Source organism: Nomascus leucogenys, chromosome 11 (assembly GCF_006542625.1).
Source record: "Nomascus leucogenys isolate Asia chromosome 11, Asia_NLE_v1, whole genome shotgun sequence".
NCBI lineage: Eukaryota > Metazoa > Chordata > Mammalia > Primates > Hylobatidae > Nomascus > Nomascus leucogenys.
This window is the reverse complement of record NC_044391.1, coordinates 27,594,779-27,738,957: the sequence shown is the minus strand read 5'-3', so window position 1 is coordinate 27,738,957 and position 144,179 is coordinate 27,594,779. Positions and strand designations below refer to the sequence as shown.

Sequence of the window (144,179 nt, the reverse complement as noted above, 5' to 3'; positions counted from 1 at the left end):
GTCAGAAAAGCTCAAAACTGCAATTCCCAGACTCCCTTTCAGCCAGAATTCCACATGTGACCTGGTGAAAGATAAGAATTAACAGCTGGACTGTCACTCTTAGTTTCACGGATGCTTGAACATAGTTTGATCTGTAGTTGAACTTCTTGACATATCCACTGTGGCTAAATAAGCCTTTCTAAGACATTCCTAAGTACTGTACCTAGTTGTCAAGATGGTTCATTGTGTAAACTGTAATTTATGGACTGTAGCTGCACTAAAGAATGGAAGCATGGCATGCAGCCTTTGGAATGCTGAGGATTAGCAGAGACTTCAGGCTTCAGGGATCCTAAACTCTATGACTTTCCTATGCTGATGTGATCCACATTCACTTCAGCTTGTCATTTGTTGTGACCAAAACATGCCCCAATGTATGTGCTTGGGGACATCAGAAACTGCACCCAAGGCTTCTGAGACACTGTTGCTCTGGATGCTGTCTCTTCTGTATCCTTTCTAAGAGCTAGTTAAATGTTGTGGTGGTAAGTTTGTGCCTTGAAAGTTTGACTAACAGTCCAAACTAGGAATCCACTCTAGTGACCATGCACTTAGGGTCTGCCAAGCAGATCCACCTGCATGAGACTTGGAGGCAGAAGTGAGCACCAGGTGACCAGGTGATGAAGCCCACAGGAAAAGCCATCAGATCTTTTAGTGGGCATGACAAAAGTATTTGGGTTTTCTGGGGCAACTCCAGTGTCTATTGTCCAGTCTGTAGCATTATAAGTACAAGCAGCAAGTGATTGCAGCAGGGATTTTTTTCCGCTATAACCAACTCAGGTATGGTGGGATACTTTTCCCGACTCTTTGCTCCTGACTACTTAAATTCTGTGGGCCAATCAATTCCTTTAAATATGCATCTTTTTATTGGGTAGAGGGGACTCTTTCTGCATTAAGAACCCTGGTCAATAAAATTAGAACCTTTTGTCTATTGCATTGAAGGGATTGTTCTAAACATTTTACTCCAGTTTGGCTTTAACTCCTATGTAAAACCCAGGTCTGAAATGAAAGCCATTCACCTACACACTGTAAGGTTCAAGACTTGTTTCTAAAGGCTTCTGCCTGAAATTCAAACTCCCACAAAGCTGCCTACAACTTGTTTATGATTCTTTGATCATATACCTGAGGTTTTCAATCAGGCAGTCAGACAACCACTGGAAGAAGAAAGGAAACTTAGGCCCATGGTTAGCTCTTTCTTGGGACCCCATTGCCGTGAGATGTTTGGATAATTTGGGAGACCTCTCTGGCCTCGTGAACATTAAAACAGTCAAAAACAAGGAAGCTTTGGAAGAAAAAAATGTTTCACAAGCGCCTGCCTTACACAACATAGGAGGGAAGAAAACCAGTGCAATGGAGCAGTCCCTATGCATCTTGCCAAAGTAAAAATGCTTCACCCTGACTCTCACTGGCTACCAGTTATCACATCAACAAGGCTTAGGCTTTAATAGTCAATGGGATAATTGGCCAAAATATGTTTATGGACCATCTGATAGGTATTGAGACATTGTGAAATCTACAAAAAGACACACAAGAAGCTTGTGTATAAGAATTAGTCTCTTTCAATGTGTTTGGCAGTGTTAGAAAAATTCCGGGGAAGGAGACAGAGATCAGCATGGAGACAGATGGAGACAGAGAAAGCAGAATGAGTTGGCCCATGGTAAGGACCCTGAAGCTGCAAGTCTCTAAAAATGAAGAGGCATCAATGGAGAGGAGAGGAGGAAGGCAGAAGACTTTCTATACAGGGGGAAAATGGTTTGAGCAAAGTACCAGAGGAAACAGAAACGGAGACAGAACTGAAACTCAGTGGACTTATTTGCTTACAGAAAGATGATTATATGGGTGAAGCAGGAAAATAAAGGACAGTGGCTAGAATAGAGTTCTAAGTCTTTCATTCTATTGCTTTGCCTGCCCTCAGATAGAGAAATGCAATACTGCAGCGAGTAGCAAGGCTCTTTTCAGTGTTCAGCTGCCTCCTTTATGTCTTCTGAACTTAGGATTCAAATTGAGTGGCCACAAATATGTAAGCAAAGCCTATAAGCTTTCAAATGAAATAAGGAACTACCGGCTATTTCTAATTCTAATGTGTGTAGGGAAATGTTTCCATCCATTTGCTCATTTATTCAATAAGCATTAAGTACCCAATAATTAAGTATTAATTTCAACTGAGCACTTACCTGTGTCTGGCTCAATGCATTGTTGTAGCAGACAGACAATTGCTTCTCATTTAACAGAACCCAGGACTTAACCCTTTTTGTGTTAGAAATGACAGTGAATTCAGCTAAAAGACTGTATTCCTCAGCCTCCTTTGTGGATGTGGGTGTGTGGCTCAGATCAGGCCAGGAGCAGCTGGATACAGGGCTTCTGGGAAAACTCCTTAGAAGGGATGTAGACTCAGTCCTTGATCTACCCTCCTTTCTGTTGCCTGAAACATGACTATGGTAATGGACCCTCTCCCGCTGAATCATGGTAGCATAAGGAAGCCACAGTCAGCCTAGGACTCTAATGACAACATGATGCAGCCATACTAGGTCTTTACCGCCCACTTCTCCTTTTTTTTTTCTTTTTTTTTTTTTTTTTGATATGGCGTCTTGCTGTGTCACCCAGACTGGAGTGTAATGGTGCGATCTCGGCTCACTGCAAGCTCTGCCTCCCGGGTTCATGCCATTCTCCTCCCTCAGCCTCCCAAGTAGCTGGGACTACAGGTGCCCACCACTACGCCTGGCTAAATTTTTGTATTTTTTTTTTTTAGTAGAGATGCGGTTTCACCGTGTTAGCCAGGATGGTCTCAATCTCCTGACCTCCTGATCTGCCTGCCTTGGCATCCCAAAGTGCTGGGATTACAGGTGTGAGCCACTGCACCCAGCCCTCCTTTTCTTATTATACAAGATAAAAATGAATGCCTACTTATCTTTTCTAAACTGACCACAATTCCTAACTGATGTTATCTCATTTAGTATTCATCACCCTATGCCCTTAACATATGTAAGAGCAGGAAGAATCCATTACAAACAACAAACCTTAGTATCTGAGAATTAAGCTCATTCACAGAATCCAAGAAAGAAGAAAAAACAGTTTCTGTTTGTCTCTTAGTCACCTGTCAGTCCATACTAAGTTCTTATATGAGCAAACATAAGTCCCACCTTTTTCTTTTCTTCATTCAAATATTGCCAATTCATCTTTTAATCTCTTATCTCTTCCCCTAGCGTTCTACTTCTTTCCTGACTCTGTTCCCACAGAGCTGGTCATTCTGAGTTCTCTGCTTTGCCCTTTGGCCAAGCTGGAAATGGGGTTAGAGTAGGGAGTAGAGGTTGGGGGTCAGAGACTGAGGGGGGAAATGGGATCAGGTGACGGGCCCTCCAAGCAGGAAAAAATAGGATAAACAAAGTACAGAAAAAAATAGGAATGGGGAGGGAACTGTGAGTGACCCACCTGTTTGCTTAATGAGAGAGGATCAGTATGGACAAAGGAGGGGGGAAAATGAAAAAGGAAAAAAGCTTGAGCTGAATCCTCAGATTCTGAATGTAGGAAAATCAGACTCAGGAGGAAATCAGTCCTTTGTGGGTTGGATGATAAAGCATTTATAACAAACATTTTTAATTCTAAGATTGTCCCCTCCTAGTATAATCAATTGCATTTCCTGGCTAACAGAATGTGTATTCTTCTCTGTATTACCAAAGGTCCCCTTTTATTATCCTAGTCTGGCATAGACCAGAGACCCAGGAGTATGGATGTACACTCTACTTTAGAAGTGGGATGTTTACTCCTTTGAGATAGTTACTATTATTTCCATTTATCATATGATAAAACAGAGACCAATAATTTAAGTAATTTGCCAAAGATCACAACTGGTCAAAGGCAAAGAGAGAACTCAAATATGGATATGCCTCTACTACTCTACTACTTCCTTTGATGTCTGAAACCATGTGTGGCACAGGAGATACAAGACTGGGTAAAAAATGGTTCTTGCCTTAGGGGATTTCTCAGTCTATCTGGTAGCTTGATACATAGTAAACACAAATAAATAATACTAAGAGAGCATAGAAGAAGAAACAAACAAATAGGCAATGGTTTATAGAAAAGTCTCTTACAGGCCGGGCGCGGTGGCTCACGCCTATAATCCCAGCACTCTGGGAGGCTGAGGTGGGCAGATCACAAGGTCAGGAGATCAAGACCATCCTGGCCAACATGGTGAGACCCCGTCTCTACTAAAAATACAAAAAATTAGCTGGGCGTGGTGGCGGGCAGCTGTTGTTCCAGCTACTTGGGAGGCTGAGGCAGCAGAATGGCATGAACCTGGGAGGCGGAGCTTGCAGTGGGCCAAGATTGTGCCACTGCACTCCAGTCTGGGCGACAGAGCGAGACTCTGTCTCAAAAAAAAAAAAAAAAAAATCTCTTATAGCCCTTGAAGCAAAGTTTCAGTGAAATCACCTTTCTTTTTTGACCCCATCCTTAGGGTTTAATTGAATACTGGTGATTTTCTGGAAAGTCTTAACTTATTCACTTGCAGTATTTCAACAAATATTCATTGAATACCTTCTGTGTGCAAAGCACTGTGGTTTATGTTTCTCTAAGAGGTTGACAAATGGATGAGGAATGGTCCTACCCTTCAAAAAGTTTAGAAGAAAAAGTATAAAAAATTAAAGGCATAAAAATCATAGGCTAACAAATTCTGTAAGGGGAATCAAAGGTAAAAGGTAGGAATACCAATCTGCTTTCATCTGTGATCTTTGGTCTCCTTTAAAGGTTGATTCATTCATCTACTAACTCATTTGTTAAAGTTTTTATTGAGTCTTTACTAGATAAGTACGATGCTAAGCTCTGGTAAGTCAACAAAGAACAAGACACAACATATGCCTCGGGAGTGCTTATAGACCAGGCATTCCCAAGAAGGGGCATTGGAAAAGGGGAAAGTAATATCACCCACAGAGCAGATAAAAGTTGGCTGTTGGTGGAGGTGGAAGAAAATCTTTTTAAAAAACATATGAGACACAGACATGCAGTACAAAAATATATAGCATATACAGGTCATTACATTTTCAAGGAGGAGGGGAATGGTGATTAGGAACAAAATGTCTAAAAAGATTCTTCAGATGAGTGATAATAAAAAGGGCTGAGAAATACTGATATAAACAATTTACCAAGCAATTTCAACATAATGTGCTAAATGCTGTGATAAGAATGAGTCAAGTGGGCTGTGGGAGCACAAAAAAGGGAGACTTAACCCAGATTTGGAAGACAGGAAAGACTGCTTAGCGGGCAATATCTAAGGTCAAAAAGCACGCAAGGGCCAGAAAAGGGATAAAACTGTATTCTAGATATATGGAGCAGTATATGCAAAGTGCTAGGGCTGAGACAGAAAGCATGCTGCACTAATGGTACAAACTTCACCATAAAGTTCAAGTTTGAAAGGGGAAGGGATGATATGAGGCTTCTACTCTTATCCAATAACTGTTTTTAAAAAAATTCTAATAGGTCACTTGGCTGAGACAGCCACCGTGCTTTAGGTTTCTATGTGAGCAGACCAAAGCCCAATGTAAACAGTAAAATGAAACAAGAGACTTTGCCAATCAGAAACTGCCAACTAACCTCTGAGACTGTTTCCATGTGAAACCAATCAATGTCTTTGTCTTCCCTCCACATAAACCTCACTGCCCATGCTGCTGTGGTGGTGCCCTCTGAACCTCTCCTGAGTTCTACCAGATTCATGAAATAATCTTTGGTCAAATAAACTCTATTAAATTTGTTGTCTAAAATGTTTTTTTAAGGGTATTGCATAAGGGTGCCACCTTTGAGTGTGGTCCAAAGCAATAAAGGGCTCTGTAGCAAGTCAAGACTGCAGCACAAGCTATTCTTCCACTTGGGACTTATGATTAGCAGATCCAATGAGATATAAAATGGCTGTAGCAAATAGAAATGGTGTATGGAGTCTCAGACAAAATAAGAAAAATCACAGCATAGGCTTCTAGGGTTGAAGCAAAGTCACACTCCCTTCAGCAGATAACTGTCCTCATTTTGAGAAACAATCTTTTCTATGAGGCAATTATATAGACTAAATGCTAACTATATCAAGTGAGCATGCAACCTGGGATGCCTATAAAAAACTGGGTGTTACCTTATTTGCTGAGCCATAATTTGAGTATATACAGCAGCCATCTATTTTCAAGTTCTAAAACTAGATGGCTCAGATTTCTTTGACACTTTTGTTGCATTCCCTCTTTTTTTTTTTTAATCAACCCACAATTATGGCCCCATAGGAGTTCCTATGACTAAGAAGGAAAAAAGTCAGTACTGGTTTATAGATGTCTCTATACAGTATATTAGTACCCACCAGAAGTGAATAGCTGTAGCATTATAATCCCTCTTGAGAGGATTGGTAATGAAGGGCAGTAGTAATAGAAATTTATCTCAATGGGCAAAACTTCAAGCAGTTCATTTGATTGATCACTTTGCATCAGAAGGTGGACAAAAGAATGTATCTATATTAATTTATGGGGATTTGTTAACACTTGGGCCTGATGATCAGGGACTTGGAAAGAACAAGATTAGAAGATTAGTGACAGCAAGGTCTGGAGAAGTATGAGGGTAGACCTCTCAGAATGGGCACAGTGTGAAAATATTTGTATTTCAACTGATGGCTTATCAAAAAATATCCAAAGCATGTCAACCATAAAGCAAAAATCTTTATTAGATACACAAAACAAAAATATAAAGGATTTAAAGTGTGCCACTCCAAAAAACAATCATACTACAAAGTCAGCAAAAGAGGAAAAAAGAAAAAAGTCTACAAAACAACCAGAAAACAATTAACAAAATGGCAGTAATAAGTTCTTACCTATCAATAATTATCTTGAATGTAAATAGATAAAATTATCCAATAAAAAGTCATAATGACTGAATAGACAAGAACCAACTATATGCTGCATTCAAGGAACTGATTATCAGTTTTAAGGACACATAAACTGAAAGTAAAGAGATGAAAAAAGATTTTATACAAATAGAAACCACAAAAGAACACGGGTAGCTATACTTAGCAGACAAACTGGACTTCAAATAAAAAAACATAAAAAGATAAAGACAACATTCTGCAAGGGGGTCAATTCATCAGGAAGATACAATAATTGCAAATGTATATGCACATAACATCAGAACACCTAAATATATAAAGAAACTATTAACGGATATGAAGTGTGAGAGAGAGATTATAGCACAATAATAGTATGCGACTTCAATAATGGACACATCCAGACAGAAAGAAAACATCAGACTTGAAAAATGGTTTAGACCAAATGGACCTAACAGTGATAATACAGAACATCCCCTCCAACGGGAACAGAATACACATTGTTCTCAACTGCACATGGAACATTCTCCAGGATAGATCATATGTTAAGCCAAAAGACAAGCCTTAGCAAATTTAAGAAAGTTAAAAATATCAAGCACCTTTTCTGACCACAATGTTAAGAAACCGGAAATCAATAAGAAAAATGTAAACACAACATGTTAAAACATGGGATGCGCAAAAGCAGTGCTAAGCAAAAAATTTATAGCAATAAACACATTGGAAAAGATATCAAATAAACAATGTTATGCCTCAAGGAAATAAAAGAGAACTAAGCCCAATGTCAGCAGAAGGAAACAAAGAGATTAAAGCATAAATGAAAGAGACTGGAAGAACAATACAAAAGATCAGTGAAAATAAATTTTTTTTGAAAAGATAATTGACTAAGAAAAAGTGAGAACTCAAACTTGGAACTGAAAAAGACATTGCAACTAATAACACAAAAACAAAAAGGATCATGACAGACTATTATGAACAATTACATACCAATAAATTGGATAACTCAGAAAATGAATAAATTTCTAGACACATATGCCATGGCTGAAGCAGGAAGAAATAGAAAATCTAAATAGATGAATAATAAGCAGCAGATTGAATCAGTAATTAAAAGTCTTCCATCATAGAAAATCCCAGAACCTGATGGCTTTACTGCAGAATCAACCAAACACTTAAAAACTGATACCAACTCTTCACAAATCCTTGCAAAAAATGGAAAAGGCAGGAATACTTCCAAACTCTTTTTATGAGGCCAGTATTACCCTGATAACGAAACCAGAGAAAGACACTAAAAGGAAAAAAACACATTCAAAAAAACTGCAGGCCAATGTCTTCAATATATATCAATGTAAAAATCCTCAACAAAATATTAGCTAACAAATTTCAACAACATATTAAAAAATAATTTACCATGATCAAGGCGGATTTACCCCAGGGATGCAACGATGTTTCAACATACACAAATCTATAAGTGTAATACATCATGTTAACAGAATAAAAGACAAAAACCATATGGTCATCTCATTAGATGTAGAAAGAATATTTGACAAAATTCAGCATCTTTGAGGGCATTCCAAGACGGCTGAATAGGAATAGCTCTGGTCTGCAGCTCCCAGCGTGATCAACGCAGAAGATGGGTGATTTCTGCATTTCCAACTGAGGTACCTGGTTCATCTCATTGGGACTGGTTGGACAGTCGGTGCAGCCCACAGAGGGCGAGCCAAAGCAGGGCAGGGTGTTGCCTCACCCGGGAAGTGCAAAGGGTCAGGGGATTTTGCTTTCCTAGCCAAGGGAAGCCGTGACCCACTACCTGGAAAAATGGGATACTCCTGCCCAAATACTGTGCTTTTCTCAAGGTCTTAGCAACTGGCAGACAAGGTGATTCTCTCCCGTGCCTGGCTTGGTGGCTCCCACGCCCATGGAGCCTTGCTCACTGCTAGTGCAGCAGTCTGAGATGAATCTGAGGCCACAGCCTGGCTGGGGGAAGGGCATCCATAATTGCTGAGACTTGAGTAGATAAAGCTGCCAGGAAGCTTGAACAGGGTGGAGGCCATCCCAGCTCAACAATGCCAACTGCCTGTAGACTCCACCTCTGTGGGCAGGACATAGCTGAACAAAAGGCAGCAGACAACTTTTGCAGACTTAAACGTCCCTGTCTGACAGCTCTGAAGAGAGCAGTGGTTCTCCCAGCATGGCGTTTGAGCTCTGAGAATGGACAGACTGCCTCCTCAAGTGGATCCCTGACCGCTGTGTAGCCTAACTGGGAGATACCTCCCAGTAGGGGCCAACAGACACCTCATATAGGTGGCTGCCCGTCTGGGACAAAGCTTCCAGAGGAAGGATCAGGCAGCAATATTTGCTGTTCTGCAGTATTTGCTGTTTTGCATCCTCTGCTGGTGATACCCAGGCAAACAGGGTCTGGAGTGGAACTCCAGCACATTCCAACAGACCTGCAGCTGAGGGACCTGTTAGAAGGAAAACTAACAAACAGAAAGCAATAGCATCAACATCAACAAAAAGATCATCTACACCAAAATCCCATCTGTAGGTCACCAACATCAAAGACCAAAGGTAGATAAACCACAAAGATGGGGAGAAACCAGAGCAGGAAAGCTGAAAATTCTAAAAATCAGGGTGCCTCTTCTCCTCCAAAGGATCACAGCTCCTCACCAGCAACAGAATAAAACTGAATGGAGAATGATTTTCACAAGCTGACAGAAGTAGGCTTCAGAAGGTCGGTAATAACAAACTTCTCTGAGCTAAAGGAGGATGTTCGAACCCATCCCAAGGAAGCTAAAAACCTTGAAAAAAGATGAGACGAATGGCTAACTAGAATAAACAGTGTAGAGAAGACCTTAAATGACCTGATGGAGCTGAAAACCATGGCACGAGAGCTTCGTGACACATGCACAAGCTTCAATAGCCAATTCGATCAAGTGGAAGAAAGGGTATCAGTGATTGAAGATGAAATGAATGAAATGAAACGAGAAGAGAAGTTTAGAGAAAAAAGAGTAAAAAGAAACGAACAAAGCCTCCAAGAAATATGGGACTATGTGAAAAGACCAGATCTATGTTTGATTGGTGTACATGAAAGTGAAGGGGAGAATGGAACCAAGTTGGAAAACACTCTGCACGATATTATCCATGAGAACTTACCCAACCTAGCAAGGCAGGCCAACATTCAAATTCAGGAAATACAGAGAACACCACAAGGATACTCCTCGAGAAGAGCAACCCCAAGACACACAATTGTCAGATTCGCCAAGGTTGAAATGAAGGAAGAAGTGTTAAGTGCAACCAGAGAGAAAGGTAAAATTACCCACAAAGGGAAGCCCATCAGACTAACAGCAGATTTCTCAGCAGAAACCCAACAATCCAGAAGAGAGTGGGGGCCAATATTCAACATTCTTTTTTTTTTTATTATTATACTTTAGGTTTTAGGGTACATGTGCACAATGTGCAGGTTTGTTACATATGTATTCTTAAAGAAAAGAATTTTCAACCCAGAATTTCATATCCAACCAAACTAAGCTTCATAAGTGAAGGAGAAATAACATCTTTTACAGACAAGCAAATGCTGACAGATTTTGTCACCACCAGGCCTGCCTTACAAGAGCTCCTGAAGGAAGCACTAAACATGGAAAGAAACAACTGATACCAGCCACTGCAAAAACATGCAAAATTGTAAAGACCATCGATGCTATGAAGAAACTGCATCAATTAATGGGCAAAATAACCAGCGAACATCATAATGACAGGATCAAATTCACACATAACAATATTAACCTTAAATGTAAATGGGTTAAATACCCCAATTAAAAGACACAGACTGGCAAATGGGATAAAGAGTCAAGACCCATCAGTGTGCTGTATTCAGGAGACCCATGTCACATGCAAAGACACACATAGGCTCAAAATACAGGGATGGAGGAAGTTCTACCAAGCAAATGGAAAGCAAAAAAAAGCAGGAGTTGCAATCCTAGTCTCTGATAAAATAGACTTTAAGCCAACAAAGATCAAAAGAGACAAAGAAGACCATTACATTATGGTAAAGGGATCAATTCAACAAGAAGAGCTAACTATCCTAAATATATATGCACTCAATACAGGCGCACCCAGATTCATAAAGCAAGTCCTTAGAGACTTACAAAGAGACTTAGACTCCCACAAAATAATAATGGGAGACTTTAACACCCCACTGTCAATAATAGATCAATGAGACAGATGGTTAACAAGGATATCCAGGACCTGAACTCAGCTCTGCAACAAGCAGACCTAATAGACATCTACAAAACTCTCCACCCCAAATCAACAGAATATACGTTCTTCTTAGCATGGCGTCACACTTATTCTAAAATTGACCACATAAAGAATAGAAATCACAACAAACTGTCTCTCAGACCACAGTGCAATCAAATTAGAACTCAGGATTGAGAAACTCACTCTAAACCACACAACTATATGGAAACTGAACAACTTGTTCCTGAATGACTACTGGGTAAATAACAAAATGAAGCAGAAATAAAGATGTTCTTTGAAACCAATGAGAACAAAAATACAACGTACCAGAATCTCTGGGACACATGTAAAGCAGTGTGTAGAGGGAAATTTATAGCACTAAATGCCCACAAGAGAAAGCAGGAAAGATCTAAAATTGACACCCCAACATCACAATTAAAAGAACTGGAGAACCAACAGCAAACGAGTTCAAAACCTAGCAGAAGGCAAGAAATAACTAAGATCAGAGCAGAACTGAAGGAGGTAGAGACACAAAAAAATCAATGAATCTAGGAGCTGGTTTTTTGAAAAGATCAACAAAATTGATAGACCACTAGCAAGATTAATAAAGACGAAAAGAGAGAAGACTCAAATAGACATAAAAAAAATGACAAAGGGGATATCACCACCAATCCCACAGAAATACAAACTACCATCAGAGAATACTATAAACACCTCTATGCAAATAAACTAGAAAATCTAGAAGAAATGGATAAATTCCTGGACGCATACACCCTCCCAAGACTAAACCAGGAAGAAATGGGATCTCTGAATAGACCAATAACAGGCTCTGAAATTAAGGCAATAATTAATAGCCTACCAACCAAAAAAAGTCCAAGACCAGACAGATTCACAGCCGAATTCTATCAGAGGTACAAAGAGGAGCTGGTACCATTCCTTCTGAAACTATTCCAATCAACAGAAAAAGAGGAAATCCTCCCTAATTCATTTTATGAGGACAACATCATCCTGATACCAAAGCCTGGCAGAGAAAAAACAAAGAGAATTTTATACCAATATCCCTGATGAACATTGATGGGAAAATCCTCAATACTGGCAAACTGAATCCAGCAGCACATCAAAAAGCTTATACACCATGATCAAGTTGGCTTCATCCCTGGGATGCAAGGCTGATTCAACATATGAAAATCAGTAAATGTAATCCATCACATAAACAGAACCAGTGACAAAAACCACATGATTATCTCAATAGATGCAGAAAAAGCCTTTGACAAAATTCAACAGCCCTTTATGCTAAAAACTCTCAATAAACTAGGTATTGATGGAACATATCTCAAAATAATAAGAACTATTTATGACAAACCCACAGCCAATATCATACTGAATGGGCAAAAACTGGAAGCATTCCCTTTGAAAACCGACACAAGACAGGGATGCCCTCTATCACCACTCCTATTCAACATAGTGTTGGAAGTTCTGGCCAGAGGCAATCAGGCAAGAGAAAGAAATAAATGGTATTCAATTAGGAAAAGAGGAAGTCAAATTGTCCCTGTTTGCAGAAGACATGATTGTATATTTAGTAAACCCCATTGTCTCAGTCCAAAATCTCCTTAAGCAGATAAACAACATCAGCAAAGTCTCAGGATACAAAATCAATGGGCAAAAATCATAAGCATTCCTATACACCATTAACAGACAGAGAGCCAAATCATGAGTGAACTCTCATTCACAATTGCTACAAAGATAATAAAACACCTAGGAATCCAACTTACAAGGAAGTGAAGGACCTCTTCAAGGAGAACTACAAACCACTGCTCAATAAAATAAAAGAGGACACAAATAAATGGAAAAATATTCCATGCTCATGGATAGAAAGAATCAATATTGTGAAAATGCCCATACTGCCCAAAGTAATTTATAGATTCAATGCCATCCCCATCAAGCTATCAATGACTTTCTTCACAGAATTGGAAAAAACTACTTTAAAGTTCATATGGAACCAAAAAAGAGCCTGCATTGCCAAGACAATCCTAAGCAAAAAGAACAAAGCTGGAGGCATCACGCTACCTGACTTCAAACTATAATACAAGGCTACAGTAACCAAAATAGCATGGTACTGGTACCAAAACAGATATAGAGACCAATGGAACAGAACAGAGGCCTCAGAAATAACACCACACATCTACAACCAGCTGATCTTTGACAAACCTGACAAAAACAAGAAATGGGGAAAGGATTCCCTATTTAATAAATGGTGCTGGGAAAACTGGCTAGCCATATGTAGAAAGCTGAAACTGGGTCCCTTACTTACACCTTATACAAAAATGAATTCAAGATGGATTAAATACTTAAATGTTAGACCTAAAACCATAAAAAACCTAGAAGAAAACCTAGACAATACCATTCAGGACATAGGCATGGGGAAGGACTTCATGACTAAAACACCAAAAGCAATGGCAACAAAAGCCAAAATTGACAAATGGAATGTAATTAAACTACAGAGTTTTTGACAGCAAAAGAAACTACCATCAGAGTGAACATGCAACCTACAGAATGGGAGAAAATTTTTGCAATCTACCCATCTGACAAAGGGCTAATATCCAGAATCTACAAAGAACTCAAACAAATTTACAAGAAAAAAGCAAACAACTCCATCAAAAAGTGGGCAAAGGATATGAAGAGACTTCTCAAAACAAAACATCTATGCAGTCAACAGACACATGAAAAAATGCTCATCATCACTTGTCATCAGAGAAATGCAAATCAAAAACACAATGAGATACCATCTCATGCCAGTTAGAATGGCAATCATTAAAAAGTCAGGAAACAACAGATGCTGGAGAGAATGTGGAGAAATAGGAACACTTTTACACTGTTGGTGGGAGTGTCAATTAGTTCAACCATTGTGGAAGACAGTGTGGTGATTCCTCAAGTATCTAGTACTAGAATTACCATTTGACCCAGCAATCCTATTACTGGGTATATACCCAAAGGATTATAAATCATGCTACTATAAAGACACATGTACACGTATGTTTATTGCGGCACCATTCACAATAGCAAAGACTTGGAACCAACCCAAATGTCCATCAATGATAGACTGGATTAAGAAAATGTGGCACATATATACCATAGAATACTGTGCAGCCATAAAAATGGATGAGTTCATGTCCTTTGCAGAGGCATGGATGAAGCTGGAAATCATCATTCTCAGCAAACTGTCAAAAGGACAGAAAACCAAACACTGGTATGTTCTCACTCATAGGTGGGAATTGAACAATGAGATCACTTGGACACAGGGCAGGGAACATCACACACTGGGGCCTGTTGGTGGGGAGCTGGGGGAGGGATAGCATTAGGAGAAATACCTAATGTAAATGATGAGTTGATGGGTGCAGCAAACCAACATGGCACAGATATACCTATGTATCAAACCTGCATGTTGTGCACATGTACCCTAAAACTTAAGTATAATTTAAAAAAATAGAATCAATAAAATCAGTGACTTTCAAAAAAAATTCAACATCTTTTATCATTAGACACTCTCAATACATTAGATATAGAAGGAATATACCTCAACACAATAAAGGTCATATATGATAAGCCCACATATACTCAACAGTGAAAAACTGAAACCCTTTTCTCTAAGATCTCGAAAAGACAAGAATGCCTACTCTGATTATTTCTATTCAATGTAGAGTGGGAAGTCCTTGCCAACGCAATTAGACAAAAGAAAGAAATAGAAGGCATCTAAATAGGACAGGAAGTAGTGATATTATTATTGTTTGATGACAAGAACTTATATATAGAAAAACTACAAAGATTTCACCAAAAACTGTTAGGGTTAATTTAAGAATATAGTAAAGTTGTAGAATACAAAATCAACATACAAAAATTAGAGATCTTTATGTATACTAACAATGAACATTCCAAAAGAGAGCAATCCTATTTACAGTAGCCATAAAAATAATTTAGAAATAAATTAATCAAGGAGATAGAGACCTGCACACTAAAAACTATAAAATGTTAATAAAATAAATTGAAAAAGACACAAATAAATGGAAAGATATCCCATGTTTATGGATTGGAAGAATTGATATTGTTTAAATGTCCATAATACCTGAAGTGATATACAGATTCAATGCAATCCCTATCAAAATTTCAATGTCATTTTACATGGAAAAGAAAAAAACAATCCTAAAATTCATATGGAACCACAAAAACCCCAAATAGCCAAGGCAATCATAAGGGAAAAAAAAAAAACTGGAGGCATCACACCGCCTGACTTTATATTATAAAGCAGCATGGTACTGGCATAAAAATAGACTCATTGACTAATGGGAAAAAAATACAGAGCCTGGAAATGAACCCATGCGCATATGGAGAACTGATTTTCAACAAAGGTGCCATGAATACAGGAAAAAGACAGTCTTTAATGAATGCTGTTGAAAAAAATTGGATATCCAGATGCAGAAGAATGAAATTAGATCCTTATCTCACACCATACGTAAAAATCACCTCAAAGTGGATTAAAGAAAATAAGACCTGACACTATAAAACTACTAGGGGAAAACATTCTGGAAAAACTACAAGATACTGGTCTGGGCAATGATTTTTTTAGATTTGACCCCAAAAGCACACTCAATAAAAGCAAAAAGAGACAAACAGGATTACCTCAAAATAAAAATCCTCCACACAACAAAGGAAACAACAGAGTGAAGAGACAACCTAAAGATCAGGAGAAAGCCATGCCGCTGATTAGCTGCAAGCCATGCAGCTGATTAGGGGTCAGTTTGTAAAATATGAGAATCAATTCTATACAAAGAAAACAAGTCTGATTTAAAAATAGGTAAGGGAACTGAACAGACATTTATCCAAAGAAGATCTACAAATGGCCAACAGATATTAGAAATATTGAGCATTTTTTCATAATTAGAGAAATGCAAATTAAAACCACAATGAGCTATCCCCATACATGTGTCAGAATGGCTATTCAAAAGATGAAAGATAATGAGTATTAATGAGAATGTACAGAAATGGGAACCCTTGGACACTGTTGGTGGAAATATAAATTAGTACGGCCATTATGGAAAACTGTATAGAGGTTTCTCAAAAAACTAAACATAGAATTATATATGTAAATTACATATTTACATATAAAAATATAAATTAGTACAGCCATTATGGAAAACTGTATAGAGGTTTCTCAAAAAACTACACATAGAATTACATATGATTCAGCAATCCCACTTTAGAATATTTACTCAAAATACTTGAAATCAGTATATTGAAGAGATGTCTGCATTCCCATGTTCACTGCAGCACTATTCACAGTGGGAAAGTTATGGAGTCAGCCTAAGTGTCCATCAACAGAGGAATAGATAAAGAAAATACGGTATTACACATGATGGAATACTATTTAGTTAAAAAAATTTGTCACTTGTGGCAATATGGATGGAAGTAAAAAACATTATGCTAAACTAAACAAACCAGACACAGATGAAGATTGCATTTCTCATTATATGTAGAATATAGAACACTCAAATGCAAAGAAGCACAGAATAGAATGGTAGTTACCTGGGGTGAAGGTTGGGGGGTGGTGCAGGAGGAATGAGGAAGATGATGGTCAAAGAAAACAAAGCCTCAATTAGAAGAAATATTTCTTTTTCCTTTAGATATATTGCATTACAGAGTGAATATAGCAAAATAACCGATTGTACATTTCAAAATCACTGAGAGTTAATTTCAAATGTTCTCACCACAAAAAATAAGTATTAAAGGTAATGAACATATTAATTAGCTTGATTTAATTATTCCATATTATATTCATAAATATCACTTTGGGCCAGGCATGGTGGCTCATGCCTGTAATCTCAGCACTTTGGAAGGCTGAGGCAGGTGGATCACCAGGTCAGGAGTTCGAGACCCGCCTGAGCAGCATGGTGAAACCCCGTCTCTACTAAAAATACAAAAAAATTAGCCAGGCGTGGTGGCACATGCCCGTAATCCCAGCTACTCAGGAGGCTGAGGCAGGAGAATCGCTTGAACCCAGGAGGCAGAGGTTGCAGTGAGCCGAGATCGCACCACTGCAATCCCGCCTGGGCTACAGAGTGACTCCATCTCTCAAAAAAAAAAAAAAAATTACTTAGAACTCCATAATTACATGCAATTATAACTTGTCAATTTACAATTAAAGGTTTTTTTATAGGGCTGGCACAGTGGCTCATGCCTATCTCAGTATTTTGGGGGCTAAGAGAATTGCTTGAGCTCAGGAGTTCGAGACCAGCCTGGGCAACAGTGAGACCTCTTCTGTACTAAAAAACGAACACACAAAACAAACACACAAACAACCTAATAAAAACATCTACAGGCCGGGTGTGGTGGCTCATACCTGTAATCCCAGCACTTTGGGAGGCTGAGGCAGGTGGATCATGAGGTCAGGGAGATAGAGACCATCCTGGCTAACATGTTGAAATCCTGTAACTACTAAAAATACAAAAAATTAGCCAGGCACGGTGGCACCACCTGTAGTCCCAGCTACTCGAGAGGTTGAGGCAGGAGAATCACTTGAACCCAGGAAGCAGAGGTTGCAGTGAGCCGAGATCACGCCACTGCACTCCAGCCTGGGTGACAGAACGAGACTCTGTCTCAAAACAAACAAACATCTATGGCAGAGGAGATTCCCAGTAATCAGGTGAATAAATTGACGTGGTTTGTGAATATCTTGCAGCTTCTTTCTCCAACCACCCTAGTGCTCAATGGGCCTATGTACAAAGTGGCCACGGCAGCAGGGATATGGTGGCAGGATGCTATGCATGGGCTGAATAACATGGACTTTCCCACACCAAGGCTGACATGGATACCACTGTTGTTTTTTTGTTTTTTTGTTTGTTTGTTTGTTTGTTTGTTTTTTGAGACGGAGTCTCGCTCTGTCGCCCAGGCTGGAGTGCAGTGGTGCAATCTCGGCTCACTGCAAGCTCCGCCTCCCGGGTTCACGCCATTCTCCTGCCTCAACCTCCCGAGTAGCTGGGACTACAGGCGCCCGCAACCACGCCTGGCTAATATTTTTTCGTATTTTTAGTAGAGACGGGGTTTCATTGTGGTCTCGATCTCCTGACCTCGTGATCCGCCCGCCTCGGCCTCCCAAAGTGCTGGGATTACAAGCGTGAGCCACCGCGCCCGGCCGGATACCACTGTTGTTGAGCCTGATCTATCAACATCAGAGATCAATGCTGAGCCCTTTGATGTGCCAGTACCCGCTAGGGGACTAGATAGATATCTGGTAGCAAATTGATTCCATCAGTCTCTTCTTTATGAGGAATAGGCAGGGATTTATCCTCATTGGAATAGGTATGTATTCTGGATATGAATTGGGCTTCCCTGCTGATAATACACGGCCAGCGTCACAATTTGTGAACCTATGCATTGCCTCACTCATCATTACGTGATTATACAAATGTTGCTGGTAACCAGTGAACTCATTTCAGAGCAAAAGAAGTACACAATGGGCTCATGCCCATGGAGTTGATTAATCTCCCAGCACCAATCACCTAGAAGCAGTTGATCTAGCAGAATGCTAGAAAAACCTGGTGAAGACTCAGTTATGATGCCAGTTTGGAGACGATGCCCTGAAAGTATGCGGTTCTATTTTACAGGATGAAGTTTATAGTTTGAATTAGTAACCAATATTTGCTGCTGTCTCTCCCAAAGTCAGGATAGATGGACCAAGAAATCAACATACAGAATTGCATATCATTCCCCTCACTATTAGTAATACTTGCAGAATTTTTGCTTTGAAATTTGCCAATTTAGAAGACATGGTTCCAAGGGAAAAATGTTTCTACCAGGGGACACGATGATGGTTCTATTGAGTTAGAAGTTAGGGCTACCACCTGGCCATTTGGGGTTCTTCATGCTACTGATCCAACAGGCAAATATGGGGTTAATCCACTGGCTGGGATGACTGACTCTGTTTACTAAGAGGAAATGGGGTTGCTGCCTACACCGGAGCTGGGAGGACTATGTTTGGAACTCAGAAATATTTCCGCCTCAAAAGGGCAGGTCCGCTGAAGATTCAGGTCCTTCAGAATGAGAGTTTGAGACATCAAACATCACCAGGTTAAAAACAACAGTAAAGACAGCTTTGATCTGGTGAAGTTGTGGCTGAGAACAAAAGAGACAAGGGATTGGTAGTGAAAGAAGAAAGTTATAAACTATTACCTTGGGACTAGTTATAGAAGTAATGACTAATATATATATTTTCTGTTGATTGTATAAGTGAGTGTTCATCTCTGTACATGTAAATACAAATTTTTCTTTCATATGCTTCCCCTTATTAATTTTCACAAATTTTGTTGGCAGGTAAGTTTACAATTTCCTCTTTAGGTGACCAAATATTCAGATGGAGCTATGACTGAATTTTGGGAGTAGTTATCATAGCCCAGAGATAAATCATTTATGGATGTGGATGCTCTTATTGTAACTTTAGGCTCCTCATTTTGAGAAAAGGATGAGAACATCTTCATTTGTACAAAGGACAGTTGCATTTCTAAGTGAAAACATAGAGTTGTTTTTGTTGTTTGTAAGACAAATACACATAGAAGGATGCGAGCGTGCTGAATAGCTAAAGGGATGGATTTTGCCAGTTTCTGAGTTATTGTCCTTTAGCTTCAAACCCACTCTTCTAACTCAGCTTTGTGATGCTGGTGTTAGGACTCTGCAAACTACATTCCTGCTTTTCCAGATGGTTTCCTAGGCTCTGCCAATAGGGATACTAGAGGAAAACTACTGGATTGGAGAAGGAAAAGCCTTGTTACTTCCAGTTTGCTTCTTATTCCTATTCCTATCAGTGTCCTCCAGCCTCTTTTCACTCTAGAAGCTGCGGCCCATTCTAGTAGCAGCAGTTGAAGCAAATTTACAGTTTCTAACATTTGCAAAACTAGCTGCATCATACTCACTCCACCTAAGACACACCAGCTGTCCACTGCCCCTCTCCTCAGAGGCCTGAATTTCAGCTGCTCGGGGCACACTTCTTTTGAAGTTTAACAATTTTAACCTCTTCCCGTTATTCCCTCAGCCCTAGAATTGATAGCTTCTTCCTGCAATTGCTACCTCTATGACACCTTATTGTTCTCTTTTGCTTTATCAGTTCTTAATAACTAATAAACAACTTTTCATCTTCTCTCAATGAAAATGACTGGTGTGGTTTCTGTCTTTTGAGAGTAGTTTCAGTCTTCTGACTGGACTCAAGTTCAGCCTAAAACTGCCTTCTCACGTATTTTAAGTTCAGCTTAAAGGTTTCTCCATACAGAGAAATACTCTAAACCAGAGGTGTAAACAGATTATAACCTAATCTTGTTTCAATCAAGAAGTTTTGGCCAATTGAAGGCAGCCAGCTGTTCAAACCATGTTTAAATAAAGCAAACACGAAGATGTAATCAATCCAGCTGTTTCTGTACCTCAACTTCCATCTTCTGTATGTCACTTTCCTTTTCCTGTCCATAAATCATCTTCTACCACAGAGCTGTGCTGAAGTCTCTCTGAACCTATTTTGGTTTTGGGACTGCCTGATTTGTGAGGCCTTCTTAGTTCAATCAAACTGTTTAATTTGTCTATGGTTGTTTCTTTTGGCAACTCCAAGTGATTCAAAAGGTAAACTCAAGCTAGATCGTAAAGCATGTAACAATACGCATTGAGGAGTTTGGACTTACCTTAAACAAGATAGCACTGAAGGGTTTTTAAAGCAAGTAAGTGACATAATCAGATTTGAATTTGAGAACAATTACCCTCATGGCACTCTAGAGAACAGACTGGAGGGGTCAATACTAGAGGAAGTTAGGAAGATATTGGAGAAATCCAGATGAGATAATAGGTTGAACTAAAGTGAAAGTGTGGATAGAAAAAACTGAGTGAATGTAAGAGTTATTAAATAGAATAGACTTGGTGATAGGTTGAATAAAGGTGGGGAGGGAACAAAAGGAATGTATTTCATGCAGAGGTAAGGAAGAGAAACACATCAAAGATGACACTCAGTTTCTGGTAACGACAGCTAGGTGATTGTTCATAAAAAGAAGCCCAGACAGGGTGATCAGGTTTAGGGCAATTGAATGAGTGGAGTTTTGAACTATGGTCTTTGGGTTTTAGGATAGCTAGGGGTAGATATCTAAGGAATGCTTGGATTCAGAGGTATGGAGCTCATGAGAGAGATGTAGCCTAGGGAGAGATCTGGATATCATCAAATACATGGTTCAGAGAGCCAAAGGAGTTGATGGAGTACCCAGAGGGGGAATGGAGTAAGAAAGATATAAGACCAAAATCCTAAGAACAAAATGTGAGGATGTTTGGTGTGGTACTTTGAGTAAGCAGGTGTTTCTTTTTCTTTCTTTCTTTTTTTTTTTTTTTTTTTTTGCAGATGGAGTCTCACTCTGTTGCCCAGGCTGGAGTGCAGTGGTGCATCTCCCCTCACTGCAAGCTCCACCCCCCGGGTTCATGCCATTCTCCTGCCTCAGCCTCCCAAGTAGCTGGGACTACAGGCGCCCACCACCATGCCCGCCTAATTTTTTTGTGTTTTTAGTAGAGACGGGGTTTCACAGTGTTCACCAGGTTGGTCTTGATCTCCTGACCTTGTGATCCGCCTGCCTCGGCCTCCCAAAGTGCTGGGATTATAGGCGTGAGCCACTGTGCCCGCCGCAGGTGTTTCTTTTCATTACTGAATTTGAAAGGTACCACGAACTGTGTCCAGAGTTAGGGCCCATTTACATGATCTCAGGAAATTTGTCTTGCAGTCTCCTTTTGGAAGAGTTACTATCATCTAGTGTTGACTGTCATGCCTGCACTGTCTCCCTACACAGGGGACTCTAGTGGGACTACCCTATTGGCATCACTATTTGATGACCAGTATGGGGTGCTCGTCTATGAGGAACTGACACAGAGGTACCTAAAGGAATGCTTGGCACCCTACGAGCAACATGAGAACCTTCGAGTGGGTAAGACCACTGAAAAGCAAGTGTCTAAAATGTCACTTGATGGGGACACAACCAATAGGTGCTGAGCCAGCAGGTTACCTTTAGCAATTCAATAACATTTTCCTCTGGGAGAAAGTGTAATGGTATAGTGGTTAAAGGCATAGGTGCTAGGAAAACTAAAAAGGTTGAAATCCCATTTCTTGCTCTTATCAGCTATTTGACACCTAGTAAGTTACTTCATTCCTCTAAGCTTCAGATTATTCATCTATAAAACAAATAGCAAATCATAGGGAAATTGAGGTTTAAATAATTTATGTAACATGATCTATATAATAGATGAATAGCTATATACTATATGTAATCTAATAATAACCAATGTAAATCTCAGTATGTGGCATACATTCTATGTTAACTACATGTGCTTGATGTCAGTTTATTGCCTCTCTTCTCCAAAGTGATTCTGCCTTACCAGCTCTGTGATGATGGAGATTTAAATACTTTTCCTTTGTAGTGAGAAAATATCTAGCTTTATCAGGGGAGAGTGCTGGAGGATCATTGCAAAAGCAGGGATTTATCTAGTGTGCTGCCATTTTTGCTTCTCCTTTGTTCCTGCTGCAAAGATGCCAGCAGCATGTGTGTTGGGACACCAGCATACTCCACCTACCTGCATGTCCAGGATGTATAGTCTTTTGCCAAGCTTGTAGCCTGGCCTGGACTGGTGATCACCTCACCTGGCACTCAGGACATGATCAATGAACATCTCATGCTATCGGGCACTCTGCTCACAAGTAAACTCCAGATGCCCTGACTCCCTCTTTGTGCCTACCTGGCTATCAGCCTCTGCCCATCCGTACTCGAGTTGCTTATTGTGTAACTCTAGACACAAACACTGTGCACTCTAAGCCACACATGTCCTTAGGCCTCATACCCTCTGTGTGCCTGTTACCATCCTCAACCTGCTTGCGTTGCATAAGGTTGTTAAGACGCTCAGATATCCACACTGCATATCCGTCTGTACACTGCCTTACCAATGAGTAGAATCCCCAAACTCCCAATTCCTTCGTAAGCCTGCCTGCCTGCCAGCACCATCACACCTGCCAGAGGGTAGTTTCCTGCTTGCTTAGCAACTATACACTAGCTCTAGCCTGGGCAACACAGCAAATGCCTCTGCTATCTACTAGGCTCTGAATCCCAACCTTGGGAAGGGCCTCTCTTTCCAAGTTTCTTCTTCTGTGGGTACTCTGCCTTATCCCTAGGGTATTCCTTTGAGTTCTCTTTACAACTTTATAACAGTTTTACAGTTACGTCCCTACTTAATACTTTTTATATTAAACTTTCCATATTCAAATTGATCGTTTGTTCCAGAATGAACAATGACTACTATACTATTTTTAGATATTTTATTCAACTAATATTTATGGAGTCCCTACAATGTGGCTGGCACTTTATAAGTATCGGTCAAACATCAGAGAACAAAACAAACTTTCTGCCTTATGGAACTTGCATTCTCTATAGAAAGACTGAGATTGGGCTCTCTCCTCCTGCCACCCAAGATGCCAAAAAGAAAGGCTAATGGGAAGAAGCAGGTGGCCAAGAAAGTGGTGAATCCCCTGTTTGAGAAAAGAATTAAAAATTTTGGCATTGGACAGGACATCCAGCTTAAAAGGGAGCTCACCTACTTTATGACATGGCCCCATTGTATCAGTTTGCAGTACCAGAGAGCTATCCTCTATACGTGGCTGAAAGCGCCTCCGGTGATTAACCAGTTCACCCAGGCCTTGGACCGCCAAACAGCTACTCAGCTTCTTAAGCTGGCCACTGACCAGAGAAAAAGCAAGAGAAGAATCAGAGGCTGTTGGCCTGGGCTAAGAAGAAAGCTGCTGGCAAAGGATATGTCTCTGCTAAGAGATCACCTGTCCTTCAAGCAGGAATTAACACCATCACCACCTTGGTGGGGAACAAGAAGGCTCAGCTGCTGGTGACTGCACAGGACATGGATCCTATCGAGCTGGTGTCTTCCTGCCTGCCCTGTGTCATAACATGGGGGCCCCTTACTGCATTATCAAGGGAAAGGCAAGACTGGGGCATCTAGTCCACAGGAAGACCTGCACCATTGTAGCCTTCACACAGGTTAACTTGGACAACAAAGGAGCTCTGGCTAAACTGTTGGAAGCTATCAGGATCAATTATAACGACAGATATGATGAGATTCCCCATCACTGGGGAGGCAGCGTCCTGGGTCCCAAGTCTGGCTCGCATTGCCAAGCTGGAGAAGCCAAAGGCTAAAGAACTTGCCACCAAATGGTTAAATATACACTGTTGAGTTTTCTGTACATAAAAATAATTAAAATACAAATTCTCTTTTAAAAAAAGACTGAGATTGGGGCAACAGAGTTAAACAATGTGAGATGTGTCTTTGGGTCTAGAAGACACAAAGGTACCCTCACATGTTTCATAAAGCTAAGCTTTGAGAACAACTGCAATATTTTGAAGATATTCACTATACTATTTTATTGAAGTGTTACAATGTTGCATTTCTCCCTACTTTAGATTAGTTGGTTTAAAATATTATCTATTCCAAATCCCATTCATTCAAATGTTTTTACCATAATCTTTTTGTTTAGTCATATTTTAAAATCAAATTGCTATTGAGTGAGCTTGTCTTACAAGTTCATTATGATATACATTTTAAATGTAAAATTTTACTATTCTTGTAGCCTGGTGCTTTGTTCTCCTTTCAGTCATCTAATGTGAGTGGCAGCATTCATTAGATGTGCCATTATATGCAGATAGTTATTCTCTTAATGTTGCTTAGCAACAGTTATTCAACATTCAGCTCGTTTCAGCTTTCGCACTGATATATTTTGAAATCCTGAAAAGGGTGTACTATTTCAGGTATCTAGCATTGAACTCTATTATTTCTTTGCTAAAACATTATAAGCTAATCTTACAATTTGTACAAAAATAATACATTTCCTAAAGCCCATAACTGCCAACGGACCCCAGCACTTCTGCATGTTTCTGTAAGTCAGACATAAAGATTTCTAAAATACTCAACTAGTTGGAATAAGTGAATTTATATTTCAAATTCATTAATCTCAAGAGTCAAAATGCATTCCTTGATCAAATAAGTTCTGAAAATAAAAGGGCAAAAAATGTGGTTAAACTAGATACATTTATTAGCCTCTTGAAATTCCATAATTTTATAGGAATAAAGTTGATACAACAAAGGTCCTGTAGTCTTTCCTCTATCAGGTCTCTTAACAAAAGGAAAATGCAAACAACCCTCAAGTGTTGTTCATTGTAAAACTAATTTTTTGAAACACATCAACATAAAATGCCAAGAGCTAGAAGATAAGGACCTTTATAAAAAATGATAGCAACAAATACAAACACAAAAGTAACCATTAGGTCAATTTTCCCTTTTAAGCAGATATATTCCTACATTACATATTAACCAAATTCTTGAAGTGTTATGAATAAGTCAAAATTGGGGGGAGATGGATTACATTGAAAGGGAGCTAATCACTATAAATGAAAGAACCTGTGGTTGATCCTTAATTGAAATAATTATTTTCCTATTTTTTTAGTTTTACTCACTCAAGGTATGTTGTTGGTTTGGTTTTTTTTTTTTTTTCAAGTTTAAATAAACTCTTTATTCCAAGTTATTGTAATGTGGAAAAAGCATTGTAATTATTATTTTTACATCTAAAATAGAGTGATTTTTTTTTATTTTTTATTTTTTTTTATTATACTTTAGGTTTTAGGGTACATGTGCACAATGTGCAGGTTTGTTACATATGTATCCATGTGCCATGTTGATTTCCTGCACCCATTAACTCATCATTTAGCATTAGGTATATCTCCTAATGCTGTCCCTCCCCCCTCCCCCAACCCCACAACAGTCCCCGGAGTGTGATGTTCCCCTTCCTGTGTCCATGAGTTCTCATTGTTCAATTCCCACCTATGAGTGAGAACATGCAGTGTTTGGTTTTTTGTCCTTGCGATAGTTTACTGAGAATGATGTTTTCCAGTTTCATCCATGTCCCTACAAAGGACATGAACTCATCATTTTTTATGGCTGCATAGTATTCCATGGTGTATATGTGCCACATTTTCTTAATCCAGTCTATCATTGTTGGACATTTGGGTTGGTTCCAACTCTTTGCTATTGTGAATAGTGCTGCAATAAACATACCTGTGCATGTGTCTTTATAGCAGCATGATTTATAGTCCTTTGGGTATATACCCAGTAATGAGATGGCTAGGTCAAATGGTATTTCTAGTTCTAGATCCCTGAGGAATCGCCACACTGACTTCCACAATGGTTGAACTAGTTTACAGTCCCACCAACAGTGTAAAAGTGTTCCTATTTCTCCACATCCTCTCCAGCACCTGTTGTTTCCTGATTTTTTAATGATGGCCATTCTAACTGGTGTGAGATGGTATCTCACTGTGGTTTTGATTTGCATTTCTCTGATGGCCAGTGATGATGAGCATTTCTTCATGTGTTTTTTGGCTGCATAAATGTCTTCTTTTGAGAAGTGTCTGTTCATGTCCTTTGCCCACTTTTTGATGGGGTTGTTTGTTTTTTTCTTGTAAATTTGTTTGAGTTCATTGTAGATTCTGGATATTAACCCTTTGTCAGATGAATAGGTTGCAAAAATTTTCTCCCATTCTGTAGGTTGCCTGTTCACTCTGATGGTAGTTTCTTTTGCTGTGCAGAAGCTCTTTAGTTTAATTAGATCCCATTTGTCAATTTTGGCTTTTGTTGCGATTGCTTTTGGTGTTTTAGACATGAAGTCCTTGCCCACGCCTATGTCCTGAATGGTATTGCCTAGGTTTTCTTGTAGGATTTTAATGGTTTTAGGTCTAACATCTAAGTCTTTAATCCATCTTGAATTAATTTTTGTATAAGGTGTAAGGAAGGGATCCAGTTTCAGCTTTCTACATATGGCTAGCCAGTTTTCCCAGCACCATTTATTAAATAGGGAATCCTTTCCCCATTTCTTGTTTTTGTCAGGTTTGTCAAAGATCAGATAGTTGTAGATATGCGGCATCATTTCTGAGGGCTCTGTTCTGTTCCATTGATCTATGTCTCTGTTGTGGTACCAGTACCATGCTGTTTTGGTTACTGTAGCCTTGTAGTATAGTTTGAAGTCAGGTAGCCTGATGCCTCCAGCTTTGTTCTTTTGGCTTAGGATTGACTTGGCGATGTGGGCTCTTTTTTGGTTCCACATGAACTTTAAAGTAGATTTTTCCAATTCTGTGAAGAAAGTCATTGGTAGCTTGATGGGGATGGCATTGAATCTATAAATTACCTTGGGCAGTATGGCCATTTTCACAATATTGATTCTTCCAACCCATGAGCATGGAATGTTCTTCCATTTGTTTGTATCCTCTTTTATTTCATTGAGCAGTGGTTTGTAGTTCTCCTTGAAGAGGTCCTTTACATCCCTTGTAAGTTGGATTCCTAGGTATTTTATTCTCTTTGAAGCAATTGTGAAGGGGAGTTCACTCATGATTTGGCTCTCTGTTTGTCTGTTATTGGTGTACAAGAATGCTTGTGATTTTTGTACATTGATTTTGTATCCTGAGACTTTGCTGAAGTTGCTAATCAGCTTAAGGAGATTTTGGGCTGAGACAATGGGGTTTTCTAGATATACAATCATGTCTTCTGCAAACAGGGACAATTTGACTTCCTCTTCTCCTAATTGAATACCCTTTATTTCCTTCTCCTGCCTGATGGCTCTGGCCAGAACTTCCAGCACTATGTTGAATAGGAGTGGTGAGAGAGGGCATCCCTGTCTTGTGCCAGTTTTCAGAGGGAATGCTTCCAGTTTTTGCCCATTCAGTATGATATTGGCTGTGGGTTTGTCGTAGATAGCTCTTATTATTTATCTGGTTTGTTTTTAATATAGCAGTGAAAGTCAAGCCCAGAAACCCATCAGAATTTCCTAGAGAGCTTTTTTTAAAACTACAAATGCGGTGGCTCACGCCTGTAATCCCAGCACTTTGGGAGGCCGAGGCAGGCAGATCACGAGGTCAGGAGATCGAGACCATCCTGGCTAACACGGTGAAACCCCATCTCTACTAAAAATACAAAAAATTAGCCGAGTGTGGTGGCGGGCGCCTGTAGTCCCAGCTACTCGGGAGGCTGAGGCAGGAGAATGGCGTGAACCCAGGAGGTGGAGGTTGCAGTGAGCCGAGATTGTACCACTGCACTCCAGCCTGGGCAACAGAGCGAGACTCCATCTCAAAAACAAAAAACAAAAAAAACTACCAATGCCTAGGCTCTATCCTACACAGTTTCTTCAGGGTGGGCACCCAGTAATTTGTATTTTTAAAAAATCCACCATTGTACCCAATGGTAAAACACTCTCATTTATAAGGCTCAATATGCACTGGGAGAAGGAGGAGGGGTTCCATATCATGTCCACTCTTTCTTTCCTTGATCTTGAGCAAATGTCTCCAAATGCCTTTGGACTGTCCATTTAGAGATTACACTTTGTCTCTCTTTCCCGTGCCCACACTTTGAACAATTATCTTTTCCACTCCAGAAGTTTTTAGTAGCTTAAAAATGGAAGTCAATGACATACACATACAATTTGAAGAATAATTATAAATACTCATATAAACGTAACACAGCTTAGAATATGAAACATTGCCCCCCGGGATCCGAGAAGACCCCATGTGCCCATTTCCAGTCACAACCTTGTTAGTGGAGTTAACCACTATTTAATTTTTGTGATAGTGATTTGCTTGCTTTCTTTAATGTTTTACCATGAATACCTGCATTCCTCACAATATTGTTTTGTTTTGCCTGTTTTTCAATTTTGTACTAATGCATTAACAGCATATTTATTTGACTTCTTTCTTCAGTGTATATGAAAATAATAGTTCATTCAGGTTTGCTGCTATATGACTATATCATAACTTTTTTTCCATTCTGCTATTGAGGGACATTAGCATTGTTTCTGGTTTGACAAAAACAGGCAATGGGGAAAGGATTCCCTATTAATAAATGGTGTTAGGAACACTGGCTAGCCATATGCGGAAAACTGAAACTGGACCCCTTCCTTATACAAAAATTAACTCAAGATGGATTAAAGACTTAAACATAAGACCTAAAACCATAAAAACCCTAGAAAACTGAAGCTGCTAAAATAATTCTTATATAAACATTCTTGTATAGTATCCTAATTCACACATGCACAAAATTGTCTAGAATTGGTTTTGTGGGTTGTAAAGTAATAGTAACAGCAATAACAATAATAAATGCTTTGTAGTGTTTATTACATTCCAGGTACTGTTCTGAACATTTCACAGAGGCTAACTCATTTAATGCTCACAACACTATGAAAGCAAAAATTGGTTTTGGGGTGAGGAGACAAACTTTACTTTTATGAATCAAGTCACATGTTCAAGGTCAAAAAGCTAGGAAAATGGAATTCAAATCCATGTAGTTGGCAGAAGTGTCTGTACTCAACCATCATACTACAGTGTAATACCATGAATCAATAACATGAAAAATGCAATAGTATTATGCATAATAATCTTCAAATTTACTAGAGAATATCAAAATGTATTCCAAAGACATTATACTAATCTATACTCCCACCAGCAGGATAAGAGTTTTTATTGTTTCCTTATCTTTGTTAACACTTGTTATTGTCAGACTTTATTTTATTAAACCTGGAAGTTGTGTAATGTAATCTTTTTTTTTTTTTTTTTTTTTTTTTTTTTTTTTTTTTTTTTTGAGACGGAGTCTCGCTCTATCGCCCAGGCTGGAGTGCAATGGCGCAATCTCGGCTCACTGCAAGCTCCGCCTCCCGGGTTCACGCCATTCTCCTGCCTCAGCCTCTCCGAGTAGCTGGGACTACAGGCGCCCGCCACCACGCCCGGCTAATTTTTTGTATTTTTAGTAGAGACAGGGTTTCACCATGGTCTCGATCTCCTGACCTCGTGATCCGCCCGCCTCGGCCTCCCAAAGTGCTGGGATTACAAGCGTGAGCCACCGCGCCCGGCCTGTGTAATGTAATCTTATTGTAATTTATATTTAAATTTCCCTATTACAAATGAGGCTAAGGATTTTTTTCTGTTAACTGACCATGTAAATTTCCTTATTTGTGAACTTACTATTCAATATCTTTGCCCATTTTCTATTGGAATTTACCCCTTTTTCATTGATTTATAGGAGTTCTTCAGATGTTGTTGGCCATTAATATGTGTAGCAATGATCTTTTTATACTCTGAGGCTTGTGTCTGCATTCTTTACTACTTTTAATAATAAGCTTTATGTTAATCAGACTTATTCATTTTGCTCTTTAGAACTCGTTGTCTTATTTTAAAAGTTCTCTCCTACTCCAATATTTTGAAGATACTGTGTATTATTTTCTTGCAGTGTTGTAATACTGCCTTTCATATTTTGATCTTTAAGAAACCTATAACCAATTTGAGATACCAAAGTTTTTTTTTCCTAGAAAAATACCACTTTCCAGAACAGTTTATTGAAAAGTAGTCATTTCTCCATTATACTGCAGTACATCATTGCCATTAAGTCAAGGCAACCTATAATAAAATGCTATAATATCTTAATAAATAAAGCTATATTTGACATCTGGTAGGGTAAGTCTGATTATATTGTCCTTAAGGGTGACTTGGTTATCCTTGGCCCTTTACAATTCCATATAAATTTTAAAATAAGCTCGTCAATTAAAAATAAAAACATTTAGAAATTAGATGAAGACTGTGTTGAAACTACAGACCATTTGGAAACAAGGTATTTACAATATTAAATATTCTAATCCTTGACTGTGGAGTGCCACTTCCTTTATGACTTCTTTAGTGTCTTTAAGTAAAAAGTTTACAATTTCCTCCAGAAAATTTTTTTTAGTATAGTTAATTCCAATTATTATTTTTAATTTTTTAAAATTATACTTTAAGTTCTGGGGTACATGTGCAGAACATGCAGGTTTGTTACATAGGTATACATGTGCCATGGTAGTTTGCTGCACCCATCAACCTGTGATCTATATTAGGTATTTCTCCTAATCCTATCCCTCCCATAGCCCCCCACCATCTGACATGCCCCCAGTGTGTGATGTTCCCCTCCCTATGTCCACGTGTTCTCATTGTTCAACTCCCACTTATGAGTGAGAGCATGCAGTGTTTGGTTTTCTGTTCTTGTGTTAGTTTGGTGAGAATGATGGTTTCCAGCTTCATCTATGTCCCTGCAAAGGACATTAACTCATCCTTTTTTACAGCTACATAGTATTCCATGGTATATATGTGCCACATTTTGTTTATCTGGTGTATCATTGATGGGCATTTGGGCGGTTTCCAAGTCTTTGCTATTGTGAACAGTGCTGCAGTAAACATATGTGTGCATGTGTCTTTAGAGTAGAATGATTTATAATCCTTTGGGTATATACCTAGTAATGGGATTGCTGTGTCGAATGGTATTTCTGGTTCTAGATCCTTGAGCAATTGCCACTGTCTTCCACAATGGTTGAACTAGTTTATACTCCCACCAACAGTGTAAAAGTGTTCCCATTTCTCCACATCCTTTCCAGCATCTGTTGTTTCCTGACTTTTTAATGATCGCCATTCTAACTGGAGTGAGATGGTATCTCATTGTGGTTTTGACTTGCATTTCCCTAATGACCAGTGATGATGAGCTTTTTTTCATATGTTAGCCACATAAATGTCTTCTTTTGAGAAGTGTGTGTTCACATCCTTTGCCCATTTTTTTGATGGGGTTGTTTTTTTTCTTATAAATTTGTTTAAGTTCTTTGTAGATTCTGGATATTAGCCCTTTTCAGATGGATAGATTACAAAAATTTTTCCCCATTCTGTAGGTTGTCTGTTCACATTGATGATGGGCTTCTGCACAGCAAAATAAACTTTTAGTTTAATTAGATCCTAATTGTCAATTTTGGCTTTTGTTGCCATTGCTTTTGGTGTTTTACTCATGAAGTCTTTGCCCATGCCTATGTCCTGAATGGTATTGCCTAAGTTTTCTTCTAGGCTTTTTATGCTTTTAGGTCTTACGTTTAAGTCTTTCATCCATCTTGAGTTAATTTTTGTATAAGGTGTAAGGAAGGGGTCCAGTTTCAGTTTTTTGAATATGGCTAGCCAGTTTTCCCAGCACCGTTTATTAAATAGGGAATCCTTTCCCCGTTGGTTGTTTTTGTCAGGTTTGTCAAAGATCAGATAGCTGTAGATGTGTGGTGTTATTTCTGAGGCCTCTGTTCTGTTCCATTGGTCTATGTATCTGTGCTGGTACCAGTACCATGCTGTTTTGGTTACTGTAGCCTTGTAGTATAGTTTGAAGTCAGGTAGCGTGATGCCTCCAGCTGTGTTCTTTTTGCTTAGGATTCTCTTTCTTCCGCTCGATCAATTCGGCTATTGATAGTTGTGTATGCTGCACAAAGTTCTCGTGCTGTTTTTCAGCTCCATCAGGTCATTTATGTTCTTCTCTAAACTGGTTATTCTAGTTAGCAGTTTGTCTAACGTTTTTTCAAGGTTCTTAGCTTGCTTGCATTGGGATAGAACATGCTCCTTTAGCTTGGAGGAGTTTGTTATTACCCACCTTCTGAAGCCTACTTCTGTCAATTCGTCAAACTCATTCTCCATCAGGTTATGTTCCCTTGCTGTTGAGGAGTTGTGATCCTTTGGAGGAGAAGCAGCATTCTGGTTTTTGGAATTTTCAGCCTTTTTGCGCTGGTTTCTCCCCATCTTCCTGGATTTATGTGCCTTTGTTCTTTGATGTTGGTGGCCTTCAGATGGGGTTTTTGTGTGGACGTCCTTTTTGTTGATGTTGATGCTCTCATCCTTTCTGTTAGTTTTCCTTCTATCAGTCAGGCCCCTCTGCTGCAGGTCTGTTGGAGGTCGCTGGAGGTCCACTCCAGGACCTGTTTGCCTGGGTATCACCAGCAGAGGCTGCAGAACAGCACAGATTGCTGCCTGTTCTTTCGTCTGTAAGCTTTGTCTCAGAGGGGCACCTGCCAGATGCCAGGAGGAGCTCTCCTGTCTGTCGACCACTGCTGGGAGGTGTCTCCCCATCAGGAGGCACGGGGGTCAGGGACCCACTTGAGGAGGCATTCTGTCCCTTAGCAGAGCTCAAGTGCTGTGCTCAGAGAACTGCTGCTCTCTTCAGAGCCAGCAGGCAGGAACGCTTAGGTCTGCCGGATCTGCGCCCCCAGCCGCCCCTTCCCCCAGGTGCCCTGTCCCAGGGAGAATAGGGGTTTTCCCTCTAGAGAATTTTTAACATCTTTTTCTAAATTGCTTTCTAAGTATTTAATATTTGTTGATAAAATACTTATAAATTTTCATGCTGCTTTTTGCTGCTACACATAAATTCAATTGATAGCAATTATTGCATTCAGCAAACTTCTCTTATTCATCTGAATTTGTGGAAATTTGTGGATTCTTCCAGATTTTCTACATATACAATTATATTATCTGAGACTATCAATTTTGAATTCAGAAGAAGAAATGACAGATATCCTTGTCTTTTTCTCAATCTTAAAGACAAAGCTTTCAACGATTCATCATGTTTGCTGCTGATGTTCAGTAGAAACCCTTTCATTGATAAAGTGCCCTTTATACCTGGTTTGCTAAAAGCATTTTTATCATGAATGGTTACTGAATGTTTAGCAAATGCTTTTTCTCCATCTAATGAGTTGATCATAATTAAATTTCCTTTAATTTATGTGATCATAGTAATTGATTTTATGTAAAAACAACTTTGGATTTCTGGCATAAACCCAACTAGTTCCTGATGAATCATCCTTTGCTGAATTTGTCTTGCTAATACCTAGTTTAGAATTTTGAATCTCTGTTCCTAAGTGAAACTGGCCAGTAATTTTCCTTTCTCATAATTCATTTGGTTTCAGGTATTTGCTGGGCCCATATAGTTAAGGAGTACCTCTCTTTTCTGAAAAGGCTTAAGTTTGGAATTACTTTTTGAATACTTGTTAGTACTCCCCAAGTAAGTTGTTTAGGCATGGAATTTTCTTTCTGGGAATATTGTAAATTATTGATTCAATTATTTTGATGGTTATTGAACTATTGTATATTTTGGTAAGCTATGTTTTAAAATTCATCAATTTCTTCTACATGTTACAAACTTATTGGTTTTAAGTTATTCATAATAATATATTTAACATCATATTAGAAATATTTATGTCCTCTTCTTCATTCTAGATACAGGATATGTGTGCCTGCTTTTTTCCTTAACTTTGCCAGAGGTTTATCACTGTTAGAAATCTTTTTCAAAGATAAAACCTTAAAATAAAATTCTGCTGTAGTCTTTATTGCCTTCTAGTTTCTTTCAGCTTATTTTGTGTTGTTTTTCTATAACTTAAGATATATGCTTCTTGGCCGGGCGCGGTGGTTCACACCTGTAATCCCAGCACTTTGGGAGGCCGAGGCGGGTGGATCACGAGGTCAGGAGATCGAGACCATCCTGGCTAACATGGTGAAACCCCGTCTCTACTAAAAATACAAAAAAATTGGCCGGGCGAGGTGGCGGGCGCCTGTAGTCCCAGCTACTCGGAGAGGCTGAGGCAGGAGAATGGCGTGAACCTGGGAGGCGGAGATTGCAGTGAGCCGAGATTGCGCCACTGCACTCCAGCCTGGGTGACAGAGCGAGACTCCATCTCAAAAAAAAAAAAAAAAAAAAAAATATATATATATATATATATATATATGTATATGCTTCTTTCATTAACATTTAATCTTTCCTTCTGCTAGACACATTTAAATCTATCAATTTCTTCCAAGTGCTGTTTTAGCTGCAACACTACATTTTAAGTATTTTCACCACTGTCCAGTTCCACTTACATTTTAGGTTAGATGAGCATTTCTTTGACACATGGGTTACCTTGAATTGCATTAAAATCCTCAAATATGAGGCTGCTTAATCATTTACTTACCAGGTAATGCCAAACTTTTTTGAGACAAGAGTCTTGCTCTGTCACCCAGGGTGGAGTGCAGTGGCAGGATCTCAGCTCACTGCAACCTCCGCCTCCTGGGTTCAAGCAACTCTACTGCTTCAGTCAGCCTCCCAAGTAGCTGGGATTACAGGCATGCATTACCACACCCAACAAATTTTTGTATTTTTAGCAGAGACGGGGTTTCACCATGTTGGTCAGGCTTGTCTCAAACTCCTGACCTCAAGCAATCCACCCACCTTGGCCTCTCAAAGTCCTGGGATTACAGGCGTGAGCCACTGCACCTGGCCGGTAATGTCAATTTTGAATTACCTTCCTAGTGGACTGAAATTTTGATTATATGACTCTTTCCCTAGCAATTTCTTTTTTCCAATACTAATATATCTACATCAGCTTCCTTTTGGTTTGTATAACTTTTACCCATCACCTTACTTTCCAAATGTTTGTATTTTATGGTTTAGGTGTTGTCTTTTATAGCAGTGTGTAATTGGTTTCATTTTTTAATCAGTTAACAATCTGCCTTTAACTGGAAAACTCGGTCCATTTACATTTAATGTAATTACTGACATTTTGGTTATGTCTACTGTCTCATTTTTTTCTACTTACTCTGTTCCTTCTATTTCTCTTATAATTTTTTTCTATTTCATTTTTCCACCCTACTAGTTTTGAAGTTATATATTCATTTCTATGTAACAATCATTTCAAGTGGTTACACTAGAAATTACATCTATACTTACATCTGTTAATATCTTTTTTTTCTACTTACTCTGTTCCTTGTACAGTTTTTTCTATTTCTTATTTTATAATTATTTTTCCTATTTCATTTTTCCATTGTACTAGCTTGAAAGTTATATATTCATTTCTATATAGCAGTCATTTGTAGTAGTTACACTAGAAATCACATGTATATTTACAATTAAGTTAATCAGTACATTTTATTCACTTCTCACACCATCTAAACTTAGAGCACTTCCTTCAATCATTACCATACCAATTAATGTATTATTCTTGTATGTTTTTAAATCTCTCATTTTTAACCCTATGAAACATCAATATTCAATATAATAACAGCTCCTTCAGAGTCATCCATTTTTACAATCTAATTGGTCTTTTATTTCTTCTCATTACACAAATAAAGCACATCCTTTTTTATTAAAAAGAAACTTTAAGTTCAGAGGTATATGTGCAGGTTACATAGGTAAACTTGTGTCATAAAGGTTTGTCATACAGATTATTTTGTCAGGTATTAAGCCTAGTACTCATTAGTTGTTTTTCCTGATCCTCTCCCTCCTCCGACTCCCCACCCTCCAACAGGCCCCAGTGTCTGTTGTTCCCTTCCATATGTCCATGTGTTCTCATCACTTAGCTTCCACTTATAAATGAGAATATGTGGCATATGGTTTTCTGTTTCTGCATTATTTTGCTAAGGATAATGGCTTCCAGCTCCATCAACATTCCTGCAAAGGACATGATCTCATTCTCTTTTATGGCTGAATAGTATTCCACGGTGTATATGTACCAGATTTTCTTTTTACACTTCCACCAACAGTGTATAAGCATTCCTTTTTCTCCATAACCTCACCAGCATGTTATTTTTTGACTTTTTTTTTTTTTTTTTTGAGACGGAGTCTCGCTCTGTCGCCCAGGCTGAAGTACAGTGGCGCAATCTCGGCTCACTGCAAGCTCTGCCTCCCAGGTTCATGCCATTCTCCTGCCTCAGCCTCTCCGAGTAGCTGGGACTACAGGTGCCCGCCACCACGCCCGGCTAATTTTTTGTATTTTTTAGTAGAGACGGGGTTTCACCATGGTCTCCATCTCCTGACCTCGTGATCCGCCCGCCTCGGCCTCCCAAAGTGCTGGGATTACAAGCATGAGCCACCGCGCCCGGCCTTTTTGACTTTTTAATAGCCCTTCTGACTGGTGTGAGATGGTTTCTCATTGTGGTTTTGATTTCCATTTCTCTAATGATCCATGATGTTAAGCTTTTCTTATATGTTTGTTGGCCGCAAGGTACGTCTTCTTTGGAAGAGTGTCTGCTCATGTCTTTTGTCCACATCTTAATGGGGTTGTATCTTTCACGTAGATTTAAGTTCCTTCCAGATAGTGGATATTAGAACTTTGTCAAATACATAGTTTGCAAATACTTTCTCCCATTCTGTAGGCTCCCTGTTTGTGCAGCTCTTTAGTTGGAATTAAATCCCATTTGTAAATTTTTGCTTTTGTTGCATGTGTTTTTGGTGTCTTCGTCGTGAAATCTTTATCCGTACCTATGTCCTGAATAATATTGCCTAGGTTGTTTTCTAGGGCTTTTATAGTTTTGGGCTTTCCATTTAAGTTTTTAGTCCATCTTGAGTTGATTTTTGCATATGGTATAAGGAGTCCAGTTTCAATCTTCTGCGTATGGCTATCCAGTTATCTCAGCACCATTCATTTATAGGGAGTCCTTTCTCCATTGCTTGCTTCTGTCACCTTTGTGGAAGATCAGATGGTTGTAGCTGTTTGGCTTAATTTCTAGGCTCTCTATTCTATTCCACTGGTCTATATGTCTGTTTTTGTACTAGTATCATGCGTTTTGGCTACTGTAGTCATGTAGTGTAGTTTGAAGTCGGGTAGTGTAATGCCTCCAGCTTTGTTCTTTTTGCACGGGAGTGCCTTGACTATTTGGGCTCTTTTTTGGTTCCGTATGAATTTTAAAATAGTTTTTCCTAGTTCTGTGAGGATGTCATTGGTAGTGTAATAGGAATAGCATTGAATGTACAAACTGCTTTGGGCTGCTATAAGGTCATTTTAATAAAATTGATTCTTCCTATCCATGACGATGGAATTTTTTTCCATTTGTTTGTATCATCTCTGATTTCTCTGAGCAGTGTTTTACAGTTCTCCATGTAGAGATCTTTCACCTCCCTGATTCACTGTATTCCTAGGTATTTTATTCTTTTTGTGGCAACTGTGAATAGGATTGCATTCCTGATTTCACTCTTGGCTTGACTGTAGTTGGTTATAGGAATGCTACTGATTTTTGTATGTTATGTATCCTGAGATTTTGCTGAAGTTGCTTCAGCTTAAGAAGCTTTTGGGCTGAGATTATAGTGTTTTCTAGATACAGAATCATGTTGTCTACAAACAGAAATAGACTTCCTTCTTCCTATTTAGATGCCCTTTCTTTCTCTTGCCTGGTTGCTCTGGCCAGGACTCCAATACTATGTTGAATAGGAGTAGTGAGAGAGATTATGCTTTTGCCCATTCAGTATGATGTTGGCTGTAGGCTTGTCATAGATGGCTCTTATAATTTTGAGGTATGTTCCTTCAATACCTACTTTATTGGGAATGTTTAACATGAAGAGGTGTTGAATTTTATCGAAAGCCTTTTCAAAGCACATCCTTTATAATTTCCTTCAGTGAGAATCTGCAGATGGCAACCTTGCTCATATTTTGTTGTCTGACACTATCTTTCTTCTGCCTTCATTCCTGAAATACACTTGCTAGGTATATAATTTTAAAATGGAATTTATTTCTCTCAACACATTAGAGATAGTCATTCAACTGGTTTCTGATTTCCATTATCATTGAGAAGTCAGCTTAAGATTTAGTTGTGAGGAAGATTCACGGTGCACTGCTTACCACTTTAGCCCACTGCATCGTGCACTGCAATCTCTACTACTTCCAAGAGTCTGGTGAGACAGGACATTCACACACACGTTTCATGAAGTCGTCTTATTAATTGTAGGTAGGCAGTAAGGAAAAACAGTAGCCCAGGATTCATGACAAGCAAGTCTCCAAAGGCTGAGGAAAGCTGCCTAGGGCAGATTTGGACTCATCTGTGCATACTCCACTTGCACTATCGCTGAGGGCCCCTGGGTTTTGAAAGCCGTACCCCCTAGGAGGTGACATGGTCTGCTGGGTTAAAGTGAAGGACACCCTGTTCCAGGAGGGACAGGAACAGAGCCTGGGCTGTTCTGGACAATTCTTTATTAGGATGTTGTATTCCTGGCACATTTTTACAAGAACTACAAGTGAGAAAGTGGAGAACAGCTGGGTCACCAAAGCCATCCAGGGACTTGTCCGGTACTAGCTGAGGTTCCTTTGTGACTTTTGTTTTGGCTGCTTTTACAAGTTATTGGCATTCTGCTGCTTCAGTATGGTATGTCTAAGAATGAGGATTTTATATCTATCCTGCTTAGGATAAATACATAGACTAATGTGTTTCATTGATTTGAAAAAGTCTCAGGAATTATAGCTTCAAATATTGGTTCTGCCTCAGTATCTATCTGAAACTATTAGATATACATTAGACTCTTGTGTTTTAACCACCTCTCATATTCTCAAGTTTGCTTTTCATGTGGAATTCTGGATAATTTCTTTTGGTTCTATATTGCAGTCACTAATTCTCATCATTTCAAGTCCATCTAGTCTTTTAAACTCGTCCATTAGGGTTTTTAAATTTTAGTTATTCTGTTTTCTACTTCTATAACTTCTATTTGGTTCTTTTTCAAATATGCCAGGTTACTTTTTATAATGCCTTGTTTCTTGCAGATATTTCCAAATAACTTTTAAGTTTAAACCTGTGAACACGTTTTATATTATACATATTATATTATGTTAATTCCAATATGAGTTTTCTGGTGGTCTGTCTCTGCTGCCTCTTAGTCATGGTGCTAGCTTTCCATGTGGAGTCTGCTTGTTTACTGAAACTTGAGGATTCACTTTCCTTGAAATTATCTGTGACCCGAGTATCCTCAAAAACTTGTTTACATTTGTCAGGTACTCATTTTGGGACCATATATTAAATTTATAGCTTAAGTTTTATTTTAGCACACAGATGACTTGAATCCAGGATCGCCTGCAATTCTGCACAAGTACTGGAGCAAGTTTTCTTCTGGCTCGCTCTAACCCTGAGGGTATAGTCTTTAGGGTCCTGTCTTTCTGGAAAAACCATTTCTTATGACTCTCCAACTTACGTGGGTTCTGTGCTTTGTCTTCTGCCCACTGTGTCCCAAAGGACCATCAAAACCAAAGTAGAAATTCATCTTAGGGTAAAAGAGGCTTTACCAGTTTCACTTAGCAATATTGGCCTTAAGTAATCTCTTAGGATATTGCCAGCTCCTAGAAGCTTCTAAAAAATACTTTTTCTACTCTACCTAAAAGTTTTCATTTTCAGCAGAACTACTCAAATTAGCATTGTTTGCCACATTACTAAAAGAAAATCTAACATTTTATTTAAAATCCCATATATTTCATAGCATCATTTTCTCACTTATCAATGTCAGGAAATGTTCCATGTCATTAAAAATTCTTCATAAACCTACATTTAAACTACTTCATTATACATGTCATCACAACTCACTTAACCTTTTAAGTATTTGGGGGAGTTCTGTTCCAAATTCACTCAAATATCATTTTTAATAACATGATTATATGAAAAATTTTGTGCACATTCCTGAATATCTTTTCTTTAGGATAGAATCTTAGAAATAAAATTTATGGGTTCAAAAAGTACCATTGTTCTTAAAGTTCTTAATACATATTTCCAATTTATTTTCAATAAGCTGTATCAGATTCCTCTCAACCACTAGGTACAACAGTAAGAAGCCAATTGTGCCATGTATCACTACCATTAAGTACAATCCAGACACCCTCCTCCACTCCAAATGTTAAGCAGGGAAATATGATAGGATTTGCATATCACTAATGTGACTGGCTGCAAATAACATACTAAAAAACAGGCTGGAGACAAGAAAGCCACATATATTGCTAAAGAAAGAAATTCTAAGTCTAAAGTGTCATCAGACTAATACTCGGAAAAGGGGGAATGAGTAATTTTGAGACAGTAAAGCAGTACAGTGTATCAGCCCTAACTATATAATAAGCCGCCCTAGAATATACTGATTTAAAAGAACTGCCATTAATTTAGCTTGTAATTGGCAATTTGGTCTGGGATTAGCTGTCATGGCTGAACTCACTCATATAAATGTGGTTGGCTGAGAGCTGGCTGGTCTAGGATGATGACTCATCTTTGCTCCACATGATCTGATCCTCTGGTAGGCCAGCCAAGGTTGGTCACATGGCAGTTGGACAGATGTCCAATAGTGCCGGCAGAAGTATGCAAGGCTCTGAGGGCCTAGAACCTAAGTTTGCATAATATTGCTCTCTCATTCTTTTGAGCAAATCAAGTCACAAGGCCTGCAGATTTGAATAACTGAAAAACAGATGAATAGGAGGCAATGCGAAGTTACCTTGCAAAGGGCATGAGTACAAGGAGTGCTAGAGAACTATGAGCATTTTGTGATCCACCACATAGCGTTGTCAGAATTGCTGAATAGTGAGGGAGAGGCCTCTAGGGAAATGGTGAAATTGAAGCAAAATTACAAAAATCTAAACTGGTAAAGTGCGTATATGTTATTTTATTTTTTTATTATACTTTAAGTTCTAGGGTACATGTGCACTACATGCAGGTTTGTTACATATGTACACATGTGCCATGTTGGTGTGCTGCACCCATTAACTCATCATTGCGCATATGTTCACTGAAAAGGGAAGAGAAGTGTATTTGATTTTAAACATGAGTTGGAAATGTCAATTTCAAACAGATCTGAAGTTCAGAAATGAGATTAAGAGGCTCCATCAAAAACTACAAGAACTGATAAAATCAGTAAAACTGCAAGATACAAAATCAAAATATAAAAATTAGTAACATCTCCATATGCCAAAAGTGAACAATCTGAAAAACTTTTTTAATCCCATTTACGATAGTTACAAATAAAATTAAACACCTAGGAATTAACCCTTTAACCAAGAAGTAAATGATCTCTACGATGAAAACTATAAAACAATGAAAAAAATTGAAGAGGAAACAAACTATGGAAAGATATTCCATGTTCATGGATCGGAAGACTCAGTATCGTTAAAATGTCCATATTAACAGATTCAATGCAATCCCTATCAATGCCATTCTTCACAGAAATAGGAAAAATTCTAAAATTTATGTGGAACCACAAAAGACCCAGAATAGCCAAAGTTATCATGAGCATAAAGAAGAAAACTGGAGAAATCACATTACCTGACTTCGCATTCTACTACAGAACTATAGTAACCAAACAGCATAGTACTGGAATAAAAACAGACACATAGAACAACGCAAAGAAATAGAGAATCCAGTAATAAATCCACACATCTCCACACATCTACTGGCCAGGCGAAATGGCTCATGCCTATAATCCCAGCATTTTGGGAGGCCGAGGTGGGTGGATCACTTGAGGCCAGGAGTTAGGGACCAGCCTGATCAACATGGTAGAACCCCATCTCTACCAAAAATGTAAAAACTATCCAGGCATGGTGGCACATGCCTGTAGTCCCAGCTACTCAGGAGGCTGAAGCACAAGAATCACTTGAACCTGGGAGGTGGAGGTTGCAGTGGGCCAAGATCATGCCACTGCATTCCAGCCTGGGTGACAGCGACATTCTGTTTAAAAAAAAAAGAAATGAAAAAAAAAAAACAAAAAAACCACACATCTATAGTGAACTTATTGTTGACAAAGGTGCCAGGGACATATATTGGAGAAAAGACAGTCTTTTCAATAAATGGTAGTGGGGAAAACTGGATATCCATATGCAGAAGAATGAAATTTGACCCCTATTTCTCACCATATACAAAAATCAAAATGGACTAAAGACTTAAATCTAACACCTCAAATTATGGAACTACTATAAGAAAACACTGAAGAAAATATCCAGGGCATTGGTCTGGACAGAAACATGAGTAATACCCCACAAGCACAGGCAACCAAAGCAAAAATGGACAAATGGGATTATAGTACATTTAAAAAGCTTCTACACAGCAAAGGAAATAATCAACAAAGTGAAGAGACAATCCAGAGAATGGGAGAAAATATTTGCAAACTACCCATCTGACAAGGGAGTGATAACCAGAATATATAAGGAGTTCAAACAACTCTATATGAAAAAATCTAATAACCAGATTTAAAAATGGGCAAAAGATCTGGTAGACATTTCTCAAAAGACATTTAAATGGCAAACAGCCATATAAAAAGGTGCTGCTGCAAATCAAAACTACAATGAGATATCACGTCACCCCAGTTAAAATGGCTTTTGTCCAAAAGACAGGCAATAACAAATGCTGATGAGAATGTGGAGAAAATGGAACCTGTGCAGTTTGGGTGGGAATGTAAATTAGTATGACCACTATGGAGAACAGTTTGGAGGTTCTTTAAAAAACTAAAAATAGAGCTAGCATATGACCCAGCAATCCCACTGATGGATACAGACGACAAATAAGAAAAGTCAGTATACTAAAGAGATATCTGCACTCTCAAACTGCAGCATTCTTCACAATAGCCAAGTTATGAAATCAGCCTAAGTGTCCATCAACAGATGAATGGATAAAGAAAATGTGGTATACAATAGAGTACTATTCAGTTATAAAAAAGAATGAGATCCTGTCATTTGCGACAACATGGATGGAACTGGAGGTCAGTATGTTAAGTGAAATAAAGAATGAATAATACCTAGTATTTCACAGCACAAGGTGACTATAGTCAATACTGTACATTTAAAAATAACTACGTATAACTGGTTTATAACACAAAAGATAAATGTTTGAGGGGATGGATAGCCCATGTTCCATGATGTATTATACATTGCATGCCTGTATTAAAATTATCTCATGTACCCCATAAATACATATATCTATGTACCCACAAAAATTAAAAATTTAAAAAATGAGATTTAGGTTGGTGTTAGTGATTTAAGAGTAGAGCTAATATTTGAAGCAACAGATGTGTAACGTGAGAGTCCTGAGGATGAAATCCCAGAGAACATCATATTTTTAAAAGTGGGGGTGGGGAGGAGAAAATTTATAATCTAAAGGAGAATTACGCAGTATAAAAAGCAGAAGTGGTTTAAAAGCAGAAGAGAGTAATACTATCAAATCTTCAACATATCAACCTTACAGTGATTAATATCCCATTGATTTTGGCAAGTGAGTAGTTACCCTGGCTAGAGCAGCAGATGAAGTAAAGAAAAAGGAGACATGGAAGGTACTGCTCAGTGGCTGGCTGAAGTGAAGGATCACAGAAACTAGGCAGTCTGTAATGGAAATAAAAGCACTAGTGGAATGACACTGAAGACACCAAGTAGTCAAAGGACTGATAAGTTTATGTATCAGTTTACTGTTAAAGACCACTCCCTATTTCCCAAATTTTTAGTTTACGAACTGTGTCCCAGTATTTGCACAGTGCATCTAGGCAAAACAGCAAACGAAACTTAGTTTTATTAAGTAGTCCAAACAACTTATTTATGCCAAAACAATTTAGCACCTGTTGTACACTATGCAACTTACACTGTAATCATATTGACCAACACTACCTACATTTTCTGTTACTCACTCATCTTCTGTGGTATTTGCATTTTTATCATAGCAAACACTAAAAGCCCAGCTTCACAAAGATCTGTCATTAAAAAGAATGTGGCAATATAACTGTAAAACTGAAAATCTTTGCACTAGTAATGTGTGTGGTGTCCAGCAAACACAAACGTGACTGTGATTTCCTCAAAGTTAAAATATCCTGTAGCACCCGAGTTCTCTGAGGTGCCCAGGGAATCTCAGTTTATAATTTCGGAACCATAGCCCTATTCCCTATCCTTGCTTTTATTTTTCTCAATAGTACTTATCACCCTACATATTTTATTTCACTCCTTTAGAATGTGAGTTCCATGGGGGTAGTAGACTTTTTGCCTTTGATAAGTGCTATATTGCTAGTACCTAGAATGACATCTGGCAAATGCAGGTTTTTAATAAGTAGCTGTTGAATGAATTGTGCAGTGGGAGTAAGAAACTGATTATATTGTTAAGAGATTGTGGCAAAAGCACAGGATATTGAAATTCATAATTTCAGATGCAAAAGTTCTGAACAGAGTGAAGGTTTAAGTGTAGCCATGGCATGAGTGAGTGGTTGAATGAGTTAAAGTGAATAATGCCAGATAACTCTCAGTCTGCTGGATAAGTAAACGACATAAATACTAAGTCACCAAAATAATGGCAAGATTTGAGGTTAAGTCAAGTGCCAACAAACAGAAGGGAAGTACACCCTAAAAGAAAAAAAGCCACAAAGGAACGAGTTCTTAAGTGAGGGTGGCATAGTGATGGGTTGAAAGGGACAATCGGATGGGTCTCTTGTAAAGTGGGGGTTGTGGCCCACTTTACAAGACTACGGCGAAGCAGTGTCTTCAGAAGTATTAGGTTTCTATTAGGCATGATGAAAAGGATAATGCTGTAAAGAGTTTGCAGATGTATTTGTTCATGATGAAAGAGGGCTCCTGAATGCACAACTAGATTTTAAACTTCTTGAGGGCAGGAGCTTTGTCTTATCCATTGTTGTATCCCTGAAGCCTGTTATAACATAGACAGAATAATTATTATCTTTCTCAATGAGAAAGACCAACAGATCAGACTGACTCAAAAAAAAAAAAAAAGGATGGAAGAACGGACTAAGGTGGCCCTAGCAGGTGTATACAAAGAGAGAACACATGAGACACCAACCCAGAGAAAACATGTATCAGTTTCTAAAGAGATGATATAAATTCTAAGTACATCTAAAAAAATGATCATTTCAGAATCTTGGAGTAAGCCTCCCTAACTGTCTTAGTCTCTTTGGGCTGCTATAACAAATTACCATAAACTGGGTAGCTTATAAAGAGAAATCTGTTTCTCATGTTTTGGAGACTGCAAAGTACAAGATCGGGCACCAGCAGATTCAGAGTCTCATGAGGGGCCACTTTCTGCTTTAACATCTTCTCACTGTATCCTCATATGGTAGAAGGGGCAAGAGATCTCCTTGGGGCTTTTTTTTTTTTTTTTAATAAGGGCACTAATCCCATTCATGAGGGCTCTACCACCTAATCGTATCACACTGGGAATCAGGTTTCAATAACTAAAGATACAAGTCATTTAGCATAATATTTTTTAAAATCCACATTTTATGTTGTAAATGGGGTTACCGTTTTTAAAATTTGAGATCTTAGGAAAGTTTCTTATACTTAAGTTGATTTGTAATGTCCTCAACTATTAGTTGATAAATGAGAGTCTCAAGGTAGCTGCACATTATTTCAGGGGTTGTTAACAACAAACAAACACTGGAGGAAACGTATTATATTTTGTATAGTTTATTATACAAATGATAGTAAAACAGTGAATTTTAAAGCGTCTCCCTAACCTTTCATTGTGAATGAACAGTGATGCAGGGAGAAGAGACATTCAGAAGAAAAATCATGTATGTATTATTAAAGTAGAAGGGATAAAATGTTCAGAATGACAATGTATTTAAAAAATAACCTTGTTGGAATTGTACGTCTATCATTATCACAACATACTTATTTGATGAAGCTAAAGAAAAGCCAGAAGGCTAATATGGCTGGATGAGAATAGCATTTTAAAACGTTTTCAGCAACATTCTAGAAATTTGTCCATTTTAGATCCATTATTTCCTGTTTAGTTCCAAAATTGAATTTCATACAAGTGCTATTATCCCAATAGTTTTTTCAATTGTCACTAGTGATCTTGATCCATATATTGCATTCATAATATCCAAAATAAAAGAATATTTCATTAATAACAGGTGTTTTCAAAGCTTAAATATATTTCAAAAACCAATGACAGTTAAAGTAGGGGTTCTAAATTTTTGCATGTCTTATTAAGCTTTGTTGTATAGACTAAAATTTTGGTTTCGTAGACTCAGAAATACTAAATTGCCTATTGGGTTTTGTGGCTTCTTGCATCAGCTCCTGCAACTGTCCAATTTGTTCATCACGAAAGTCATTAAGTTTTTCTTCTGGGAGGAAGGTGCCAAAACATGCTTTTCCAGTTGAATTTTGTCTGTTTTCATTAGCTTGTTGCGATAACACTGTTGCATACACCTAAAAAGATAAAGAATGAAGGTTATAGATGTAAAGTTTAAATAATATTTAACATTAGAGGACTTGAATTCTGAGTCACCTATTTTTCCTCATCACTAAATGCAGAAGCATTTGGTTAAGGAGATGTATAGTTGTGAAGATACAATTCACTGATAATTTCATGTATATCTATTTTTAGCACTTTAAGCGTTTTAATCAACTTTTAGCAATATTTTTAAACTGGATATAAGTAAAGAGTGGTGAGTCCACGGATGAGCTTCAGAAGCATGCATAAACCACATCAAACCATATGCAAAATTGTATTTACACAAGTCCAGACATCATTTCTGGGGCCATAGCTTTCAACAGATTCTCAAACAGGAACCATGGGTCTTTTTTCCCCCAATTTTTATTTTAAACCTGCACATGTACCCCCGAGATACAAGGGGTACATGTGCAGGTTTGTTAGATGGGAATAACTGCATGATGCTCAAGTTTGGAGGGAGTAAGCACAGTACCCAACAGGTAGTTTTTCAACCCATACCTCACCCTTCAGTAGTCCATGCTGTCAGCTGTTCCCAGTTTACATCTATGTGTGCTCAATGTTTAGCTCCCACTTAAAATTTTATTTTTCTGTTCCTGTGTTAATTTGCCTAGGATCATGGCATCTATGTTGCTGCAAAGGACATGCTTTCATCCTACTTATGGCAGCATAATATTCCACGGTGACATGTAATACATCTTCAAGTGAGTCTAAGTTCATTCCTATGTCTTCAATTACAATTTTAATTTAAAACATACTAGAGAGAAACTTCTTAAACCTTTAAGCCTTCAATATTTAACAACTATCTGTGTCAAGAAAAACTTTTTCATGTTCTAATTTTGCTTATTCATTAAGTACATTCAGCCTAATATTCCAACTATCCCCATCTGCACAAGTGCCACTGTTTTGAAACAGACTCACTCTAAAATTAATCTTTTAAGCAGACAAAGTACCAAAGTATTTTAGTTCATGAAGTTAAAGTGAATGAACTGGCTAACTCTGGATAATGCTGCTACCTGATCTGGCTTGAGATACATAAATTGCTTGTAATTGCTGGAATGGCGGCACTGCCAGAGCAACTGTAATTCCAAACATTCCAAACCTATGGAGAAAATATTTTTCCATGATTTACAGAAATCCACTTATTAAGATGAAAACACTTCAAGTTTTATCAATTCCATTTCTATACGCTTCAGGGCAGGCAGGGTTTTTCAACCTCGGCACTATTTTGTGTGTGTAGTGGGGGTAGGGGTGGGGAGGGGTTGGTGAGAGTCTGCATTGTAGGATGTTTAGCAGCATCTCTTGTCTCTGACCACCAGATGGCAGTAACACCCCTCTCCCAGTCTTGACAATCTAAAATGTCTCCAAACACTGCCAAAGGTTTCCTGGCAAGGCAAAAATCACCCTACCATCCTGAAGAAACTTTCAAACATGTGAACAAGTACCATGCACAAGAATGTTGATTGTTAGAATGTTGATTGTTAAAGCAAAAAAAAAAAAAAAAAAGGGAATATTGTACTTCAACAGGAGAAAAGTCAAATAAATACACTGAAATTTACTCAGATGATTATAAAGAAGTCATAACAAATAAGCTACAAGTCTATGTATCAACATGGATGAAACTCCAAAAAATAAAATCTAGAAAGCAGGCTTTAAGAAATTATTCATTTGCAAAAATGGATAACTAAGGAGCTCTAAATAGCAAAAACAGAGGACTCACAACTCCCAATTTCAAAACTTAACTAGAAAGCTACATTGAACAAAACAGTGTGGTACTGGCATTAGAATAGATGTATAACACCAATAGAACGCGGAGTCCAGAAGTAAATCCTTACATATATAGCCAATTGATTTTTGATAAAGATGTCAAATCCATTCAGTGGTGGAAAGAATAATCTAGTCAACAACTGGTGCTGGGAAAACTGAATTTCCACATGCAAAAGAGTGAAGTTAGATACCCCATCTTCTACCATATACAAAAATTAACTCAAAGTAAATCAAAGACCTAAATATAAGAGCTAAAATCATGAGAATCCTACAATAAAATATATAGGTAAATCTTTATGACCTTTGATTTGGCAATAGGTTCTTAGACATGACACCAAAAGCTCAAGCAACAACAAAAATAGATAAACTGGACAGTATCAAAATTAAATACTTCTGTGCATCAAAGGACACTTAATAGTAAAAAGACAAAAGGGTAAAGCACATGAACAGACATTTCTCCAAAGATATACAGATGGCCAAGTACATGAAAAGATGCTCAAAATCATTCGCCATTAGAAAAATGTAAATCAATGCCTGACTTCACCCTAAGATGTCTACTATAATAAATTTTTTAAACCCCAGAAAAATAACAGTTGTTGGCAAGGCTATGAATAAACTAGAATCCTCATACATTGATAATAAGAACACAAAATGGTATAGCCACTGCAGAAAAGACTGGCAGTTCCTCAGAAAGTTAAACACAGAATTACCATATGATCCAACAAATGCACTCATAGGTATATACCAAAATAACTGAGAACAGGAACTCAAACACATACCTGTATACACAATAGACGACATTTGGAAAATAACCTAGATGTCCACCAGCAAGCAGATAAAATGTGGTATACACATACAATGGAATATTTATCACCCTTAAAAGGGAATGAAGTTCTGATCCATACTACAACATGGATAAACCTTGAAAACATTACGCTAAGAAGCCAAACAAAAAGACATATTGTATGATTCCACTTACATGAAATATGTAGAATAGGCAAATTCATAGAAAGAATAGAGAATACTAACGGCTGGGAGGAGGTAGGAGAGGGTGTTATTGTTTAATGGCCACCGAGTTTCTGTTTGGGTGAGGAAAAATCTAGAATAATGTCGTTACAATGTATCATTTACAGTGTCCAGGAAAAAAATAATTAAAAATTATTACAAACACAGTTAAGAGGCAATCAATGGAGACCAGTGCCTGAGATTATTCAGACATTAGAATAAGCAGAAATAGATTTTAAAGCAGGTACTATAAATGATAAGTATGTAAAAGAAAATACAGTCATCATAAATGGGGCAGATAAATCTCAGCAGAGAATGAGGAATTATAAGAACCAAATAAATTCTAGAACTCAAAAATGCACAATCTGGAATTTTTTAAATGTCACTTAATAGTAGACTGGAGATGAAGGGAAGATTCATGAACTTGAAAATACAGCAATAGATTATCCAGTTTTAAATAGAACAAAACTCTTAAAAAAAAGAATCTGTGAAACAATGCCAAAAGAGTTACCATAAGTTTAAGTGGAATCCAAGAAAAGAGGTAACTGCCTTAGCAGAAAAATAAATTTTAATGGGTATCTTATTTTTTTTTTTTGAGACGGAGTCTCGCTCTGTCGCCCAGGCTGGAGTGCAGTGGCGTGATCTCGGCTCACTGCAAGCTCTGCCTTCCGGGTTCACACAATTCTCCTGCCTCAGCTTCCCCAGCAGCTGGGACTACAGGCGCCCGCCATCACACCCAGGTAAATTTTTTGTATTTTTAGTAGAGATGGGGTTTCACTGTGTTAGCCAGGATGGTCTCAATCTCCTGACCTCATGATCCACCCGCCTCGGCCTCCCAAAGTGCTAGGATTACAGGCCTGAGCTAAAGTGCCTGGCCAGGTATCTTATTTTTATAAACTTTTATGAATTTTAATGAATATTTTAAGGAAAAATAAATTCAAGAAGCTTAGCAAGTTCCAAGCAGAATACAAAATACTATACCTAAGCATATGATAGTTAAATTGTTGAAAAATAAAGCAAAAATCTTTTTTAAAAGTTTAAAAATATATATGTATCATTTACAAATATATGCAAATATACAAAACATAAAAACAAGCATGGAAACAACCAACATCAGGATCCTGATTACCTCTGAGGAGTAAGAAGGGGGAATGAATTTTAGCTGTACCTTTTAATATTTATTTTCAAAAAGTGAACTAAATATTTCAAAATATTAATATTTGTTAAATCTGGTGAATACATAACTTTCCCATTTTTGAAAATTTTCATAACTTTGTGTATAATTTCAGAGAACATTTCACTTAGGGTATAATTTGTAATAATTATGGGAATAATGTTTCTTATGGAAAGTAGAAATACATTTCATGTGTGAGAAATGATCAATGAATGAACATCTTGGGGAGAAAGACTCACGAAAATGAAACAAAAAAAACCCAACCTTTCCCCTGTACAACATCCATTACTGACTAGTCTTTGACTCCATGTACTTGCAACAGCATTCCTTTCCTGGCAAGAGAGAAAAATGGCCAAAATAAAAATAACTTCAGGACCACAATTTGGAGGTTTCCAGATACAGGAAGAAGCAGCAGTAAAATGTGAATTTACGACTAAGTCACCCTGCCAGGCATATCTACCTGGAGGGAAGAGACTCAGAACAGAAAAATACTACACTACACATTAACTAACAGCATCCTTTGGTTTCAAACTGTTATGCTGGCTTCTAAGAAGAAAGCTATCCCGAAAGTTAGAAGATTCCTATGATTGCTCTCTTGAACCAAAGAGAATGTGCAGTGCTTCCTCAGGGTAAGTTAAGCAGCTGCTTCAAGTAGCAGAAAGCTGTCGAAGAGAGACACTTTTGAGTATGGTGAGAGCGAGCAGGTGCAGTGGGCTGAATGGTGTCCCCAAAAGATGTCAAGTCCTAATCTCTGAAACTGTGTTACCTTATATGTATATTAGGGTTTTGCAAGTGTGATTAAGGATTCTGAGACGAGACTATCCTGATGGTCCTGAAAATGTGGTCACAAGTATTCTTAGAGTGGATGAGTATTCTTAGAGGGGATGAGAGAAATTAGGCATACAGAGGAGAATGTGATATGAAGAAAAAATCAGTTTGGAGTGATATGGCCATAATTCAAGGGAATCCTGGATCCATCAGAAGCTGAAAGATGTGGATTTCTTCCCTAGAGCCTCTCACTCTTTAAATTAGGCCTCTCCAGAATACACTACCATTGTTTTAAGTCAGGCTGTGGTAATTTATTACAGCAGACACAGGAAATTAATACAGCAGTGAACTACAGGAACACAGTCTTAAAGTCTCCTAGTAGAAAAAAACTAACCTTCATGCTATCCTGTTTCCCATTAGAGTTTTTGAAAAGGCAGAGAAGCTGTAGTACCAGTTTGTCAGTGATAGAACAATTAAATATTATGAGGCCAGCTGTGCCTTCACTGTACTCTCTAATTCTCTACCTGTATATTAAACTTGCTTATAGTCTGAATCAAATTGATACTATTAAATTACTGGTATGGTCGAGCACACTGGCTCACACCTGTAATCCTAGAGCTTTGGGAGGCCGAGGCAAGAGGACTGCTTAGTTTTTAGTAAACCAAACATCACACATTCTCACTTGTAAGTGGGAGCTAAATGATGAGAACTCATGAACACAAAGAGGGGAACAACAGACACCTATATAAGGTGGAAGAAGGAACAGAAAAGATAACTATTGGATACTGGGCTTAATATAAGGTGGAAGAAGGAACAGAAAAGATAACTATTGGATACTGGGCTTAATGACTAGGTGATGAACTAATCTGTACAACAAACCCCTGTGACACAAGTTTACCTACGCGACAAACCTTCACATGTACCCCCAAACCTAAAATTAAAATCTAAAAAATGTGTCAGTTTAACAACATTAAGAAAACAATCAAATTATAAATTAACTTAAATTACTTAAATTTTAGAACTCATTTATCTATTATACAGATGTTTTTAAAGAATAGAAATGAACTATATTAGATTTCTTCTTACCAGCATTTAGAATCAAACTAAATAAACCATTTCAAGGAATAACATAAAAAGAGAAACAACCAGATATTACGTGCCTTCTGATATTAGTACATATTACCAAAACAACAACAACAAAACCAAAAACAAAAAAAATACACCTAATAAGCCTCTACATCTAATTATCAATTTACAGGAAACACAAGAGACCTAAGTGTTAAACGTCACCATAGGAATACAATCAGCACAATTCAGACTATGAAAAACTACATAACAACGCCAGTCTCAGAAGTAATAAAGGAAAAATGGCAATTTTACAGTGAAGAAAGCAGAAAGATACCACCTCAATGAAATGATCAAGGTAAACATCACCAGTAATAAGTCACACTGCCCTCATGTACCTCCCAATAATTAGGCACTGAGAGGATGTATCACCTCGGTGGTATTCTTGCCAATAATGCACAACCTCAATCTAATCATAAGAAAACATCAGATAAAGTTCAATTAAGGGACACTCTATAATATACCTGATCAGTACCCTTCAAAAGTTTTAAGGCCATCAATGACAAGGAAAAAGGAAGGAAGGAACTATTACAGATTAAACTAAGGAGCTCTGATTAGGACTAAATGTGATGCAGGATCTTGCATCAGGCCCTGGAACAGAAAGAAAAAATTCCTATAAAAGCTGGTGAAACTGAATATACTCTGTAGTTTAATTAATAATATAATATTGCATTAATGTTAGCTTCTTAGTTTTTATAATAGTACTATAGTTATGTAGGCTATTAACAGGGGAAGTAGCTGCAGAAAGGTATAGGGAACCTGTACTATCTTTGCAACTCTCTTCTGTAACTCTAAAATTAACTCAAAGAGCTAAACAAAAGAATTTTAGATTTAACAGGTGTATCAACTAATTATAATACATTTATTTATTTCTTATTTGAACAAAAATGCTCACAGTGGCTCATGCCTGTAATCCCAGCATTTTGGCAGGCTGAGCTGAGTGGATCACTTGAGGTCAGGAGTTTGAGACCAGCCTGGCCAATATGGTGAAACCCTGTCTCTAATAAAAATACAAAACTTAGCCAGTGTGGTGGCATATGCCTGTAATCCCAGCTACTCAGAAGGCTGAGGCAGGAGAATTGCTTAAAACCAGGAGTCGGAGGTTGCAGTGAGCCGAGATTGTGCCACTGCACTCCAGCCTGGCGACATAGCAAGACTCTGTCTTAAAAAAAAAAAAAAAAAAAAAAAAAAAATGCTGCTAACAAGAAGAATCAGGAAACTTTAAAAACTGACTGGATGTTTGGTATTAAGAATTATTTCGGCCAGGTGCAGTGGCTCACGCCTGTAATCCCAGCACTTTGGGAGGCAGAGGTGGGCAGATCACGAGGTCAGGAGATTGAGATCATCCTGGCTAACATGGTGAAACCTCGTCTCTACTAAAAATACAAAAAATTAGCCAGGCGTGGTGGCGGGTGCCTGTAGTCCCAGCTACTAGGGAGGCGGAGCTTGCAGTAAGCCGAGATCGTGCCACTGCACTCTAGCCTGGGTGAGAGAGTGAGACTCCATCTCAAAAAAAAAAAAATCTAATTTTGGAGGTGACAGGTGACATAATAGTATCGTCATGACTTTAAAGAGTCTACATTAAAATATCTAAGAAAAATTTTATGTTTGTGATTTAAAAATCTGGGAGAAAGAGAAATAAGTAGGGGTACAGATGAAACCTGATTGGCCATGAGTTGACAACTGTTGAAGTCAAGTGATAGGTACACGGTGGTTCATTATATTTCCTCTACATTTTATATGGTTGAGATTTCTCTAAATTAAAAAAATGCATATATACACATGCATACACACATTCATATATAACTTAAAATTAGAAACATTCAACTAAAACTATTTCAATAACTTCTCACTTTCAACTATGAGTTTGAAATTTCTTCTCAAAAAAGCTTCCCAGGTACTGGTGCAGTCCACAGCCTGTTAGGAAGCAGGCAAGCATTACCACCTGAGCTCTAACCTCCTGTCAGGTCAGCAGTGGCATTAGATTCTTACAGGAGCATGAACCCTATTGTGAAGTGCCTATGCAAAGGATCTAGGTTATGTGCACCTCATGAGAATATAATGCTTGATGATCTGAGGTGGAGCCATTTCATCCCAAAACCATCCCCTCCAACCTGTAGAAAAACTGTCTTCCACGAAACCAATCCCCAAAAGGGGACCGCTTACAGTTCTTTGATAAAGCCTTGATTTACCAGTAGTTTTTCTTCTGTTTCTAGAAATATTTCTTGAACATCTTATCATAATAATTTTTTACAATATACATTTTTAAAATCCAAGTAAGACATACCAAAATCATTTTTAAATAGATTTCACAGTAATTTCCTCACCAAAACAGTAGGATTTCAGTACTGTCACTTTAGCACATAGCTGGTGAACCTTTCTTTAATAATTTACTTTGTGTACCATTAATATTTTTATTTATAATGTAAATCATTGAAATTCCCCACAGGCTAGAAACAAAGTGGCATAAAATTCCTTATATAACTGACATACAAAAATTGAGACTGAGACTGACTGGTTCAATAAACAAATCTGGGCCACAATTTAAGATTCCAATAATGAACAGTGTTGGAAGAAGAGAATTGGATTTGAATATGGAAAGGTGGTAAGAGTCACAGAAGGACAAGACCAAGAAAACAATGGATTTCGGAGAGTTGAGGACTCTGAGTAACAGGACTATGAAGGCAGAAAAGCTACTAGACCCATTCATCCCTTAAAAAATACATGCATATAGAAAAAGGTATAAGGATTGGTCACATTAACTATAGTTCATCTAGACTACAAAAGAGCATGCAATAGTTAAAAAGAACAAGGTCAAACATGTACTGACATGAAAAGCTTCCCAAGTAAAATAATCAACTTGCAAAATAACATGGATATATGCCATTTGAATATGCTTCAAAACATGTACAAATTTAAACAGAGGCTGAAAGGATGGCCAGAAACTTTTGAAGAATAGTTTTTCATATTTTGTTCTGAACACCTCAACTCTGTACTGTTTTGATATTTTATAATAAATATTATTTAAGTAACTAAATGAAAGGGAAAGAAAGGAAGGAATAGCTATAGGAAAAACTTGGGGAAAAGGAAATTACAGCTCCAGTGTTTCATTTGTCCTTAACAGCAGAGATCAAAGCAATTTTGCAGATTGTAATTAATGTAATTTGAACACAAGCTTTAAAAAAGAAAATCTAAGTTCTCATTATTTTGTGTAATCACATATCTAGTATTTGCTCATCTGTGTTTTCTAAAACAAAATTTCAACTAAATGGCCCCAAAGTAATAATGATATATGAAAATCCAAACTGTCAAGCTCTGTAAATAAAGATAATTAGTTGCCTCACAAAAGGCTATTCTTATTTAGAAAAGCATGTAGCATAGGCCTCCTTTAATACTAAAACCAAATGGTGTAAAACATTTTATGAAAATAGCATTATTAAGGTACTCATCAACTGTATAGAGTTCAAGAAAATACCAAACTATATGACATCTATCCCATTAAAAACTTGACTTTTTAAATATTTTATATACAAAGAATTTCCTCAATAGCATAAAAAAAGATTTTAGGTTAAATCATAAAAATGCTGTCACAATCAATTAGTCCGATGCCTTTCTTTTGAATTACAAAAATTATAAATTCCCTTTAAAATGGGCATAAACTGTGCTACTATTCTCACAACTTCCTGGATAGCTAAAATGATAGTAATTTTTTATAGTTTTGAAAAATTATTTGTATTCTTCAATGTAAACAACCAAAGGAAAGCCAACTATTATTTAGGAAAGAAAAAGGTAACTTTCCCCCAAAATTTATTCAATTATTGTAAGATTCTCTTTAGCAACACTGAACCAACAAACCTAAGTTGGGAGCATTTGGTCAAGCTTTCCCTAGAGAACTTATTAAAAATACCATGACTCCTAGAGGAGCAAAAACATAAAACACCCCTCTCCACAAGAAACCTGAAAGTTACCTGAATTACAATAACTAAATTCAAAGACACTTTGGGGATTTGAAGCACATCTGCCCAAGTCATTAATACAGAATATATCATAGAAAAAAAAAAAGAACCTACGTTGGCAATGATAATTTGGTTTCTTGGGCTCATTCTGATGAGGTTTTATGATTTTCAAGTCAAAGATGATAGATTATACATTAGCTATTTCTTAGCCCACAAACACTTGTAATATATAACACTTTGATATACAGAGTGCAAAGAATAGAAAGTAACACTAGTATCACTAACAAGTGAATTTCTCAAGTGGCCATGAAGCTTAGCCTCTGTGAAGTCAAATTCCCCAGGTTCCTCTGTAAGCCAAACTCAAGATTCACTTGTGACTCCCAGAGATGAGCAAAAAAAGGTGTTAGTTGTGACACAGCACAGCAAAGATAAAAAGAAAAAAAAGCAAGAACATAGAAAGTTCTTGGCTAAGGAAGTAGTAAGGAAATGTTATAGAAAACCTAGTTCACAAATATTCTTTACATTTGTCTACTATAAACTCTATGTTCATGATATTTGACACTTACAAATCAAATGTCATAATGTCAGAAATGAGAAGTCAGCACAGAAAATAAGCACATTCTTGTTTATGAAATTCATCCAAAAGTTCCCAGAAACAATAGCATTGAACTTAAGGTAATATTACATAACTTAATTTACTTCATCTAAAAATGTATTCATAAAACTAATTTTAAAAATACATTTTCCTGATCATTTAGGTGAATGGACTATTTGTACATTTTATGTTGTATATATAACCTTTAATTTGTTCTTTAGTAATATTAGAATTCAGTGAGGCACAAGGAAACTTTCTGGAGTAACAGATTTTTGTTACCCTGAATGTGGTGACAGTTTCATGGATGTATACATATTTCAACACTCACCCAAGTATACACATTAATATGTGTGGTTCACTGTGCATCAATGACACCACAGTAAAGCTGTTACGTTAAAAAAAAAAAAAAAAAGGAACTGGCCAACTCCTTACCTTACTCACTTATACCTCAATGGAGGTGAGGATGGGTTCTAGCAAAGTAGCAAGAAAATAAGTTTAACTGTAATACCTAAGGATGACAATGATCCAGTTAGATAAGAATGTATATACACTACTGATTTAAAAATTGATGGGGAACAAAAAACAGCTTATAAAGCTAATACACAAAACTCAAAAAAAGCTTTTGAAAAAATTCTTCTAAATATTTTACTACATCATCATCAACAACTAAATTGTAATAGCTAATAGAACAAAAAAGTTCACTCCTAGACATTAAAAGCATGAAGGGTTCAAAACTATAATTTTATTTTTCTTTTTTTACGTTTTTTATAATCAGGCTTTTTCTTTTCGCTCTACAGAAAAACTGCATTTAGCAATAGATTTTTAACTACCTGCTCATCTGTAATGCAAGTTAATTCTATATTTTAAAAAATTATATCAATTAAAGGACATGATGCATTCAAATTCTATTTTGATGTAATCGGTTTAGAAAATCCCCAATTTATTGAGAAAATAAAATTAGTACGTTTTATAACAAATTATTTACATTATAGCTGTCACCAAAAATATGTATAGCAATCTGCATAATTCTTACTCTCCAAAGGAATCTATCAAGTGAGTTACATCAAATCAAATACTTTAAAAATTATATTTGATATATAGAGAAATTGATAGTACTTTCACAGTTCAATATGGGGTAATACTGATCCAAAGCAGAGGATCATGATATTAATACTCTTTTTTTTTTTTTTTTTTTTTGAGACAGTTTCGCTCTTGTTGCCCAGGCTGGAGTGCAGTGCCACGATCTTAGCTCACTAGGTTCAAGTGATCCTTCTGCCTCAGCCTCCCAAGTACCTGTGATTACAGGCGCCCGCCACCATACCCAGCTAACTTTCATATTTTTAGTAGAAGCAGGGTTTCAACATGTTGGCCAGGCTGGTCTTGAACTCCTGACCTCAAGTGATCTGTCTGCCTCCCACAGTGCTGGGATTATAGGCGTGAGCCACCGCACCCAGCCCTGAAAGGCACATTTTAACACAAAATTTAAATATATTCTAATGTCTTACAAGTTATCTTCTGTATTTGTTATTCTAATTAACCAAATGAAAGAGTGTATCACAATCACATTTCACGTTACCCAGAGTCTACACATCTGTAATCAAACTAAAATATCAAATAAGATAGCTCACTCACTAAAGGAGAATATAAGAACTCATTAAAGGAGAATATAAGAATAAGTATATAAGAAATGAACAGGATATTTATTTGTAGGCTAAAAGAAGAGGGGATAAAAATTAGTTTACAAAGTAACATAATAAAAAATGTAAAAGGCATGAAGAAAACACAAAAGCCAAGCGTATGAAACCTCTCACCTTGGAGTCAACACCTATCCCAATTACACCCCCGGTTAGCAGGAAGAAGTTAGAGCAGTTGTCACACTTTTTCCATCTTCACTAGCCCACATCTTAAGATTAAGGTGTTATAAAACCCAAAGGAAGGGATTGAAACCATCATTGCAAAATTATAACTGAGATAGTGAAAGAGATCTGACCTAACCAACTCCATCTTGCTTCTCACGTCCAAGCTGTCCTTATTTAATCCTGGGCACAGGTTGAATTAACTTTGGGAGAATTTAGTTTACAGTTTGAAACAAAGATAACACATCTTTCCCAAAACAAACCCCCTTCTTGCCTGGGAACTAGACTGCTGTTGTAGGCCTAACAAATTAGCCAAAAGATTATGATTTCAGACTCATGCAGCTGGAGGCTACAAGATTCTGACCCTCCCCCAAATTGCTCCTGGGGATAATATCACTATTGTGAAACTTAAGATTGATGCAGGATTTTTTGCTCTAAGCTTAGTTCAGCTAAATCCAGGTTCTTGTCTCATGACCAGGAAAAATTAGGCATGTGAACACGTTGAAGGGTGATGAGGGCAGAATTCATTAGGCAAAAAGAGGGGGTCCAGCCAGCAAGCTTCCACCTCACAGACTGAATACTAGGGCTCCCATACATGAGCTGGAGACCAGGCTCCTCCTGTGCATAAAGTACGAATTCCTGGTGGCTCCACCCCATTCCCCCCAGTGCATGTGGGCCTCTAGTTCACTGTGGGCATGCCCAGGCAAGACCCTGTGCAGGTATTCCCTTATCTGCACAAAAACATCCAGTGTACACACTTGTGGGTGGATTAGAGATTCTCCAGGGACCCTTCCTTATCTACCTAGGCATTTGTCTGCCTCCTGCCTCTATCAAGATCAGTGCTTGTTTTGCAGCCCCTGCACTTGGATCAGCTGGCACCACCCAGATCGATAAACTGGCTCATCTGATCTGTGGGCCCCCACCCAGTGCAACAGGATAGCTTCAACTCTGTATGATTTTATCTCTGACCCCACCAATCGGTACTCCTGGCCCACTGTCCCCCACCCACCAAATTTGCCTTAAAAACCCTGATCCCAAATGCTTGGAGAGATTGATTTGAATAATAATAAACTCATCTCCTGTACAGCCGACTATGTGTGAATTACTTTTTCTCTATGGCAATTCCCTTGTCTTGATAAATTGTCTAGGCAGCAGGCCTGGTAAACACATTGGGTAGTGTATTAGTCTGTTCTCACACTTCTCTATTAAAAAACCTACCTAAGACTGGATAATTTTTGAAGAAAAGAGGTTTAATTGACTCACAGTTTGGTAGCCTTAACAGGAAACATGACTGGGAGGCCTCAGGAAATGTACAATCATAGCAGAAGATGAACAAAAAGCGAGCACCTTTTCCACATAGCAGCAGGAGAGAGAGAGAGCCAAGGGAGAAAGTGCTACACACCTCCCACCAAGCCCCTCCTCCAATTCGACATGAGGTTTGGGTGGGGACACACATCCAAACCATATCAGGTGGTTACATGTAAATCCATCCTAACACACTCCTCTTTAACTGCCTTGGCATGAAAAGAAAAAAAACTCACTGAAAGTTGTAAAATTTTATCAAGCATTGTCAAGAAAGAAAGTGCCTAGATCAGTCAAATTAGTATTTTGATGCCCTGAGCGAGACACTTCAGTGGAAAAAGTACATAAAATCTATTTTAAGTTTAGTCATAAGATCCATTATGCATTGTTCTATGCTGAATGAATAACTTTTAAATGGTAATTATTATTTCTACTATTCTATAAGGTCCTTCATCTGGCTCCTTATTTCACCAGCATCATTACAAACTACCTATAATTCCTGTAAACCTAAAATAAAATTCTAAGCCCCCCACCAACTAACTGGCCCCTTCTCTTGGCCAAGGGCATTCTAAAGTAAACCTGAAATATTAGTTCAGGCCATAATGGGAAAGGGTGGTCAGACATGCCTGATCATACCTTCTTCCCTTTGGAATTCAGGCACAGCTGACCAGCATTAACATTAAAACAGAAACCTTAAAACTAACAGAACAGACTCTGTAAGTCTTACAATCTGTTCTCTCCAAACGCTGCTATCAGGAGACTTCATCTGCATAACAAGAACCTTCCTCTCCACAACCCCTTATCTTAACCCAGACACTCCCTTTTATTGATTTCAGGTCTTCAAACTCTTTCAACCAATTGCCCATCAGGAAATCTTTGAATCCCCCTATGACCTGGAACTCCCACCCTCCCCAATTTGAGTTCTCCCCACTTTCCAGACTGAACCAATGTACATCTTACATGTATTTACTGATGTCTTATGTCCCCTAAAATGTATAAAGCCAAGCTGTTGCCCAACCACCTAGGGCATATGATGTCAGGACCTCCTGAGGCTGTGTCACGAGCATGTCCTTAACTTTGACAAAAAACTGTTAAATTAATTGGTTGAGAGTTGTCTCAGATAGTTTCTGGTTTACATTCCCAAATATTCTACACCCATCCATGCATCAGCAGCCATATATTCCCTCTATTTGGAATGTCCTTATTTACTTCATGGAATAAGATGTCAAGACTCAGTTCAAATGTCATACTGTTGAGGACACCTGTACCCCTGCCCCAGGTTTGCCTCTATGCTCCCTTGGCACTTTGTACACAGTTTTTTATAGCAGACTTCTTACTGTTGATGTTGACAGCAAAGTCCTCAAGACACAGGATCATGCCAAGACACCCACATCCCTTCACTGTCTAGCAATACCAGGCATTGATATACATTTATTAAAGAAAAAAGGAAGAGAATAAAATGTGTAAACTGTGCTGACCAGCTAAAACCTGTATTCACAATTCACCTGACAAATTTTGTTTTACAAGGCAAACTGCCAATTTAGCCTTGCAATCAGCATATTAACCTCTTCAATTTCACAAAAACACATAGAACGTGGACAAATTTGAATGGATGAGCTTGCAAATCTAAATATCAGAATTCAGACCCAGGTTTATTCCAAGAAAATGAGGAGACTCAGTGAGGATTAGTATAAACATGATTATTTGGAGGTGTTTATTTCTCCTTTACACCATTTTACAAAATCTCACCTAGTCATTTAAATTCTTCGATCACAAAAAAAGTATTATTAAAAAGGCAGCAAAGTCCCTTTAATCCCACATTTGAAAGTCAAATGTTGATTTTCAAATAAATACCCGTAAAAAACATGCTAATGGAATGCTAACTGGGAACCAAAATAAAAACAAACAACAACAACAAAAAAAAGTAGGAAAATCCTTTGAGATACCCTAATTGATCTGAAGTCAAGAAATTTATTTATTTTTATTTATTTATTTTTTGAGACAGAGTCTCGCTCTGTTGCCCAGACTGGAGTGCAGTGGCACGATCTCGGCTCACTGCAAGCTCCGCCTCCTGGGTTCACGCCATTCTCCTGCCTCAGCCTCCCAAGTAGCTGGGACTACAGGTGCCCGCCACCACACTCGGCTAATTTTTTTATATTTTTTTAGAAGAGTTGGGGTTCCACCATGTTAGCCAGGATGGTCTCGATCTCCTGACCTCGTGATCCTCCCGCCTCAGCCTCCCAAAGTGCTGGGGGTTTAATCTTTTAAAGAGTGAGTTGTATTCAAAGAACTCCAACTTATTGTTTTCCATTACAGTTTTGTCACAGCCATGACACATCATTTCAAACTATGTTCCCTAATAGGTTTATCTTGTCATCTTTCCTATAGTTTCAGTTCACTATGTAATTTTGTTTATATACTAATATATTGCTTCGGTATGATGCAAATTATGAGAAATTATGTTAGTCTATCATCCCTCCATCCCCACACTGGTAGATGAGTTTCACTTCAAATCTCCACCACTAGTTATTCACTGTGTGTGTGATGAATTCACGCAACTCAAGATGACTTGGGGCATAAATGTCATAGCTATATAAAAGAACTATGAACTGGCCAGGCGCGGTGGCTCATGCCTGTAATCCCAGCACTTTGGGAGGCCGAGAGGGGTGGATCACCTAGAGTCAGGAGTTTAAGACCAGCCTGATCAACATGGAGAAACTCCTGTCTCTACTAAAAATATGAAATTAGCCGGGCGTGGTGGCACACACCTATAATGTCAGCTACTCAGGAGGTAGAGGCAGGAGAATTGCTTTAATCCGGGAGGCGGAGGTTGTGGTGAGCCAAGATTGTGCCATTGCACTCCAGCCTGGGCAACAAGAGGGAAACTCTGTCTTAAAAAAAAAAAAAAAGAAGAACTATGAACCAATAGACCTTTAGTTTAGAGATAATGATTACCTTGCCACCATACAATCTGTTAAATAAGCAGGAGGCCATTAGCCTGAGGCTGTCCTAAGTAACAAACTGCAAGCTAATTTTGTAACGAATAGCCAGTTTCAACCAATCACAAACAGTCAAGCTTTAACCAGTCACAAGCAACTAACATGCCACCATGCCCAAATACTTCCTGTGTCTGTGTATCCATCTGAATATCTGAACATGAAACTTAAGACTTAGTTTTATAAAATGACTGCCTCTGGGAAGCAAACACACAAAAATGGGAAGGGATGAGACACGGCAATGATGCTTTTAATGCTTTGATACTACCTGATTTTTGAGACTATGTAAACATAAAACTTAAAAAAAATTAAAAAGAATGCTTGTGATTATGTTTTTTGGGAGGCAGGATAGGAGTTCCTGAACTAGGCCCCATTTTGCCAGGGTCTTATTCCCTGTTTCATACATTTCTAACCTGCCTTCCCCTCCTGAAGAGAAGTCTTTCTTCTGGTTTTCTTGGTTCATCCTTATCTCTGCTGTTTAAATTTCTGAGAGAGAAATAAGTCAGTATCAGCATTATCTGGATTTTGTTAGAAATGCACATTTCTCAGGTTTTGTCTGAGATCTACTGAATGAGAGAACAGGATTGGGGGGCCAGGAATCTGTGTTATAAGAAGCCCTCCAGATTCTTCTGGTGTAACTTAAAATTTGAGAACTACTCCTATAATGATTTAACATTCTTCTTTTCCTGATTTCTTCCACAAAGGCTACATCCTCTCAATTTCCACACAAACACCTACAGAAGTGCACAACCCATACAGAAGATACAGTCTGTGTAAAATAAATACCCTAAATGCCTGGGGAAAGGGGGCAATTATCATAAACACTACTCTTTATTCTGCTCTCAAATGCCATGAATTTCTAGATGTTTAATAATAAATCTGAAATGTTTTAAGTGGTTAATGAAAAGAAATAGTATGGAAGGGATGTCCCTGAGTCCTTTTCAACAAATAAGAATCACTCTCTTTCTTACCTGCAAGTTAAAGACATCTATCTCAACACTAAAAAGATGGGTGTAATTACAATACCACTCACTTTTGACCGCTTTGATTCATGCTGTCTTAATTCTTAAAATCAAACCACAGAAGGCTTTCTGTGGCATACATCCATAAATACTAATAAATCAAAACAAAGCTTCTAAGGATTATTTTTAAATCCTTTTTTTAAATCAAATAATTTTAAATCAAAACTTTTAAAATCAGATTTACAATAGCCCAGGAAGATGGGGAGAAACCAGCAGAAAAAGGCTGAAAATTTCAAAAACCAGAAAGCCTCTTGTCCTCCAAAGGATCACAACTCCTCGCCAGCAAGGGAACAAAACTGGATGGAGAATGAGTTTCAAGAATCAGAAATAGGCTTCAGGAGGTAGGTAATAACAAACTCCTTTGAGCTAAAAGAGCATGTTCTAACCCAATGCAAGGAAGCTAAGAACCTTGAAAAAAGGTTGGATGAATTGCTAACTAGAATAACCAGTTTAGAGAAGAACATAAATGACCTGACGGAGCTGAAAAACACAGCACGAGAACTTTGTGAAACGTACACAACTATCAATAGCTGAATCGATCAAGCAGAAGAAGGGATATCAGAGATTGATGAACAATTTAATGAAATACAGTGAGAAGATTAGACAAAAAAGAATAAAAAGGAACGAACGAAGCCTCCAAGAAATATGGGACTATGTGAAAATACCAAATCTACGTTTGGTATACCTGAAAGTGATGGGGAGAATAGAACCAACTTGGAAAACACCCTTCAGGATATTATCCAGGAGAACTTTGCCAACCTAGCAAGACAGGTCAACATTCAAATTCAGGAAATACAGAGAACACCACAAAGATACTCCTCAAGAACAATCCCAAGACACATAATTGTCAGATTCATCAAGGTTGAAATGAAGGAAAAAATGTTCAGGGCGGTCAGAGAGAAAGGTAAGGTTATCTATAAAGGGAAGCCTATGAGACGAACAGCAGATCTCTCTGCGGAAACCCTACAAGCCAGAAGACAGTAGGGGCCAATATTCAACATTCTTAAAGAAAGGAGGCCGGGCCGGGCACGGTGGCTCACGCCTGTAATCCCAGCACTTTGTGAGGCTGAGGCGATAGGATCACAAGGTCAGGAGATCGAGACCATCCTGGCTAACACAGTGAAACCACGTTTCTACTAAAAATACAAAAAATCAGCTGGGCCTGGTGGTGCTTGCCTGTAGTCTCAGCTAGTCAGGAGGGTGAGGCAGGCGAATCGCTTGAACCTGGGAGGCGGAGGTTGCAGTGAGCTGAGATGGCGCCACTGCACTCCAGCCTGAGTGACAGAGCGAGACTCCGTCTCAAAAAAAAAAGAGGCCAGGCGCAGTGGCTCATGCCTGCGATCCCAGCACTTTCAGAGGCTGAGGCGGGCGAGGCGATTGAGACCGTCTTGGCCAACATGGTGAAACCTCGTCTCTACTAAAATATAAAAAAAACAGCCAGTCATGGTGGTACATGCCTATAATCCCAGCTACTTGGGAGGCTGAGGCAGGAGAATCGCTTGAACCCGGGAGGCGGATGTTGCAGTGACCTGAGATCGCGCCACTGCATTCCAGCCTGGCAACAGAGCAAGACTGTGTCTCAAAAAAAAAAAAAAAAAAAGAATTTTCAACACAGAATTTCATATACAGCCAAACCAAGCTTCGTAAGCGGAGGAGAAATAAAATCCTTACAGACAACCAAAGGCTGAGAGATTTTGTCACCACCAGGCCTGCTTTACAAGAGCTCCCGAAGGAAACACTGAACATGGAAAGGAAAATTGGTACCAGTCACTGCAAAAACATACCAAATTGTAAAGAACATCAACACTATGAAGAAACTGCATCAACTAACGGGCAAAATAACCAGCTAGCATAATAACGACAGGATCAAATTCACACATAAATATATTAACCTCAAATGTTAATGGGCTAAATGACCCAGTTAAAAGACACAGACTGGCAAATTGGATAAAGAGTTAAGACCCATCAGTGTGCTGTATTCACGAAATCCATCTCATGTGCAAAGACACACATAAGCTCAAAATAAAGGGATGGAAGAATATTTACCAAGGAAATGGAAAGCAAAAAAAAAAGCAGGAGTTGCAATCTTAATCTCTTATAAAACAGACTATAGGCCGGGCGCAGTGGCTCACGCCTGTTATCCTAGCACTTTGGGAGGCCGAGGCAGGCAGATCACAAGGTCAGGAGTTCAAGACCAGCCTGGCCAATAGGGTGAAACCCTGTCTCTACTAAAATCACAAAAATTAGCTGGGCATGGTGGCAGGTGCCTGTAATCCTGGCTACTCGGGAGGCTGAGGCAGGAGAATCACTTGAAACCCGAAGGCTGAGGTTGCAGTGAGCCGAGATTTCACTGCACTAAAAACTAAAACAAACAAACAAAAAAAACTTTAAACCAACAAAGGTCAAAAGAGACAAAGAAGTGCATTACATAATGGTAAAGGGATCAATGCAGCAAGAAGAGCTATCTTAAATATATATGCACCCAATACAGGAGCACCCAAATGCATAAAGCAAGTTCTCAAGAGACCTACAAAGAGACTTAGACTCCCACACAATAATAGTGGGAGACTTTAACACCCCACTGTCAATACTAGACAGATAAATGAAACAGAAAATTAACAAGGATATTCAGGAGTTGAATTCAGCTCTGCACCAAGAGGATCTAATAAACATCTACAGAACTCTCCACCCCAAATCAACAGAATATACATTCTTCACAGCACCTCATCGCAATTATTCTAAAATTGACCACATAATTGGAAGTAAAACACTCCTCAGTAAATGCAAAAGAGTGGAAATCATAACAAACAGTCTCTCAGACCACAGTGCAATCACATTAGAACTCAGGATTAAGAAACTCACTCAAAGTCGCACAACTACATGGAAATTGAACAACTTGCTCCTGAATGACTACTGGGTAAATAACAAAATGAAGGCAGAAATAAATATGTTCTTCGAAACCAATGAGAACGAAGACACAATGTACCAGAATCTCTGGGACACATTTAAAGCAGTGGGTAGAGGGAAATTTATGGCACTAAATGCCCACAAGAGAAAGCAGGAAAGATCTAAAATTGACACCCTATTATCAAAATTAAAAGAACTAGAGAAGCAAGAGCAAACAAATTCAAAAGCTAGCAGAAGACAAGAAATAACTAAGATCAGAGCAGAACTGAAGGAGATAGAGACACAAAAATCCTTCCAAAAAAAGCAATGAAGCCAGGAGCTGGTTTTTTGAAAATCAACAAAACAGATCGCTAGCCAGACTACTAAAGAAGAAAAGATAAAAGAATCAAACAGGTGCAATAAAAAATGATAAAAGGGATATCACCACTGATCCCACAGAAATACAAACTACCATCAGCGAATACTATAAACACCTCAACACAAACTAGAAAATCTAGAAGAAATGGATACATTCCTGGACACATCCACCCTCCCAAGTTTAAACCAGGAAGAAGTCAAATCTCTGAATAGACCAATAACAACTTCTGAAATTGAGGCAGTTATCAATAGCCTACCAACGAAAAAAACTCCAGGACCAAACAGATTCACAGCTGAATTCTACCAGAGGTACAAAGAGGAGCTGGTACCAATGCTTCTGAAACTATTCCAAACAACAGAAGAAGGGGGAATCCTCCCTACTCATTTTATGAGGCCAGCATCATCCTCATACCAAAACCTGGCAGAGACACAACAAATAAAGAAAATTTCAGGCCAATATCCCTGATGAACATCGATGTTAAAATCCTCAATAAACTACTGGCAAACCGAATCCAGCAGCACATCAAAAAGCTTATCCACCAAGATCAAGTCGGCTTTATACCTGGAATGCAATGCTAGTTCAATATATGCAAATCAATAAACTTAATCCATCACATAAACAGAACCAATGATAAAAACCATATGATTATCTCAATAGATGCAAAGAAAGGCCTTTGACAAAATTCAACACCCCTTCATGCTAAAAACTCTCAATAAACTAGGTATCGATGGAATGTATCTCAAAATAATAAGAGCTATTTATGACAAACCCACGGTCAATATCATAATGAATGGGCAAAAGCCGGAAGCATTCCCTTTCAAAACCAGCACAAGACAAGAATGCCCTCTCTCACCACTCCCATTCAACACTGTATTGGAAGTTCTGGCCAGAGCAATCAGGCAAGAGAAAGAAATAAAGAGTATTCAAATAGGAAGAGGGGAAGTCAAATTGTCTCTATTTGCAGATGACATGATTGTATATTGAGAAAACCCCATTGTCTCAGCCCAAAATCTCCTTAAGCTGATAAGCAACTTCAGCAAAGTCTCATGATACAGAATCAATGTGCAAAAATCATAAGCATTCCTATACACCAATAACAGACAAACAGAGAGCCAAATCATGAATGAACTCCCATTCACAACTGCTACAAAGACAATAAAATACCTCGGAATCCAACTTACAAACCACCACGCAAGGAAATAAAAGAGGACACAAACAAATAGAAAAACATTCCATGCTCGTGGAAAGGAAAAATCAGTATCATGAAAATGGCCATACTGCCCAAAGTAATTTATAGATTCAATGCTATCCCCATCAAGCTACCACTGACTTTTTTCACAGAATTAGAAAAAACTACTTTAAGCTTCATATGGAACCAAACAAGAGCCCTCATAGCCAAGACCATCCTAAGCAAAAAGAACAAAGCTGGAGACATCAAACTACCTGACTTCAAACTATACTACAAGGCTACAGCAACCAAAACAGCATGGTACTGGTACCAAAACAGATATATAGATGAATGGAACAGAACAGAGGCATCAGAAATAACACCACACATCTACAACTATCTGATCACACATCTACAACTATCCGATCTTTGACAAACCTGACACAGAAGATGGCCAAATAGGAACAGCTCTGCTCTACAGCTCCCAGCATGAGTGACGCAGAAGACGGGTGATTTCTGCATTTCCATCTGAGGTACCGGGTTTATCTCACTAGGGAGTGCCAGACAGTGGGTGCAGGACAGTGGGTGCAGTGCATTGGCACGAGCCGAAGCAGGGCGAGGCATTGCCTCACTCAGGAAGCGCAAGGGGTCAGGGAGTTCCCTTTCCTAGTCAAAGGGTTGACAGACGGCACTTGGAAAATCAGGTCACTCCCACCCTAATACTGTGCTTTTCCAATGGGCTTAAAAATGGCACACCAGGAGATTACATCCTGCACCTGGCTGGGAGGGTCCTACACCCACGGAGTCTCACTGATTGCTAGCACAGCAGTCTGAGATCAAACTGCAAGGCAGCAGCAAGGCTGGAGAAGGGGTGCCTGCCATTGCCCAGGCTTCATTAGGTAAACAAAGCAGCCGGGAAGCTCGAACTGGGTGGAGTCCAACACAGCTCAAGGAGGCCTGCCTGCCTCTGTAGGTTCCACCTCTGGGGGCAGGGCACAGACAAACAAAAAGACAACAGTAACCTCTCCAGACTTAAATGTCCCTGTCTGACAGCTTTGAAGAGAGTAGTGGTTCTCCCAGCACGCAGCTGGATATCTGAGAACGGGTAGACTGCCTCCTAAAGTGGGTCCCTGACCGCTGAGCAGCCTAGCTGGGAGGCACCCCCCAGTAGGGGCAGATTGACACCTCACACGGCCGGGTACTCCTCTGAGACAAAACTTCCAGAGGAACGATCAGGCAGCAGCATTTGCAGATCACCAATATCTGCTGTTCTACAGCCACCGCTGTTCTGCAGCCACTGCTGCTGATACCCAGGCAAACAGGGTCTGGTGTGGACCTCTAGCAAACCCCAACAGACCTGCAGCTGAGGGTCCTGTCTGTTAGAAGGAAAACTAACAAACAGGACATCCACACTAAAAACCCACCTGTACATCACCATCATCAAAGACCAAAAGTAGATAAAACCACAAAGATGGGGAAAAAACAGAGCAGAAACACTGGAAACTCTAAAAAGCAGAGCACCTCTCCTCCTCCAAAGGAACGCAGCTCCTCACCAGCAACGGAACAAAGCTGGACGGAGAATAACTTTGACAAGTTGAGAGAAGAAGGCTTCAGATGATCAAACTACTCCAAGTTACAGGAGGAAATTCAAACCAATGGCAAAGAAGTTAAAAACTTTGAAAAACAATTAGACGAATGGATACCTAGAATAACCAATGCAGAGAAGTCCTTAAAAGAGCTGATGGAGCTGAAAGCCAAGGCTTGAGAACTACGTGAAGAATGCAGAAGGCTCAGGAGCTGATGCGATCAACTGGAAGAAAGGGCATCAGTGATGGAAGACGAAATGAATGAAATGAAGCAAGAAGGGAAGTTTAGCGAAAAAAGAGTAGAAAAAAATGAACAAAGCCTCCAAGAAATATGGGAATATGTGAAAAGACCAAATCTACGTCTGATTGGTGTACCTGAAAGTGATGGGGAGAATGGAACCCAGTTGGAAAACACTCTGCAGGGTATTATCCAGGAAAACTTCCCCAATCTAGCAAGGCAGGCCAACATTCAGCTTCAGGAAATATAGAGCAAGAGAACGCCACAAAGATACTCCTCGAGAAGAGCAACTCCAAGACACCTAATTGTCAGATTCACCAAAGTTGAAATGTTAAGAGCAGCCAGAGAGAAAGGTCCGGTTACTCACAAAGGGAAACCCATCAGGCTAACAGCGGATCTCTCGGCACAAACTCTACAAGCCAGAAGAGACTGGGGGCCAATATTCAACATTTTTAAAGAAAGAAATTTTCAACCCAGAATTTCATATCCAGCCAAACTAAGCTTCATAAGTGAAGGAGAAATAAAATCCTTTACAGACAAGCAAATGCTGAGAGATTTTGTCACCACCAGGCCTGCCCTACAAGAGCTCCTGAAGGAAGCACTAAACATGGAAAGGAAGATTGGTACCAGCCACTGCAAAAACATGCCAAAATGTAAAGATCATCAAGGCTAGGAAGAAACTGAATCAACTAACGAGCAAAATAACCAGCTAACATCATAATGACAGGACCAAATTCACACATAACAATATTAACTTTAAATGTAAATGGGCTAAACGCTCCAATTAAAAGACACAGACTGGCAAATTGGATCCAGTAAAGACCCATCAGTGTGCTGCATTCAGGAAACCCATCTCACGTGCAGAGACACACATAGGGTCAAAATAAAGGGATGGAGGAAAATCTACCAAGAAAATGGAAAACAAAAAAAGGCAGAGGTTGCAATCCTAGTCTCTGATAAAACAGACTTTAAACCAACAAAGATCAAAGATCAAAAGAGACAAAGAGACATAATGGCAAAGGGATCAATTCAACAAGAAGAGCTAACTATCCTAAATATATATGCACCCAATACGGGAGCACCCAGATTCATAAAGCAAGTCCTTAGTCACCTACAAAGAGACTTAGACTCCCACACAATAATAATGGGAAACTTTAACATCCCACTGTCAACATTAGACAGATCAATGAGACAGAAAGTTAACAAGGATATCCAGGAATTGAACTCAGCTCTGCACCAAGCGGACCTAATAGACATCTACAGAACTCTCCACCCCAAATTAACAGAATATACATTTTCTTCAGCACCACACGACACCTATTCCAAAATTGACCTCATAGTTGGAACTAAAGCACTCCTCAGCAAATGTAAAAGAACAGAAATTATAGCAAACTGTCTCTCAGACCACAGTGCAATCAAAGTAGAACTCAGGATTAAGAAGCTCACTCAAAACCGCTCAACTACATGGAAACTGAACAACCTGCTCCTGAATGACTACCGGGTATATAACGAAATGAAGGCAGAAATAAAGATGTTCTTTGAAACCAATGAGAACAAAGACACAACATATCAGAATCTCTGGGACACATTCAAAGCAGTGTGTAGAGGGAAATTTATAGCACTAAATGCCCACAAGAGAAAGCAGGAAAGATCCAAAATTTACACCCTAACATCACAATTAAAAGAACTAGAAAAGCAAGAGCAAACACATTCAAAAGCTAGCAGATGGCAAGAAATAACTAAAATCAGAGCAGAACTGAAGGAAACAGAGACACAAAAAGACCTTCAAAAAATTAAAGAATCCAGGAGCCGGTTTTTTGAAAAGATCAACAAAATTGTTAGACCGCTAGCAAGACTAATAAGAAAAGAGAGAAGAATCAAATAGACATAGTAAAAACTGATAAAGGGGATATCACCACTGATCCCACAAAAATACAAACTACCATCAGAGAATACTATAAACACCTCTACACAAATAAACTAGAAAATCTAGAAGAAATGGATAAATTCTTCAACACATACACCCTCCCAAGACTAAACCAGGAAGAAGCTGAATCTCTGAATAGACCAATAACAGGTTCTGAAATTGTGGCAATAATCAATAGCTTGCCAACCAAAAAAGTCCAGGACCAGATGGATTCAAAGCCGAATTCTACCAGAGGTACAAGGAGGAGCTGGTAGCATTCCTTCTGAAACTATTCCAATCAATAGAAAAAGACAGAATCCTCCCTAACCCATTTTATGAGGCCAGCATCATCCTAATACCAAAGCCTGGCAGAGACACAACCAAAAAAGAGAATTTTAGACCAATGTCCTTGATGAACACTGATGCAAAAATCCTCAATAAAATACTGGCAAACCGAATCCAGCAGCACATCAAAAAGCTTATCTGCCATGATCAAGTCGGCTTCATCCCTGGGATACAAGGCTGGTTCAACATTAACTGTAATCCAGCATATAAACAGAACCAAAGACAAAAACCACATGATTATCTCAATAGATGCAGAAAAAGCCTTTGACAAAATTCAACAACCTTTCATGCTACAAACTCTCAATAAATTAGGTATTGATGGGACGCATCTCAAAATAATAAGAGCTATCTATGACAAACCCACAGCCAATATCATACTGAATGGGCAAAAACTGGAAGCATTTCCTTTGAAAACTGGCACAGGACAGGGATGCCCTCTCTCACTACTCCTATTCAACATAGTGTTGGAAGTTCTGGCCAGGGCAATCAGGCAGGAGAAGGAAATAAAGGGTATTCAATTAGGAAAAGAGGAAGTCAAATTGTCCCTGTTTGCAGATGACATGATTGTATATCTAGAAAACCCCATTGTCTCAGCCCAAAATCTCCTTAAGCTGATTAGCAACTTCAGCAAAGTCTCAGGATACAAAATCAATGTACAAAAATCACAAGCATTCTTATACATCAATAACAGACAAACAGAGAGCCAAGTCGTGATTGAACTCCCATTCACAATTGCTTCAAAGAGAAGAAAATACCTAGCAATCCAACTTACAAGGGATGTGAAGGACCTCTTCAAGCAGAACTACAAACCACTGCTCAATGAAATAAAAGATACAAACAAATGGAAGAACATTCCATGCTCATGGGTAGGAAGAATCAATATCGTGAAAATGGCCATACTGTCCAAGGTAATTTATAGATTCAATGCCATCCCCATCAAGCTACCAACGACTTTCTTCACAGAATTGGAAAAAACTACTTTAAAGTTCATATGGAACCAAAAAAGAGCCCGCATCGCCAAGTCAATCCTAAGCCAAAAGAACAAAGCTGGAGGCATCACGCTACCTGACTTCAAACTATACTACAAGGCTACAGTAACCAAAACAGCATGGTACTGGTACCAAAACAGAGATATAGATCAATGGAACAGAACAGATCCCTCAGAAATAATGCCACATATCTACAACTATCTGATCTTTGACAAACCTGACAAAAACAATCAATGGGGAAAGGATTCCCTATTTAATAAATGGTGCTGGGAAAACTGGCTAGCCATATGTGGAAAGCTGAATCTGGATCCCTTCCTTACACCTTGTACAAAAATTAATTCAAGATGGATTAAAGACTTACATGTTAGACCTAAAACCATAACAACCCTAGAAGAAAACCTAGGCAATACCATTCAGGACATAGGCATGGGCAGGGACTTCATGTCTAAAACACCAAAAGCAATGGCAACAAAAGCCAAAATTGACAAATGAGATGTAACTAAAACTAAAGAGCTTCTGCACAGCAAAAGAAACTACCATCAGAGTGAACAGGCAACCTACAAAATGGGAGAAAATGTGTGCACCCTACTCATCTGACAAAGGGCTAATACCCAGAATCTAAAATGAACTCAAATTTACAAGAAAAAAACAAACAACCCCATCAAAAAGTGGGCGAAGGACATGAACAGACACTTCTCAAAAGAAGACATTTATGCAGCCAAAAAACACATGAAAAAATGCTCATCATCACTGGCCATCAGAGAAATGCAAATCAAAACCACAATGAGATACCATCTCACACCAGTTAGAATGGTGATCACTAAAAAGTCAGGAAACAACAGGTGCTGGAGAGGATGTGGAGAAATAGGAACACTTTTACACTGTTGGTGGGACTGTAAACTAGTTCAACCATCATGGAAGTCAGTGTGGCGATTCCTCAGGGATCTAGAACTAGAAATACCATTTGACTCAGCCATCCCATTACTGGGTATATACCCAAAGGATTATAAATCATGCTGCTATAAATACACATGCACAAGTATGTTTATTGAGGCACTATTCACAATAGCAAAGACTTGGAACCAACTCAAATGTCCAACAACGATAGACTGGATTAAAAAAATGTGGCACATATACACCATGGAATACTATGCAGCCATAAAAAATGATGAGTTCATGTCCTTTGTAGGGACATGGATGAAACTGGAAATCATCATTCTCAGCAAACTATTGCAAGGACAAAAAAACAAACACTGCATGTTCTCACTCATAGGTGGGAATTGAACAAAGAGAACACATGGACACAGGAAGGGGAACATCACAGTCCGGGGACTGTTGTGGGGTGGGGAGGGGGGGGTAGGGGGAGGGGGAGGGATAGCATTAGGAGATATACCTAATGCTAAATGATGAGTTAATGGGTGCAGCACACCAACATGGCACATGTATACATATGTAACAAACCTGCACATTGTGCACATGTACCCTGAAACTTAAAGTATAATAATAATAAAATTAAAAAATATATATCACAATGAAAAAGGAAAAAAAAAATCTGACACAAACAAGCAATGAGGAAAAGATTCCCTATTTAATAAATGGTGTTGGGTAAACTGGTTAGCCATATACAGAAAAGTGAAACTGGACCCTTTCCTTACACCTTATACAAAAATCAATTCAAGATGGATTAAAGACTTAAACATAAGACCTAAAACCACAAAGAATCCTAGAAGAAAACCTGGGCAGTACCATTCAGGACATAGGCATGGGCAAAGACTTCATGTCTATAACACCAAAAGCAATGGCAACAAAAGCCAAGATTGAAAAATGGGCTCTAATTAAACTAAACTGCTTCTTCAAAGCAAAAGAAACTATCATCAGAGTGAACAGGCAACCTACAGAGTGGGAGAAAACTTTTGCAATCTATCCATCTGACAAAGAGCTAATATCCAGAATCTACAAAGAACTTAAACACATTTACAAGAAAAAAAAACCCCATCAAAAAGCGGGCAAAGGATATGAACACACACTTCTCAGAAGAAGACATTTATGCAGCCAACAGACTATGAAGAAATGCTCATCATCACTGGTCATTAGAGAAATGCAAATCAAAACCACAATGAGATACCATCTCATGCCAGTTAGAATGGCAATCATTAAAAAGTCAGGAAACAACAGATGCTGGAGAGGATGTGGAGAAACAGGAACACTTCTACACTGTTGGTGGGAGTGTAAACTAGCTAAACCATTGTGGAAGACAGTGTGGCAATTCCTCAAGGATTTAGAACTAGAAATACCATTTGACACAGCAATCCCATTACTGGATATATACCCAAAGGATTATAAATCATTCTACTATAAAGACACATGCACATGTATGTTTACTGCATCACTATTCACAATAGCAAAGACTTGGAACCAACCCAAATGTCCATCGATGATACCCTGGATAAAGAAAACGTGGCACATACACACCATGGAATACTATGCATCCATAAAAAAGGATGAGTTTATGTCCTTCGCAGGGGCATGGATGAAGCTGGAAACTGTCATTCTCAGCAAACTATCACAAGAACAGAAAGCCAAACACCGCATGTTCTCACTCATAAGTGGGAGTTGAACAAGAAGAACACATGTACACAGGGAGGGGAACAGCACACACCAGGGCCTCTCAGAGGATGAGTGGGGCTAGGGGAGGGATAGCATTAGGAGAAATACCTAATGTAGGTGACGGGTTGATGGGTGCAGCAAACCACCATGGCACGTGTATACCTATGTAACAAAACTGCACATTCTGCACATGTACCCCAAAACCTAAAGTATAATAAAATGAATAAGTAAATAAGAAACCAGCAGAGAAACTTACTGTTGTAATCATTCTTCATGTAATCCCAACCAAACAGCAGCTAATTGTGAAGTCGAGTCCCATAGACTATATAGATGCTTGCTGACTTATGATGGGGTAGTGTCCTGACAAACCCACTGTAGGTAAAAATACCATTAGTAGAAAATAATTTAACACACTTAACCTACCCAAGATCATAGCTTAGCCTATCCTACCTTAAACATGCTCAGAACACTCACATTAGCCTACAGACAGGCAAAATGAACACTGGCAACACAGTATACTGTAGAGTACTGTGACTGGGTGGCTGATTGGGACCCAGCCACTGCCCAGCATCACAAGAGGCTATCGCACTGTATATAGCTAGCCTAGGAAAAGACCACAATGCAAAGCACAGTTTCTACTAAATGTGTTTCACTTTTGCATCCCTGTAAAAGTAAAAATATCTTAAGTCCAACCATCGTTAAGTGGGGGACCATCTGTACTTTTTTTTTAAGAGATGACAAAGAAACTGAAACAAGTAGAAATTAATGTTTATACCAAATTCCAAAAATAATTTTCCTACTTAAAAAAGAAAGTCTAATTGCGCCTACACTGACTGTTTACCAAAGCTCAGGCTTCAGCAGCCATTTGTCATTCCTTCCACAAATACACCTCTATGTTCCAGAGCTTCAGCATTGCCAAATTCAAAACCTAATCTCAAGTCTGACCACCTCTGCCTTTCACCACAGTCACATATTTACAACTGCCTACAGCACATCTCCATTTGGACGTTTTTCATTGGCCTGTTCTTAACAAATCCTTGTCATTATCTTTCCTTTCCTAATGTCATCAGGATAGTACCATCCTCAGAGAAAAATCATAGAATCAGATGGCAGCAAATATGGCGGAGTAGAGAACACCAATGGTCTAACCCTGCAAAAAGCAACAAATAAACTGGCAAATACTGTCAGAACCAACCTTCTCGAAACTCCAGAAACTAATGGAAAGCTTACAGCAACTAGGTAAATGTTTGGTCAAGAAAGAAAGAACTAAATCTCAGTAGGAGAGTTTTGTGGCTTTTTAACTCTTATCTACTTCCATGTTCCCCAGGTGACCAGTGGCCTTGAAGACATCAGCCCACACTCCTGGTAGACATACTCAATACCACAGGGAACTGAATAGGCCTTATTCTTTAATAAAAAGAAAAAAAAAACTGGGGTTGTTATGACTTATTTGGTGATTTCCTGGAGGACCAGCTCAATGGGACTGCCTTTCTCTTGCTTGACTCAGAACTCTCCCTGTGCTGAGGGGGCTTTTGGGAAACTTCAACAAAAACATGTAAAGCAAACGTTAGTCAGTGCTGCCTGGAGCAAGGGATATTGGGGGAAAACAACAGACTAACCAAAAAACTTGAGAGGAAAGGCTGGCGAATGAGATGCTCTAACGAATAAGGGCCTTAAAAAGCACCCACATATTTCTGGAAATCTAAAAGGTCATACACATTGCTACATGTCTAAAATGTTAAAGAAGTTTAGATTCTAGCATCACTGCTTAGAGGAGATTCCCCCCAGGAGAGCTGCCTCAACAGGAACATCTACAAACTATGTTTTAAGAACAAGACATACATTTTTATCATATTAAGCCACTAAGACTTTGGAATTACTTGTTATAGAAGCTGGCACTAATTACATGAATGATACAGACTTGAAGGAATCTAAAAGACATGTATGACATTTTGCTGGAAAATAATTTAAATAAAAATGCGTAACTTTATACTATGTTCTGTTCAGTTAGGATCTCAGCAAGTATACTTTCCTTATATCATTGAATTGCTAACAACAGTAAACAGAAAAAAGAAAAAAAAACGGTTGTTTACATATGTGTATATATTTTTCAATAATTTACTTTGAGCCTTACACTGTAACAATTTTAAAGCTGCATGAATCAAATTTTTATAAGTTGAAGTATTTTAAATTAACTACAGAATGAAATAGTTTATTCCTAAAAAGTTAGCTAAAGTTAAAAATATCCTGTTAGTCCTGTTTTATCACAGTTTAAAGTCATATTCTATACACTGGGTTTCTTATAGTGATCCTGGTCTATATTATTTTTTAATTATTTTTTCCAATGACATTGGTCATGCATCTTTCCATTTCAAAGATTTACTCATAAACATGGGGAAACTCGCTGGGTGCAGTGGCTCATATCTGTAATCCCAGCACTTTGAGAGGCTGAGGCAGGTAGATCACCTGAGGTGAGTTCGAGACCAGCCTGGCCAACATGGTGAAACCCCGTCTCTATTAAAAATACAAAAATTAGCCAGGGTGGTGGCAGGCGCCTGTAATCCTAGCTACTCAAGAGGCTGGGGCATGAGAATCACTTGAACCCGGGAGACAGAGGTTGCAGTCAGCCAAGACTGTGCCACTGCACTCCAGCCTGGGCAACAGAGTGAGACTTTGTCTCAAACAAACAAACAAACAAAAACAAGGGGAAACTAAGATGTTTATAGGACCAGAAGAAATGGAAACATTAAACAACAAAAAAAGGTTCATGGGTGAAAGCTTTCATATTCTATATTAGTGGAAATATAACTGTTAGTCGACTAAAAGTGTTCTCTCAATTAACCTAGCCCCCAGTAGGAAATTTTAAGACAAGTAACCTAGCAATGATTGTATTTTTTTTTTTAATTATACTTTAAGTTTTAGGGTACATGTGCACAACGTGCAGGTTAGTTACATATGTATACATGTGCCATGTTGGTGTGCGGCACCCATTAACTCATCATTTAACATTAGGTATATCTCCTAATCCTATCCGTCCCCCCTCCCCCCACCCCAAAACAGGCCCCGATGTGTGTTGTTCCCCTTCCTGTGTCCATGTGTTCTCATTGTTCAATTCCCACCTATGAGTGAGAACATGCGGTGTTTGGTTTTTTGTCCTTGCAACAGTTTGCTGAGAATGATGGTTTCCAGTTTCATCCATGTCCCTACAAAGGACATGAACTCATCATTTTTTATGGCTGCATAGTATTCCATGGTGTATATGTGCCACATTTTCTTAATCCGGTCTATCATTGTTGGACATTTGAGTTGGTTCCAAGTCTTTGCTATTGTGAATAGTGCCGCAATAAACATACCTGTGCATGTGTCTTTATAGCAGCATGATTTATAATCCTTTGGGTATATACCCAGTAATGAGATGGCTGGGTCAAATGGTATTTCTAGTTCTAGATCCCTGAGGAATGACCACACTGACTTCCACAATGGTTGAACTAGTTTACAGTCCCACCACCAACAGTGTAAAAGTGTTCCTATTTCTCCACATCCTCTCCAGCACCTGTTGTTTCCTGACTTGAATGATCGCCATCTCACACTCTGGTGTGAGATGGTATCTCACTGTGGTTTTGATTTGCATTTCTATAAGGATTCCCAAGGTTCTAACTAACTACAAGGTTGGAATTCCAATATACAACCCATCTTGTTTGTCAGGAAATAGAAGGGAACTGTCACAGCAAGGATACCATGTACAGAAGTCTAACTTGAAAAAGTCTAGAGAATGTAAAAAAGAATCAACTTAGGAAGCCAGTAAAATGACGACTTTTGAAATTCTTTTAGTTCTCTACTAGACAATTAGTATCCAGAGTCAAATGTCAGTACCCTAGGGATACAGAGATTATACACAGCAAGGCAATCCACTAGGGTAAGGGGAAAAATAACAGAATTCCTAAAAAATTTCTGGTTAGAAATCCAAACAACACATGTTCTCACTTAAAAGTGTGAGGTGAACAATGAGAATACGTGGACACAGGGAGGGGCCTGTTGGGGGCTAGGGGGCTGGGGGGCTGGGGGAGGGATAGCATTAAGAGAAATACCTAATGTAAATGACGAGTTGATGGGTGCAGCAAACCAACATGGCGCATGTATACCTGTGTAACAAACCTGCACGTTGTGCGCATGTACCCCAGAACTTAAAGTATAGTTAAAAAAAAATTCACTCCAAAAATATATGTAAAACATTAAAAAAAGAGAATTTTTTAATTAATATTTATAGAATATCCTTAGCATCCTCATGACTGTGTAACATACAGTCTACGTCATGTAGAATACAGGCAATAAATAATATGAGGGAAGAACAGAAGTTCTCCTGTTCCCCTGCACTGAAGAAACCTCCACCTATACCCCTGTATTTGCTTTTGATGTATGGTATTTATATGTGCTATGGTTTGATATGTCAGTTAAATGGATTTAAATTTATATTATCTAGTTTAATTAAACTAACTCCTAAAATGGACAGATAACTTCAAAGATGCCCATAAAGAATGTTCTGAAGACAACATTAATAATGCAAGCAGAAGCAAAAGCTAACAGTGGAGAATACTTTTCCAACTATTAGTGCAAGCTCATCAGCCACATTAATGAGGTAAAAACAATGGCAATAATGTACACCTGATATGGAGGGAATGGCACTTTACCTCTATGGTTTTCATCCCAACAACTCATAACCCCAGTTTTTTCATGAGAAAGACATTAGACAAATCCCAATTAGGGAACATTCTACAAAACACTATGTGTACCTTTGAAACTGTCAAGGTCATCAAAAACAGGGAAAGGCTGAGAAACTGTCACAGCCTAGAGGGCTAAGGTGACATGACAACTAAATATAATGTGATCTCCTGGGTGGAATCCTGGAACAGAAAAAGGTCATTAGGCTAATGACCTAAGTTAATGTGAATAAAGACTAGGCTAAATGTGAGTAAGAATGGACTTTAGTTAGCAATACTGTGTCAGTATTAGTTCATTAGTTATGACATATGTACCATACTTTTTTAAAAAATGGCAATATAATTAAGTCTAAAAACAAACTAAAACTTTCAAAAATATCAAGAAGACTACTTGGAATGTAAATTGGTATCTACTGTTATTAATGAACACTCCCCACTAGGTAATGTATCATGCTTCGGATATTAGCTAATGGTAAGACAATTCAGAATTCATAATATATATACACATGAATAATCTATGCTCCAAAAGTTTAGAGACTACAATTCTAGAAAATAAGTAGTCACCATATAAATAACTAGATGTGATACTACTGTCCATATATCCCCAGTTACTTATTGTATATACACCAAATATCAAATGCTAAGGATATAAAGATGATCTCACAATTTCTGATTTAAAGCAGCTTATAATTTAGTGGGAAAGCACACAAGTAATAAGGTAGTTAATCACCATACAATATAATGAAGAGCAGCAAGTGCATAATAATTGCCATAAATAGAAATGAACAGAGTTCAATGGGAGCACTAGGGCTGAGAAATGAGGCATGGGGCAGAAAAGGTTTCCATGAAAATGTGCCATCTAAGCTGAGTCTAAAAGGATAAGAAGTAGGCCAAGCTAAATCAAAGGAAGGTGTTCAAGAAACAAGGACCAGTATGCACAGGAGTCCAGAGCTACACTGTCCAATAGAGAAGCCACAAACCAAGATGACTACTGAGCACTTGAAACATGATTACTGAGACTGAATGAGGAACTCAATTCTTGATTTGATTTCATTTTAATTTTAATTTAAATTTTAAAATTGAAGCAATTCAGCACAGAAAAGATATTAATGCTGCCCAAATTGACCTCTAGTTTAATGTAATTCCAATCAAAATCCCAGATATGTTTTTTGTACATAAAGATAAGCTTATTATAAAATGTATAGTGGAAAATAAAGGTTCTATTATAGCCAAAGCAATTTTGAAATAGATGAATTAAGTGAAAGGAGTAACTCTTTCTGATGTTAAGGATTAATATATTGCCACAGGTAACAAGGCAGTGTGACAGCTAATAGACATGGAATAGAAAGAAAACACTAGACTGACAAATATGCCTAACTGATTTTTTACTAAGGTACCTGAGTAATTAAATGCAGGAGAAATAGTCTTGTAACAAATTATGCTGAAGCAACTGGATATCCCTAAGCAAAAAATAAATAAATAAACCTTGACCTAAAACTTCAAATCATATGGAAAAGTTAATTCAAAATAGATCATGGGCTTAAATGTAAAACATAAAGTTATCAAAAATAAAAACAAAAACAAAAAACAAAACAGGAGCAAATCTTCAGGACCTAGAAGTAGGTAAAGAGTTCTTATACTTGACACCAAAAGAATAACCCCAAAAAGGAAAAAATGATAAACTGGGTTTCATCAAAATTTAAAACTTCTGCTCTGAAAAAGACTGTGTTAAAAGGATAAAAAAACAAACTACAGCCTGGGAGAAAATATTTGCAAACCACATAACTGACAAAGGACTAGTATTTAGAATGTATCAAAAACTCTCAAAATCGGAAAAAAAAATCCAATTGGAAAATGGGCAAAATAAATGAGCGACATTTCACCAAAGATAATATAAAGGTGAAAAATAAGCACAAGATGTTCATCATCACTAGTCATTAGTGTCAGGCCTCTTAACCCAAGCTAAGCCCATCATATCCCGTGACCTGCACATACACATTCCAGATGGCCTGAAGCAACTGAAGATCCACAAAAGAAGTGAAAATAGCCTTAACTGATGACACTCCACCATTGTGATTTGTTTCTGCCCCACCCTAACTGATCAATGTACTTTGTAATCTCCCCCACCCTTAAGAAGGTTCTTTGTAATCTCCCCCACCCTTAAAAAGGTTCTTTGTAATTCCCCCACCCTTGAGAATGTACTTTGTGAGATCCACCCCCTGCCCGCAAAACATTGCTCCTAACTCCACCGCCTATCCCAAAACCTTTAAGAACTAATGATAATCCCACCACCCTTTGCTGACTCTCTTTAGGGACTCAGCCTGCCTGCACCCAGGTGAAATAAACAGCCTTGTTGCTCACACAAAGCCTGTTTGGTGGTCTCTTCACACGGACGCATGTGACAATTAGGAAAATGTGAATTAAAACACAAGATATCACTATACACCTTAATTAAAACAGCCAATTTTGAGAGGTGACAGCGTGCTGGCAGTCCTCACAGCCCTTGCTCGCTCTTGGCGCCTCCTCTGCCTGGGCTCCCACTTTGACAGCACTTGAGGAGCCCTTCAGCCCACCGCTGCACTGTGGGAGCCCCTTTCTGGGTTGGCCAAGGCGGGAGCCGGCTCCCTCAGCTTGTGGGGAGGTGTGGAGGGAGAGGTGCCAGCGGGAACTGGTTCTAAGCGCGGCACTTGCGGGCCTGCTGGAGTTCCGGGTGGGCATGGGCTTGGCGGGCCCTGCACTGGGAGCAGCCGGCCAGCCCTGCCGGCCCCGGGCAATGAGGGGCTTGGCAGCCGGGCCAGCGGCTGCGGAGGGTGTACTGGGTCCCCCAGCAGTGCCAGCCCACCGGCGCTGTGCTCGATTTCTCACCAGGCCTTAGCTGCCTTCCCACGGGGCAGGGCTCGGGACCTGCAGCACGCCATGCCTGAGCCTCCCACCCCCTCCATGGGCTCCTGTGCGGCCCGAGCCTCCCCAACGAGTGCCACCCCCTGCTCCACGGCGCCCAGTCCCATCAACCACCCAAGGGCTGAGGAGTGGGAGCGCATGGCGCGGGACTGGCAGGCAGCTCCACCTGCAGCCCCGGTGCAGGATCCACTGGGTGAAGCCAGCTGGGCTCCTGAGTCTGGTGGAGATGTGGAGAACCTTTATGTCTAGCTCGGGGATTGTAAATACACCAATCGGCACTCTGTATCTAGCTCAAGGTTTGTAAACACACCAATCAGCACCGTGTCTAGCTCGAGGTTTGTGAATGCACCAATTGACACTCTGTCTAGCTGCTCTGGTGGGGCCTTGGAGAACCTTTATGTCTAGCTCAAGGATTGTAAATACACCAGTCAGCACTCTGTGTCTACCTCAGAGTTTGTAAGTGCACCAGTAAACACTGTATCTAGCTGCTCTGGTGGGGCCTTGGAGAACCTTCATGTCTAGCTCAAGGATTGTAAATGCACCAATCGGCACTCTATATCTAGCTCAAGGTTTGCAGACACACCAATCAGCACCCTGTGTCTAGCTCGAGGTTTGTGAATGCACCAATCGACACTCTGTGTCTGGCTGCTCTGGTGGGGCCTTGGAGAACCTTTGTGTCGATACTCTGTATCTAACTGATCTGATGGGGATGTGGAGAACTTTTATGTCTAGCTCAGGGATAGTAAACGCACCAATCAGCGCCCTGTCAGAACAGACCACTCGGCTCTACCAATCAGCAGAACGTGGGTGGGGCCAGATAAGAGAATAAAAACAGGCTGCCAGAGCCAGCAGCGGCAACCCGCTCGGGTCCCCTTCCACACTGTGGAAGCTTTGTTCTTTCGCTCTTTGCAATAAATCTTGCTACTGCTCACTCTTTGGATCCACACTGCTTTTACGAGCTGTAACTCACCGCGAAGGTCTGCAGCTTCACTCCTGAAGCCAGCGAGACCACAAGCCCACCGGGAGGAAGGAACAACTCCAGACGCGCCGCCTTAAGAACTGTAACAATATCACTGCGAAGGTCTGCAGCTTCACTCCTGAGCCAGCGAGACCACGAACCCACCAGAAAGAAGAAACTCCGAACACATCCGAACATCAGAAGGAACAAACTCCAGACGTGCCACCTTAAGAGCTGTAACACTCACCGCGAGGGTCCACGGCTTCATTCTTGAAGTCAGTGAGACCAAGAACCCACCAATTCCAGACACAATTTCATGCGCGTCCGTGTGAAGAGACCACCAAACAGGCTTTGTGTGAGCAATAAAGCTTTTAATCACCTGGGTGCAGGCGAGCTGAGTCTCTGAAAAGAGAGTCAGCAAAGGGTGGTGGATTATCATTAGTTCTTACAGGTTTTGGGATAGGTGGTGGAGTTAGGAGCAATGTTTTGGGGGACGGGGGGTGGATCTCTCAAAGTACATTCTTAAGGCTAAGAAGAATTACAAAGAACCTTCTTAAGGGTGGGGGAGATTACAAAGTACCTTCTTAAGGGTGGGGGAGATTACAAAGCACCTTCTTAAGGGTGGGGGAGATTACAAAGTACATTGATCAGTTAGGGTGGGGCAGGAACAAATCACAATGGTGGAATGTCATCAGTTAAGTCTATTTTTACTTCTTTTGTGGATCTTCAGTTACTTCAGGCCATCTGGAGGTATACGTGCAAGTCACAGGGGATGCGATGGCTTGGCTTGAGCTCAAGGGCCTGACAACCAACATCCAAAACACTGCGACCACCAAAACGCTGGCAAGGATATGCTACAGAAACTCTCATTCACTGTTGGTGAAAATGTAAAATAGTCACCAAAACGTTGGCAAGGATATGCTACAGAAACTCTGATTCACTGCTGGTGGAAATGTAAAATGATCACCAAAATGCTGGCAGGGATATGCTACAGAAACTCTCATTCACAGCTGGTGGAAATGTAAAATAGTACAGCCACTTTGGAAAACACTTTACAATTTGTAACAAAACTAAACATACTCTTACCATATGATCCAGCAATTGCATTCCTTGGTATTTATCCAAAGAAGTTGAAAAATTATGTACACTCAAAAACGTGCAAACAGATGTTTACTGCAGCTTCGTTCATAATTAACGAAACTTGGATGCAACCAGGATATCCTTCAGTAGGTAAATGAACAAACTGTAGTACATCCAGACAATGAAATATTCATCAGAGCTAAAAAGAAATGATCAAGCCATGAAAAGACACATAAGAAACTTAAATGCATATTACCAAATAAAAGCAGCCAAGAAGTCAATTTGAAAAGGCTACATTCTGTATGATTCCAACATGTAACATGCCAGAAAAGGCAAAACTAGGGCGAGAATACACAGATCAGTGGAGAAACCACCTTTGCAAAAATTATAAGTGAGAAAATTATGACAGCGAAAGAGATATGACCTAATTAACTGCATCTTGCCTTTAACCTCCAAACTGCCCTTGTTCATTCCTGGGTGTAGGTCTAGCTAACTTTGTGAGGAATTTACACTTTAATTTTGAAACAAAGTAACAGGCCCTCACTAAAACAAACATTCTCCTTGCTTGGAGACTAGACCACCTTTGTAAAACTAACAAATTTGCCACAAAATAAGAAATAATGGCTCAGGGCCAGATGCAGTGGTTCATGCCTGTAATCCCAGCACTTTGGGAGGCCATGGCAGGCAGATCGCTTGAGGTCAGGAGTTCAAGACTGGCCAAGATGGCAAAACTCTGTCTCTACTAAACCACCACGCCTACAAAAATTTGCTGGGCATGGTGGCACACATCTATAGTCCCAGCTACTCAGGAGGTGGAGGCATGAGGATCGCTTAAACCTGGGAGGCAGGGGTTGCAGTGACCTGAGATTGTGCCATTGCAATCCAGCCTAGGCGAAAGAGAGAGACTCCATCTCAAAATAAATAAATAAATAAATAAACAAAATAATGGCTCAGAAGTCACACAGTCAGAGGCCATAAACTTCCTAACCTCCTGAATTGCTCCTATGGATAACATTACTACTGTAAAACCTAAGACTGATGTTTGACATATTTTTCAGACCCTGCATTCTAATGGATCCACTGGTGTTACCCAGACCCATAAACTGAGATATCTGGTCTTGTGACCTCCCACCCAGGAACTGACTCCATGCAAGAGGACAGATTCAACTCCCTATTACTTCATCCCTAACTTAACCAATCAGCATTTCCCATTCCCTAGTCCATGCCTGCCAAACTATCTTTTAAAAACTCTAGTTTCCAAATTTTCAGGGAGGCTGATTTGAGTAATACCAAAACTCCAGTCTCCCATTTAGTTGGCTCTATGTGTATTAAACAGTTTCTCTATTGCAATTCCCATCTTGATAAATTGGCTTCATCTGGCAGAAGGCAAGTAGAACCCATTGGGGGTTACAGTTGTGGGTTATGAGAGGTTGGTGAGGGGGATGAACCAGCAGAGCAGAGAGAATTTTTAGGGCAGTGAAAATATACTATATACTACTATAAAGATGGATACATGTCATTATACATTTGTCTAAACTCACAGAAAGTAAGAAAACAAGAGCAAACCCTACATGTAAATGATGAACTCTGGGTGATCTTAATGTGTCAATGTAGTATTGGGGCTCAGAAAATGATACCCCAAAGTAAGGCTCTTTGGTATCCTGACTGGGGAACAGCAGGGAACCAGTGGATGCAAGCTGAAGTTTTCTCTGAGGACCCCTAATCCACCTAAAGATGGATCTGGAAAGACCATATCACAGGAAAAAGAGACTAAAGGTTGGCCGAGCGTGGTGGCTCATGCCTGTAATCCCAGCACTTTGGGAGGCCGAGGCAGGCAGATCATGAGGTCAGGAGATCGAGACCATCCTGGCAAACACTGAAACCCCGTCTCTACTAAAAATAAAAAAAAATTAGCCAGGCATGGTGGCAGGCGCCTGTAGTCCCAGCTACTCGGGAGGCTGAGGCAGGAGAATGGCATGAACCCGGAGGGCAGAGCTTGCAATGAGCGGAGATTGTGCCACTGCACTCCAGCCTGGGCAACAGAGGGAGACTCCAACTCAAAAAAAAAAAGACTAAAGGTTAACAACCTCACCCAGAGCAGCTTTACCCATTCTTTGAAGGGCTGCTCCCTGAGATATTTTAATCTATGTAACAAGACAACCTTTGTTCACTAGATTTCTTCCCCTCATCCTCCCAAAGCCTGTCTGTCCTTACTTCCACTCCCTAGAAGCCCCAAGCCTCTATTTCTTTCTGCAGCTACAGATACTATAAAAATTCCAATCATCTGGCCTTTCTGAGTCTTTTTGTGAGACTCTTGTGTATATGCACATGACAAATCCGTATGCCTTTCTCCTATTAATCTGTCTGCTTTCAGTTTATCACAGATTCAACTACAGAAACTTCGGAGGGTGCAGTAAAAGTTCCCGTCACCCCTAGTTTGTTCATCTATTGTAACAAATGTACTACTCCAGTGGGGGATGCTGATAATGGGAGAGGCTATGCATATGTTGGCGCAGAAGGTATATGGAAAATCTCTGTGCTTTCCTCTTAATTTTGCCATGAACCTAAAACTAATCTTAATATATTAAGTCTTAAAACACACAAACAAACAAACAACTGACAGCCAGGCACAGTGGTGCATGCCTGTAGTCCCAGCTACTGAGTATTTTAACCCCACTATTCAGACTACTGATCAGAAAAAAATTCCTAGGCTGGGCGCGGTGGCTCACACCTATAATCACAGCACCTTGGGAGGCCACGGCAGGCGGATCACAAGGTCAGGAGATCGAGACCAACCTGGCTAACACAGTGACATCCCGTCTCTACTAAAAATACAAAAAATTAGCTGAGTGTGGTGGCGGGTGCCTGTAGTCCCAGCTACTCAGGAGGCTGAGACAGGAGAATGGCGTGAACCTGGGAGGCAGAGCTTACAGTGAGCCAAGATCGCACCACTGTACTCCAGCCTGGGGGACAGAGCAAGACTCCATCTCAGAAAAAAAAAAAAGGAAAAAAGATTCCTTCCAAAATATTACTGCTCACTGACAATGCACCTGGTCACTCAAGAGCTCTGATGGAGCTATACAAGGAGATTAATGTTTTCATGCCTACTAACACAATATCCATTATGTAGCCCCATGGATCAAGAAGTAATTTTGACTTTCAAGTCTTATTTCAAAAATACATTTTGAAAGACTATAGCTGCAATAGATAGTGATTCCTCTGATGGATCTGGACAAAGTAAATTGAAAAACTCCTGGAAAGGAGTCACCATTCTAGATGCGATTAACAGCATTTGTGATTCATGGGAGCAGGTCAAACTATCAACATTAACAGGAGTTTGGAAGAAGTTGATTCTAACCCTCATGGATCACTTTGAAAAGTTTGAGAATTCAGTGGAGTGAGTAACTGCAGATGTGGTGGAAACAGTAAGACAACTCTACTTCAGAAGTGGAGCCTGAAGATGTAACTGACTTGCTGTAATCTGATTATAAAAGTTGAATGGATGAGTTCTCTCTTATGGATGAGCAAAGAAAGTGATTTCTTGAAATGGAATCTACTCCTGGCAAGGATGCATGAACAGTGTTGAAATGACAACAAAGGATTTAGAATATTACATAAACTTAATTGATAAAGCAGCAATAGGACTTGAGGGAATAGACTTCAACTTTGAAAAAAATGACTACTGTGCATAAAATGCCATCTAACAGCATTGCATGCTACAGATCAATCTTTCCTAAAAGTGTCAATTAATGCACCACACTTTATTGTGGTCTTATTTTAAGAAATTGCCACAGCTACCCTAAACTTCAGCAACTACCCCCCTCATCATTCAGCAGCCATCAACATTGAGGCAAGATTCTGATCAGTAAAAATATTATGACTTTTATATGCACTGGGAAACCAAAAAACCCACATAGCTCATTTTATTGCAATATTTGCTTTTTATCACAATATCTCCAAGGTATACATGTGCAGTTTGCTCCTACCACAGTGGTTTTGCCATTTAGTATACAGTACAAATCTGCAACTATGTATTGTTTGGCAATGCTTTTTATCTTGCAACTAACCCTTCTGGCACCAGTAAGCTTTAAAGAAAAAGAGTATCTTGAGTGAAAAACTGAAATTTTTATTTCTAAAAACCAGTTGATAATAAACATGCAACATGGAGACTACTGCAATCCTGCAATCTCACTGACTAAGTGTAAATCAAAAGACACAAATCAGCCAGGCACGGTGGCTCACACCTGTAATCCCAGCACTTTGGGAAGACAAAGCGGAAGAATCGCTTGAGCCCAGCAGTTCAAGACCAAAGCCTGGGTAACATAGTGAGACCCATGTCTCTCCAAAAAAAAAAGAAAAAGAAATAGCCAGGTGTGATGTCACATGCCTGTAGTCCCAGCTACTCAGGAGGTGCAGGTAGGAGGATCACTTTGGCCTGGGAAGTTGAAGCTGCAGTGAGCCGAAATCATGCCACTGTACTCCAGCCTGTTTCAGAAAAAAAAAAAAAAAAAAAAAAAAAAGACGACACAAATCTAAGGATTGTGCATCAGAATCTACTTTTTAAATTATTGTACATGGAGACAATAGGTATAATTACAGATAATATATATTTACATATATATTGTAAAAAATTGTGCTGAGAAGCACAATTCTTTCATTTAGATCAAATCACTGATCATTTAAGTTAATTTCACTCATTTTTATTCTAGGTTATCTTATGCACATATAAAAAGTAAAGCAATAGTTGTCAGACTGTTAACAAAAGAACTACTTTGAAAAAAGTCGAATGCTATTAGCTTTATATCAGTGATAGCAGATGCTTCAAATGTAAAAACCAGTTAAATTAAATCTAGGAACAGGCTGAATTGTTTATCAAATTCATGCAGTCAAAGTAAAACTACTGGTGACTATTTATTTTTATTTTTTTTTAAGAGACAGGGTCTTGCTCTTTCGCCCAGGCTGGATTACAGTGGGGCAATCATAGCTGGCTTCAGCCTCAAACTTCTGGGCTCAATCAATCCTCCAGCCTCGGCATCCTGGGCAGCTGGGCCTACAGGCATGAGCTGTCATGCCTGGCTAATTTTTAAAACATTGTTGTAGAGACAAGGTCTCACTTTGTTGCCCAGACTGGTCTCCATCTCCTGGCTTCAAGTGGTCCTCCCACTTCAGCCTCCCAAAGTGCTGGGATCATAGTTGCAAGCCACTGTGCCCGGCTGGAAATTCATTCTTAAAGGTGAAACATCTGATGTTATCGTGAGTGTTATTGTAAATTCAGTTTTTAAAAAGTTCAGCAGTGGCTCACATCTGTAATCCTGGCACTTTGGGAGGCTGAGGTGGATCACTTGGGGTCTGGAGTTCGGGACCAGCTTGACAACATGGTGAAACCCCGTCTCTACAAAAATTATCTGGGCATGGTAGCATGTGCCTGTAATCCCAGCTACTTGGGAGGCTGAGGTACGAGAATTACTTGAACCTGGGAGTGAGAGAGGTTGCCGTGAGCCTGCACTCCAGCCTGGGAGACATGGCAAGACTCTGTCTCAAAAAACATAAAAATAAAAATAAATAAATAAAAAGTTCACCACTGAAGATAAAATTATTTTTTACAGTGATAACACATTTTGGTGGTGCAGAGTACCAAAGTAAGAAACAATGTTCTTATTAGAGTCTTTGAGAGGAATGTACATGCAATTAGTGGTGCGTGCACAATTTATAACCATGCTCAAACTGTGACATTCTAATAATCAAAACAGAATCTGCTGTAAAATTGACACTTGGCTAAAAATCTGTATTTATACAGTAAGAGTAATATATAAAATTTTTGTAACAAAACTGCTATTGAGCATAAGCACTTCCCCATGGCAGCATGAGCTTTCCTTTTGGGCTGCGATTTTAGAAATCTTGGAGCCTTTTCAGAACTAATTTGCAAATCAACCTAAGTATCCTACAATGATGCTGAAATTTCTTATAAACTAGTTCCCTAGATTTTGGTTGCATTTTGTTCAAATCAGTGGGTATTATTTAATCAAAGTACTGGACAAATAAAGAAACAAAAAGCTTAAGCTTTTAATAAAGTGTTTTTGAAAACAAAGCTTATAACTAGAAGACAAATTTACTAAAAGAAGAAACAATGAATTATGAGAGCACAAATAATGCACAAGATCTAAGTTTGAAATTCTATAATTGCGTATCTATCTCAACTTCTGAAAACAATCTTTTGAAGAACTCCTAGTTATAACTGCATATACTTATATTCATACCCAAATAGAAGAAAACTGAAAAGGCCTATGATTTTGAAGCATGTGAATTTGGCAAAACATTTAAAATAATCCTAAATACAGATAATTTATCTGCCAAGTTTTATCTTACAGAAATATCTGTCAGAGAAAACTAATCTAAATGGAGACAATATCAGTACCTATTGGCCGGGCGCAGTGGCTCACACCTGTAATCCCAGCACTTTGGAAGGCCGAGGCGGGCGGATCACGAGGTCAGGAGATCAAGACCATCCTGGCTAACACAGTGAAACCCCATCTCTACTAAAAATACAAAAAATTAGCCAGGAGTGAGAATGGCATCAATCCGGGAGGCGGAGTTTGCAGTGAGCCCAGATCGCACCACTGCACTCTGGCCTGGGCGACAGAGTGAGACTCCGTCTCAAAAAAAAAAAAAAGGTACCTATTAAAATCTTTGGGCTTAAATATTTATAATTTAAATGCAAAAAAAATATTGATTTGAGAATATCCTCCATTGGGCAAAATTTGCCCTGAGTTTCTTTGGTATCCCAATATTTATAGCAGAATAGTTTTCTCTATTAATCATAAAATGTAACTTCAAAAAAGATATCAGGCAACTAAAAAAAATTAACTAAAACGAAATTGCAAAATCTATATTCTTCAGAGAAAAAAAGTGACACTGTATTACAGACAGGAACAGATAGAAAGTACATAAATATGTCTCAAGAACAATTATGTTCTTTTTGTAACATTTATACAATCACAATAAAAAGTGTTTTGCCTTCAAGTATACAAATGTTTTATATTTTGGAAAACTTTTGATAAGTTATAAAGAACTGTTTCATAGTTCTAACAACATAATAAACACAATTTATATGTCAATAAATACACATTTCAAAAATGTGTGTATGATGTGATTTTAGTGCTTCTATTACTCCCAAAAGTGTCCCAGTTTTGACAACAAATTATACAACCTAACTAATAACAGACAGGACAAAACATCAGCACATTTAAAAAGGCCAGAATATTACTGGCCCAAAATAAAAAATGTCATGTTATCTCTTTGCTTTTTAAACTAAATTATCTGGCATCTAGTGTTCAAAAGCAGGGGGGAAAAAGCCTATTTAAGTTTTTTCACAAAATTTCCAAATCTCTATTTTTATCTTTTCCAGGTCATCACTGATAGCATTCATAATTTCACAATTAATCTGCTAACTATAAAGCTGCATCTTCCCTAAAATTTTTATTATAAATATATTTTATTGTAGTAAGAACCACAAAAATTTACTCAAAAACCATCATGTGTTTGATGGCTATCTGCCTTCCAAGACTGGGAAATCCCAAAAACGAAGATTCTCTCTCTCTCTGTTGAGGTTTTGAACTACTATGAATCATCAGGCTATAGAGCAGGATCTGAAACATGGAAGGCATTTAATGTTTATTGAATGAAATAATTTCTTCAATTAAGACAAAGAAAATTTAAGAGAACACTTCACAGCGACAGGGAAAGGAAGCAAGATTCAAAATGGTAATGAGACCATGAAATGGTCATTCAAAATTCTAGGTAACACAAAAGAATGTATGTTGAACCAATTCCTTAATTTCTAAAATAAAGTCAAATAAAATTTCACATATTGGGTTTCACATATTCATCTAGAACTGGTAAATAAATGCCTTCAATATCCCCTAAACTTACTAAGAAAAATGACTTTTACCAAACCGATTATTTAAACACTATTCAGTGATTACCCATGAAGCCTTCAAAAATGGATTAACATTGTATATAGTAGAAAAAATATTTACTCCCTTTTAAATTAGTTAAAACATATATATAAAATAGTTAAAGTGGCAACAAATCTGTAACACACATTCAAATATGAAATGTACTAGTTAGAATGTAAAAAGACAAATACCACTTCAGATAAAATTTAAAGTTTTCATTTGGTTACGTCTTCCCAGACATAAGTATCTTCTGCCATCATGTGGAAATTTCTGAAATTACATGTACACACAAAATTAATGTTATCAAGTTCCTAGAACTGATAAAGGAATTCAGCAAAGTTTCCAAATACTAGATTAATGTACACAAATCAGTAGCTCTTCAATACACCAATGGCGACCAAGCGGAGAATCAAATCAAGAACTCAACTCCTTTTACAATAGCTGCCAAAAAAAAAAAAAACTTAGGAATATACCTAACCAAGGAGTTGAAAGACCTCTACAAAGAAAACTACAAAACACTGCTGAGAGAAATCACAGATCACACAAAGGGAAACACACCCCATGCACATGGATGGGTAACATCAATATTGTGAAAATGACCATACTGCCAAAAGCAATCTACAAATTCAATGCAATCCCCATCAAAATATCACCATCATTCTTCACAGAATTACAAAAAACAATTCTAAAATCCATATGAAACCAAAGAAGAGCCCACATAGCCAAAGTAAACTAAGCAAAAAGAACAAATCTGCAGGCATCACACTACCTGATTTCAAACTGTTAAGACCGTAGTCACCAAAACAGCATGATACTGGTATAAAAATAGGCACATAGACCAATGGGACAGAATAGGGAACCCAGAAATAAACCCAAATACTTACAGCCAACTGATCTTCGACAAAGCAAACAAAAAAGTAAAGTAGGGAAAGGACAACTTTTTCAACAAATGGTGCTAGAATAATTGGCTAGCCACATGTAAGAGAATGAAACTGGATCCTCATCTCTTGCCTAATACAAAAATCAACTCGAGATGGATCAAGGACTTAAACCTAAGACCTGAAACTATAAAAATCCTAGAAGATAACACTGGAAAAACCTTTCTAGACATTGGCTTAGGATTTCATGACCAAGAACCCAAAAGCAAATGCAATAAAAACAAAGACAAATAGCTGGGACCTAATTAAACTAAAGAGAAAAGGAGAATCAGCAAACAGACAACACACAGAGTGGGAGAAAATCTTCACAATCTATACATCTGACAAAGGACTAATAACCAGAATCAACAATGAACTCAAACACATCAGTAAGAAATAAACAAACGATCCCATCAAAAAGTGTAAAGAATGTAAGTAGACAATCCTTAAAAGAAGATATACAAAAGGCCAATGACCATATGAAAAAATGCTCAGCATCACTAATGATCAGGGAAACGCAAATCAAAACCACAATGTGATACCGTCTTGCTCCTGCAGCAATGGCCATAACAAAAAAAATAAAAAAAAATAGATGTTGGCATGGATGTGGTGATCAGGGGACACTTCTACACTGCTGGTGGGAATGTAAACCAGTACAGCCACTAGGGAAAACAGTGTGGAGATTCCTTAAAGAATTTAAAGTAGAACTACCATTTCATCCAGCAATCCCACTACTGGGTATCTACCCAGAGGAAAAGACAATCTTTTTCATTATTTGACAAAGATACTTGCACATGCATGTTTATAGCAGCACAGTTCACAACTGCAAAATCGTGGAACCAACCCAAATGCCCATCAATCAATGAGTGCATAAAGAAACTGGTATACACACATACACACACACACACACACACACACACACACACACACACACACACAGTGGAACACTACTCAGCCCTAAAAAGGAATTAATTAACAGCATTTGCAGTGACCTGGATGAGACTGGAGACTATCATTCCAAGTGACGTAACTCACGAATGGAAAACCAAATATTTTATGTTCTCACTGATATGTGTGAGCTAAGCTGTGAGGATGCAAAGGCTATAAGAATGACACAATGGACTCTGGGGACTTGGGGGAAAGAGTGGGAGGGGGGTGAGGGATAAAATACTACAAATATGATGCAGTGTATAGTGCTCGGGTGATGGGTGGACCGAAATTTGACAAATCACCGCCAAAGAACTTACTCATGTAACCAAATACCACCGGTACATCAATAAGTTATGAAAAAAGAAAAAAAAATTAATGTATCAGACTAGGATATTAGCTTACCCTAGCAGTCTCTAATATTTGAAAAGATTAATCCAGTTTTTAAACAAAGTAAATATTCTTAGAAGAATTTAAGAAGGGGCCAGGCGTGGTGGCTGACGCCTGTAATCCCAGCACTTTGGGAGGTGGAGGTGGGTGGATCACTTGAGGCCAGGAGTTCAAGACCAGTGTGGCCAACATGGTGAAACCCCCTACTAAAAATGCAAAAATTAGCCAGATGTGGTGGCGTCTGCCTGTAATCCCAGCTACTCAGTAGGTTGAGGTGGGAGAATCGCTTGAACCCAGGAGGCAGAGGTTGCAGCAGTGAGCCAAAATCGCACCACTGCACTCCAGCCTGGGCAACAGAGTGAGACTCTCTCTAAAAAAAAAAAAAAACAAAAACCAACAAACAAAAAAAACAAACAAAAAAAGAATTTAAGAAGAAAATAATCCTGAAAAGCTGCTCCTTTTTCCTGAGAGAAGATAGTGGTGTTCATTTGTACCTTAAGGAAATTGCATGCACACACTCCATTTCATTTTCTTTCCAAGACTCAGCAGTTACAGCTCTTCTAGGTCTTTTCCACTTCAAGATCTTAAATTCCTTAAATACTGTCTCCTTTTCTCTCCCCTACTTTAGGCACTTAAAACCCTATATTAAATGGGAAAAGAAACAGGAGTATTAAGCTACTTTAACTTGTTCTGAATAATTAGAAACTAGAGATGCTTGATACTAGTTTTATAAAGACAAAAGCTTATTAATAGCCAAATAGCAAAAAAAAAATTAAAAACTGAACCAGCTATGCATACAATCATCTGCCTAATGGGTTGACAGTATTATCTACATAAAGACATGAATTAAAGTGCTTGGAATAAGCCTAATGCCCTAAGTTCTCATATATTTATAAAATACAATTTCAGAATTTAAGACTTTGTTTACATTATTAATCTTTATAAACACTACAATTCGGGCCAGGCGAGGTGGCTCATGCCTGTAATCCTAGCACTTTGGGAGGCCGAGGGGGGCAGATCACAAGGTCAGGAGTTTGAGACCAGCCTGGCCAATATAGTGAAACACTGTCTCTACACAGTGTTTGTAAAAATACAAAAAATTAGCTAGGTGTGGTGGTATGCGCCTGTAATCCCAGCTACTCGGGAGGCTGAGGCAGGAGAATCGCTTGAACTCGGGAGGCGGAGGTTGGAGTGAGCCGAGATCACGTCACTGCACTCCAGCCCAGGCAACAGGGCAAGACTCTGTCTCAAAAAAAAAAAAAAAAAAAAAAAAAAAAAAGACTACAATTCACACATTTCGTTGCTCAACTTTCTATCCAGCTGTGGTAATTAGTGTATTTGGTCTTTGTCAAAAATAATCACTCATTTTTCTTTTGGGGGGGAAAAAGACTTACTGAACATCTATTATAACATACTACTGTCCCATTAATTTTACAAGGATAAATAGAACATTGTTTGTGTTCTCAATGAACTTACCATCAACTAGTGGCAAAAAGGTGTACATAAGTAACTATAAGACAATGTAGATAACATTAAGCACCAAAAGAGACTGTAATCCCAGCACTTTGGGAGGCCAAGGCAGGGGATCACGAGGTCAGGAGATAGAGACCATCCTGGCTAACACAGCGAAACCCTGTCTCTACTTAAAAATACAAAAAATTGACAGGCGTGGTGGCAGGCGCTAGTCAGTAGAGCATGAGACTCTTAATCTCAGGGTCGTGGGTTCGAGCCCCACGTTGGGCACCAGATATCAGGGAAATTCACCCCCGATATTTCACGTAGGTTCTTTTCTATTTTCCCTAAGTGTCGGCCAGTCTGAGAAATAAAGGGAAAGAGTACAAAAGACAGAAATTTTAAAGCTGGGTGTCTGGGGGAGACATCACATGTTGGCAGGTTCCGTGATGCCCCGAGCCGTAAAACCAGCAAGTTTTTATTAGTGATTTTCAGAAGGGGAGGGAGTGTACAAATAGGGTGTGGGTCACAGAGATCACATGCTTCACAAGGTAATAAGATATCACAAGGTAAATGGAGGCAGGGCGAGATCACAGGACCACAGGACCGGGGCGAAAGTAAAATTGCTAACGAAGTTTCAGGCACGCATTGCCATTGATAACATCTTTTCAGGAGACAGTGTTTGAGAGCAGACAACCGGTCTGACCAAAATTTATTAGGCGGGAATTTCCTCATCCTAATAAGCCTGGGAGCGCTATGGGAGACTGGGGCTTATTTCATCCCTCAGCTATGACCGTAAAAGACAGCCATCCCCAAAGCGGCCATTTCAGAGGCCTCCCCTCAGGGATGCATTCTCTTTCTCAGGGATGTCCCTTGCTGAGAAAAAGAATTCAGCAATACTTCTCCCATTTGCTTTTGAAAGAAGAGAAACATGGCTCTGTTCCGCCTGGCTCACCAGCAGTCAGAGTTTAAGGTTATCTCCCTTGTTCCCTGAACGTTGCTGTTAACCCTGTTCTTTTTTCAAGGTGCCCAGATTTCATACTGTTCAAACACACATGCTCTACAAACAATTTGTGCAGTTAACGCAACCATCACAGGGTCCCGAGGCGACATACATCCTCCTCAGCTTACGAAGATGACGGGATTAAGAAATCAAAGACAGGCATAGGAAATCACAGGGTATTGATTGGGGAAGTGATAAGTGTCCATGAAATCTTCACAATTTATGTTCAGAGATTGCAGTAAAGACAGGCGTAAGAAATTACAAAAGTATTAATTTGGGGAACTAATAAAAGTCCATGAAATCTTCACGATTTATGTTCTTCTGCCATGGCTTCAGCCAGTCCCTCCGTTCGGGGTCCCTGACTTCCTGCAACATGTAGTCCCCAGCTACTCGGGAGGCTGAGGCAGGAGAATGGCGTGAACCCAGGAGGCAGAGCTTGCACTGAGCCAAGATCGCGCCACTGCCCTCTAGGCTGGGTGACAGAGCAAGACTCCATCTCGAAAAAAAAAAAAAAAAATAGTACCAAAAGAGAAAAATACAACTTGAAGGAAATTTAAGACATAGAGATTTCTTTCCATTTGAAGAATTAATCAATGAAGAATTAATCAATTAAGAATTGATGGCACCATATGAAGGTTGTTTTGAAAGACACTTTAGGGTTTGGCCACACAGACAAAGACAGTAAAACATTTAAGCCAAATGAATAGTCAGAGTCAAAACAACTTGAGGCCACTTTCAGAGAGCAATGCTCAGTTAAATGACTAGAACATAGAATTCATGACAAAGAACATTGAGATAAAGGTAGGAAAAATATATTCGGGCCAGATTTTGCACAGTTTTGAAGGTCACGTTAAAGAGAGGTCAATGGGAAAACACTGATGGGTTTTGACCAGGGTAATAAAATGATCAAAGTTGTATTTTATAAGGTGACAGTTAAAAGAGACTAAAGGCAAGATTATTTATGAAATAACTACAAACATCCAGAGGTACTGACAATTGGAATGGAGATAATAGGTCAGAGTTCTGATACCATAAAAGAAAACAGAATCAACAGGATTTGGCAACTAACAGCATACGGAAGATAAGAAAGAAGAAAGATTTAATTAAGAATATCAAAATTACAAAATTTGTTTTCAGAGCACTCTTACCTGGAATTCTTGTCTCCTTCCTGTCAACCTACTTCCTACCCCACATTGATAGCAGCAGGAGGCAGACAAATGCCTAGGCAAATAGGGGCAGGTCCACAGTGAAACCTCAATTTCAAACCAAAGGCAGTTTAAAGCCTAAAAGTCAAGCTATGAGTCTCAGATACATCTACAGGCCAGACTGAGAACCTCTCTTCCTGTCTGGTGCTTTCCTCTGATTGATCCTCACCCTTCACCAATTTTACATATACCCACCCTTCCCTAATTGGCTTTTTTACACTGTCATGCCTACCTTTGAGAGGTGCCTTTGTTTTAGCCTTTTTTGCATACTAACAAACCAATCAGCATACACTCCCCCATTCTGAGCCCACAAAAGCCCCAGACTCAGCCATACTTTGGAACTGCCCGTCTCTGGGTGTGGGGGACTAACCACCTTCAGATGGGAGACCACTCACTTTGAGTCCCCTCTCCACTGAGAACTGTTCTGTTGTTCAATACAACTCTTCTCTGCCCTTCTCACCCCTCGGTTGTCAGCGTAACCTCATTCTTCTTGGACACAGGACAAGAACTCAGGAACCACCAAACACAGGTAGGAAAAAGGCTGTAACACTGTGGCCTTCTGCCGGGCCGGCACCGGGAAGCCACCCCATGCAGTGGGAAGCAGCGGCAGGGCCAGGCCAGCCCCGGAGGCACTGCTGGGAGCAGGGCAGTGGGACTGAATGAGCTGTAGCACAGGCAGGCTGGGGAACACCTGGCCCAGACACAGGCTGAGTGTGGATCCTGTGACAAGCACAGGATCTGGGCCAGAGTGCAAGCCAGGCGTGGTCCAATGGGCCTAGTGGGTAGGCGCCTCCTGCAGTGAGCCTGGGCACAAGCAGGGATCAGATGGGGGTGTCACTGGCTGCACAGAGGTCTCCAGCTGGCAAAGCAGCACCAAAAAAATACTGTGTCAACATTAAAGCTAAAATATCTAACATTTGTTGAACACTTACTATGTGTAAGGCACTGGACAACTACTACGCATATACTATCTTATTTAATCCTTAACCTTAGAGGTAAGTACTGTTGCTATGCCCATTTTACTGATGAGGAAACCAAGGCTTAGAATGGTTAATAAAATTACCCAAGGTCACAGAGTAAGTGGCTAGATGTTAATCAACGTCAGATAATCATTAAAAGTGTTAGTCATATTAAATTTAAAATGTAATCTCTCATATGGATATACATGTTTTTAAAATAAACTCAAAGATAAAATGATCTTCAAAAGCCAGTGAGGGCTGGGCAGTGGTGGCTCATGCCCGTAATCCTAGAACTTTGGGAGGCCAAGGCAGCTGGATCACCTGAGGTGAGGAGTTCGAAACCAGCCTGGCCAACATGGTGAAACCCTGTCTCTACTAAAAACGCACAAAAAATTAGCCAGGTGTTGTGGCAGGCACCTGTAATCCCAGCTACTCAGGAGGCTGAGGCAGGAGAATTGCTTATACGTGGGAGGCGGACATTGCAGTGAGCTGAGATTGCACCACTGCACTCCAGCCTGGGAAACCAAGAAAGACTCTGTTAAGAAAAAAAAAAAAAAAAAAAAAATGCCAATGGGGCTTGGCACAGTGGCTCACCCCTGTGATCCAGCACTTTGGGAGGCCAAGGCGGGTGGATCACTTGATGTCAGGAGTTTGAGACTAGTCTGGCCAACAAGGTGAAACCTACTAAAAATACAAAATTAGCTGGGTGTGGTGCCACATGCCTGTAATCCCAGCTACTCCGGAGACTGAGGCAGGAGAATTGCTCAGACCCAGGAGATGGAGGTTGTGGTGAGCCAAGATGGCGCCACTGCACTCCAGCCTGGGCGACAAAACTAAACTCCATCTAAAAAAATAAAAAAAAACAGTGAATGGAATGAGGGCATATGATGGAATGGCAAGTGACACGGTAGATATATTGGGTAGATAATCATAAATTCAACAGCTAAGAGAGAGAGACGCTTTCCCTCTTGTACTCATACTACTCATACTCCAAATCACTGTCACACTGCCAAAAGACCAGCATTCACAACTATTATTCTTTAAGACAAAATGGGTCTCATCCTATCATATATTGATTTGTGGCAGGCTCGTAAAGTCCTTAAAGATCCTATGTATTAATATCTGTAACCCCTAAAAAATAGTAGACATTGAATAACTGAGTAAACAACTGAACTCAGTTGGGCTGCTTCTGTCTAGTTCTCTCCAACACAGTGTGAACACCCTCACATAGTTCAAGGCCTACATTTTGAACAATTTCTCCATGTCCTTGACTTGAGCTTGATCCTGAAACCTCTGCTCCTGATCTGTTGTCTCCTTTCTAGTTTTGAAGTTAATAATGTCCTGTGCATTATCCTTGACTCTCAACTTGTTAAAGGTCATGGATAAATATAGCTGGCCTGATTTATATTACAAGTGTTTCTCCTAGTTTCTAGGAAATTTCCAAGAGTTCCCTATCCCACAGACTCCCTCCTCGGTTTTCAAGGAAAGGATTTAATATCCATGGGCTCTAACAGAACATATGTTAGATCATGAAAGGGTTCTCCTTTGACTGACAATCTAAATCTAGTAGGCTATGCAGAGGATGTGAGAGATGTAGACAAGTTCCCAATGTTCTCAGCTTTAGTTTATATATACTTTCCCAAAGAAAGAATGTAATAGTAGTGAGGCTCCCAGACAGCCCTGAAAAACAAACAACCAAAAAAAAAAAAAAAACCTATATTTAAAGAAAATGGTGCAGTTAAATATTACACAATAGGAATCACATTTTATTTTATATTTTCAGTATAAATCTACCATTTTATATTATATTAAGGACTAGATAACTGTTTATGGCTATTTCAAGCATTCAAACTAAGAAGATGAATTATCATTACTATCTTCCAAGTATTAAGCAGAGCAATAAATTGCTGGATATTAATCAAACTATAGTAAGTAGTAAGTGAACAAACATTATATTTAAATGCACCATATACATCTACTTCAACTAGAGACTAAGCTAAAGCAAAATAATTTCAGATCCCAGTTATGCTTTTAAAAGAGAAAAAAACCTTCTGAATAACTTTTTAAACTTTACAAAACTGCACACTACCCATTACTATTTAAGAAAATACAGTTTAAAAACGTACTGTAGTTCAATCTTACACAAACTCTTGCCACCCCCTTAATTTAGGCTGTAAAGAATATTTTGATAGCATTTTGTTAAAAAAAAAAAAGTGGAACTAAAATAATCTGGCAAGTCTTACTTATTGAAAGTAACAAATCTGAATTCTTCACATGAAACAGAAATTTTCTTTTCAGATACATGCATCAAGATTTCTAGACATACCCTATTTAAAACAAATTTGATTTATGCAAATATGGGTTTACACAAAGAAACAAATTACAGGTTGAAAATTCACTTTTCAAAAGGATTCACAAAAGAACTCTTTTAATTAGTAAGTTTGCCAATATACCTAAAAGTTATATTTCAAAAAAAATCAGTTTATAAACAATTCTTCAGAAATACACTCAAGGGTATTAAATTAGTTACAGTTAGTTACAAGAGTATCAAGCTTCAAAAACTCCTATTAGTCTTTGTCCCAACAGCTCGACAAATATTGCAGGTGAAACCAAATACATTAACTGAAAATGGCATAGAAATGCATATTTAAGATAGTCTCTGATAAATACATTTATATCTATCCCAATAATCATGAACCTACCAAATTCTTCTTTAAAAATATATACAGGGACTAGGCGGGGCACAGTGGCTCACACCTGTAATCCCAGCACTTTGGGAGGCCGAGGTGGGCGGATCACGAGGTCAGGAGATGGAGACCATCCTGGCTAACAACACGGTGAAACCCCGTCTCTACCAAAAATACAAAAAATTAGCCGGACGTGGTGGTGGGCGCCTGTAGTCCCAGCTACTCAGGAGGCTGAGGCAGGAGAATGGCGTAAACCTGGGAGGCGGAGCTTGCAGTGAGCCGAGATTGAGCCACTGCACTCCAGCCTGGGCGACAGAGCGAGACTGTCACCCAAAAAAAAAAAAAAAAAACATACACACACACACACACACACATACATACATACCTACATACGGGGACTAGCAAATAATGCAGTCAATAATGACTAAAGGTGACCCCAAGAAACCAATGAGCTAAGAGTTACTTCCCCTTCTTTGTATAGGCCAGAAGTACTAAAAGAAAAATCTAGAGATCCCCATTAGTCTTGCTGGTTTTTAAGAAGTGCTCTCGCACGTCAGAGACAACGTCTAAGAAAGGAAATCTAAATTTGATGATCTGGAAATGAAGCATTTTGGAGCAGCTAAGAGAGGCAGGAAGAAGGATCCTAATGTCCACAAACTATCACTGCCGGCTAGCTTCTTGTTCTGTTAGAGTTGTATCCTAAGAACAAATCCACAAACACTGGCATCTTAACTGAAGACCAAAATGTTAGGTATGATGTAGAGTAATCTTACTGATAACAAAAAGCAGCCTTACAATAATAAGGGGGTAAAGCTTAATGAGAAATATGACAAGGATGTAGCCACTTCAGGAAAATTTGACAGCACAAAGGAGAAAGCTAAAGTTCCTGGGGGGTGGGGCGGGGGGAAGGAGTAGGATGAACAGGATGACAGGAGAAAGAGAGGATTAAGGAAGGGGGTATGAAGAAGAAATAAAACTGAGTATCTCTTTCCATGTAAATTCCAGAGTAGGGAAAACATCATAATACACCTGAGAATATGTCTCTGCCCTTACTAGATTTAATTACAAAATTAGAATATGACCACATGGCAGTTTCTCTAAAAGTGTTCTGAAAATCTTAAGTATGCACATTAAACAGTCAGGGGTGTTATGAGCACCCAGAAACTATATCAAACTTGCAGAAATGTCCAAACATTTTAAAGTAAGAACATCTTCTCAGCTAGGCGAGGTGGCTCACACCTGTAATCCCAGCACTTTGAGAGGCCAGACGGGTCACCTGAGGTCAGGAGTTCAAGATCAGCCTAGTCAACATACTGAAACCCCGTCTCTACTAAACATACAAAAATTAGCCAGGCATGTTGGCAGGCACTTGTAATACCAGCTACTTGGGGGGCTGAGGCAGGAGAATCACACGAACCTGGGAGGTGGAGGTTGCAGTGAGCCAAGATCATGCCACTGCACTCCAGCCTGGGCGACACAGCAAGACTCCGTCTCAAAAACAAAAGAAGTTCTTTTCACTCCGTGCATCTTTCTCTTAGCCTTATAAAAGCATTTAATGATAGTCACAGCATTTTTCTTTTAAAGTGGTGTTCATTCTGGTTATTCACCAGTAATCCAGAGTTATCAGTTATATATATCTATAGCTTATAAAATAAATAAATCACAAACTCTTGAGGCCCATGATTGGAAGTGTGAGGCAATAAACATGTTACTTTTTGGAGGGACCACATTCAAGGCATGTGGTGTGAAGCCAGATCCACTGAGGCTGCAGCTGGCACCCATCTCACCCAAGTAGCTGCTGTAGCTGTTTTTGCAGTTATGTGTTTGCTATATCATCTGCTGCCCTTCTGAGTTTTGGAAAGGGGGGAGGGAGTCAGCTGCATGAAAAGTGTATGGATTTGTTTTTAAGTGGCATAGTTTTTAAACAAACTATAGACCTCTTCATCAGTAAAGAGTTATTGCACCAAAGTCCAGAAACCGTTCCTACTTAACCTATGACATGTACAATAATATTCCGGTTTTGGCCTTGGGTTTTTGTTTGTGTGTTTATAACAATGAAATGTCTTTTAAAGGAAAATAAACCATACTATAACTTCTAAATCTATTCGAATAAAGCATAAATATTTTAGTGTTTTAGAGCTCTGAAAGCAAAGTGCAATTTACTTTAGAAATGCTTTGAGTTACACTGATTTAGGAGTAAAGAAGAGCAAAAAGTTGTAAATGAGGCAAATATCATTCTCCCTCCTCTAGGGTTAAGCTAATTAAATTTACATACAAAGAGAAGAATCTGAAATTTTTCAGGCCTAGGAAAAATAAGTAAGAAGTAGTTTAATCCATTAACATGTGTAAGAGTAACAATGATACCTCAACAGAAAGAAGGTGGTTAACATAAAAATAAAGGATTGAGGGCAAACTTACAATATGCATTCAGTACTGTTCAGGAAAAAAGGGCAATGAAGCTGTAGGACCCACAAAAATAATCACTAAAGGGATGTTTTCTACTGCAGACACAGTGAGGTCTGATGAAAAAAGCTCTCATGCCTACCCACTCCCTGTCATTTTAATTCCATGTTTACCAGGCAACCTTCTAAACACTAATTCAGTTTCCCAGAAAGTTTAATAGAGGTCCACAATCCCCTGAAGTCAAAGAAGTTCTTTAAAACAAAAGCTCTTTCAGAACTTATCTGGCAGCAAATCCTGACATAAATGTACATAAAGTCTTTATTTACTACACTTATTGTGAATATTCAAATTTTCTGCAGACATACTAACGTATTTGATTACAGTACCACCCTAGGTGCCACTCGGTGTTTCTTAAAAGTCACCAAATACTACTTCTTCACTTTCTAAAATCTAAAAAAAATACATGATTCTGAGACATATCTGAAAAGGTTTCCCCTGGAAGTAAATATAAATATTCTAACTCCTGGAAATGAGAGCCCTCTTCACTAGCCCCCACTCCCCTAGCAGCGGAAAAAATAAATCAGTATTCTTATTTATATTTCAATGTTATATAAAGTTAAGTAATGTGAGTCTGCTGCCAAAAATCTGATCATTTCTGGTTATGTTGGTAAAGTCCAACTCCAGACTACAAGATCAATTACCAGACCCTATATGATCACAATCAAGGTGGCACATACCTACCTAGAATATCTTTCTGAAGCCTACTGGTTTCTAAGACAAGGGGAGCCTATTTACTTGTCTTCCACCCTCCCTGATTGATGTGTCAGAAGAAGACAAACCAACAGTTAACCTATATCCCCTCCCAATCCTACCTCACTGACAGCCTTCATTCACCTTCTATAAAACATAGGGGAAAAAGGTAAAAAATTAAAATAGGATACAGTTACTACATGGTAACTTAATTTTTATCAAATTTAGTGGAAAATCATTGAATATTTAAGTATGATCGCTAAGAAATTAAACATAAGATTATTCACGTTGCTTAACAAGACATAATACTAGACCAGATAGATGACACTGATGATAGGTACCAAATAGATAACCATGATGATTTTCTGATCTCAGTTTAGAGCCCTAAAGATTCCAAATATTTTTTCTAATGGTTACGTAAAAAAGAAATATTTGGATAAATTTTGAATCTACACGTTTAGATTTTCATTTATTTCATTTAGAAAACTCAACAAGAAACCATACAAAATATATAGATGACATTAACATTTATTAAACATGAAAAAGTCTGAGTTGAACCTACAAAATTTTAAAGGCAAAATTAGGAAATGTATATATAAGGCACTAGTAGCTGACTCACTGAGCATGTCTGCCTCAAGTCCTCTGTGAAAAAGACTGGTAAAAATATTAACTATATCCAGTGCATTTTAAAAATTATCCTTAATAACTTTCTTATAATTACTAAAGTAACACCTGATTTTTGCAGATAATCAAGAAAATCTGAGGTACACAGAAGAAAATTACAATCATTCTTAATCTTATCATCCAAAGATAAAGTTTATATGTAATTATGTTACAGTTTTTCCATGTTATTAGTTCTTCTGAAACACCATTTCTAATAACTGCATCATGTGGCTATAATTTCATTATTCTATCATTGGATATCTACAGTAATTTAAAATTCTCACTTTACTATAGATATGCAACAACACAGCAATTAGCATCTTTGTACGTAAATCACAGAATGACCTATTAGAGTCTTTTTTGCCCATTTCTTTTAGTAAAGCTTTAAGTTTTTTCCTATTGAACTAAATAAGTTCTTTTCATATTAATGTGACCAATCACATATTAATCCCAAACATTCCATTTGTCTTTATACTTTAACCCAGCCATTTGATTCAATAGTTTAACTCACCTCATAATATAATCACATCTTAAGAGGTAAAAAGGAACTTTTGGTCCATCCCTAATTCAGGGGTAAAATATATTTTCCCTCTTGAGACAACTAAGGCCCAAAGAAACCTTTCAAAAAATCACACAGAAAACAAATATGTGCCTGATTATTTAAAAAGTTTAACAGTTACAGCCCAGCAATTTCCATTCTTATCTCATTACTGAAAACAATCTTTCAAATAGAAATATCAGGCAATTAGCACTTCTAGCCTATTAATTAGCCTATTATTAGGCTAATAAACATAAAAACAAATTATTAAATAATATTTAGACATTGATTTACAAGATATTGTGCTAGAGGTGTAGAAGATAAAAAGATGATTAAGAAGATATCTTTTCCCTCAGGAAAAATATAAAAACTGAAGACTCAAAGAGACAAATTGTAACAAGCAAACAAGCAAGATTCAAAGAAAAAATCTGTAATCATTTTACAGCACGATAGTTTTTTGGAAACACTAATTTTAAATCTTGACTAGACCTTCATAAACTAAGAACACAACATTTTTGTCCTATGTAGCTATATGATACTGATAGCAGCAGGAGACAGGCAAATTCCTAGGCAGACAAGGGCAGGTCCAGAGAAACCGACTTTCAAGCCAAAAACAGCCTGGAGCCTGAAAACCGAGCTGCCAGTTCCTGGCGAAGTCCATGACCAGATAGAGAACTTCCTCCCTGCCTTTTTAGCCGATCAAACGGTGTTTTTTCCAGGCCTGCCCATGGACCAATCAGCATACACTCCTCCATTCTGAGCGCACAAAAACCCCTGGACTCAGCCGTAGCGGAGACTACCCCCCTTCAGGTACGGACTACTACCCACTTCCGGTCCCCTCTTGTGTGGAGACTGGAATAAAACTCTTCTCCACCTTACTCACTATCTGGTTGCCCCCATAACCCTATTCTTCCTGGATGCAGGACAAGAACCTTCTTCTTCTTGGATGCAGGACAAGAACCTGGTCGTAGCCCTCCCACCCTCTGCCATCACAGGGCTGCGGCCCCACATGACCGGAAGCACTGGAGGGGCGGGACCAGCCCAAGAGCCACAGGCCAGAGCAGGGCAGTGGGAATGAACAAGCTGTAACATGAACAAGCTGGCCAGCTCACCCAGCTGCAGGCAGTGACACACTCCCACTAGCTGGACTACAAAAGAAGAGCTAGGACCCTTCTGGGGGCCCAGACCCCAAGACTTCCCGAGCCAGAGCTGTAACATGCCCCAGTTTGCTAGGCTGCAGACAGCAGAAACAAGCTGTCTTGTTTACTCATTGTCGGTGTTTTTGTGATGGTTCATTGAATGGTGATTTGTCACACATATATGTTTTCTACATAAATTTTTTTTTTTTTTTTTTTTTTGAGACTGAGTGTCATTCTGTCACCGAGGCTGGAGTGCAGTGGCACTGTGTGGGCTCACTGCAACCACCTTCTCCTGGATTCAAGCAATTCTCCTGCCTCAGCCTCCCGCATAGCTGGGATTACAGGCATCCACCAGCACACACGGATAGTTTTTATATTTTTAGTAGACACGAGATTTCACATGCTGTAACGCCCCCTTTGGGGCTCCACAGTTTCTGGCATCTCCAAGTTTTCGGGCTCCACTGCCTTCTCCTCATCCTGATGCTGGCACCCAAGGTGGAAGCTGCTGTGGTATGCCTGGTCCAGCCACTGCCTCGCACGAAGCCAGTGCCTGAAGCTGCCCATCCCACCGCAGACCCACCACAGCAGCCGGCACACCTGGCTGTGCACCATGGCTGGATCCCACACTCGCTTGCTCACATATCCTTTACTGCTCCGTGCCTGGCTCGCCCTCAGCAGACATGGGATCCAGGCTGGTAGCATGAGCCGAGCACAGCCTGCCAGCCTGGGTGGGCAGAGCAAGCCTAGTGGCCAGCTCAGAACTAAGTGAGGCCTGGGCAGGGGTGCTGCCGGCCAGAGAAGATTTCCGGCTGGCAAAGCGGCACTGAAAAAATCCTACATCAGTATCAAACAAGTCATTTTACTTCTATAGGCCTTAGTTTCTTCATCTTTAACATGAAAGGATTTCCAAGTAAAGATGGCAGACTGGGGATATCACAAGAGCTTATTTTTTATCTTCTCTTCCTTCCAAAGCCAGACTAAACTAGTAGTAAAGTAATTTTTAAGAGGAATAATCCATAATGACTAGAGAACAAGAATGGAGCCATTAGCAGCCAAGCAATTTCAACAGATTTTCTGAATATGGAAAGCAGAACAGTGTAAATAATGAAGCAAAGCAGACAGAGGAGGCCACAGTTCGGAATACAAACAGAGAATACACCTAAAGAGACAGCCAAGATGCCAAAACCAAGTGAACTCAAACACCAGGTAGGTAGAAAATCAGGAGCAGGAAGCAAATACAGGCAAGATTAACCAAAAAGTAATTTCCCAATCAACAAGCCTATCTATAGGCATAGTTCTTGGTTAGTTTCTTATTGTTTTATTCATAAATATGGACAGATAACCAAAATTCTCAAGACATTTGGAACATGAAAGAGACCAAAATAAAACAAAAAATGTCCCCAGAAGAGATAAACAGAAAAGAGTACATTGCTTTTTATTATAAGCCCTTCTACACTAATTAATTATTCTAAGCCATATGTATCTATTACTTCAATTTAAGAAAAAAGTTAATCTCTGCTACTAAGGAGGCTGAGGCAGGAGAATCACTTGAGCCTAGGAGTTCGAGAGCAGACTGGGCAACAGAGCAAGATCCTATCTCAAAGGAAAAAAAAAGTGCACCAGGCTGGGCACAGTGGCTCACGCTTGTAATCCCAGCACTTTAGGAGGCCGAGGCGGGCGGATCACGAGGTCAGGAGATCGAGACCACGGTGAAACCCCGTCTCTACTAAAAAATACAAAAAATTAGCCAGGTGTGGTGGCGGGCTGTAGTCCCAGCTACTCAGAGAGGCTGAGGCAGGAGAATGGTGTGAACCCGGGAGGCGGAGCTTGCAGTGAGCCGAGATCGCGCCACTGCACTCCAGCCTGGGCGACAGAGCAAGACTCCGTCTCAAAAAAAAAAAAAAAAAAAAAAAAAAGTGCACCAACTGAAAAACGGGGGCTTAACAAAACAATCAGAAGCTCTCTTTCAGTTAATTCTACTCCCTATGTAAAACTTCAGTTGTATACAGTGTTCTTATTAAGCAACCATAGACTACATTTATTTAATAAAATAGTAAGAATAAAATTAACATTATCCATATATTCTTTCCCGTATTTTTCATGAATTTTAATTTCTTTTTATTTTCCTTTCATGCATATGTAATTTTTATCACCTTAAATTCTGTACAAAAACTTCAAATTTTAAGATTGCACGTTACCTATACACATACCTCTACACACACAATGTTTCAGAACTATGACCACTAGCATATTAACATTATCATGCTATTACCATTACTTTAAATCCAAAAACTTAAATAAATTTTGAATCATTTAAATAAAAGAAACATAGACCTGTCTTCCAGTAACATACCATAAAGTCAATAATATATGCAATATTGATCAAACTATAATTTTTACTTTGTTACTTTATCATGAGCATTGTTATAACACATTTTATAACACCAATAAAAATTAAATATTCCTAAGTAGTAATATCTTAAAAGCTTCACTAAGAATTCAAGTGTTTCAGACATGAAAAAGTAGAAAACATGGACCACAGTATGGCTAAAATGTTTTAAAAGTTAAAACTTGACTTTGGGAGGCCGAGGCAGGTGGATCACCTGACGTCAGGAGTTTGAGACCAGCCTGGCCAACACGGTGAAACCCCATCTCTACTAAAAATATAAACACTAGCCAGATGTCGTGGTGGATGCCTGTAATCCCAGCTACTCGGGAGGCTGAGGCAGGAGAATTGCTTGAACCCAGGAGAAGGAGGTTGCAGTGAGTCGACACAGTGCCACTGCACTTCTAGCCTCAGCGACAGAGGGAGACTCAGTCAAAAAAAAAAAAAAAAAAAAAAAAAAAAAAACTTGTTGCAGAAAACAAATATGTGTGACAAATCACCATTCAATAAACCATCACAAAAACACCGACAATGAGTAAAATGCAGAATTAACAATTTGACTGAGACCCAACTGACCCACTCATACTTGGAAGATGTATCCCTGACACATACAATCCATTCACTAAACAGAGAAGCAATTCATTCCTCTTCTCCTGCAAGCTAAAACTATAAATCAAGATGTTCAAAACCAACAAAATGAGGTCCACAAATTAGGTAAGAGAAGCATACATTTATAAAAACTAGCCAAATACCCATCCAATCCTAATTATACTAAGGAAACTCTAAATATAGGTGACATGCCACATAATACATGTGTATATATGATACATACATGCAAATGATGATCCACTTCAAAATCATATATAAAAAAAAGACATCCCATGAGAGTTACAAAGGGATGGCTACCTGAAGTCTGAAGCATTTCCTCCTCTCGAACAAATGTAACAAAATAAAATGGGAAAGAAAATGTTATGATATCTAAATTATCACACAAGTATAAAGAATTGAACATAATCAAGAAGTAAGAGCAGTTATACTCCATCCGTGATACCGGGATCATTGCCTTTACTTGAAGAGAAGAAAAAGAAAATGGATTCTCTTGGATCTGGCAAGATAGCCAAATAGGAACAGCTCTGGTTGGCAGCTCCAAGCAAGACCAACACATAAGGCAGGTGATTTCTCCATTTCCAACTAAGGTACCCTGTTCATCTCACTGGGACTGGTTAGGCAGTGGGTGCAGCCCATGGAGGGCAAGCAGAAGCAGCATGGGGTGTTGCCTCACCCGGGAAGTGCAAGGAAAGGAGTTGGGGGAGGTGAGGGGGCTTCCTTTCCCAGCCAAGGGAAGCCATGAGGGACTGTGCTATCCGGCCCAGATACTATGCTTTTCCCATGATTTTTGTAATCCGAAGACCAGGAGATTCCCTCGTGTGTCTACACCACCAAGGCCCTGGGTTTCAAGCTCAAAGCTGGGCGGCTATTCGGGCAGACACCAAGCTAGCTGCAGGTTTTTTTGTTTTTAGTTTTTTTTATTTCCATACTCCGGTGGTGCCTGGAACCCAGGCAAGACAGAACCGTTCACTGGCCTGGAAAGGGGGCTGAAGCCAGGGAACCAAGTGGTCTCGCTCAGCAGGTCCCACTCCCATGAAGGCCAGCAAGCTAAGAACCACTGGCCTTTAAATTCTTGCTGCCAGCACAAGTCTGATGTCGACAAGGGATGACAGAGCTTGGTGGGGGGAGGGGCAGCTGCCATTACTGAGGCTTGAGTAGGCTGTTTTCTTCTGACAGTACTAAGGACTGGGAGGAACTCAACATAATGCAGCAAAGCGGCTGTGGCCAGACTGCCTCTCCAGATTCCTCCTCACTGGGCAGGGCATCTCTGAAACAAAGGCAGCAGCCCCAGTCAGGGGCTTACAGATAAAATTCCCATCTCCCTGGGCCAGAGCACCTGGGGGAAGGGGCAGCTGTGGGCGCAACTTCAGTAGACTTAAATGTTCCTGCCTGCCGGCTCTGAAGAGAGCAGTGGATGCTGACAAGGAGGGCTTTCCCAGGACGGTGCTTGAACTCCACTAAGGGACAGACTGCTTCCTCAGCTGGGTCCCTGACCCCCATGCCTCCTGACTGGAAGAGACCTCCCAACAGGGGTTGACAGACACCTCATACAGGAGAGCTCTGGCTGGCATCAGGCCGGTGCCCCTCTGGGACGAAGCTTCCAGAGGAAAGAGCAGGCAGCAATCTTCGCTGTTCTGCAGCCTCTGCTGGTGATACCCAGGCAAACAGGGTCTGGAGTAGACCTCCAGCAAACTGCAGCAGACCTGCAGAAGAGGGGCCTGTTAGAAGAAAAACAAACAAACAGCAGCAACATGAACATCAACAAAAAAGACCCTCACACAAAACCCCATCCAAAGTAAATCCATGAAGATGAGGAAACACCAGCACAAAAATGCTGACAATTCCAAAAACCAGAATGCTGCTTCTCCTCCAAATGATTGCAACTCCTCTCCAGCAAGGACACAAAACTGGATGGAGAATGAGTTTGATGAATTGACAGAAGTAGGCTTCAGAAGGTAGGTAATAACAAACTCCTCTGAGCTAAACGAGCATGTTCTAACCCAATGCAAGGAAGCTAAGAACTCTGACAAAAGGTTACAGGAACTGCTAACTAGAATAACCAGTTTAGAGAAGAACATAAATGACCTGATGGAGATGAAAAACAGAGCACGAAAACTTCATGAAGCATACACAAGTATCAAGAGCCCAATCGATAAAGAGGAAGAAAGGATATCAGAGATTGAAGATCAACTTACTGAAATAAGGCGTGGAGACAATTATTAGAGAAAAAAGAATGAAAAGGAATGAACAAAGACTCCAAGAAATATGGGACTATGTGAAAACACCAAGCCTAGGATTGATTGAGGTTCCTGAAAGTGGTTTCTTTGAAACCAACGAGAACAAAGAGACAATGTACCAGAATCTCTGGGACACAGCTAAAGCAGTGTTTAGAGGGAAATTTATAGCACTAAAATGCCCAATCAGAAAGTGGGAAAGACCTAAAATTGACACTCTACCATCACAATTAAAAGAACTAGAAAAGCAAGAGCAAACAAATTCAAAAGCTAGCAGAAGACAAGAAATAACTAAGATCAGACCAGAACTGAAGGAGACAGAGACATGAAAAACCCTTTAAAAAAATCAATGAATCGGAGCTGTTTTTTTGAAAAGATTAACAAAATAGAATGCTGGCCAGACTAATAAAGAAGAAAAGAGAGAAGAATCAAATAGACACAATAAAAATAATAAAGCATTCCCTTTCAAAACCAGCACTAGACAATGATGACCTCTCTCACCACTCCTATTCAACGTAGTATTGGAAGTTCTGGCCAGAGCAATCAGGCACGAGAAAGAAATAAAGCATATTCAAATAAGAAGAGAGGAAGTCAAATTGTCTGTTTGCAGATGACATGATTGTGTATTTAGAAAACTCCATCATCTCAGCCCAAAAACTCCTTAAGCTGATAAACAACTTTAGCAAAGTCTCAGGATATGAAATCAATGTGCAAAAATCACAAGCATTCCTATACACCAATAATAGACAAGCAGAGAGCCAAGTCATGAGTGAACTCCCATTCACAATTGCTACAAAGAAAATAAAATACCTAGGAATACAACTTACAAGAGATACAAAGGACCTCTTCAAGAAGAACTACAAACCACTGCTCAAAGAAGTAAGAGAGGACACAAACAAATGGAAAAACCTTCCATGCTAATGGATGGGAAGAATCAATATTGCTAAAATGGCCATACTGCTCAAAGTAATTTATACATTCAGTGCTATTCCCATCAAGCTATGATTGACTTTCTTCACAGAACTAGAAAAAAAATTACTTTAAATTTCATATGGAACCAAAAAAGAGCTCACATAGCCAAGACAATCCTAAGCAAAAAGAACAAGGCTGAAGGCATCATGCTACCTGACTTCAAACTATACTACAAGGCTACAGTTACCAAAAGAGCATGATACTGGCACCAAAACAGACATATAGATGAATGGAACAAAACAGAGGCCTCAGAAATAACACCACACATCTACAACCATCTCATCTTTGACAAACCTGACAAAAACAAGCAATGGGGAAAGGATTCCCTATTTAATAAATGGTGCTGGTAAAACTGGCTAGCCATATGCAAAAAACAGAAACTAGACCCCTTCCTTACACTTTACAACCAACTCAAGATGGATTAAAGACTTAAACGTAAAACCTAAAACCATAAAAACCCTAGAAGAAAACCTGGACAATACCATTCAGGACACAAGCATGGGCAAAGACTTCATGACTAAAATACCAAAAGCAATGGCAACAAAAGCCAAAATTGACAAATGGGATCTAATTAAATTAAAAAGCTTCTGCTCAGCAAAAGAAACTATCGTCAGAGTGAACAGGCAACCTACAGAATGGGAGAAAATTTTTGCAATCTATCCATCTGACAAAGGGCTAGTATCCAGAATCTACAAGGAACTTAAACAAATTTACAAGGAAAAAAAAAACCCATCAAAAAGTGGGGGAAGGATATGAACACACCCTTCATAAAACAAGACATTTCTGCGGTCAACAAACATGAAAAAAAGCTCGTCATCACTGGTCATTAGAGAAATGTAAATCAAAACCACAATGAGATACCATCTCACACCAGTTAGAATGGCAATCATTAAAATGTCACAAACTACAGATGCTGGAGAGGATGTGGAGAAATAGGAACATTTTTACACTGTTGGTGGGAGTGTAAATTACTTCAACCATTGTGGAAGACAGTGTGGCAATTGCTCAAGGATCTGGAACCAGAAATACCATTTCACCCAGCAATCCCACTACTGGGTATATACCCAAAGGATTATAAATCATTCTACTATAAAGACACATGCACACATATGTTTACTGCAGCACTATTTACAATAGCAAAGACTTGGAACCAACCCAAATATCCATCAACGATAGGCTGGATAGAGAAAATGTGGAACATATACATCATGGAATACTATGCAGCCATAAAAAAGAATGAGTTTATGTCCTTTGCTGGGACATGGATGAAGCTGGAAACCATCATCCTCAGCAAACTAATACAGGAACAGAAAACCAAAAACCTCATGTTATCACTCATAAGTGGGAACTGAACAATGAGAACACATGGACACAGGGAAGGGAACATCACATACCTGGGCATTTCAGGGGGTGGAGGGAAAGAAGAGGTAGAGCATTAGGACAAATACCAAATGCATGCAGGGCTTAAAACCTACATGATGGGTTGATAGGTGTAGCAAACCACTACGGTACATGTATACCTATGTAACGAACCTGCACATTCAGCACATGTATCCCAGAACTTAAAATAAAATTTAAAAAAGTAAAAAAGTACTTCCTTTGCAGCAGTAGCTAGGAACAACTAAATACAGATGGAAAAAAAAAGAAAAGAAAAATTCCAGCACTATACGACTACTTTCATTAACTCCTAAATGTTAATGTTTTATCTTTGACCAACTTATACCCAAAAGGGGCACTTCCACCCACATCTTTGGCCTACCAACTACAAGTAATAACTTCCAAATCTCTATCTCCAGCCACATTCTGCCTCCTGGGTATCAGACCAACACATATCTCTCTGAACATCTTCACTTAACTGTTCCATGAGAATTTTTAGCACAAAGCACACCAAACTGAACTCATTCCCAATCTGTTCCTCCTATATGACTATTCTGGTTACTGGTATCATGCTCCAAACCTGGGAGTCATCCATTCTGTTTTCTTCTCCTTCACTAATACTGTATTAGTCAACAAGTCAAGTTCCACTCTACTTTAAAAGAAAAAAGAAAAACCTCATAAATCTATATCCTCCATTTTTAAGGCCTCTGTCATGGTTTAGGGATATACCTATTTGAGACGGGGATTACTACATCCATCTACTAACAGTTCTCCCTACTTTCAATCTGGCTTTTACTTCAATTATTCCTCTATATTGCTGCTAACATGATCTTTCTAGAATGTAATTTAAGTCATTTCCACCATTTAAAAAGCTTTCAATGATTCAAAATAAAAACTTAAAACCCTTAGCAGAATATCCTGTCTCCTGCCACCTCTTTAGCTTTATTTCTTCCTCATCTTCCGTGTAAAACACTAAATTCCAAACACAACACTGCAGTTCCTGGAAAAAAGTCATACTGCTTCGGCCGGGCGCAGTGGCTCCGGCCTGTAATCCCAGCACTTTGGGAGGCCCAGGCGGGCGGATCATAAGGTCAGGAGATCAGTATCATCCTGGCTAACACAGTGAAACCCCGTCCCTGCTAAAAATACAAAAAATTAGCCGGGCGCGGTGGTGGGCGCCTGTAGTCCCAGCTACTCAGGAGGCTGAGGCAGGAGAATGGCGTGAACCTGGGAGGCGGAGTTTGCAGTAAGCCGAGATTGCGCCACTGCACTGCACAGGCTGGAGCCTGGGCAATAGAGCGAAGACTCCATCTCAAAAAAAAAGTCATACTGTTTCTTACCTCGATGCCTCTGCATATGTTATTCCCTCTTTCTAGAAGGTTCTCTTTTTGACATGGTAAATTTGACCTACCCAAGACTTAACCATCTTGTGTAGCTTTCAACTTCCTCCATTACTCCTTGATCCCACAGCATTTAATAGACACTCTTTCATACTATTACAATTGTCTATCCTTTTCTACTAAACTTTGAACACTGTGAAAGTAAAATACATTTATTATTCATTTTTGTGTCTTAAATGCCTAGCACATTGTCTGGAAATAGTAAATGATCAAAACTATCTGAAAAATGTTTCTGCCTTTTTCTAGAAACAAAACACTTAAAAAACATTCCCCAACAGACACAGAACAAAACAGGTACTTAAGAAAAACAGGAACTAGGCAAGAGACAACTGAGAAAAATAAATCGGACAGAAAAAGAAAAACACATGAAGTCTCTTCAGGTAGCTCCTGAGAGCACACTCTTCTGTGCTCTTTGTCTCATATTCTCTCACCAACATGTTTTATCTATTTAATCTTCAATGCTTATTCTGATTTCCTAGAAAATAAGTGGTAGGCACAGAGAGAAAAATAGAAATCCTTACTTAAATCAACTATTCCTCAAAAATGAGCACAGTCAGAACTTTTAAAATGCCATAGTCAGACCCCTGATCTATGGAGTCTCAATTTCACTTCTAATAGTTACCTCCTAAGAGTTGAGATTACAATGCACATTTTACAAACCAGTTATCATACATTCTCCCTTAATAGATTCCCAAAAACTCTTCCTGAACTTGTATTTTTTCTCTTATGGTGAGAAATTATATAAATTCACCATTTACTCTGTAAACATGCTTTTACATTTCTATACTTAAAATACTTTCCTTCCACGTTGCCCCAATTGGTCCTTGAACAAAAACTTCCCCCAGCTGAATTCTCTCTACTATTATATTGCCAGTTTTCCAGGATCACAAATGAAGGGAATTAGAGAACTCTCTTCGAAATACGGGGCCTCTAGTGTTCTTGATCCCTTTCTTTTCTCCAGTGGCAACTATACCCAACGTTGCCCACTGATGTAAAACAAATTCAGAATCCATTCAAGTCCATAATTAAGTTTAGATGTGTGTGAGGGATTGGGATTGTGTAAACCAGACTCTACATAACATATTAAGTTAGAAGTCCACAACAGTTAATCTTAGTTTGATGTAAACGTAACCATTAAGTAATATTCAAAGAACAGGTGCCAAGTTTGTAATGCGCACTAACTGAAAAATAAAGGCATAAAAATCCATGTCATGTCTAGCAGTATCTAGTATAACATAATCATAAATTAGATGTTTTGAAGAACATGTGGGGGTAAAAAAGACTTGGAAGTCTTAAATATATTACTCTCTGGTGATAAAACTTGTCTAGCCAGGTTTTTCTCTCCTCCAATCATTAGCATCTTCTCTAGCCCTACTCTTTGAAAAAGACCAGTTCTTCAAGTATCTTTCCTGGTAGGATCCAACCTACCACGTCTAACTCCCAGGCTTAGATTAAGCTGCCTTGTAACTGTGATAACTATGTTATCCAAAGAGATCACTACGTTTAAATTTATCTTTACCCAGCCGCCAATTCATTAATTCCAGTAGATCAACAATGGTCGGGGAAGACAGGAAAACTGTTCTGTACAGACACGTGTCAACTAATAAATTCAGAAGGAATGAGGGAAAACAAAAGAACCACCATTGGAACACAATGGCAAAATCCATCAATGAATGCTAAGATTAGTAATCATCTGAAAGCCTGAGAGTACCTACCCCCAAATATGTATTAATTTCAAAAGAGAAAATAGTAAGTTTACAGTAGAGACACCAGTCGGATTATTACTTTAACCAAGTGATCACAGTTATCATCACCAGTAAGAAGTCATGTTAGTATCATGTGACCTCTGACATTAAGTGTTGAGAAGAACACTTCGCCCATGTGGTATTCTCAGTAATGCATAACATCAATTTAACCATGAGAAAACATCAGACAAACTCAAATTGAGAGACATTCCACAAAGTAACAGACTAGTACTTTTCAAAAAAGTATCAAGGTAATGAAAGATAGGACGACAGAGCAACTGTCACAGAATGGAGATTAAGGAAAAAGAATGACTAAATGCATTGTAGAATTCCCACTGGATCCTGGAACAGAATAAGGACATTAGTGAAAGGGCTGGCAAATTGTAAATAAAGCCTGTAGTTAACAGTATTGTAGCAATGTTAATTTCTTGTTTTTGATCACTGTACCCTAATTATGTAAGATGCTAACACAGGGGGGGAAACAGGGTGTAGGGAACTCTGTACTAACTCTTCTGTATGTCTAAAATTATTCCAAGTTTTAAAAACCTCAATTCCAGTTACCAAGCCTACTAGGTCAACTAACACATTTTTTATTTATGCAGTTCTTTTTTATACCCTCTCTCTCTCCTACAACCTATTATCAATTTTTTCTGAGTTGCTACTCTTTCCTACTTTTTCCCAAAGAGGCTTCCCAGTGCTTACATTTTAAGACTTCTCAAAATAACCTTATTTCCTCCCAACAGAGAGCTACTCTCCTTCCTGTACGGCCACAAAATGACCTACCATAAAGGATGTAAAATACTTTAATACAGTATCTTATAGCTTCATAACAATTAGCAATACAGAAGTGCTTGTAAATACATTTACATACGTAAATTTTGAGATGCATAAACACTTATTATTTTATAGATGAGAAAATAAGACTAGAAAAATTATGTGATCTGACACTTAAAATGTCAAGAGGCTGAATCTGAATCCAGTTCTTCAGGCTCCAAAACCAAATTACCTTATTAAAATAAAGTGCTCTGTATCTGAAAAGCTTCAACTTCCCTGCTTCAGGCAAGCGAATTACATCAAATACACCATGATTTTCAAGAAAGTTCTAAATTGCCCGATTGTTCTAAATGTCGCTCTTAAAAGCTTCAATAATTATACAAATAAGAATTCTGGAAGTCTGTGCAAAGTTTGTGTTCACCCTAACCATTCTTTTGATTTTTTTTTAAAAAGCAGACTTCAGTCATCTCCCCTTCAACTTTTTAGGCCGAAGAATCGCTTACCTCTATTTTCATATCAGCTCCAACTCATGCTTTCAAATATCTGAGCTGTCATTCCAATCTCTAATTCCATTGATTTCTTTATATTTGCAAATGAAAACTAGGGGCAATCCTGCAGGGCCCCGAGCCCCACGAAATACTCTAAATATCTTTTTTCCTTTACTCAAAAAAAAAAAAAAAAGTCAAACGACTTATTGCTAATACATGTGTCTGTTTAATATTTAGCGCAATGGTGCAGGGCGATGTAACAATGACTTGAGACCGCAGGAAACAACTTTCGCCTGACTTAACTGCCACCAGCATTTTTCTCCTTCACGATTTGTAATTTCCAGCCTTTTGTAATCTTTTTTATGTTATCTGATTTCTGTATCAGCCAAGTGAGAAAATTATTTAAACCCAACCAAAAGCGCTGAGATTAAAGAAATAATAAATTACAGAAATAAGCCTTTAAATTTGAAAACTAAGAGAACCATTAATTTACTAATGGGCGTTTACTAGGTGCAAAGGCACTTAAAAGGACAAAAAGCTCCTGACGTCTTTGAGCACTTGACGACTTGCTCATTTTTGTGACCTCCTACCCTCATCCTTCGAGAACCTGGCAGCTTCAGGAGCTCAAAAGTTGAACTGAATTGGGGACGCTGAAGTAATAGGATCTGCTCCAGTGAGAAACCCGTGGAAGAAACTTTGGAAAGTGTCATCAGTGTTATCTGAACAGCATTACGCTAATTCAAACAGAACAGGCTGCTGCTCTGTTTAAGCCCGCATGGGGGACTGGAACGAGAAACCGGGACACCGAGGAACCCGAAAGGTCTTGGGCAAAGAAAAGGGGGCATCACTTGCCTCCCACTCCTGCAAGAAACGCTGGGCCTCGTCAGAACCAACGGTCTTATGTCTCCTAAATTCGTCTTTCACGTACTGGTCGCCCAGGGATTTGAGGTCCGGGGGCAGAACACGGTGCAGCTGCAAAACGCGCTTGTACAACGCCCGGACTCGAGAAACGTTCCGCCCCGCCATAGCGCCGACCGCCAACTGCGCCTGCCAGAGGGACGGCGCGTTCCCGCCCTTCTGCGAACTTGCGTATTAGTGAACCGGAAGGCAGACGAAAGAGGGCGCGCGACCTCTATCCGGTTTGGTCCCTTCCAGAATCAGGTCCTTCCGGAAACCCCAGCTCCGCTGCGGGCGGAAAACGGGTCGGTCCTTCTCTAGGAGGGGCGTGGCCCTCGTGGAGTCGCGCCTGCGCTTTGTCGTGGCTTCTTCTGGCCTGCGTCTTAAGGACACAGGCCTTGAAAGAGAGAGGTCTATTGTTGGCCGTTGTCACTTCTCAGTCCCACTCCACTGTCTTTTTCATTCGACTTCGTTTCTGTCCTCCTACCAAAGGCCTGAGAAAAGCTTCGTTAAAATCGGGCTCCTCCAGGAATCCTTCCATGGTTCCCCACCCACTTGAGGCATTTAGAGTATTAAACTGCACCCTACTTTAGGGATCAGAGTGAGATTAATCTCACCATCCAGTAGCTCACCAACCCACGCTCTTTGCACAGCGCTGTTCTCCCAATTTATACTCTGGGCATGGGTTCTTCCGTGTAAACAACCCAAGTGAGCCCAGAGCTGGCCTACTCCTTAGCCGAAGTCGAGTTGGCTGCAGAAGGATCCTTGGGAGGCGTTTTAAACGTATTGTTTCCAGGGCCACGACCCTGGAGATTCTGGTTAAATAGTCTGGGATAATAAGAACGAGGAATCTAGAAATTTAAAGCTCTATCTTTTGCTAAGGTAATACTGAGAGTAGAACTGGTTTCCAAAGCTGGCAGCTCCTTGTGTTGTCCTTTCCTGTCACACGTTTGGTTCTTCAGCAAATCCTGATGGCGTCACCAACAAACATGCAGAAATCAACCATTTCGCCCCATGTACTCTACCACAATCTCTCTCCACTGGATATTGTGTTAGCTTCCATATCTGTGTTCAGCTTCTGGCCATGACCAACTTTGGTCATGCTCCAACATAATTTAAATTAAATTAAATTTGGCCTAAAATTTCCTCCCTACTCTGAGTTGCTATGTAGGGAACTGCAACCTAACTTAGTATGTAAATAAACTGCAACTGAGAGTATATTCTTGTGACAAGTAGCTGAGCTTCAGCCAATCACAGGCTGCCAACTGATCAGACTATGTGCATATAAGGCAAATACTTCATAATGTCCTGCTCAAATAAGGCTAGCCCAACTATAAGCAATCAAGCTGTTTCTGTGGGGCACTTCCTTTTTCTGTCTATAAATACTGCCTGCCCACAGTGCTGGGTAGAGCTCTCTGAACCTCTCCCTGTTAAGTGCTGCTGCCTCATAAATCGTGTGTGTGTGTGCACGGGCACTCGTGCAAATAAACTCTATTAGATTTAACTTGTTTAAAGGTTTTCTTTTAACAATCTAAACTGTAAATCAGATCATTTCACTCCTCTGCTCAACAAAAGCCTCCAGGGATTTTCATCAGAGTAAAGCCCAGTCTCTAGCCCTTAAAGGTTTAAATTTTCTCCTACTGCTTTCTTCCTAGTTAGCCAGTTGCAGCCACACTGGCCTCCTAGCTCTTAGTTCATCTTTTAAAAAGCCAGGTACATTCCCAACTGAGGCCTTGGCACTTGCTGTCCCGTCTACGTGGAATGCTTTGCCAACTTTATGTTCTTGGCTAACACTTTTATTTCACTCAGCTCATTATTTCAGGTGCCCTTCTAATGAGACCCTCCTTGGCAACCCTATTTGAAACCCTGCTTGAAGTTGCAGCCTCACCAAACCAAGAATTTCTTATGCTCCTCCTCTGCTTTGTTTCTCTCTATATTACTTGCATAATTTACTCATGTGCTTATTCTCCATTTATTATCTCCCAACTAGAGTACAAATTCTATGGGGGCAGGGATTTTGTGATTTGTTAGTGACCTGCATTAGGTCTGTAATAAGCACTCAATAAATATCTGTTGAATTAATGTGTGAAACTCACTAACAGTGTCAGATGCCTCATATTCCTGCTGGTGAAGAAGAGGCAGAAATGTTGAAATTTGTGTGATTGTCTCACAGACCCCAGACTTCTTTCTGTGCAAAAACTTTTTGAAAGAAAAACAAGACACACTCAGCTACTGAAGGCAGGTACTTACTCATTTTAGTATCCTTTTCAGGGCCCACCACAGTGCCATACAAATAGTAAGCACTTCAGTATTTATTGCCTTTAATAGAGCTTCTCCTTTTGCTTAAATTTAGGGAAAATATGTGTTTTAAAAAACACGGAACTTTTTAAAAATGGATTTAATTTGGTATTTTGACAAACTGTTTTAATGGCAAGGATTGAATGGCAGCGTGGTTATTTTGCTTCTGGAAATTTTTTTCTAACCATACTTCATCTGTTAATATCCCTGTAAAATTGAAAATTAATTTCTTGTCCCCGTTTGTTTTTTTTCTGGTTTCCTTTGTAGTTAAAGAACATGTGTAATAAATACCTCTTTCAAGAGCCAACACTCTTATAAAAATGTGAGAAAACATTCTGCCAATGAATTAATTAAAAAATAAAGGAATTAATTGAGCCTAAAGAGAGTAGAAAGGGTCCACAAAGCATTGGAGAATCAATGCTCAAAAATGGCAGATGATGGGTAAAAGAGAAGCCAAGACATAGTGGTGTGGTTAGGCCTTGAGAAGTGGAATCAAGCAATAACAGTGAGAATAATGACAGTTAACCTTTATTTTATTTTTTTTACAACAAGCTGGACAGTGAGCTACGTTTTGAGGACAAAACTTTCTCTGTTTCCATGAACAATTTAGGCTGATCAGTGTTCCTCTTGTGGTAAAAATAGCCATGAACTGAAAATAAAATCACAGTTATATTTCTGGCCACCAATCTAGATCACTACACTTCGTGCAGACCTTTCCTTTATCCTTGCTTCATGTGTTTCTTTTTCTTATATATTACTCTGCAAGTGATTTAACTGCTCTGTGCCCAGATTTTCTCACTTGTAAATGAGCTGGGTTAGGTAATTTGCAGTACTTTCCAACTTTACTAATCTCTAACCATGACTTCTCTCAGATTCCCTCCAAAATTTTTTGTAAAGTGAAAGAGAACATATATCCACTCTTAAATAATTGCTTTAAAATTTTTTTGTTTAAAAAAACGTGGGGTAAATGCCTTAAAATTGTATATGGAACACATCGCCTAAGCCTTTCAGGGCACACAAAATATAATAACCACCTATAGCCGTAGGGATGATCAACACAGCAACTACACTATTCAGTGTACTGCTTCTGTGGACTACCTCACATACAACTAGAAATGGAAGGAGGCAGCTAGGGACAATTTTTGACAAGCAGATAGAGAATTTCGAGGTCAAAAGAGATGGAGAGAATTGGTAAATGAGGAAAAATAAATTAAAGGAGAAGAAACACCTGTATGGAGTGTACTGAATAGTTACTTTGTATTATACTCTAGTCTTTACTAAAATGTTGAAAATAAGTCTTGCCTGCAAATAATGCTAAAGGATTTTTCTCTCAAATGGAAGTGAGAAAGGAGGGGGGAGGGGGAGAAACTGATGACGAAAGATTTGGAAACTGCTTTACATCATTAGATAAGAAAACAGCATTTTTGCAGTCTTGAATTCAGTTGCACAAGTGCTCAGTTTTCAAATTATAGTTACTCAAATTTCAAGTTCTAAATTACCGAGAACAATGAAAAGTCTGGGACAAGATACATCTTTAACCCAAACAGCTCTCACATGCTTAGAGGCCTAGAGAGATGTACAAACCTGGTCTAGCCATTGTGACTACCCATAGTCCCCCAAAACAACACCAGAAATTGTCTTTCATTTCCCACCTTACCTTGGAGTCTCAAAGTTAGGTACATCATTGTGTGACAATGAAAACTATAAAAAGGAAAGAATTATTTAACGTTTTTAAATGGTATCTGATATGTCTAATTATTGAAATGCAATGGTAAGACAGCAGATAGTCTTAAAACCAAAATTTCAAGCTTAAACATACTGTTCAAGGAATGAGAAAAGCAAATACCTTCATGGAAAGTCCATTCTCTGAAAGTCAATTTAGAAAACATAATAGTCTTTAGCATTTTTCTGAATCTCTGAAACATGTTACATAAAAAATATCAAAGAGACGGGAGGCTGAGGCAGGAGAATGGTGTGAACCCAGGAGGCAGAGCTTGCAGTGAGCTGAGATTGCGCCACTGCACTCCAGCTTGGGTGACAGAGCGAGATTCTGTCTCAAAAAAAAAAAAAAAAATCAAAGAGAAACTTAATGCGTTTGTATCTGGAGAGAAAAATCAAACCATAAGGAATGTTTTTAAATGTTTGTAATTGTTGATTACTGAGAACAGAAAATCAACTGAAAGTCCAAATAAAATGTTATATTTTATAATTTAAAGTATTAATGATATACTATAAGATCTAAGGAGGAAAAAACTGACCATTGTTCATAAGCTGAAAAACATTTGACAAATTCAATACCCATTCCTGATTTTAAAATAATAGCCAGGCGTGGTGGCTCATGCCTGTAATCCCAACACTTTGGGAGGCCGAGGCAGGCGGATCATGAGGTCAGGAGTTTGAGACCATCCTGGCTAACACAGTGAAACCCCGTTTTTACTAAAAATACAAAAAATTAGCTGGGTGTGGTGGCAGGCACCTGTAGTCCCAGCTACTTGGGAGGCTGAGGCAGGAGAATAGCGTGAACCCGGGAGGCGGAGCTTTCAGTGAGCCAAGAGCGCGCCACTGCACTCCATCCTGGGCGACAGAGGGAGACTCCGTCTCCAAAATAATAATAATAATAATAAAAAAATAGAAATCAATGAATTCTGCAACACAAAAGCCAGCATCTTAGTTGATAGAAAAACATCTGACAAAGTAGGAAAAATTTTGTGTAAAAAGGGAAAAAAATGCACACACAGCTGACCCTTAAAGAATGCAAGGGTTAGGGATGCCAGTTAAAAATTCATACATAACTTCTGACTCCCCAAAAACATAACTACTGTGCAAAAAGGATAAACTAAAAACTGCATTATCTTGTTCAGTTGATTATATTATTCAAATTTTCTATACTTTCTCTTTTTTTTGCCTCCTCGATCTTTCCATTTCAGTAAGTAGAGCTTTGGATTCACCCACTGTTGATCAGAAGCCTTATAATTATGTAAACAGTTGATTAACACATATTGTATGTGTATTATATACTGTGTTCTTATGATAAAGTAAGATACAGAAAAGAAAATGTTAAGAAAATCATAAGGAAGAGAAAACATATTTACAGTACTGTACTATATTTATCAATGCCATAAGTTTATGTCATCTGTTTCCAAGATGAATTGTATGTCAGAAATGGCTGGCAACCATAAGTGCAGACCTCAATCTATGGTATATATCAAGCAATTTAACTTTTTCTTTTAATGTCATGACTTTTTTCTGCTTCTTGGGAGCACTTCCAGTATTGCTAGTGGCACTTCGAATAGGTCCCTTGGTGTTATTCAAGGTTTACTGTATCGCACTGGATGCAATAAAAAATAATGCAAGAACTGCGACAGATCTCTTTTTACTGGGATATGCAGTTTACTGGAGAGACGAACTGTTCACACAGAGATTATTAGCATCACACAGTGCTTTATTGTTTTTTGTTTTTGTTTTTTGAGATGGAGTCTCCCTTTGTCGCCCAGGCTGGAGTACAATGGCGCCATCTCGGCTCACTGCAACCTCCGCCTCCCAGGTTCAAGCGATTCTCTTGCCTCAGCCTCCCCAGTAGCTGGGACTACAGGCGTGTGCCACCACACCCAGCTAATTTTTGTATTTTTAGTAGAGATGGGGTTTCACTGTGTTATCCAGGAAGGTCTTGATCTCCTGACTGTGTGATCTGCCTGCCTCGGCCTCCCAAAGTGCTGGGATTACAGGCGTGAGCCACTGCCCCTGGACCTAACATCACACAGTGTTTTAAGCAGATACTTGCAAACCTGAGCTCACCAAAATAGCAACAGGAGGTGGCTATGAAATTATTACAGTAGAACAGTATGAACCACCATTAATTTTATGCAGTTATGATTTAATACCACACCTTTATGTTTGTTTACATTTCTCTCTACTGGGAATGACCCCATATACAGTCTGTTTGTATGTGTAAGTTTTGATAAATTTTAGCTGTTTATAATAGATTTGGGTATATTTTATGGTAACATGATAAAAATAAACTAGTATCTGCATTGTATTTTATGAATTTATGACATACCTCACATTTTCTTAATTTTTTTATATTTTTAGGCTATGCAGTTTGTGAGTTTTGTCAAACTGTCACAAATCTCCAAAAAAATTTTCAATGTATTTTTTTTTAAATCCACATATAAGTGGACCCATGCAGTTCAAACTCATGTTGTTCAAGGGTCAACTGTAGTTCCTTAGCTGTGCAAAAAGAATAAACTAAAAACTGCATTATCTGGTTCAGTTGATTATATTATTCAAATTTTCTATACTTTCTCTTTTTTTTGGCCTCCTCAGTCTTTCCATTTCCGTAAGTAGAGCTTTGGATTCACCCAGTATGATTGTGGATTTGTCAGTTTCTCCACGTGAATGTATTTGTTTTTGGTTTGTGGTTTTGGGAACTATGTTGTTAGACACATTAAGACTTATGATTGTTATACTTTCTTATACCTTTCAATAACATGAAATAGTTCAAGTTCCTTTCAGTATTTTTGTCATAAATTGTATTTTATCTGGCCAGGCATGGTGGCTCACGCCTGTAATCCCAGCACTTTGGGAGGCCAAGGGGGGAGGATCACGAGGTCGGGAGTTTGAGACCAGCCTGGCTAACATGGTGAAACCCCATCTCTACTAAAAATACAAAAAATTAGCCGGGCATGGTGGCACACACCTGTAATTCCAACTACTCAGGAGGGTGAGGCAGGGGAATCACTTGAACCCAGGAGATGGAGGTTACAGTGAGCCAAGATCACACCACTACACTCTAGCCTGGATGACAGAGCGAGACTCAATCTCAAACAAACAAAAAATTCTTTTTTATCTGATATTAATATAGTTATAATTGCTTTTGTTTTGTTAACATTTGCTTCAAGTGTCTTTTTATGTTCAACCATCACATGTCATTTTGTTCTTCTCCTCTTTATTATAACTGGGTTTTATGCAGTCTCTCAGTTGATCAATTTAGCCTATTATTGTGTTTCATGGTCTGTTTGAACTACTCCCCACTGTCATATTTTGTGTTTTCTACTAACCACAATTTCCAGCTTTTTTTTGACTGTATTGCCTTTTATTGAACTACCAGTTGGAAACTTTTTAATTCTATTTCTTTTTTTTTTTCTTTTTTTTTTGTGAGACAGAGTCTCGCTCTGTCACCCGGGCTGCAGCGCAGTGGCGCGACCTTGGCTCACTGCAAACTCCACCTCCCGGGTTCATGCCATTCTCCTACCTCAGCCTCCCAAGTAGCTGGGACGACAGGTGTCCGCCACCACCCCCGGCTAATTTTTTTGTATTTTTAGTAGAGACGGGGTTTCAGCATGTTAGCCAGGATGGTCTCGATCTCCTGACCTTGTGATCCACCCGCCTCGGCCTCCCAGAGTGCTGGGATTACAGGTGTGGGCCACCACGCCCAGCCTTTTAAATTCCATTTCTGTTGTTCTAGTCATCACCCTTGCATTTTCATGTATCCATAATATATTGTTCAAACAATATCTAAGGTTAATCAGTTCCTATATGCTCCTCCAAATAAGACAGGAACATTAGCATGATTTTATTTCCCTCCCTGCCTGTCCTCTGCAATGTCCTATATTGATGTCTATTCCAATTGTAGGTTCAGATTATTGTTCAAATTTAGTTTCCCTATTCTTAGGTAGTGATACACTATCCTCTGTTCTCATCCTGTTCTGCTTGCTCTGTTAACTGTTTCCTGAGGTATAAATACTTACATTTGTTGAGTTCATTGTATTTCCTGGTATTGACTTTCCACAAATATGAACAATTCTGACTAGGTACTTACTTTTGTATTTCAGATGCCCAATTAGTGTGTCTCTTCTCTCAAAGGAAAGACAAGACAGGCTACCAAGGATTGTATGTCTATCAATTTTCAGTAAGAGTAAGGGAGTAGAGACAATGTGCCACCAGAATATGTTGCCAGTCTGAGTATCTTAATGGGTATCTTAGTCTTACGCTTGTGGAAATTCCTACCCTCTTGTGTGCCCTTGTTATCCACTTAAGGGCACATTCTCATCTCTCTGACCCAATCTCCCATACCCATTGCCTTCACCTGGAGGCAGCCACCAGGCTGCTCCTACTGTGGTACCCTGACTAATCACCCTGTTCGCTGCTAAGACCCTCCCTGCTCATAGTGTTTAACTCATCCAGATGTGGTACATTCTGGGAATCACTCTTACCTGCTTCTAGCAGTACTCATGTACTCACCTTTTGGGCTGAGCTTTCTTTTTCAATGAGAGCTACTCTCCATCACTCAGGGAATCTTCACAGTTTCTGAAGTTTCAATACTTACAGTACTGTTATTTCTGGTAAGATTATGAATGTAGTTCCCAATTTTGAACAACACATTATCTTTTACATATAAAAAGATATTTTACATAACTTGTTTAAAAACTTTAAAACAGAATTCATATTACTATTAAACTATTAATATTAAATTCCCCATCTTTTCCAATCCAGTTACAGCTTTTTAAAATATACATTATCTCATTTCTAAAGATTAGTAGGAATGGGAGTTTGGGGTGTGTTTCCAGTCTATTATTTTAACATTTGAAGAATGATATATTATTTACAGTTGTAAAAAAAAGAATGAAATATAAATGTCCAACACCAAGGAATTAATTAAATTATGATATAGCCATATAATAGAATATTAAATATGCTTTTAAAAATGATGTTAAGTATGATATTTTAATGACAAAACACATCAAATTATTGTTAATAACCAACAGCAGGATACAAATATATATAATATATATGGATTTTAGTCATTTTTTAAAAATAGAAACTCTAGAAGCAAGCATGCTAAAATACTTACTGGTAAGAATATGAATGTAGTTCCCAGTTTTGAACAATAAGTTATATCTCTTTTACATGTAAAAAGATATTTTACATTACTGGCTTAAAAACTGTTGAAAACAAAGAATTCATATTACTTTCAAGTTTCCATAAAAATCTATCAAAAATTAGATGATATTGCAAAGAAAAAATTAAATGAATTTTTTAAAACCAAGAATTTTATAGATCTTATTCTCTGACCACAATGCACAAAATTAGAAAATCGTAATACTTACTCTGTAGCCACAAAAATTAAAACAACACAAAAGTACAACCACTCAAAAATTCTAAAGCATCCTTATAATAAATGTTAGAACAAAGAAAGGAACATGAAAACAGAGTATTTAGAAAATATTAAAAAGAGGTACTTAAGGGCTGGGAACAACACAAAACAAAATGGATTATATTTCAAATTGTGTGATCATATACTCAGGCACTCATCTAGGAAGACATTATAGATGAGTGGAATCTAAGCTGTGCCTTGAATAATGATATCATATAGACAGGTTAAGAAAAGACCTGAGGGTTTTTCAAAAGAGAAAAACAACATGAAAAGCAACACTGAGCTTGTGTTGTTAGAACAGTGAAGAAACCAAACTGATTAGAATAATGAATAGTCTATTGCAGGCAGAGTAGAAAATAGTCCTTTAAAAAATAGGAACATTTGTTTGGATCTAAAAAGAATTATATATGTATAATATATAGTATTCTATAATTACATATCTTTATATATTTATTAATGTATAATTTTACAGGTGGTAAAATGGGCCAGAAAAATTAAGTGACATCCTAAGTTGAATGGGTGTCGATTATGAAACTGGTCCAATTGTCCCACAAAACTGATGTTTATGGTTTCTTTTGAATAAACATAGAAGTTGACCCTCCCAAGACTTTTTTAGTTCTTCCCTATATTGTTTAAGGGATAATGGCAAGAAAAAAATGTCTGGGAGATTCTTAAGACTGAAGAAAGTTACATTTTTCTTATCTGAGTTACTTTCTCAGGAAACCAAACATCAGGCCTTCCACATAGTATCAAGGAACTGAAACTTACTAAATCACTGCATTTGGACAATGAGATGCCAGATCCCTTAGCCGTTATTATTGCCTAACTGACCACCTGCTTCCTGTTGACCAATTCCTCTTCCTTACCCCTCCCTAATTCCTGTTTTCCCACACATAGTTACTTTTCTTTCCTGGTATATAAACTTTCAATTTTAGTTGGTCAGGGAGATGAATGGAGATGGATTTGAGACTGATCTCTGATCTCCTCAGCTATAGCACCTGAATAAAGCCTTCTTCCCTGGCAATACTCTGTCTCAGTGATTGGCTTCCTGTGTGGTGAGCAGCAGGACATAGACTGAATCCCTGGAGTTTCAATACCAATTATACAAAGGCTTAAAAGGCACACAAAGTAGTTCACCATTTACAGAGCAGGAAATGAGGAGTTACTGGGAGATGTGAGTCAAAAGAATTGTCTAAAGCAGTCTTTTAAAAACAATCTGGCAGCCATGTGCAAAATAGACTATTGAATGAATAAATACCTTCATTTAAACAAAGGGCCTTGCATGAATCCACGATGACAACATGCCTGAAGAACATGATTAACTCAACTGTCTGCACTTGAGCCAAAGAAGACAGCAAGGGATTTCCACGAGTTCATAACATAGAGGCAGGCAGACTCTGGGAGCATGGGCATGACACTATGAAGGGCATTGGATTTAAGGACTGACCGGATATCAGGAAATGGAAAAAAAGGCTGAATCTAAGAGGTTTTCATGTTTTCCTTTGTCGACGTACAATTGACAGAAAGTCCAGAGAGAAAACTGCTTGTGGAAATGCATTTTATTTTAATCACACTGAGTTTGAATGAGGCAGCCTACCCTAAATGATGCATTGAAAATTTACCTAATAGTGTCAGTGCAGTTCCTTTAATCGTCTAAGTCAGTGGCTCTCAACATCTGCTGTATATTACATTCACCTGTGAAACTGGTAAAAAAAAAAAAAAAAAAATACTGGTTTTTAGGCCTCATTCTAAACTGCTTGAATGAGGCCTCAATTCAAACCTCCAAAGGTGGGCTGAGACACTGATATTGCTTAGAAGCTCCGGGCAAGGTGATTCTAACGTGCAGCCAGGATTCAGAACCAGTGATCTAAATTCCCATCTTGGAGACATTTGAGTTCTGGGAAAGTACACAAGATATTAAGGCACTGTGTTAACAACTAATTATTAAATGTTCAGCCTTTTCTGTATTAAAGAATCCTTGCAACAATGGGGAAAAATGTTGTTATATAGTTAACAATATTTTAAACCATAAAAGTAAACTTCTCTCTGAGGAGGAGAATGTAAAGTGCAAACAGTAAAAACATAACTTTGAGTTATATCCGCATTTATAAAGTAGGGGGAGGTGATTATAATGTCACCATCTGAAGAGCACACCCCAGAATCTTTCCACATGCCACATCTACAATACCACGTTTCTCTAGGAAAATGATTTAACTTTTCCAGATAACTAATGAACATTTGGAATACAGCTTACTTATACAATCATCTCTTGATATACATGGGGAATTGGTTCCAGTGCTTCTCCTCTGCTCCCCAGGTATCAAAATCTGCAGATGCTCAAGTCTATGATAAAAAATGGCATAGTTATTTGCATATAACCTATACACATCCTCCCGTATACCTTAAATAATCTCTAGATTACTTATAATACCTAATACAACATAAATAGTTGTTTTACTGTATTGTTTAGGGAATAATGACAAAGAAAAGTCTGTATATGTCAGTACAGATGCAATTGTTTTTCTGAATATTTTTGATCCTGAGTTGGTTAAATCTTTGATGCAGAATGCACGGATATGAAGGGCTCACTGTACAATGTTGGCACTCTTAATAAAGATCTATAAAATCTCCATCATCTATATCTTCTTCCTTCCTACTCTCCTTCAACCGACACATTCCACCAGAACTCTTGATTATATCCCAACTCCTCTGAGGAGTGTCTTCATAACCCCTTGTTCTTTCTCTCACAGGCATTTTCAATTATTTTCTTCATGATATTATTTCATTGAGCTCACAAACACTCACGAGAATACTTCAGGTTAAAAGAAAATCTCTCTATTCTGCCTCCCCTTTAAGCGATCATCCTGTTACTCTGCTTTTTTTATTGACTGACTTGAAAATATACATTCCTATTCCCACTTTCTCCATCTCCACACCCATTCCTCATTTAATCCCCCGCCTCCTCTTTTTTTTTTGAGACAGAGTCTGGCTTTGTCGCCACGGCTGGAGCGCAGTTGTGTGATATCGGCTCACTGCAACCTCCACCTCCCCAGGTTCAAGCGATTCTCCTGCCTCAGGCTCCCAAGTAGCTGGGATTGCAGGCTAATTTTTGTATTTTTAGTAGAGACGGGGTTTCACCATATTGGCCAGGCTGGTCCCGAACTCTTGACCTCAAGTGATACGCCCGCCTCGGCCTCCCAGTGTTGGGATTACAGGCGTTGAGCCACCGTGCCCAGCCCATTTGACCCCTTTTAACCTGGTGTTGGCCTCACTATTCCTCTGAAATCTCTTTCTTCAAAGTCATTTGCTTCTGTTCACACTCCTACCACCTCCTGACTTCCTAGAAGACTTTGCATCTTTGCCTTCCACACATTTGTGCTGCCCGGGCGATCCCACCTTCAGGACCCCACTCCCTCTGTCTCCTTAACTGGCTGTAGTTCTTCCAGCCCACAAATGTGAATACTTCCAAAGGCTCAATCCAAACATGACTCCCTGTCAGCGCTCTTGTCCCGGCCAGCTGTCCCCAGCAATTACTGGTGCTCTGCTGCCCCCGCCTGGCCAAGCCCATTCTAACCACTTCAAAGGCCTCCCTGGACCCTTATCTGGAAAACCGCCAGCATAGCTTCTCAAAAAGCTGTTCGAAGCCTCATACACACACCTCTGACCTCTCCACAGTTAAGAGTCTTGCTCTCTATATAACCACGGGGTAAGTCCAAATTGGGTGTCCTGTCATCCTTTCAGAGTCTTTGTTCCAAGCTAAACTCATCAGTTTTCTCCAAAGACTTTTCTCTCTCCACGCATCTGTGACATCTTTCCTTCTCTTGATATATGTCATTGTCGAGGAATCCTTGTTTTGACACTTCTTTTGTAAATCAGTTGCTTCTTCTCCTTGCCATTGCCCCACCTGCATAGACTGTGTATCTCTCAGTTGAAGGATTGCAAGTCTTCTAATTGCATTTCCTTTCTTTAGTTTTTCTTTCTACCTCCAATTAATAGGACATAACATATTCAAATTGATGTTTTTAAAACATGGCTTCACTCAGGTGTCTCCCACAGCCCACCATCTTCCAAAGCTTTCCCACTGTCCTCAGAGTACAACCTGTGCCCCCAGGATATAAAGTCACATTTTAATCAAAGGCAACTGGCAGCCACACTATTACTAACTCACTTTTTCATAGCACTGTACTTTCACAGTACATAGCACTCTTAAACTTGAAGGAAAAAAATCTAAATAATTCAGACAAAGATGCCAACTTCATAATGCCATTGCCATTTGACCTACAGAAAGCAAAAGTCAGTAAATATATAAACAAATGCAAAAAAAATTGACAAGGGACATTATCTCCCTTCTCTCTGTCCTCCTCAAATTAGAATGAATTTACAGTATCTATTCTGTTTTGTTGTTGTTGTTTATTTCAATAGTTTTGGGGGAACAAATGGTGTTTGGTTGCACAGAAAAGTTCTTTAGTGGTGATTTCTGAGATTTGGTGCACCCATCACCCGAGCAGTGTACACTGTACGCAATGTGTAGTCTTTTATCCCTCACCTTCCTCCCACCCCTCTCGCTCAAGTACCCAAAGTCCATTATATCATTCTTATGCCTTTGCATCCTCATAGGTTAGCTCTCACTTATAAGTAAGAACATATGATGTTTGGTTTTCCATTCCTGAGTTACTTCACTTAGATAATGATCACCAACTCCATCCAAGTTGCTGCGAATGCCATTATTTTGTTCCTTTTTATGGCTGAGTAGTATTCCATGGAATACTATATATTCCATGGAATATTATATATGTTATGTCCTATTAATTGGAGGTAGAAAAAAAAATAAAGGAAATGCAGTTAGAAGACTGTTGCAATCCTTTAACTGAGAGATACAGAGTCTAAGCAGGTGGGGCAATGGCAAGGAGAAAAAGCAACTGATTTACAAAAGAAGTGTCAAAACAAGGATTCCTCGACAATGACATATATCAAGAGAAAGAAATATGTCACAGATGCGTGGAGAGAGAAAGTCTTTGGAGAAAACTGATGTAATTTACATATATATATAATATAATACCATGGTGTGTGTGTGTATATATATATATATACAGGCGTGAGCCACTGCACCTGGCTGACAACTGACCTTTAACAAGCAAACAAAAACATAAAGTGGGGAAAGGACACTGTATTCAACAAGAAACCAGAGTTTCTTTATCCACTCATTGATTGAAGGGCATTTGGGCTGGTTCTATATTTTTGCAATTGCAGATTGTGCTGCTATAAACATGCATGAGCAAGTGTCTTTTTTGGATGATGACTTCTGTTCCTCTGGGTAGATACTCAGTAGTAGGATTGCTGGATCAAGTGGTAGTTCTACTTTTAGTTCTTTAAGGACTCTCCATACTGTTTTCCACAGGGGTTGTACTAGTTCACAGTCCCAACAGCAATGTAAAAGTGCTCCCTTTTTACTACATCCATGCCAACATCTATGGCCATTCTTGCAGAAGCAAGGTGGTTTTGCACTGCAGTTTCGATTTGCGTTTCCCTGATCATTAGTGATGTTGAGCATTTTTTCATGTTTGTTGGCCATTTGTATATCTTCTTTTCAGAATTGTCTATTCATGTCCTTTGCCCACTTTTTGATGGGGTTGTTTTTTTCTTGCTGATTTTTTTGAATTCCTTATAGATTCTGGATATGAGTCTTTTATCAGATACATAGCTGGCAAAGATACTCTCCCACTCTGTGGGTTGTCTGTTTGCTGATTATTTCTTTTACTGTGCAGAAGCCTTTTAGTTAATTAGGTACCATCTATTTGTTTTTGTTGCATTTGCTTTTGGGTTCTTGATCATGAAGTCTTTGCCTAAGTCAGTAACTAGAATTGTTTTTCTGATGTTATCTTTCAGAATTTTTATGGTTTTGGGTCTTAGATTTAAGTCTTTGATCGATTTTGAGCTGATTTTTGTATAAGGTGAGAGATGAGGATCCAGCTTCCTTCTTCTACATGTGGCTTGCCAATTACCCCAACACCATTTGTTGAATACAGTGTCCTTTCCCCACTTTATGTTTTTGTTTGCTTGTTAAAAGGTCAGTTGTCAGCCAGGTGCGGTGGCTCACGCCTGTAATCCCAGCACTTTGGCAGGCCGAGGCGGGCGGATCACGAGGTCAGGAGATCGAGACCATCCTGGCTAACACAGTGAAACCCCGTCTCTACTAAAAATACAAAAAATTAGCCGGGCGTGGTGGCAGGCGCTTGTAGTCCCAGCTACTCGGGTGGCTGAGGCAAGAAAATGGCATGAATCCGGGAGGTGGAGCTTGCAGTGAGCTGAGATGGCACCACTGCACTCCAGCCTTGGTGACAGAGTGAGACCCTGTCTCAAAAAAAAAAAAGGTCCGTTGTCTATAAGTATTTGGCTTTGTTTCTGGGTTCTGTAGTCTGTTCCATTGGTCTATGTGCCTATTTTTATACCAGTACCTTGCTTTTTTGGTAACTATAGCCTTGTAGTATAGTTTGAAGTTGGGTAATGTGATGCCTGCAGATTTGTTCTTCTTGCTTAGTCTTGCTTTGGCTATGCAGGCTCTCTTTTGGTTCCATATGAATTTTAGGAACGTTTTTTCTAGTTCGATGAGGAATGATGATGGTATTTTGTTGGGAATTGCATTGAACTTGTAGATTGCTTTCGGCAGTATGACCATTTTCACAATATTGATTCTACCCATCTATGAGCATGGGATGTGTTTCTATTTGTGTCATCTATGATTTCTTTCAGCAGTGTTTTGTAGTTTTCCTTTTAGAGATCTTTCATCTCCCTGGTTAGGTATATTCCTAAATATTTCTTCTTTTTTTTTTTGTGCCTGTTGTAAAAGGGATTGAGTTCTTGATTTGATTCTCAGCTTGGTCATTGTTGGTGTATAGCAGTGCTGTTGATTTGTGTACATTGATTTTGTATCCTGAAACTTTACTGACTTCGTTTATCAGATCTAGGAGCTTTTTGGATGAGTTTTTAGGGTTTTGTAGGTATACAATCATATAATTGGCAAACAGTGTCAGTTTGAGTTCTTTGTTACTAATTTGGATGCTTTCTGTTTCTTTCTCTTGTCTTATTGCTCTGACTAGGACTTCCAGTACTATGTTGAATAGCAGTGGTAAAGGTGGGCATCCTTGTCTTGTTCCAGTTCTCAGGGGGAATGCTTTCAACTTTTCCCCCATTTAGTATAATGTTGACTGTGGGTTTGTCCTAGATGGCTTTTATTACCTTGAGGTATGTCTCTTCTATGCCAATTTTGCTGAGGGTTTTCATCATAAAAGGATGCTGAATTTTGTCAAATGCTTTTTCTGCATCTATTGAGATGAACATGTGATTTTTGTTTTTAATTGTTTGTGTAGTGTATCACATTTATTGACTTGTGTATGTTAAACCATCCCTGCATCCCTATTATGAAACCCACTTGATCATGGTGTATTATCTTTTTGATATGCTGGTGGATTTGATTAGCTAGCATTTTTGTTGAGGATTTTTGCATCTGTGTTCATCAGGGATATTGGTCTGTAGTTTTCTTTTTTTCTTATGTCATTTTCTGGCTTTGGTATTAGGGTGATACTGACTTCATAGAATGATTTAGGGAGGATTTCCTCTTTCTCTATCTTGTGAAATGGTTTCAGTAAGATAGGTACCAATTCTTCTCTGAATGCCTGATAGAATTCAGCTGTGAGGCCGGGCATGGTGGCTCATGCCTGTAATCCCAGCACTTTGGGAGGCCGAGGCGGGTCGATCACGAGGTCAGGAGTTCTAGACCAGTCTGGCCAACATAGTGAAACTCCATCTCTACTAAAAATACAAAATATTAGTTGGGTGTAGTGGTGTGCACCTGTAATCCCAGCTACTCGGGAGGCTGAGGCAGGAGAATTGCATGAACCTGGGAGACAGAAGTTGCAGTGAGCCAAGATTGTGCCACTGCACGCCAGCCCGGGCGACGGTGCGAGACTCCGTCTTGGAAAAAAAAAAAAAAAGAATTCAGCTGTGAATCCATCTGGTCCTGGACTTTTTTTGATTGGTAATTTTTTTATTACTGTTTCAATATCACTACTCGTTAGTGGTCTATTCAGAGTTTCTATTTCTCCCAGATTTAATCTAGGAGGGTTGTATATTCCCAGGAATTTATCCATCTCCTTTAGGTTTTCTAGTTTGTGTGCATAAAGATGTTCATAGTAGCCTTGAATGATCTTTTGTATTTCTGTGGTATCAGCTGTAATATTTCACATTTCATTTCTAATTGAGCTTATTTGTATCTTCTCTCTTCTTTTCTTGATTACTGTTGCTACTGGCCTATCAATTTTATTTATCTTTTCAAAGAACCAGCTTTTTGTTTCATTTATCTTTTGTAATTTTTTTGTTTCAATTTCATTTAGTTCTGTTCTGATCTTTGTTATTTCTTTTCTTTTGCTGGGTTTGGGGTTCTTGTTTCTCTAGTTCCTTGAGGTGTGACCTTAGGTTGTCAATCTGTGCTCTTTCAGACTTTTTGACGTAAGGATTTAATGCTATGAACTTTCCTCTTAGCACTGTTTTTGCTGTGTCCCAGAGGTTTTGATAAGTTGTGTAACTATTATCATTCAGTTCAAAGAATTTTTAAATTTCCATCTTGATTTCATTATTGATCCAGAGATCATTCAGGAGAGATTATTTAATTTCCATGTATTTGTATAGTTTTAAGGATTTCTTTTGGAGTTAATTTCCAATTTTATTCCACTGTGGTCTGAGAAGCTATTTTATATAATTTCAATTTTCTTAAATTTATTGAGACTTGTTTTGTGGCCCATGATATGATCTGTTTTGGAGAATGTTCCACATGCTGATGAAAAGAATGTATATTCTGCAGTTCTTGGGTAGAATGTTTTGTAAATTATCTGTTAAGTCCATTTGTTCTAGGGTATAATTTAAGTTCATTGTTTCTTTGTTGACTTTCTGTCTTGATGACCTGTCTAGTGCTGTCAGTACAGTATTGAAGTTCCCCACTATTATTTTGTTGCCATCTATTTCATTTCTTATGTCTAGTAATACTTGTATTATGAATTTGGGAGCTCCCATGTTAGGTGCATATATATTTAGGATTGTGATATTTTCCTGTTGGACTAATCCTTTTATCGTTATGTAATGTTCCTCTTTGTCTTTTTAAACTGTTGTTGCTTTGAAGTCTGTTTTGTCTGATATAAGAATACAGTATCTATCCTTCATTATTACAAATTTAAGGTGACTAAGTCATATTCAGCTAGATTCCAGCTCTGCCACTTTTGAAGTCTATGCCTTGGGCTAGTTGTTTAACCTCTCTGGACTTCAGTTTCCTCCTCTTAAAATGAGAATGTTGGTAGGTATTTTAAAAGCATCTGTGAGGCTGGCCTCAGTGGCTCATGCCTATAATCCCAGCACTTTGGGAGGCAGAGATGGAAGAATCACCTGAGGTCAGGAGTTTGAGACCAGCCTGGCCAACGTGGCAAAACCCCGTCTCTACTAAAAACACAAAAATTAGCTGGGCGTGGTGGTGGGCGCCTGTAATCCCAGTTACTCGGAAGGCCGAGGCAGGAGAATCACTTGAACCCGGGAGGCAGAGTTTGCAGTGAGCCGAGATCTCGCCACTGCACTCCAGCCTGGGCGACAGAGCGAGACTCTTGTCTCAAAAAAAAAAAAAAAAAAAAAAAAGCGTCTATGTAATTTAGCTATTTAATATGTAAAAAACATTTAGAAGACCAGGCATAGTGGCTCATGTCTGTAACCCCAGCACTTTGGGAGGTCAAGGCAGAAGGATCTCTTGAGCCTGGGAGTTCGAGACCAGCCTGGGCAGCAGCGCAAGACACCATTTCTACAAAAAAATTGTTTTAATTGTCCAGGTCTGGTGGTGCATACCTGTAGCCCCAGCTACTCGGGAAGCTAAGGTGGGAGGATCACCTGAGCCGGAGGGATTGAGGCTGCAGTGAACTGAGATTGTGCCACTGCACCCCAGCCTAAGCAACCGGAGTGAGACCCTGCCTCAAAACAAACAAACAAACAAAAAACAAACAACAAAAAAAACATTGAGAATAGTGACTAGCACATAAAAAGTGATTATTAGAGTTAATGATAATGATGATGATGTAAATTGGTAGTCAGTAGAAACTTTACCCACTATTTAAAAAAATACGTTTTTTAAACCTAATTTTCACTTTAGAACATAACATTACGGTTAGATATATACAACTTAAAATTAACTGAAATAATGATATGATATAACCATATATGACTGTCTAAATTTTTTTTTTTTTAAATAGTGTCTCACTTTGTCATCCAGGCTGGAATACAGTGGCATGATCTCTGCTCACTGCAATCTCCATCTCTGGGCTCAAGCAATCCTCCCACCTCAGCTCCAGAGTAGCTGGGATTACAAGCGTGCGCCACCATGCCCGGCTAATTGTTTGTATTTTTAATAGAGGAGGTTTCACCATGTTGGCTAGGCTGGTGTTGAACTCCTGGCCTCAAGTGATCTGCCCGCCTTGGCGTCTCGAAGTGCTGGGATTACAGACATGAGCCACCGTGCCCGGCCCTTAAATATTTTCCAGGCTGGAGTAAGAGTGTTTAAACAAACAAACACTTTTTCCTCCCCCATAAAATAAGACTTTGACAATTAATGACGACAGTATTTTTTTACAAACATATTAGCAAATGTTACAAAGATCTTAGAATTATGCTTAGAGCAAATCACAAAATTATTTCATTCTTTTTTTTTTTTTTTGAGACGGAGTCTCGCTCTGTCGCCCAGGCTGGAGTGCAGTGGTGCAATCTTGGCTCACTGCAAGCTCCGCCTCCCGGGTTCACGCCATTCTCCCGCCTCAGCTTCTCTGAGTAGCTGGGACTACAGGCGCCCGCCACCACGCCCGGCTAATTTTTTGTATTTTTAGTAGAGATGGGGTTTCACCGTGTTAGCCAAGATGGTCTCGATCTCCTGACCTCGTGATCCACCCGCCTCGGCCTCCCAAAGTGCTGGGATTACAAGCGTGAGCCACCGTGCCCGGCCTATTTCATTCATTTTAATTATCTTATTTACTTGAACTCCAAATGGCCTTTCGGATAGTATAATAATGTTCTTAATTGATGAGATTATTTTAAAATGTAACAACAATGTCATAACATATGCATCCAATAATGAAATATACATTTCAAAGTTATGTCAAATAGGATCTATACTAACAAAAAAGAAAAAGAACACGGACGTATTCTCCTTTATAGATGTATGATGGAATTATAGCCTTTTCAGGAACTCTAGCGGAATAAACATTCTATAGAGACTCTATTTTGCCATATATAGGAATATAATATTAAATAAATTTTTTTGTTCACAAGTACCAAATTTAAATACAACAATCATGCCCTGCATAACAATCTTTCAGTTAACAATGGACCACATATACAACAGTGGTCCTAAGAGATTATAATGGGGCTGAAACATTCCTATTGCCTAGTGACATAGTAGCAGTCATAACATCATAAGGTAACATGTTACTCACCTGTTTGTGGTGATGCTTGTGTAAACAAACCCATTGTGCTGCCTGGCCTATAAAAATACAGCACATGCAATTAGGTATAGTACATAATACTTGAGAATGATAATAAATGACATACTGGTTTATGTATTTACCATACTCTACTATCATTTTTATTTTTTATTTTTATTTTTTATTTTTTTGAGACAGAGTTTCACTCTGTCGCCCAGGCTGGAGTTCAGTGGCGCGATCTCGGCTCACTGCAAGCTCCGCCTCCCGGGTTCATGCCATTCTCCTGCCTCAGCCTCCCAAGTAGGTGGGACTACAGGCGCCCCCCACCACGCCCAGCTACTTTTTTGTATTTTTAGTAGAGATGGGGTTTCACCGTGTTAGCGAGGATGGTCTCAATCTCCTGACCTTGTGATCCGCCCGCCTCAGCCTCCCAAAGTGCTGGGATAACAGGTGTGAGCCACTGTGCCCGGCCTATTCTTCATTTTTAATTTTTTCATCAGGCTCCTAATAAGCCCATCAGATCCCAAAGGGCTGCCAATATTCCTAAGGGATTCTTGAGCACACAGAATGTTTTCCATAGTACTCCTACTGGAGAAGCTACCTAATGTCTCAAGAAGTTGGGTCTGAGAAAAGAAGGATTTTCCTAGAAGGCCTTCACCCTAAATTGGTGCTTCTCAAACTGTAGTGTGCTCACCAGTGATCTGGGTATCTCGTTTAAATGCAGATGCAGATTCAGTTGGTTCAGGGAGGGAACTGAGATCCTACATCTCTATCAAGCTCTCAGGTGATGCCGATGCTGCTGAACCACAGACCACACTTTGAGAAGCACAATCCTAAAATGTAGTCTGTTTTATAAGCTGAAAGAGAGTGAGGTTTTGCTTCCCTCAATTAAATTCTATTTATTATAGTGTGTATAATGTAGATATTTTAGGTGACTTGTGAACAATTATAATTTCTCTAAACTGACATGCAATTTAAAATCGTTAAACAGGCCGGGCGCGATGGTTCACAACTGTAATCCCAGCACTTTGGGAGGCTGAGGCGGGCGGA

At 39.0% G+C, this 144,179-nt stretch overlaps 1 protein-coding gene and 1 pseudogene across 1 annotated transcript; one reads left to right on the top strand and one right to left on the bottom strand.

The window, feature by feature from the left end:
* The first annotated feature begins 21,932 nt into the window (after positions 1-21,932).
* LOC115837356 lies at positions 21,933-24,394 on the top strand (annotated as a pseudogene).
* Positions 24,395-46,192: 21,798 nt separating this feature from the next.
* Positions 46,193-123,437, bottom strand: SDHAF3 (succinate dehydrogenase complex assembly factor 3). The gene is made up of 2 exons (XM_003252533.4): positions 122,133-123,437; positions 46,193-46,958 (listed from the first exon to the last, which is right to left on the bottom strand). The coding sequence occupies exons 1-2, from the start codon at positions 122,304-122,306 to the stop codon at positions 46,755-46,757; spliced, it is 378 nt and encodes a 125-aa protein (XP_003252581.1). The 5' UTR covers positions 122,307-123,437; the 3' UTR covers positions 46,193-46,754.
* Between the last annotated feature and the right edge of the window lie 20,742 nt (positions 123,438-144,179).

What these genes read in the sequence shown, in the direction of transcription:
- SDHAF3 (XM_003252533.4), bottom strand. Translation starts at nt 122,306, where the DNA reads ATGGCGGGGCGGAACGTTTCTCGAGTCCGGGCGTTGTACAAGCGCGTT. An exon ending in GTTTCTTGCAGGAGTGGGAG is followed by an intron (nt 46,959 to 122,132) that starts GCAAGTGATGCC and finishes TTATCTTTTTAG; the next exon opens with GTGTATGCAACAGTGTTATC.